At 45.1% G+C, this 144,179-nt stretch overlaps 1 protein-coding gene across 1 annotated transcript; it reads left to right on the plus strand.

The window, feature by feature from the left end:
* Nucleotides 1-10,329: 10,329 nt before the first annotated feature.
* On the plus strand, nt 10,330-100,702 carry LOC144482121 (NACHT, LRR and PYD domains-containing protein 3-like). The gene is given in 13 exon segments (XM_078201351.1): nt 10,330-10,430; nt 23,189-23,283; nt 24,415-24,506; nt 25,397-25,440; nt 35,071-35,101; nt 39,462-39,633; nt 39,723-39,788; nt 60,066-61,803; nt 74,483-74,569; nt 83,417-83,587; nt 90,262-90,432; nt 96,124-96,291; nt 99,954-100,702. Coding segments are annotated over 12 exon segments (2,916 nt in total). The 5' UTR covers nt 10,330-10,430; nt 23,189-23,219; the 3' UTR covers nt 100,066-100,702.
* The last annotated feature ends 43,477 nt before the right edge of the window (nt 100,703-144,179 follow it).

The following is a 144,179-nucleotide window of genomic DNA, read 5'->3' on the forward strand; positions in this document are numbered from 1 at the left end:
GGAAAATCAGTACGGAACCAGTAGAAATGGCAGAGGTGCTTAATGAGAATTTTGTCTCGGTTTTCACAGAGGAGAAGGACATGGGTGGATGTACTGTGGGCTTGCGGTGGACTGAAAAGATTGAGTATGTGGACTTTAACAAAGAGGTTGTGCTGGAATCTTTGAATGGCATCAAGATAGATAAGTCGCCGGGTCCGGATGGGATGTACCCCAGGTTACTGTGGGAGGCGAGGGAAGAGATTGCAGAGCCTCTGGCGATGATCTTTGCATTGTCGATGGAGACGGGAGAGGTGCCGGAGGATTGGAGGATTGCGGATGTGGTTCCTATTTTCAAGAACGGGAATAGGGATAGCCCAGGAAATTACCGACCGGTGAGTCTAACCTCAGTGGTTGGTAAGCTGATGGAGAAGATCCTGAGGGACAAGATTTATGAGCATTTGGAGAAGTTTAGTATGCTCAAGAATACTTAGCATGGCTTTGTCAAAGGCAGATCGTGCCTTACGAGCCTGGTGGAGTTCTTCGAAAATGTGACTAAACACATTTACAAAGGGAAAGCGGTAGATGTGGTTTATATGGATTTTAGCAAGGCGTTCGATAAGGTCCCCCATGCAAGGCTTCTAGAAAAAGTGAGAGGGCATGGGATCCAAGGGGCTGCTGCCCTGTGGATCCAGAATTGGCTTGCCCAAAGGAGGCAGAGAGTGTGTATGGATGGGTGTTTTTCTAAATGGAGGTCGGTCACCAGTGGTGTGCCCCAGGGATCTGTTCTGGGACCCTTGCTGTTTGTCATTTTCATAAATGACCTGGATGAGGAAGCGGAGGGATGGGTTGGTAAGTTTACCGATGACACGAAGGTTGGTGGGGTTGTGGATAGTCTGGAGGGATGTCAGAAGTTACAGAGGGACATAGATAGGATGCAAGACTGGGCGGAGAAGTGGCAGATGGACTTCAACACAGATAAATGCATCGTGATCCATTTTGGCAGGTCAAATTGGATGAAGGAGTACAATATTAAGGGAAAGACTCTGAGTACTGTGGAGGATCAGAAGGACCTTGGGGTCCGGGTCCATAGGACTCTAAAATTGGCCCCGCAGGTGGAGGAGGTGGTTAAGAAGGCGTATGGTGTGCTGGCCTTTATCAATCGAGGGATTGAGTTTAGGAGTCTGGGGATAACGATGCAGCTATATAAGACCCTCGTCAGACCCCACTTGGAGTACTGTGCTCAATTCTGGTCGCCTCACTATGGGAAGGATGTGGAAAAGATTGAAAGGGTGCAGAGGAGATTTACAAGGATGTTGCCTGGATTGAGTGGCATGCCTTATGAGGATAGGCTGAGGGAGCTCGGTCTTTTCTCCTTGGAGAGACGTAGAATGAGAGGAGACCTAATAGAGGTATATAAGATGTTGAGAGGCATAGATCGGGTGAACTCTCAGAGGCTTTTTCCCAGGGTGGAAATGTCTGCTACGAGAGGACACAGGTTCACGGTGCTGGGGGGTAGGTACAGGGGAATTGTTAGGGGGAAGTTTTTCACACAGAGGGTGGTGGGCGAGTGGAATCGGCTGCCGTCAGTGGTGGTGGAGGCAAACTCAATCGGGTCTTTTAAGAAACTCCTGGATGAGTACATGGGACTTAATAGGATGGAGGATTATAGGTAGGCCTAAAAGGTAGGGATATGTTCGGCACAACTTGTGGGACCGAAGGGCCTGTTTTGTGCTGTAGTTTTCTATGTTTCTATGTTTAAGTTTCCTGACCTACTAGCTGTAATTGAATTAGAATTTGACTGTATTTAATTCTTAGAAATCAGGAACACAGAGAGACTAAGTGAGTTGGTAAAGCTACAGCACAAAAAACCCTGCAAATCTATGAATAGTCAGTGTGAGGCCATCCACTTCAGTTCTGATGTTCTAGTAACAGCTAACTGCATTCTGATGTTCCAGTGCACAGTTAGCTGCGTTCTAATTCAGTAGTTCCAGTGCATTTAGTTACAGGAGCTAAGTTCAGACAGAATTGCCCCACTCCCATGAAGCACCTCAGCACAGCTCTGTGCAGTCAGGGTCAAGTGTGTGTCAAGACTGGCAGGCCCCTGTCACATTAGGATCTTCTTTGGGGTATGGATTTCTGGGGACACTATCCCTAGGGGGCACCGCAGGGGTGATCAGTGCCAGTAATAGGAATTTCTTCATATGTGGACTTACCATCTTAGGAAACAACACCCTCCAAGCACTGGGTGCAATTGACCAAGAACTCGCAGAACTCAGACTATACACACAGCAAACGAGATATGCAGTAGACTATCAGCTAGCCAGACAAGGAGGGGTATGCACCATCATCAAAGGAAAATGCATCACATATGTACACGACGAGACATTAAACATAACAGCAGCCATGTCCGGGATACAAAAGCAATTGGATAGCTTTAAACAGGGATTTACAGGGACTGATGGGTGGTTAGGGTGGCTGTTTAACACAGTTTGGGGAGCATACATTATGAAGGGATTAATTTTAGTAGTAGCCATCCTGTTCACACTCTGCCTGGGCCTAACCTGTATTAAAGTGATATGTGCAAATATTGCATCAAGAATGCTACCCACTGCCAGTATCCAGATGCAAGAATTTAACCACACCACAGAGGAAGAGGAACAACGGCAAGGACGACATCTGTACAAATCACTGTACCTCTCAAGATCGTCCATGGGGGGTCAGCCATGAATGGGACCCCCTGGACGAGAGGAGGGACTGAAGTAGGCCATTTTCCAAAAGCCATATTTTTATTATCTCATCAATATTCACCTCATTAAACATATTCATTTATTGGACTGATTGGCACCATTCATAACGTGCCCACAATGCAGAGGGGACCACCCGAATGGACATTCGTTTAAATCCCCCTCTGCACAGCTGAGAGACCTTTCATTTCAAAGCCGACAAAAGATCATTGTTCTGCCCAGCAACAGCACGAAGCTGCATTTTAAACCGGCCTTTGGCCAGAAGATCGGGATATCTGCGAGTCAAGGCCTGGAGTGGGTTATATGGCATAACCGGACTGTCAATAAAATATTACAGGAATAAAATGGCCAAGGCAGGCAAAGAAACTTAATAAACTAGGATAAAAAGAATAAGAGATTAGATTAAATCCCCCTACACACAGCAGGACAAAATGACATTAACACCTAATCTCGCAAGCATAGAATACAGACACAAAACAGTAGAGGTCGATTTAGATAAGGGGACACATCGAGAGGATAATGGGAAACACATTAAAACACGGGGGCAAGAACAGGCAGTCCCATTAACACGGACACACACCATACAGATGCAAATTGACAAGTCTCTCCGGGAACTTCCTGACCAGACAGGCCATTTTATAAATATTGTAAAAATGTATGAGCAAATGTTCCCGCTCGAATTTGGATTCCTATAAATATCCAGAGCAAATGTATAACTATTGAGATCAACGTGGCCAAGCACTGTTTCTAAGCTGGCTACAGGGGTCTCCCTGGGTTCCCAGTAATTGTACATGAAAGAAAAACGCTTTGAACCTTGCCTTGCGTCTCGACTTCCTTGAATGCACTGGTACAAGGGACTTTTCCCTACAACAAGATAGAGAGAGAGAGTAACAGAGAGAGGGAAGGAAAGGAATGGAGTGAGAGTCACAGAGAGGGAGAGGAAGTGATTGAGATAGAGTGTGTTCGGCAGAGTTCCTGCAATGCTGAGTACAATGGCCTTTTAATGTACCACGCAGAACACAACAAATAGGAGCAGAAGTGGGCCATTCTGCTCCTCCCATTGATAAGATCATGGCTGATCTGACTGTGGCCTGAACTCTACTTTGCTGCGTGTCTCCCCATAATGCTCAACTCACTCTCTGGGGAAAGTGGTTAGCACTGCTGCTTCACAGCGCCGAGGACCTGGATTTGATACCCGGCTTGGGTCACTGTCTGTGCGGAGTTTGCATGTTCTCCCCGTGTCTGTGTAGGTTTCCTCCGGGTGCTCCGGTTTCCTCCCATATTCTGAAAGACGTGCTGGTTCGGTGCATTGATCCGAACAGGCGCCAACTAGAGGAATTTCACAGTAACTTCATTGCAGTGTTAATGTAAGACTGACTTGTGACCAATAAATGAATTTTAACTTTGACTTCTAAACACTAACCACCCCCTGAGAGAACAAATTATTCCTCCTCATCTCCATCTTTAATGGGAGCTGTATGAATTTTAAACTGTGCCCTCCCTGATACTAGATTCCCCCATGTTGGCCCTGTTCTGTGATAATACAGATGTTTAAAGATTATTCAGTAGTTCTTTAAGGGTAGCAGACACAGGGAAAAAAGAAGTGACTCTGTACACAACAGATATATTTCAAGGGTATATATATGAGTGGGCAGTAATCTTCTCTCAGAATCAGACAGATTGTGGGTTCAGCTCAGAGCCTCAAATACTAGGCCCTCAGCATCGATCAGAGACTCCGAACACAGCATGATGGGAGAGCGGACAAAGGAAACTGGTGTTGAATTTGTGAGCCTTGCTTTGTGGAAAGCTTTAGTGCTTGGGGAGAATGTCAACTTCTGAATGGACCTACCATATATTAAGCTGATCTTTCACTATACACTATCGGTAACTGCAACACTATATTCTGCACCCTTTCCTCTCCTTCTCCCCTGTGTACTCTATGAACGGTATGTTTTGTCTGTATAGCGCACAAGAAACAATACTTTTCACTGCATCCCAATACAAATCAATCAAATCAAATCAAATTAACACGGTGAAGTTTGGACCCTGTGGGGTGACAGTTGTCTGAATACAGATTCTATCTTATTGTAACATTCAGGTACCACGTGTACTGAGCTCACCAGCGTTCTGTCTGTATTGTGTGAATCCAGTCTTGAAATATCCACTAATATTGCTAATTCTGCCAAAACAGAAACAGAAAGAGTGTTTGAATTCTCCGTGATTAGTCCCCTTAATGATAAACAACATGGTGGATGAGAGGGATAGAGAGAGAGAGGAAGAGATACAGAGTAACAGAGAGGTCGGGAGAATGAGAGAGAGCAATGCAGAGAGTAACAGTTGTCTGAATACAGATTCTATCTTATTGTAACATTGAGCTACCACATGTACTGAGCTCACCAGCATTTGCAGAAGCCATTATATAAATACTGTTCTGTCTGTATTGTTTGAATCCAATCTTGAAATTTGCACTCATGTTGCTAATTCTGCCAAGACAGAAACAGAAAGAGTCTTTGAATTCTCCGTGTTTAGACTCCTTAACGGTAAACAACATGGTGGATGAGAGGGATAGAGAGGGAGAGGGAGAGAGAGAGATGGAGCGATGCAGAGTAACAGAGAGATAGGGAGAGGGAGCAATGCAGAGAGTAACAGTTAGACAGTGAGGAATAGAGATTAATTCAGATGGGTAGTGAGTGACAGGGGAGTCCAAGACGCTACATAAACAAGGTAAAGATTTGAAAATGGAGGAGTGTTTCTTATCCACTTATAAAAGATAATCCACACTCACACCACTCACATTTCACACTCTCTGTCCAGTCCTGTGTTGGGGGGTGTTGAGTGTCGGATCAGTGTTTGCTTTTCTCAAACCGCACTGATATTCCCAACAAGGGCAAGAGGTTTCAGTGTTTAAAAATGTAAACATTTAAAAGCAAAACTAGACCGGATTTGGTTAAATCTCATGGGATCCAGGATGAGGTGGCCAAATGGATACAAAATTGGTTGATGACAGAAGACAGAAGGTGGTTGTCGAGGGTTGTTCTATTTTCAAACTGGAGGCCTGTGACCAGCCTCAGGGATCGGTGCTGGGTCCCCTGCTATTTGTAATTTATATTAATGATTTAGATGAGAATTTAGGAGGCATGGTTAGTAATTTTGCAGATGACACCAGGATTTGTGGCATAGAGGACAGTGAAGAAAGTTATCTCGGATTGCAACGGGATCTTGATCATTTGATCGAGTGGGCTGATGAATGGTGGATGGAGTTTAATTTAGATAAACGCAAGGTGATGCACTTTGGTAGATCGAACCAGCGCACTACTTAGTTAGTGGTAGGGCATTGGTGAGAGTTATAGAACAGAGATCTAGGCGTACAGATTCATAGCTCCTTGAAAGTGGAGTCACAATGGATAGAGTGGTGAAGAAGGCATTCCACATGCTTGGTTTCATTGGTCAGAATACTGAATGGGATTTGGGACATCATGTTGAAGTTGTACAAGACATTGGGTAACGCCACACTTGGAATACTGTGTACTGTTCTGGTCACCCTATAATACAAAGGATATTACTAAACTAGGAAGTGTGCAGAAAAGAACTACTGGGATACTGCAGGGTCTTGATGGTTTGAGTTATAAGCAGAGGCTGCAAAGACTGGGACATTTTCTCCTGGAGCATAGGAGGCTTCGGGGTGGTCGAACAGTGGCCTCGCTGGATTCACTCTGTCCTTTCAGATTCAGTCTCACAGGCCTGGCTGTGTTCACTGTGTCCTTTGAGATTCAGTGTCACAAGCCTGGCTGGGATCACTCTATCCTTCGAGATTCAGTGTCACAGGCATTGCTGGGTTCTGTCTGTCGCTTGAGATACAGTCCCACAGGCCTGGCTGGATTCACTCTGTCCTTTAGGATTCAGTGTCACAGGCCTGGCTGGGTTCAGTGCCAGGTTCACAGGAGTGCCCGTGTCAATTAGTAGTTCCCTCTAGCTCGATTTGAAGTCCCAACTATCTCAATTTGGAGTGCCCCCTATCTCGATTGCGAGTGACCCTCTAACGATTAGGAGTGTCCCATCTTGATTTGGAGTGTCTCTATCTGCAATAAGGGAGCCTTCTATCTCGATTAGGAATGCCCCCCTGTTTAGATTTGGACCAGTGACTATTTCAGTTAGGTGTGCCCCCCGTCATTTCTGAGTGTCCCCGGTCAATTAGGAATGCTGCCTACCTCGATTAGGTCTGTCCCTCCCTCGATTAGGAGTGCCCCGTATCTCGAATGATGGAGCCTTCTTTATCAGTTCGGGGTGCCTCCTATTTAGATTTGGAGCAGCGACTAATTCAATTAGCAGTCCCCCCCCCATCGCCATTGGCAGTGCCCCCCTCCCCCGTCACCGTTAGCAGTGCCCCCCCCCGTCACCGTTAGCAGTGCCCCCCCCGCCCCCATCACCGTTAGCAGTGACCCCTCCCCCCATCGCTGTTAGCAGTGCCCCCCCATCTCGATTGGGAGCACGCCGTATCTCGAATAAGAGAGACTTCTATCCTGATTAAGTGTGCTCCCATTTAGATTTAGAGCAGTGACAGTTTCAATTCTGAGTGCCCGCATATCAGCTCGCAGTGCTCCTGTCAAAGAGGAGTGCCCAGGTGAATCACAAGTGCCCCCAATTTCAGTTTGGAATGCCCCCATCTTGATTACATGCGCCCCTATCTCGATTAGAAGGCCATGGACCAAATCCTGAGTGGAATGACAAGAATCCAGACTTACCTGGATGAGATCTTGCTCATGGATTCGACTATTTTCCCAGTACTTGGAGAATACCTTAGAGGTTGCAGGAGCACGGCCTGCAAATCAAGAGAGAAATATGAGTTCTTCAAGGACTCCATTGAATGCCTGGGTCATGAAATGGATTGCACAAGGCCCAAGATGGAGGTCATCATGAAAGCCCCAAGACCAGACAATGTGTCCCAATTCAGGTGAATTTTGGGTCTAATTCTTGTACCTGTTAATCTCAGATACTTTCAACCAGTTTACTTACTCCAAGGTTTTACCCCGGTGCCCTTATTTGCAAGGTGGACAAGGACAAACACAAGTAAAGATTCAACAAGTTTATTAAATAACACTATTAACCCTTAAATTACCCACATAAAACAAGAGGATACCCCAGCAGATTCAAGTATACTACCCATAAAGATGGTTTGGTTAAACTGCAGGCCCGATTCTCTGAGTCCCTCTGGTCTGTCGTCACGAAGGTGAGTCTCGATGGCCGCTTCTTCCTTCCTTCCTTCTCTGGTCAGTCTTCCGAATGGTCACGGCTGTCTCCCCTGTCGAGTCTTCGCTCCTTGTGCCTCTGAGTGTGTCCCTTTATCCCCAGCCTGCTTGCCTTTCCAGAAACTTCTCTGGCTTCTGGTCAATGAGGTCCCAGGAGGGGGTTCCAATACCCAGTGGGTTTCTTGATGTCTGTCTGACAGGACACCAGGGTCCGCCCCCCAGGTGTCCATCTCCATGTTGTTAAACTTGTTATCAGGTAAGGTTTCTACAGGATCTCTTGGTGACAGAAAGTCTGGCCCGATCTGGGCTTCTAACAATAGACCGATGCATTTCAATGAGGTGCCATGATCTCCTGCTAAGTCTCAAGTAGAGTGTAACGACCTTTGATGGGTGGTTGATGGGTCAGGCCCAGACACATTTGTGTATTGTACAATTGGCCTGCCTGCGGTTTGACTGTTTTTGATTTCAATGTGCCCAATTCTTTAATTTAGGATATCCAATTTTATCAGCCTTAAAACTAGGCCCTGTTTATATCAATTACTATGACAAGCTCATTCCGGATCTGGCGACAACATTGAAACTGATGCTCCAGTTGCTGGTGAAAGGAGAGCCGTGGAAGTGAATTAAAAATAGGAGGCTTCTCTGGTGCTAAAGCAGGCTTTGAAGAGATTGGAAATGCGAGTTCAATTTAACCCAAAGTTACCCCTGCACCTTAAATGCGACGCCTCGCCCAATGGGATTGAGGTTGTCCTGTCTCACGTTATGTCAAACGGAGAGGAAGATCCATAGTATTCGCTTCTAGGTCATTGACGAAAGCTGAGGAAAAGTTTGCTCGGGTGGAAAAAGAAGGCTTCGGCATCGTCTTTGCATCAAGAAATTAAAAGCTCTGCCATGATGATGTTGTGACGGAGCTCGAAGGGCTGAATTACTGACTCCCATTCATAATTCCTATATTTTATCTTCCATCCTTGGACCATTCACTGGGATACCGTCCATGGCAGCAGTTTGATTGCAGAGGTGGGTGTTGGTGCTGTCAGTCAGAGAAACACGGCAATGCGGATGCTCTGTCAAGGCTGCCTTTGCCTGGAGATAAAGATGTTCCCGCTGGAATGTGCAGACAATGCATTTCACACAAGAAGATAAAGTTCCGGTAACGGCTAACCAGTTACCCGGAATGATCCGGTTATGAGGCAGGGTGTGCAACTTGTCCAGAGAGGGACGACGAGTAGAAAGCACCTGGAGTTACAGCGGTAAATGTGCGGAAGCTGGGAGTTGTCGGTGTTGCTGGATGTTTATTCTGGGCTATGAGAGCCTCAATCCCCCATCATTAAGAGGAAAGGTGCTGGAACGGGAGCACCAAGAGCACCCGGGGGTGCTGCCAATGGAAGAAACAACAAGAAGCTGTATGTGGTGCTGGGGTTGAAAGTGGGATGGTGCGAATGCTGCGCTTGGGGACGGAAGGTGCCGCCCTTGCTGCCTCTTGCTGGCTGGAATGGCAGCGAATCCACAGCGAGTCGCTGCTTCATCACAATCTGCCCGACTCCACCCACACTGGCTGTCAATCATTCTGCTGGAGCGGCTGCCTATTTATGTAGATAGGCTGAAAAAATTGGGCGGGGATCCTGGATTCAGGATTCAATCCTGGACCGGGGAGCGGCGCGGGCTTGGAGGGCCGAAGGGCCTGTTCCTGTGCTGTATTGTTCTTTGTTCTTTGTTCTTTGAGGAGTTGGATAGACTGGGACTTTTTTCTTTGGAGCATAGGAGGCTGAGGGGTGATCTTATAGAGGTCTATAAGATAATGAGGGCACAGATCAGCTGGATAGTTCATGTCTTTTCCCAAAGTTCGGGGAGTCTAAACCTTAGAGGGCAGAGGTTGAAGGTGAGAGGGGCAATTATTTCACACAGAGGGTGGTGAGTGTCTGGAACGAGCTGCCAGAGGGAGTAGTAGAGGTGGGGACAATTGTCTTTTAAAAAGCATTTAGTTAGATGGGTATAGAGGGATATGGGCCAAATGTGGGCAATTGGGACGAGTTTAGGGGTTTAAAAACAGGGGCAGCCTGGACAAGTTGGGCTGAAGGGCCTGTTTCCGTGCTGTATGTAAATCTGAATGATGACGCAATGAGGTGCCGCCCACTCAGTGACGTGGCTGGAAGCGGCCGTTAAACGGTTTCCGCGCGAGGCTGGAGGGGGCGTTCTGACGTCACTGCCGACGCAGAGCACGTGACCTGGATCTGGCCAATCGGCGAGCGGACAAACAGCCGCCGCCGTCTCGAGTGCGGAGTTCAGGCGCCGCGCCGTTTCTCACTGCGTGTGCGGGGCTTTCCCAGCGGCGTTTCTCACTGCGTGTGCGGGCCTTTCCCAGCGGCGTTTCTCACTGCGTGTGCGGGGCTTTCCCAGCGGCGTTTCTCACTGCGTGTGCGGGGCTTTCCCAGTGACGTTCACACCGAATTTTTGAATAACGGTCAGGAATTAAATAAGAGAAAAAGTCTCCACTTCAGCGGCGCCGACTCTCGCTGACTGGGATTGTCCCCAGTGGCAGCGAGTCGCTGCTTCATCACAAGCTGCCCGAGTGCGCCCGCACTGGCTGCCAATCATTCTGCTGGAGCGGGTTCCTATTGGCTGTGTTCATTTGACGGACAGCAGAATGCACCAATGGGGAATGAGGATGCAGCGAGGTCCCGCCCACTCAGTGAGAGCGGCTCGCGGTCACGTGGGAACGGCCGTTCACGGTTTCTGCGCGCGGCTGGAGAGGGGGGTCTGAAGTCACTGCCGCTCACAGCACATGACCGGGATCTGACCAATCCACGAGCCGAAAAGCAGCGGCCGCCGACCGGAGTGAGCCTGCGCGAACTTCACTCCGGGAGGGTGCGGTCCGCTTCCTACTGCGCGCAGGCGCACTGCGGTGTTTTCACTGCGTATCCGGGTAGTTCCGGGTTTGTGAATCACGGGGAGGAATTAACGGCCCAGAAAAAGTTTCAACTTTAACAACATTCAGCTTGAGAATTAAAATGGCGGTTTCCTGTGTAAATACAGCCTGTCTTTGTATCATATTAACAGAGCGGGGACGGTCAGTTACATTGTGGGCGGCGCGGTGGCTCAGTGGTTGGTGCTGCGGTCTCACAGCGCCAGGGAGCCGGCTTCAATTCCCGGCCTTGGCTCACTGTCTGTGTGGAGTCTGCACATTCTCCCCGTGTCTGCGGCCCTTTCCTCACACTCTCCAAACATCAGCAGCACAGGGGCACTGGCCAGGCTCAGTTGCTGCTCAGTGTCAGGGGGATTAGCAGGGTCAACACGGGGATAGGGTCTGGGTGGGATTGTGGGCGGTACAGACTGGATGGACCAAATGGCCTCCTCCTGCACTGCAGCAATTGGATGATTCAATGTTTCACAGAAAGATCTGTTATTACAATCTCGGCCTTGTCTGTGTAAACACTGTACAGCACCATCAAAATTATTACAGTTCGATTAAGCAGACGCAGCATGGATTCTGCTTGACGAACTTGTTAGATTTTTATGAAGATGTGAATAGTGCGGTTGACGGAGGGGAACCGGTGGATGCAGTGTTTTTGGATTTCCAAAAGGCGTTTGATAAGGTGCCTCACAAAAGGTTGCTGAAGAAGATTGGGTCACATGGAGTTGGGGGTAGGATGTTAGCGTGGATTGGGGATTGACTATCCGACAGGAAGCAGAGAGTCGGAATAAATGGGTGCTTTTCTGGTTGGCAGTTGGTAACTAGTGGTGTGCCGCAGGGATTGGTACTGGGGCCTCAACTATTTACCATTTATATAGACGATCTGGAGGAGGGGGCTGAGTGTAGGGTAACGAAGTTTGCAGACGACACAAAGATAAGTGGAAAAGTGAATCGTGTGGACGGCGTAGAAGGTCTGCAGAGAGATTTGGACAGGCTGAGTGAGTGGGCGAGGATCTGGCAGATGGAGTATAACGTTAACAAATGCGAGGTTATTCACTTTGGAAGAAATAATAGCAAATTGGATTATTATCTAAATGGAAAGAAATTACAACATGCTGCTGTGCAGAGTGACCTGGGGGTCCTTGTGCATGAGACGCAAAAACCCAGTCTGCAGGTGCAACAGGTGATCAAGAAGGCAAATGGGATGTTGGCCTATATCGCAAGGGAGATAGAATATAAAAGCAGAGATGTCTTGCTGCATCTGTACAGGGCATTGGTGAGGCCGCAGCTGGAATACTGTGTGCAGCATTGGTCCCCTTATTTGCGGAAGGATATATTGGCCTTGGAGGGAGTGCAGAGAAGGTTCACCACGTTGATACCAGAGATGAGGGGTGTTGATTGAGGAGAGACTGAGCAGATTGGGTTTGTATTCGTTGGAATTTAGAAGGCTGAGGGGGGATCTTATCGAGACCTATAAGATAATGAAGGGGCTGGATAGGGTAGAGATGGAGAGATTCTTTCCACTTAGAAAGGAAACTAGAACTAGAGGGCACAGCCTCAAAATAAAGGGGGGTCAGTTTAGGACAGAGTTGAGGAGGAACTTCTTCTGAGGGTGGTGAATCTCTGGAATTCTCTGCTCACTGAAGTGGTGGAGGCTACCTCGTTGAATATGTTTAAATCACGGATAGATGGATGCCTGATCGGTAAGAGAATTAGGGGTTATAGGGATCAGGCGGGTAAGTGGAACTGATCAGCCATGATCTTGTTGAATGGCGGGGCAGGCTCGAGGGGCTAGATGGCCTACTCCTGCTCCTATTTCTTATGTTCTTATGTTCTTACAATCTAGTGCTTGTATGAGTAAACGCAGCAACAGATCTCGTTTAGTTAATTCAGTCTGGGCCCTGTATGAGATCATGAAACTAAATTGCTTTTACAGCCGCACATTCAGCAAATGCACGGAAATTGACTGAGCGCTTGATTGAAAACGAGGATATGTGCACATTCAAAGTGCAACACGTGTATTGCCACAGCAGCCCCAAATCCCAAACTCTATCTCTAAAGAGAGAGAAAAGAACTGGTACCCACAATGTTTGTGCCTCATGGAAATCCCCTCCCCGCTCTTTTGCCCTGTCTGGGCTTCTACTGCGCAACTTTCACCTCACTGACTTTGTCGGCCTTGGCTCACTGTCTGTGTGGAGTCTGCACATTCTCCCCGTGTTTGCGGGGCTTTCCTCACACTCTCCAAACATCAGCTGCATAGGGGCACTGGCCATGCTAAGTTGCTCCTCAGTGTCAGGTGGATTAGCAGGGTAAACACGGGGATAGGGTCTGGGTGGGATTGTGGTTGGTGCAGACTGGATGGACCAAATGGCCTCCTCCTGCACTGCAGGAATTGGATGATTCTATATTTCATAGAAAGATCTGTTATTACAATCTCGGCCTTGTCCGTGTAAATACCATTTAAATTGTATGAGTAAACACAGCAACGGATCTCTCTCAGTTAATTCAGTCTGGGCCCTGTATGAGCATTTGACAAGGTGATCCATAACAGGATGGCGCATCACGGTAAAGCTCATGGAATTGGAGGAAGTGCGTTAGCGTGGATTGAAAGCTGACACGCAGTAAACAGAATTGGAATAAATGGCTCCTTTTCAGACTGGAAAGGTATAACTAGTGCAGCACCGAAGGGATCAGTTCTTGGCTGACAATTGTTTTGTGACCTGGCAGAAGGAACAGAATGTAAGGTTTCCAAATTGGCCGATGATACCAAGTTAGTTGGAAGGGCATGTTGTGATGAGGATATTGTGATGCTGCAAACGGATACAGATAGACTGGGTGACTAGGTGAAAACTTGGAAAGTGGAATTTAATGTGGGCAAGTGTGAGGTCATGCACTTCAAGTAGGTGGAATCAAAAGGCAGATTGTTGTCTAAAAGGAGACAGACTGCAGGTGAGTAAAGTACAGAGAGATCCAGGTATTTCATTACATGAATCACTAAACGTTAGCTGGCATGTCCATCAAGGGGCAACAAGGTTTTGATTTGATTTATTATTATCACATGTATTAACATACAGTGAAAAGTATTGTTTCTTGTGCACCATAAAGACAAAGCATACCGTTCATAGAGAAGGAAATGAAAGGGTGCAGAATGCCGTGTTAAAGGCATAGCTTGGGTGCAGAGAAAGATCAATTTAAAGCAATGTCCATTCAAAAGTCATGGCAGCAGGGATGAAGCTGTTCTTGAGTCGGTTGGTGCATTACCTCAGTCTTTTGTATCTTTTTCCCGAGGGAAGAAGGTGGAAGAGAGAATGTCTGGGGTGCAGTGGGGTCCTTAATTGTGCTGGCTGCTTTGCCGAGGCAGCAGGAAGTGTAGGCAGAGTCAATGGATAGGAGGCTGGTTTGCGTGATGGATTCGGCTTTATTCACGACCTTTTGAAGTTTCTTGTGGTCTTAGGCAGAGCAGGAGTCAAACCAAACTTTGATACAACCAGAAAGAATGCTTTCTGTGGTGCAATTGTAAAAGTTGGTGAGAATTGTAACTGACATGCCAAATTTCCTTCGTCTTCTGATGAGGCATTGGTGGGGCTTTCTTAACTATAGTGTCGGCAGAGGGAACCAGGACAGGTTGTTGCTGATCTGGACACATGAAAAATTGAACCTCAGGATCCTTTCTACTTGCCCAGGTTGCTGTAGACAGCGACACGTTCTCCTCTACGCTTCCTGAAGTCAATGACAATCTCCTTCATTTTGTTGACATTGAGGGAGAGATTATTGTTGCCGCACCAGTTCACCAGATTTTCTATCTCATTCCTGTACTCAGTCTTGTCATTGAGATCCAACCCACTGCGGTGGTGTCATTGGCAAACTTAAAAATCGAGTTGGAGGCGAATTTGGCCACACAGTCATAAGTGTATAAGGAATATAGTAGGGGCCGAGAACACAGCCTTCTGGGGCACTGGTGTTGATGAAGATCGTGGAGAAGGTGTTGTTGCCTATCCTTACTGATTGTGGTCTCTTGGTTAAGAAGTTCAGGATCCAGTCGCAGGGGGAGGAGCCGAGGCCCAGGCAACTGAGTTTGGAGATGAGTTTTGTCGGAATAATGTTGTTGGAGGCTGAGCTGTAGTCAATAAATAAGAGTCTGATGTAGGTGTATTTGTTATCTAGTGTTCCAGCGTTGAGTGCAGGGCCAGGGTGATGGGGTTTGCTGTGGACCAGTTGTGGTGGGAGGCGAACTGTTGTGATCCACGCAGTTGGGAGGCTGGAATTGATGAATGCCATGACTCGCCTTTCGAAATACTTCATAATGATGGATGTCAGAGCCACTGAATAATAGTCATAAGCATGCTGCAAAGCTTTTCTTTGGTATTGGGATAATGGTCGTTTTCTTTAAGCAGATAGGGACCTTAGATTGTTGTAAGGACATGTTGAAAATGTCTGCGAATACCCCCACCAACTGATCTGAGCATGATCTGAGTGATTGTTCCCGTACCCCATCCGGCCCAGTCGCATTCCATCAGTTGACCATCGAGGAAGCTGCTCTCTAATCTGCAATGATCACCTCAGATACAGCTGGTACAATGGTTATAACACTGCTGTCTCATAGCACCGAGGAACCAGGTTCGATTCCCGGCTTGTGTGACTGTCTGTGCGGAATTTGTACATTCTCCTCGGGTCTGCATGGGTTTCCTCCAAGTCCTCCAGTTCCTTCCCACACTCCAAAGATGTGCAGGTTCTGTTGATTGGTCATGCTAAATTGCCCCTTCGTGTCAAAGGGATCAGCAGGGCAAATATGTGGGGTGACAAGGATGGGTGGGATTGTGATTGGTGCAGACTGGGTAGACTGAATGGCCTCCTTCTGCACAGTAGGGATTCTATGAGGTGTTAAGAAGGAAAATGGCATTTTTGCCTTTATTGTAAAGAGCTTGTTTAAAAATAGGGAATTTCCACTTTCTTTCTGCCTAAGATGGAGTCAGCGAGATCAGACAGTGTGTCATCCGGGGAGGATGGAGGCAGTGAGATCAGACGGTGTATTACCTGGGGAGGATGGAGGCAGTGAGATCAGACAGTGCATATCCCAGGGAGGATGGAGTCTGCGAGATCAGACAGTGTGTCATCCGGGGAGGATGGAGCCATTGAGATCAGACGGTGTATTACCTGGGGAGGATGGAGGCAGTGAGATCAGACAGTGCATATCCCAGGGAGGATGGAGTCAGCGAGATCAGACAGTGTGTCATCCGGGGAGGATGGAGCCATTGAGATCAGACGGTGTATTACCTGGGGAGGATGGAGGCAGTGAGATCAGACAGTGCATATCCCAGGGAGGATGGAGTCAGCGAGATCAGACAGTGTGTCATCCGGGGAGGATGGAGCCATTAAGATCAGACGGTGTATTACCTGGGGAGGATGGAGGCAGTGAGATCAGACAGTGCATATCCCAGGGAGGATGGAGTCAGCGAGATCAGACAGTGTGTCATCCGGGGAGGATGGAGCCATTGAGATCAGACGGTGTATTACCTGGGGAGGATGGAGGCAGTGAGATCAGACAGTGCATATCCCAGGGAGGATGGAGTCAGCGAGATCAGACAGTGTGTCATCCGGGGAGGATGGAGCCATTGAGATCAGACGGTGTATTACCTGGGGAGGATGGAGGCAGTGAGATCAGACAGTGCATATCCCAGGGAGGATGGAGTCAGCGAGATCAGACAGTGTGTCATCCGGGGAGGATGGAGCCATTGAGATCAGACGGTGTATTACCTGGGGAGGATGGAGGCAGTGAGATCAGACAGTGCATATCCCAGGGAGGATGGAGCCAGTGAGATGATCGTGTCTAACCTGGAGAGTGTGGAGTCAGTGCAATCAGACAGTGTGTAACCCAGGGAGGATGGAGCCTCTTTTTTCCATGCTGCATTTTTCCAATGGGACAATTTCTATCCAGATGTCTCGCTATTTCTTCCTTGATAGATTCAAGCATTTTCCCGACCACATAATGCATTTGCTATTTTCCCCACCATCTGTTTTAGTACCCTGCGATGCATTCCATCAGGGCCAGGACACTTGTCTGCCTTTAACCCATAAGTTTGCCCAACATACCTCTTTTGTGATAATGGTAGTTTCCAGGTCCTCCCTGCCATAGTCGCCTTGTCATCAGTGATCTGGCAGCTATGTTCCCTGCCAGGTGTGCCTAGAATGGGAGAATGCGATATCTCCCTGAAACATAAAAGCTTTCCTTACCTGGTGGAGAGGACCAGAGTGTGTTTGAACTCATTTCATCGTATTTTGCTTTGTTTAAGTTTTCTTTGAGATTCTGCTCATTTTTAAGAAGCCACATTTGAAGTTATCCCTTTGTTGATCTGGTCTATTTTGTTAAGATGCATGTTGCAAGATGCAGAATTTCACTGGCATTTCAATCTCTGAGCTTTTCCCTCGCATGCCAGCGCTCCACAGTCTCAGTCACCTTGCAGAAATGTCCCTCCTCATTTTAGCAAAGAACAGAAGGTTTTCCTGTGTCAGCAGCTGCTGCACCCCTTGGAGGGAGAATAGGGAGAGGGAAAAGGTGAGAGAAGAAGGGAAAGGGAGAGAGGGAGTGAGAGGTGGAGGTGGGAACCAATTGTGGTTTTGAGTGGTTAGAAAAACAAATTGTGCAAATTTATGGTTTCTGAAATTGATAATTTTCAGCAAACTGAGCAGTGGATGTTCGGTGAATTATCAACCTGGTAGATTGTGTTCAGGAACGGGTGAACAATCATCTCATTGAATGAAAATGAATGTTCACTTACTCCTCTTCCTGTAAGTTTGTAAATCCCTGGTGTGGTTCCTTGATGGGGTGAGGTTCCTCAATTAACTCCTGCTGATGTTGGAACAGAGTCTGATCAATGAAAAGTAATATTGTCCCACACAATTGGTCAGAGCAGTGGAGAATGGGAAAAGTGAATGGGGAAGATTGAAGAGAGAGGGAGGGAGTCAGTCACAAGGTGTTTGGAAGGAAAGGAGGGAGGAACTCCTTGGTGCCATGGACACCAATGGATCTTGGCACAAGGACAATGAAAAGATGAGGCTTTATCAATTTCCGTTTAAAACTTTCCTCTTTGAACTGTTCTCTCTCTCTCTCCGCCTGAACTGTTACCTGTTTCTTTCTCTTATTTTTCTGTTCTGTTTTTGTCTCATATTTTCTGGATTTTGTTTTGTGTCAGTCAGTGACCAGAATGAGACTGAGCTTCCTCGCTGTTTAAGGGAGGGTGATTGACACCGAGATCCATCAATCAGAGAAGGGGAAGCATCGAAGCCCCGGCCTTGGTGTTAACGGATGTGCACGGACCATCATGTCCAGCACTATGCATGCGCATGACCAGAGTGCCCTACAAGCTTGCACCGACCATGCTGTCTGAACTAAAAAAAAACTGCTCTTCTGGGGGCCATATACCTCTATCCCCATCCTATTCATGTATTTGTCAAGACGCACAAAGAACAAAAAATTATAGCGCAGGAACAGGCCCTTCGACCCTCCAAGACTGCACCGGCCATGCTGCCCGACTTAACTAAAACCCCCTACGCTTCCGGGGACTATATCCCTCTATTCCCATCTCATTCATGGATTTATCAAGACGCCCCTTAAAAGTCACTACCGTATCCGCTTCCACTACCTCCCCCAGCAACGAGTTCCACGCAACCACCACTCTGTGTAAAACATCTGCCTCGTACATCTCTCTCAAACCTTGCCCCTCGCACCTTAAACCTATGCCCCCTCGTAATTGACTCTTCCACACATGGAAAAAGCTTCTGACTATCCACTCTGTCCATGCCTCTTATAATCTTGTAGACTTCTATCAGGTCTCCCCTCAACGTCCATCACTCCAGTGAGAACAAATCAAGTTTCTCCAACCTCTCTTCATAGCTAATGCCCTCCATACCAGGCAACATGCTGGTATATCTTTTCTGTTCCCTCTCCAAAGCCTCCACATCCTCTGGTAGTGTGGCGACCAGAATTGAACACGATATTCCGAGTGCAGCCTCACTCGGGTTCTGTAAAGCGTCAACATGACTTGCCAATTTTTAAACTCAATACCCTGGCTGATGAAGGCAAGCATGCCATATGCCTTCAGGACTACCTTCTCCACTTGCATTGCCACTTTGTGACCTGTGTACCTGTACACGCAGATCCCTTTGCCTATCAATACTCCTCATGGTTCTGCCATTTATTGTATATTTCCTATCTGTGTTAGACCTTCCAAAATGCATTACCTCACATTTGTCCGGATTAACCTCCATCTGCCATCTCTCTGCCCAAGTCTCCAACTGATCTATATCCTGCTGTATCCTCTGATGGTCCTCATCCCTATCCGCAAATCCACCTACCTTTGTGTCATCCGCAAACTTACTCATCACTCCAGTTACAATTTCCTCCAAATCATTTATAAATTACAAACAGCAAAGGTCCCAGCACTGATCCCTGAGGAACACCACTTGTCACAGCCCTCCATTCAGAAACGCACCTTTCCACTGCTACCCTCTGTCTTCTTTGACCAAGCCAGTTTTGTATCCACCTTGCCAGCTCACCTCTGATCACATGCAACTTCACCTTCTGCACCAGTCTGCCATGAGGGACCTTGTCCAAGGCCTGACTGAAGTCTATGTCGACAACATCCACTGCCCTCCCCTCATCAATCATCTTCATCACTTCCTCGAAAAACTCGATCAAGTTCGTGAGACACGACCTCCCCTTCACAAAACCATGTTGCCTCTCACTAATATGTCCACTTATTTCCAAGTGGAATAAATCCTGTCTCGAAGAATCCTCTCCAATAATTTCCCTACCACTCATGTAAGGCTCACTGGCCTGTAATTACCTGGATTATTCTTGCTACCCTTCTTAAACAAAGGAGAAACATTGGCTATTCTCCAATCCTCTGGGACCTCCCCTGTAGCCAGTGAGGATACAAAGATATCTCTCAAGGCCCCAGCAATTTCCTCTCTTGCTTCTCTCAGTATTCTGGGGTATATCCCATCAGGCCCTGGGGACTTGTCTACCTTAATGTTTCTCAAGAACCCCAATACCACCTCCTCTTTGATCTCAACATGACTCAAACTATCTACACATCCTTTCCCAGACTCATCATCCACCAAGTCCTTCTCTTTGGTGAATAAACCTTGAAAGTCACTGTCGTATCCACTTCAACTACATCCCCTGGTAGCGAGTTCCAGGCACCCACCACCTGTGCAAAAAAACTTGCCTCGTACATTTCTTTTAAACCCAGCCCCTCGCACCTAAAACCCATAGCCCCTAGTAACTGATTCTTCCACCCTGGGGAAAAAGCTTCTGACGCAGCATCAACACTGAATATATCTGGGCGATTGTGCTCTGAATACAGAGAGCATTATAACAGAGTATGTTTGGGTGATTATAGAATCATAGAATCCTACAGTGCAGAAGGAGGCTATTTGGCCCATCGAGTCTGCACTGACCACTATCCCACCCGGGCCCTATCCCCACAACCCCATGCATGTATCCCAGCCAGTCCCTCTGACACTAAGGGGCAATTTAGCATGGCCAATGCACCTCACCCGCACATCTTTGGATTGTGGGAGGAAACCGGAGCGCCTGGAGTAAACCCACGTGGACATGGGAAGAATGTGCAAATTCCACCCAGACGGTGACCCAAGCTGGGAATTGAACTCTGGTCCCTGGCACTGTGAGGCAGCGGTGCTAACCACTGTTGCACCGTGCAGATTCTGGTCTGAAGACGGACAGCATTATTACAGAGTATATCAGGGTGATTCTAGTCTGAATACAGACAGGATCAAAACTGAGTGTTTCTGGGTGATTCTAGTCTGAATAGGCACAGCATTATAACACTGAGTATACATCCTGTTACTGTTACATTTTTCAAACACACGCTGTTTCTGTACATCTATCCTCAGCTTGGAGAGCAAATAGCCAATTTCCACTTTTCACCCAAAATGTGAACAGACCCGGGACAGAAACATGGGGAAAGTAGTGAAATATCAGACGGTGTGTAACCCGGGGAGAATGGAGTCAGTGACATCAGACAGTGTGTAACCCGGGGAGGATGGAGTCAGTGAGATCAGACAGTGTGTAACCCGGGGAGGATGGAATCAGTGAGACCAGATAGTGTTTAACCCGAGGAGGATGGAGTCAGTGAGATCAGACATTATGTGACCCTGGGTAGATGGAGCCAGTGATATCAGAAAGTTTGTTAACTAGGCAAGATGTAGTGATTGAGATCAGACAGTGCCCAACCCGAGGAGGGTAGAGCTCATCGTTATCATTCAGACAGACACAATCCCAGGTTGAGGGTTCAAAATATCGGAATCTTCCTCACCATGTGGACTTGCGTTGGAGGGATGTTGCAAGGAGCAATCACTTAGAGCTGTCAGTTGCTTCTGTTCACACACATTCGCAGTTCTTGCTTCATTTGAGGCATTTAGGATTCCATGGAACACTTTTACGGGAAGTTCTCCTTGACTACACACATTTTCTGAAAAGCATGTAACTTAATTTTTGCAGTTCTGCCCCCTGTTTCCGATCTCGGTGCACCCACAGTAGATGAAGCGAAGGGGGGAGTGGTGGAAGTGAAGATGGGGAGGATGTGCGGTAACAGGAGGGAAGCCCCACCCGTTCCTGCTTTGGCCTTGTAGGCTATTACTGGCTCCAGGAAGACCAGATTCGATAGGGTTCTCCTTCAGATAATTTACTCATTTTCTGTGGCCAGGTTTACTGCTGGTTTCCCTGGAAGGGGAGCATGCCATGTCCACCGGCACGAGCGAGAAATTCCTTCCCTGGAGGGCATTGCAAGGTCTGGGATAGAGATTGAATCTCTTTACAGAGATTGTGTTTTGACGTTTCAATTTTCTCCTGATAGTCTACCTACTTGATGCCATATCCCAAGGTAAGTAGTACAAGGAAGGACACCCAGAAACCTCACAGAAATAATAGAAACCCCACAGTGCAGAAAGAGGCCACTCAGCCCATCGAGTTTGCACCGACAACAATCGCATCTTGGACTTATCCCCACAACCCCACGCAGTTACCCCATTAATCACTCTAACTAACACATCCCGCCACACTAAGGGACAATCTTGCATGACTAATCAACCTAAGCCACACATCTTTGGACTGTGGGAGGAAACCGGAGCAGCCTGAGGAAACCCACAATGATACGGGGAGAATGTGCAAACTCCACACAGACAGTGACCAAGCCGGGAATCGAAGGCAGGTCCTTGGAGATGTGAGACAGTAGTGCTAGCCACTCTGCCACTATATCTCCCAATGCTAAACCAGTTTGTTCAGATCCATAGCTCTTAATTAAAGAAAGGGTTCCACAGGCTGGAAGATGTTTGGGATGAGTATTCCAGAGTGTAGTCTCTTGGCAGCTGAAGGCAAGGGGCCCATGTGTCGAAGAATCCAAATAAGGGCTGGTCAAACTTTCAGGAGTGCGGAAATATTGCCAACATCTAAGGCTGGACTATAATATCTGGCTGGGACGTGTGAGTCAGTGGATATATTTGAAAAGCTCGATTGAGGTTCCAGATGGTGTACAAGGATCTAGGGTTAATGAGACATGGTGCAAGTTAGGATACAAGAAGCAAGTTTCAGGGCAGTTAGTAAGATCATCTTGCATGTGTAACACTTTTTAAAATTTGCTGACAAGCAATATATTTATGAGAAACAGATAGCCCACTGGTGGGACTCCAGAGAATGGGATAGGGAAGATAAACCAATGCCAGTGATATGTGCTCTGCGATTTACTGGATAAGCAAAAAGACAGGGATAATTTCCACCCAGCTGGAAGGCAGTGAAGAGGATGATCATGTGATCAACTGTGCCAAAGGCTTCAGAGACGTAGAGTCGGCTGAAGATACTTCACTGACCATTTTATTTCTGCTAGAATGTAATGTTTGACTTTGATAAGAGCTGTTTCAGTATTGTGGCATAGGTGGAAACCTAGTTAGATGTATTCAAACAAGCTCCAAGAAAGTTGTGTCTACATTTAGCAGGTAAAGTTATGGTCATGTGTTTTGGAGAAAAGGGAGGCTGGACATGGGCCAGGGATTTTCAAGGGCAAATGAGATCAAGATGATTTTTTGAAGAGGCAGTACCAACAGTACCAAGGTGGTGGGGTCACCGTCAGATCTACCAGTTATATATATCTACATGGTGTTTGTGAGATTGTAAATATCAAAAAATCGTCCCCATATAAAATTTGGAAATCACGTTGCTGCTTAAAGATACAAACAAGGCATTTTCACTTCACAGTTTCCATTTAACCCTGCTGTGGATTTGTTTATTTCAGAGCACCAGAATCGAAAACACCTGTCACAAAAATGGCTGAAGGTTTCAACAGCGGAGTATATCCAATATCTTCAAAAAGATTGACATTGGACAATGGTAGGTTCAGAAAACACTCCCAAGTTTTCAACGTCCTGTGAATGAATCCAGACCTCATTCATGAACCTGCAGTTCACACAAGGAACAGAGAAGAATATAGCAGCAGCAAATTATAAACCAGTAATGCTGATACAATGAAGTTGTGCTGAAAGCAATGTCTAGTGCATGTCGATAGGCATTGCTTACATAGACATCCAGCAGGCATTTGGACAGAGTTTCTTAAAATGTCTGTCATGCAATTGAAGGCACATTTTTGACCTCATTGTAAAATTGGTGGAAAAGCAAGGGATAGAGATGAGGTAAATGGACATTTAGGCTGACTGTCAGGATGCAACTTGCTGTGTTCCAGAAGCATCTGTGTTAGGCTCACAATTACTAACCAAATTTATTGACAGCCTCGATGATGGAATAAAAAATTGGATATATAAAACTGATTATGACACAAAGTTATTGAAACATCGTAGTCAGTACAGCTGGCAATATGCAAAGAAATATCAGTAAATTAAGTGAACTGGCACATTTGTGGCAAATAGATTAAAATGCAGGCCAATATCAGGTCCTTCACTTTCAATAAGGGATAGAACAGGGCCCTTTCCAAATGTGGAAAACCTAGAAACTTGGAAGCTCTACAGAACCTTGAGAATCCCTGAATATAGATTGTTAAAATATCGTGAAAAGGGAGCAAAAAGTAAAACAAACAATTTAATGTTGGATTTTATGTCCAGAGAACAAGAGCATGTAGGGATAGAAGTTATGTTACAAGCGAGACAAGCTCCTGAATAGACCAATCCCGGCTGTGGCGATTGCAGTTAAAATAAAGGCAAAACCTTTCCGGAATGAAATTGGAAAATGCTTCTAAACGCAAAAACATTTCCTGCCAAAAAAGGTAATTGATATTGGTAATTTAACGTGAATTGCTTCTTACTAACCAGGGGTATGAAGTGATTTGGAGGTCAGCTGGATATATGGGTTTTATTCACAAATGAGATAAATATCACGAATGTTTTCTGAAAGATAGTTGATAACATGGCTCACATGACATTTCAGTGGGTTGTTTTAAGTTTACGGGAAATTAAAACAGCCTATATAGGAACTCATTGTGTTTCATTTTTTTCCAATTTCTGTTCACAGATCCAAACTCTAAAATCACTGAGTTCTTGACAAACTGTGAAGATGACCAACTGTTGCTGTTGACCAAATTCTACCGGGACAGACTAGAACAGGCGATTGAAGGAGTGGCGAGACTCTGTCTGATGTTTACAGCATGCGATCATATTGGTGTGAAAGAAAGTCATGTAAGTCCAGGATATAGTGGGTTTAGTGATTTTGTCCATTTTCACATCGCAGACCTGATGAAATTAGAGGAAGAATAATTTGCTGAACAATAAGAAGCTATGGTCTCTCTTGCTGCTCTCCTAAAAAGACAACTGTTCCAATACAGCTACAATGCTGGCAACATGGAATACACCCAACAACGTGTAAAAAACTGTCTATCCCATGCCCAAAACAGGACAAATCCATATGGAAAATTTGCACCCCACAAGCCTCCTCCCACTAAGTGGCAGAGATAAAATGAGTAATTACCAGTGACTTAAAGTTGCAGATACTTTGCAGTATGGGACGGCAAAGTGGCACAGTGGTTAGCATTACTGCCTCATAGCGCTGGGAACCCGGGTTCGATTCCTGGTTTGAGTCATTTTCTACGTGGTGTCTGCATGTTCTCCACATTTTAAAGTTTATTTATTATTGTGAAAAGTAGGCTTGCATTAACTCTGCAAAGATGTGACTGTGAATATCCCCCAGTTGCCATACTCCAGCGCCTTTTCGGGAACACTGAGGGTGAATTTAGCATGGCCAATGCACCTAACCAGAGCACCCGGAAGAAACCCACGCAGACACTGGGAGACTGTGCAGATTCCACACAGTGACCCAAGCCGGGAATTGAACCCAGGTCCGTGGCGCTATGAGGCAGCACTGCTAACTACTTTGGAACCGTGCTGCCGAGTTTTTGTGTGCGTTTCCGTCGGGTGTTCAGCTTTCCTCCGACAGTCTGAAAGACGTGATGGTTAGGTGCATTGACCATGTGAAATTCTCCCTCAATGTACCTGAACAGGCGCTGGAGCGTGACAACGACGGGATTTCCTCGGTCACTACATTGCATTCTTAATGCAAGCCTCTATGTAACATGAATAAATACACTTTAAGCATTTAATAACATGATAATTGAAGTTCCTTTTAGGTACTGCCAGTATCACTTGCCTCCTGATCTCATTAAACCCTTGGTCCATTCATGGACCAACACGAGTGTCTGCCTCTGACGTCACAACATTATTTGATTGAACTCTGTCATGGAACGCTAAGGCGATAGAAATGAATGGGAACTGCGCTAAATCTCTGCAATGGCTGCAGTCATACCTAGCACAATGATAGTCATGATTGTTCGAGGTCAATCATGGCAGACCCATGGCCCTGATACTAGAGTTCCTCAACGTCCTGTGTTCTCTGAAAATATCTCCAGCTGTTTCATGAGGGAAATATGATAGGATGAGGGATGAATTGGCTAAGGTCGACTGGGAGAGCAGGCTGGCAGGTAGGATAGCTGAGGAACAGTGGAGGATTTTTAAGGAGATCCTTTTCAGTTCTCAGCAGAAATATATTCCAGCAAAAAACAAGGATTGTAAGAAAAGGGAGAACCAGCCGTGGATAACGAAGGAAATAAAGGAGAGTATTAAAATAAAAACAGCTGCGTACAGAGTGGCCAAAAATAGTGGAGAAACAAGTGATTGGGAAAAATTTAAGAAACAACAAAGAGAAACTAAGAAAGCGATAAAGAAAGGAAGGATAGACTATGAAGCTAGGCTAGCAATTAATATAAAAAATGATAGTAAAAGTTTTTATAAATATTTAAAAAGGAATAGAGTGGCTAGAGTGAATGTTGGACCCTTGGAGGACGAGAGGGGGGAGTTAATAGTGGGAAATGAGGATATGGCTGAGTCTTTAAATAAGTTTTTTGTGTCGGTCTTCACGGTGGAGGACACAAATAGTTTGCCAAATATTAACGATAGAGGTTTGGCAGCAGGAGAAATACTTAAGACGATTAATGTTACCAGAGAGGCAGTGCTGGGTAGACTAATGGGACTGAAGGTGGACAAGTCCCCGGGTCCGGATGGAATGCATCCCAGGGTATGAAAGAAATGTCAGAGGTAATAGTGGATGCGTTAGTGATTATTTATCAAAACTCGTTGCATTCTGGGGTAGTGCCGGTTGATTGGAAAACGGCTAATGTTACGCCGCTGTTTAAAAAAGGAAGGAGACAAAAGGCGGGTAACTATAGGCCGGTCAGCTTAACGTCTGTAGTAGGGAAAATGCTGGAATCCATTATTAAAGAGGAGATAGCAGGGCATCTGGATAGAAATGGTTCGATCAATCAGACGCAGCATGGATTCATGAGGGGAAAGTCGTGCTTGACGAACATGTTGGATTTTTATGAAGATGTGACTAGGGCGGTTGATGGAGGAGAACCGGTGGATGCGGTGTTTTTGGATTTCCAAAAGGCGTTTGATAAGGTGCCCCATAAAAGGCTGCTGAAGAAGATTAGGGCACACGGAGTTGGGGGTAGTGTGTTAAAGTGGATTGGGGACTGGCTATCCGACAGGAAGCAAAGAGTCGGAATAAATGGGTGTTTTTCCGGTTGGAGGAAGGTAACTAGTGGCGTGCCGCAGGGATCGGTACTCGGGCCGCAATTGTTTACCATTTATATAGATGATCTGGAGGAGGGGACGGAGTGTAGGGTAACGAAGTTTGCAGATGACACAAAGATAAGTGGAAAAGTGAATCGTGTGGAGGACGGAGAAGATCTGCAGAGAGATTTGGACAGGCTGAGTGAGTGGGCGAGGATATGGCAAATGGAGTATAACGTTGAGAAATGCGAGGTTATACACTTTGGAGGAAATAATAACAAATGGGATTACTATCTCAATGGAAACAAATTAAAACATGCTACCGTGCAAAGGGACCTGGGGGTCCTTGTGCATGAGACGCAAAAGCCCAGTCTGCAGGTACAACAGGTGATCAAGAAGGCAAATGGGATGTTGGCCTATATTGCGAGGGGGATAGAATATAAAAGCAGGGATGTCTTGATGCACCTGTACAGGGCATTGGTGAGGCCGCAGCTGGAATATTGTGTGCAGTATTGGTCCCCTTATATGAGGAAGGATATATTGGCATTGGAGGGAGTGCAGAGAAGGTTCACCAGGTTGATACCGGAGATGAGGGGTTTGGATTATGAGGAGAGGCTGAGGAGATTGGGTTTGTACTCGTTGGAGTTTAGAAGGATGAGGGGGGATCTTATGGAGACTTATAAGATAATGCGGGGGCTGGATAGGGTGGAGGCGGAGAGATTCTTTCCACTTAGTAAGGAAGTTAAAACTAGAGGACACAGCCTCAAAGTAAAGGGGGGTCGGTTTAAGACAGAGTTGAGGAGGAACTTCTTCTCCCAGAGGGTGGTGAATCTCTGGAATTCTCTGCCCACTGAGGTGGTGGAGGCTACCTCGCTGAATATGTTTAAAGCGCGGATGGATGAATTCCTGATCGGTAAGGGAATTAAGGGTTATGGGGATCAGGCGGGTAAGTGGTACTGATCCACGTCAGATCAGCCATGATCTTATTGAATGGCGGGGCAGGCTCGAGGGGCTAGATGGCCTACTCCTGCTCCTATTTCTTATGTTCTTATGACCTATCTGCTATCAATTGGTCAGAAGTGGAGGTGTTTTAGTATTGATTTTAAAATGTACAACTTAATCTGTAACTCCTCAGATATCAGAGCTGGACAATATCCAGTCTAGTAAATGGTCAGTGATATTCCTGCCACACAACTCCATCCCTGTTTGACACTAAGTCACATTACCATTGCGGAAACCCCCTTCAACAACCATGAGAGTTACAATTGAAAACAAACTCAACGAGAAGAGTCAGAGGCTGGGAATTTGCTGCAAGGCTCACTTCCTAAATTCCCAAAGTCTGCAAATAATCCAGAAGACAAAAATGGGCAACGTGACGGAATACACTTCACAATCATGGATCATTGTGTCCAACATTATCTAAGCAGCTAAACACTATCTAGAATAAAGCTGCCCACTTGATTTGCATGGAATTTGTTCTTAAAAATATTTCCTCCCACGTCACAATGTCAGCATGTGCACCTCGTAAAAGATGCACTGCAGCAAATCACTAACACTCCCTTAACAGAACGTCCAAAGCCTACGCCTCTCCCACCTTGAAGTACAATGGGTGAAAGATAGGTCCGGTGTACCCAATAGCTACTCATCTAGCCCCTTCATCCAACTGCCTCCTTCAATAATTATTTTGTACTGAGGCATCTTCAATCACACAATCGTATAAAAATATTTTGTGTTTAAAAATTGTTTTTCATGTCGACCAAGCATCTCCAAACTCCTTGTTTTCAATGAAGTAGTTTTGAGTTGCTGTCGTTGTATTCTAGGAAACATGTCAGGCAATTTTCAGACATCAAATTCCCATGGGTAACAATGTGATAATGAACATATAATGTATCTTCTTACGATGTTGATTGGGGCATAACTCTGACTCTTTTCTAAAATGGTGCTGTGCGACATTTTTCATCCACTGCAATGGGCAGATTGTACCTTGTGTAAACGTCTCATCTGAAAGACAGCACTTCCAAAAATGTAATCCTCCTCACTCTTGTGGTTGAGTGTAATCCTAACTTCTGCGTCCCAAAAAAGAAAAGATCTGATTGCAGGAGGAGGAAGGATTATCTCACTGATTCAAATCAGTATTTCGTTGTTAAATACACAATACCACATAATTTTATTCCCACGCTACTAATGATAATGAATGCAACAAGATCTTTGTAGAATTTGACAGGAAGGAAACTGGAAAATAGGAAAGAAAAGGAGACACATAGCAAGTATTGTGATCTCAAAACGATCTGCAGAGGTGAAAATAGCCAAAGGATCTGTCAGCATCTGAAAAGGAAACGGTTTGGGTATAATTCTGAAAAAAAAAGAAAATGGTGTTAGTGGCAGTGAAAAAAGTAGAGTGAGAGGTAACAAAGGCCGGTGGGAGAAAAGCAGCTTAAAACACAAAAGAGTTGGAATGATGGAAATGTGTCAAACAAAAACTGGGAAAGGGACACAAATGAAAATTTTGGGAACGAAAAACCCAACTGCTCCCCATTGTTGCTGTACATTGATTTCATTTCTTGCTTTCAGCATCTTGAAAACTTGCACCAACACATCCCATATTCTGCTCCGCCCGAGTGGAATTATTCCAACATTCACAAATTCTCACATTAACAATAATTGCTCAACTCTGGTAACATCCTTGTTTTGACTGCATGACAACTTAACATTGAAATGTTAAAACTGCATACAACCAAGTAAAGTTCCTTACCCCTTTCTCCTCAATCCCCAACATCAACAAGTTGAGCTTCTCTTTCTTTAATTTATACTTTTCTGGATGTGCGTGTCACCATCCAGGCCAGGATTTATTTATTTATTCCTAATTGACGGTGTTGATGATCTGACATCATGCAATGCTGCAGCCTATGTGGGGTGTAGAAGTTAAGGTGTTAAACACGAAATCCAGAATTCATGCAATAAGGGTCCAACTGAAATCATGGATGACTTACATTTACACGTAGATTGGACAAACCAAATTAGCAATGGTATAGTAGAGGAGGCATTCCTGGAGTGTTCTTTTTAGACAAATGCATTGAGGAGCCAACCAGCGAACAGGCTATTCTAAACCAGATACTGTGCAACGAGTAATGAAGGATTAATTCACAATCCTGTGCCGTTCCCTTGGAGAAGAGCACCTATTAAATGACAGAATGTTTCATTAAGTTCGAGAGTTAAATATTTGAATCTGAAACTAGGGCTCTGAATCTAAACAAATGAAATTAAGAGTGTATGTGAAGCGAATTATCAAGGATAGATGGTGGAACCTTACTAACGTGGTTGATGGTGGATAAGAAATGGTTTATTTTTAAACAACGTTTTCATGAATTACAATAATGCTGACTTCCTGTCTGGCGCAAAAAAACCTGATGAAATGTGGCTCAAACGTGGCTTATTCAATAAATTAGGGATAATATTAAAACCAACGTGGAGCCATATAAAATTGGCATAGAAAGGCAGCAAGGCTGATGATGGGAAATGTTTTGAATTCAGCAAAAGAAGATTAAAAAATGATCCAGCGCAGGAATTAGATTATGAGATTAAAATTGCAGACAAGTAGAAACGAACAGTAAAAGCCTCAGTAAATATGCGAAGAGAAAAAAATAAATAAAGACAATGGAGGTCCCTTCTCATCAGAAGCAAGGACATTTGCAATGGAAAATAAAGAAATGGCAGAAGAATTGAACATAAACTTTCATTCTGTCGTCACAAAAGAGGGCACAGAAAAGAAAAAAGCAACTTCCAAATATGTTAGGGAACCAAATGAATATACGGAATTGAACGAAATCTGTATTTGTAAGAAAAATGTGATGGGGATATTAATGGGTTTAAAGAGCGGCAAATCACCAGCACCTGATACTCGACATCTGAGTATTAAAGGAAGTGGCTCTGAAAATATTGGATGCACTGGTGGTCATTGTCCAAAATGATATGAGCCCCTGAAGCGGTTCCTACAGAATTGAGGGTTGTAAATGTAATCCCACTATTTAATAATGTAGGAAGAGAAAAAAGAGCGTTACACACCAATTAGCCGGAGATCAGTCGTGGGGAAGTTGCCAGAAAAATTTTAAAAACTAGTTCGAAAACATTAACGGGAACGAAAAAAGCCAGCATGGGTTTATAAAAGGCAAATAATGCTTTAAAAATCGACAGGACTTTTCTGAGGATGTAATTAGTAGAATAGTTAAGAGAGAACCAGTAGAAGAATCGCTTTTGTGCTTTCAGAAGGCTTTTGATATGATTCCTCATAAGTCAGTGGGCAAAATTAAAGCAGCTGGGTTAGGGGATAATTTGTTAGTGTGGATCCAAATTGATTTATACACAAGAAAAAGAGCGTGAGAATAAATGGCAGCAGTGACTTGTCCGGTACCACCGGTATCAGGGCTTCACACCCAGCCTTTCTCAAAACATATCAATGATCAGGATGAGGGAACCAAATGTAACAGTTTCAAATTTACTGATGAAACAATACTGGGTGGGATTAAGGGAATGGAGGATACAAGGAGTTGTCAAAGTGGTTTGGACAAGGTGAGTGGGTGAGCAGATGATTGAGTGGCAGATGCAGTAGAATGCCACTAAATGTAAGATTATACACTGTGGTGTGGAAAAACAGGAGAGTATTATTCAAATGGTGAAATAATCGGAAGGGTAAACAGCCAGAGGGATCTGGGTGTCCTTGTACACCAATCAGTGAAAGTGCACAGGCAGATGCCTCAAGCAACTGGGAAGGTAAATGGAATGTTGCCTTCATTGCAAAAGGACTTCTGATCATAATTAGACATGTCCATCTGCAGCTGTACAGCGCCTTGGCAAGACCACAGCTGTCGTATTGCGTGCAGGTTTGAAAGGATATATTTGCCATAGAGAAAATATAGCGGAGGCTGACACAAGAGTTGGCCGCACTGTCCGAAGAGGGGGGATTTGTTCAAGTTTGCCAGTTTCACTACAGTTCAGAAGGATGAGAGGAGATTTGATTGAAATGTATACAAGTCTAACAGCACTGGACAGACTACAGTTTTCCATGGTTGGGGAATCTAGAACCAGGGGGCACAGTCTCAGGATACGGGAGACTATTTAGGAGAGGAGGAGAATTTTTTTTACTTAAAGGGTAGTGGACCTGTGGAATTATCTGCCATTGAAGGTTCTGGAGGCCAAGTCACTGAATATATTCAAGAAAGAAATGCATTTTTAAAAGATACGGATAGAAGGCGAGAATATGGCATTGAGATAGATGCAGTAAGAAGTCTCACAACACCAGGTTAAAGTCCAACAGGTTTATTTGGTAGCAAAAACCACTAGCTACGAAAGCCATTTGCTACCAAATAAACCTGTTGGAATTTAACCTGGTGTTGAGACTTCTGACTGTGTTTACCCCAGTCCAACGCCAGCATCTCCACATCATTGTGATAGATGGTCAGCTATGATCTCAATGAATGGCGGAGCATGATCGGAGGATAAATGTTCTTCTTCTGCTCCTGGTTTCCATGTTTCTACATATGCACAGGTCATCCTTGCAGAATTCGCAGCCTCTAACCTGCACTTGTTGCCAAATTACCACCACATCCCTTCCTCAATGTAGATAACGGCGTTGACTAATAATGCATAGATCCGGGCTAATACTGTGGGCACATGCTTTCATATAACCAGTATGGAAGATTTTGGAAATGAAAATCAACTAATACATCTTGAATTGAAATCTCGTTTCGGTAATGCTGACCATGAAAACATTATCCATTGATGTAAAAACCCATCCCAATCAATAATGTTGTTTGTCGACTGAGATCTGCTGTCCTTGTCTGGACTACATGTGACCCCAGCTCTAAAACAGTGTGATTACATAGAACATAGAAAGCCACAGCACAAACAGGCCCTTCGGCCCACAAGTTGCGCTGATCATATCCCTACCTCTAGGCCTATCTATAGCCCTCAATCCCATTAAATCCCATGTACTCATCCAGAAGTCTCTTAAAAGACCCCAACGAGTTTGCCTCCACCACCACCGACGTCAGCCGATTCCACTCACCCACCACCCTCTGAGTGAAAAACTTACCCCTGACATCTCCTCTGTACCTACCCCCCAGCACCTTAAACCTGTGTCCTCTCGTAGCAACCATTTCAGCCCTTGGAAATAGCCTCTGAGAGTCTACCCTATCCAGACCTCTCAACATCTTGTAAACCTCTATCAGGTCACCTCTCATCCTGCGTCTCTCCAGGGAGAAGAGACCAAGCTCCCTCAACCTATCCTCAAGGCATGCCCCCCAATCCAGGCAACATCCTTGTAAATCTCCTCTGCACCCTTTCAATGGCTTCAACATCTTACGTCTTGAAGAGTCTAACAGGCAACTCAGCTTTATTAAATGGCTGCAAAGTCTAAAAGTATTGAAACCGAATGATTCACCCGGAAATTACAATTACATTCCCAACCCTGTCGACCCTACAAATTTCATCATGTGGGGCCAGTGCTAAGATTCGGAAAGCTATCCCACTGACTAGTCAACCAGTTCCCTGAAACAATGAACCTCTCAACATCATACTTGCAGACTATGTCCCAAATACAACCATCATCATTGTTGGGTATGACCTGTCCCGCTGACAGGAAAGACCAACAAGACATCCAGTGGGGAACGGATTGCCCTGGATGTCCTCAACATTGAGTCTGAACTCCCTGAAGTCTCATTAATCCGGTTGGAAGCGTGGCAATGAAATTGCCTGCTGGTTTCATCCTCCCATGTCCACTATCTGATGAACAAGTGCTCCTCCATGTAACACACTGTTTGGAGGAAGCACTGAGGATGGCAAGGGCAGGAAATATACTCTGGGTGGGGACTGAAATATCCATCAACAAGTCATGCTCAGTAGCGCCACCATTGAATGAGCTAGCAACGTCCTAAAGGGCATAGCTGCTGCACTGGGTCTGCGGCAGGCGGTGAGTGAATCAACAAAAGGTTTAACTTATTTGACCTCCTCCTGATCAGGCTGTCTGTTCCAGATGCACATGGTCAAAGTTGTCGGAGTGACCAACAAACTTTCCATTAGGAGGCAAAGTCCTGACTTACCTTCAGGTGTTGTGTGGATTTACCAACGAGTTAAATGTGATAGGTTTTGTACAGATCAGTTGAGTCAAAACTGCGCAGCCATTAGACAGTGTGATCAATCAGTAGGAGCAGCAGAATTGTATTCGACCTTAACGGCCCAGCATATCATCTGCTCTGCTATTGCCAGTGTATCAGTCCTAGTGAATGAACAGTGAAGGAGGGGATGCCATTGATAGCGCCGGGGGTACCTCAACAACAGGTGTCAAACTGGTGAAGGTTCAACGCGGGAATGCTTTTACAGCAAACAGCAGAACAAGCATGAGGGAAGTGACCCGAAAACTAGTGAATCGGATCCAAAGTAGAGTGTGACAGTTGGTGTCTCAGTGAGGGAGTGCTGCTCGGGCTGCAGTAGAGTGTGACAGTTGGTGTCTCAGTGAGGGAGTGCTGCTCGGGCTGCAGTAGAGTGTGACAGTTGGTGTCTCAGTGAGGGAGTGCTGCTCGGGCTGCAGTAGAGTGTGACAGTTGGTGTCTCAGTGAGGGAGTGCTGCTCGGGCTGCAGTAGAGTGTGACAGTTGGTGTCTCAGTGAGGGAGTGCTGCTCGGGCTGCAGTAGAGTGTGACAGTTGGTGTCTCAGTGAGGGAGTGCTGCTCGGGCTGCAGTAGAGTGTGACAGTTGGTGTCTCAGTGAGGGAGTGCTGCTCGGGCTGCAGTAGAGTGTGACAGTTGGTGTCTCAGTGTGGGAGTGCTGCTCGGGCTGCAGTAGAGTGTGACAGTTGGTGTCTCAGTGAGGGAGTGCTGCTCGGGCTGCAGTGGAGAGTGACAGTTGGTGTCTCAGTGAGGGAGTGCTGCTCGGGCTGCAGTGGAGAGTGACAGTTGGTGTCTCAGTGAGGGAGTGCTGCTCGGGCTGCAGTAGAGTGTGACAGTTGGTGTCTCAGTGAGGGAGTGCTGCTCGGGCTGCAGTAGAGTGTGACAGTTGGTGTCTCAGTGAGGGAGTGCTGCTCGGGCTGCAGTAGAGTGTGACAGTTGGTGTCTCAGTGAGCGAGTGCTGCTCGGGCTGCAGTGGAGAGTGACAGTTGGGGAAGTGTGGGGAAGTTTTTGTTTTCTTTTTTTCTTGCTGGTAATGGCTTCAGGGATGGCAGTTCAGGCAGTATGCTGCATCTCCTGTGGGATGTATGTGGTGAGGAAATCCAGTAGTGTTTCAGGAGATTTTAGTTGTAAGAAGTGCATTAGATTGCAGCTTCTGGAGGAGCGTGTAAAGGAGCTGGAGGGGGAGGTAGAGGAACTCCGCATAATTCGGGAGGCGGAGGTGGAAGTTGATAGGAGTTATAGAGAAATAGTAACTCCTAGAAATGAGGCTTGGGTCAATGCCAGGAGGAGGGGTAAGAAGCAATCGGGAAGACAATCCCCTGGGGCGGTTCCCCTCCATAATATGTTTTCGGTGCTGGAGGCTACAGTTGAGGAGGAATCAACTGAGCATAGAGAGCAGATCTCTGGGGGTGAGCCGAGTGAGAAAGCTCAGGTGGTTAGGGGCTGTAAAAGACTGGGCCTTGTGATTGGGGACTCCACAATTAAGGGGACAGATAGGAGGGTCGGAACTAAAGGTAGGGACTCAGGGTTGGTGTGTTGCCTACCAGGGGCTGGGGTCCGGGATGTGTCTGACAGGGTATTCAGGACTCTTATGGGGGAGGGAGATAAACCACAAGTTATTGTACATGTGGGGACACACGACATAGGGAGGATAGGGGAAGGGGATATTAGGCAGGGATTTATGGAGTTGGGGTGGAAACTAAAGGCCAAGACTGACAGAGTGGTTATCTCTGGACTCTTGCCTGTACCACGGGATAGTTTAGAGAGGAATAGGGAGAGGGAAGGTTTGAATTCATGGCTGAGGGGATGGTGCAGGAGGGAGGGGTTCAGGTACTTAAGCAATTGGGGCTCGTACTGGGGAAGGTGTGACCTCTATGAGAAGGATGGTCTACACCTTAATCAGAAGGGGACCAATATCCTGGGGGGTAAATTTGCTAAGGCCATGCAGGGAGGTTTAAACTGATTCGGGGGGGGGGGGGGAGGGATCCTGAGTAGTGGGGCTGAAAGTGAGGGATGCATGGATGGGGACTGCAATGCACGGCATTGCAGAGGTGGGGTGGAGCAGGGTTTGAAATGTGTATACTTCAATGCCAGGAGTATTCGCAATAAAGTGGGTGAACTTGCAGCGTGGATCAGTACCTGGGACTTCGATGTTGTGGCTATTTCAGAGACATGGATAGAGCAGGGGCAGGAATGGATGCTGCAGGTCCCGGGGTTCAAATGTTTTAGTCGAACGGGATTTATCCAAGGATTCTCTGGGAGGCAAGAGAAGTGATTGCAGAGCCTCTGGCTCTGATCTTCAGGTCGTCGTTGGCCTCTGGTATAGTACCAGAAGATTGGAGGTTAGCGAATGTTGTCCCATTGTTTAAGAAGGGGAACAGAGACTTCCCCGGGAATTATAGACCGGTGAGTCTCACTTCTGTTGTCGGCAAGATGTTGGAAAAAATTATAAGGGATAGGATTTATAGTTATTTGGAGAGTAATGAATTGATAGGTGATAGTCAGCATGGTTTTGTGGCAGGTAGGTCGTGCCTTACTAACCTTATTGAGTTTTTTGAGAAAGTGACCAAGGAGGTGGATGGGGGCAAGGCAGTGGACGTGGTATATATGGATTTTAGTAAGGCGTTTGATAAGGTTCACCATGGTAGGCTTCTGCAGAAAATGCAGATGTATGGGATTGGGGGTGATCTAGGAAATTGGATCAGGAATTGGCTAGCGGATAGGAAACAGAGGGTGGTGGTTGATAGTAAATATTCATCATGGAGTGCGGTTACAAGTGGTGTACCTCAGGGATCTGTTTTGGGGCCACTGCTGTTTGTAATATTTATTAATGATCTGGATGAGGGTATAGTTGGGTGGATTAGCAAATTTGCTGATGACACCAAAGTCGGTGGTGTGGTAGACAGTGAGGAAGGGTGTCGTAGTCTGCAGGAAGACTTAGACAGGTTGCAAAGTTGGGCCGAGAGGTGGCGGATGGAGTTTAATGCGGAGAAGTGTGAGGTAATTCACTTTGGTAGGAATAACAGATGTGTTGAGTATAGGGCTAACGGGAGGACTTTGAATAGTGTGGAGGAGCAGAGGGATCTAGGTGTATGTGTGCATAGATCCCTGAAAGTTGGGAATCAAGTAGATAAGGTTGTTAAGAAGGCATATGGTGTCTTGGCGTTTATTGGTAGGGGGATTGAATTTAGGAGTCGTAGCGTTATGTTGCAACTGTACACAACTCTGGTGCGGCCGCACTTGGAGTACTGTGTGCAGTTCTGGTCCCCACATTACAGGAAGGATGTGGAGGCTTTGGAGAGGGTGCAGAGGAGGTTTACCAGGATGTTGCCTGGTATGGAGGGGAGATCCTATGAGGAGAGGCTGAGGGATTTGAGATTGTTTTCGCTGGAAAGGCGGCGGCGAAGAGGGGATCTTATTGAAACATATAAGATGATTAGAGGTTTAGATAGGGTGGATAGTGATAGCCTTTTTCCTCTGATGGAGAAATCCAGCACGAGGGGGCATGGCTTTAAATTGAGGGGGGGTAGTTATAGAACCGATGTCAGGGGTAGGTTCTTTACCCAGAGGGTGGTGAGGGATTGGAATGCCCTGCCAGCATCAGTAGTAAATGCGCCTAGTTTGGGGGCGTTTAAGAGATCCGTAGATAGGTTCATGGACGAAAAGAAATTGGTTTAGGTTGGAGGGTCACAGTTTTTTTTTAACTGGTCGGTGCAACATCGTGGGCCGAAGGGCCTGTTCTGCGCTGTAATGTTCTATGTTCTATGTTCTAAAGCTCTGCATCCCTGCCGGATTCGACCATGGCTGGTGTGATTTATTAACTAACCATCTGGAGTATTAGGCGCCCCAAATATCCACGTCCTTAATGAAATATGTTTCAGTATGTCTGAACATTCCAGTACAAAAGATAAAGCTGAAACATTGGCAAACATTATTAGCCAGAAGAACGCAGGAGCTGAAAGAAAGAATTAAAGCAAAATAGTGCGGATGCTGCAATGTGAAACAAAAACTGAAAACCCCGGAAAATCTCAGCAGGTCTGACAGCACCTGTGAGGAGAGAATAGAGCCAACGTTTCGAGTCTAGATGACCCTTCATCAGAGCTCTGACGAAGGATTATCTGGGCACGAAATTTTGGCTCTATTCTCTCCCCACAGATGCTGTCAGACCTGCTGAGATTTTCCAGCCTTTTCTGTTTTAGTAGCCGGTACATGATCTATTGTGACTGTCTATTGAGGTCCCTGTCATCACAGATGTCAGTCCTTAGCTAATTCAGTTCACTCCAAATGATATCATGAAATAACCGAAATAAATGTAAACTGTAAATGCTTTGGGCCATGGCAATATTCTGGCAAGAGAAAGACGCATCAGTGATCGTAGTTATAACTTAATCTCAGATGTGGGGTGTTTGCTGACGATTGCACTATTTTCAGCACAATTTGTAACTCCACAGATGCCGAAGCAATTGGTGCACATATGCAAGAAAACCTGGACACCAGTCAGGCCTGGGCTGCGATATGCCAAGTAACGTTCGTGCTACAAAAATGCCAGGCAATTACAAATGCCATCAAAAGAGATTCCACCCCTCCCTCCTTGGCGATTGAATTTCATTACAATCATTGAATCCCCCACTATCACGATGCTGGGGGTGGGGGGGTGGTGTGTGTGTGCAGCTGACCTGAACCGGAATTGTACCAGGCACAAAATACTGGTGACGAGAGCAGGTCAGATTCTGGAGATTCTGTGGAGAGTGACTCACTTCCTCACTCCCCAAGATCTATTCATCGTCTAAAAGGCACAGTCAGAGTGTGATGGAATCGTCTCCAGTTGCCTGGATGTGCGCAGTTCCAACAACTTTCAAGACGCTCGACAGCATCCCGGACAAAACAGCCACCTGATTGACACCCCATCTCACCAACATCAGCATTCACGCCCTCCACTATCGACACACATGGCAGCGGTGTTTACCATTTACATGATACACTGCCACAACATAATAAAAAAGTGAAACCTATAGTCTCACAGTAATCTGATGTCATGTTGGGCACGGAAGTTCAGATGGAATTAATCTCATTGAAATTATTGCTGGTTCTCTGGGATTTCTCACTCTCTTTGAAAATTATTTTAAATTAAAAATTTGGTTTATTCATATGTCGTTTGAATTAAGGACGGAATCAAAATGTGATCTTTATTCAGTGTTCAGAATGGATCAGGACCCAGTCCAGGGACTGCCTCCTGTCCTCAAAACACCTGGGAAATCCCTGAACAGATCCTTTCCTTCTCATTCCCAGTGCTTACCTTTCACTTGGTTTTTCAATACGCTCCTTATTATTCTTTACAGAAAGTAAATGAAATCGCAGACAGTGGGAACCTCGCGGACTGTTCCAAACTTCTCCTAAATCTGGTTATAGAGAAAGGCTCTCGGGCTCTCAGGGTGATGTGGGAATCCTTTGTGGAAATGCACCGTGGGTTACCAAAGTTGGAGAACATACTGAGAGAATTACCGACACTTGGTACAGTAAAATCGCACAGTGAATTAAACATTGCAGATTTTTCTGATCTTGCACATAGCTGATTTCATGATTGTAATTCCTTTAATCAGGTCCTGATGCATTTGTTTACATGAACATCCCACAAGGTTTATCGGAAGTACCCAGTAACCTAAAAGGTAAGTGATGACAGTGAAGATTGCAAACTAATTATTTCACTTCTCAGAGTCTGAATAGTTAGTTGTCAGAATTTGGAAATCAGAAAATCGAAGTCTCGGAATCAGGGTTAAATATTGTTTGAATTTGTCGTCCATCCTCATCTGTTCTGCACAGGTTCAAGTTTGCAATTCATCCGACCATACACATTAGGAGCAAATGTTGACCTCTCGGTCCCTCTAAGCTGCTCCACCATTGAACAAGTCCATGGCTGATCGCATCACAACCTTCACACTGCATTCCTGTTTTTCCCAATCATCTTTCGTCTGTTGTGCTTTATATTTTTTCACTTAACCAACTCTAAATTACCAGAACCTCATTTTCTTGTTCTGTGTATTTTCCACCATAGTCCATAAATACTTTGAATGCCTGAACTTCACTGAACCGTCGCCAAGTTTGTTTTTTCAAGTTTATTCTTTAAATAGTTCAAATCCTCAGTTAACTAATCCATTTAGGGGGATTAGCGGGGGTAAATATGTGGAGTTGCGGGAAAGTGCTTGGGTGGGATGTTCTGTCGGAGAGTCGGTACAGACTCGATGGACCTGGTGGCTTCCTTCCCCACTATCAAGGCTCGCCTTGTTAACATGCTCGTAATGTCTCTGTTTTGCAATTCATAAACACCCTTCAACTTGTTCTGAAAGCCAAGTATCGAGAGCTCGGCGTGCCTTTGTGAGGGTGACCATCAAAGCTAATGCGTGCTGCTTATTGTGTTGCTGTTCTAAATTATGAATTACCTTTTTGCATTTGATCACTTTAATTTATTCTTCTTCCTTTTGGAACAAGTAAATGATATGATGCCGCCCCTTAAATGCTCCTTCACGCTGTTTCATAGGGTCAAGGACAGTATTAAGTTATAGACAACGTTGTAATTATTTTCTCATCATCATTTAAGAAAGATGCATTCAAATGCCATCTCTTTGCAGTAGATTTTTGACCCAGGTCACAAGCCTATGGACTTATGATCAGAGAGAGTTATAGCGAGAATGTCACTGTCAATGATTCTATGAGACTCTGACTCAATTGTAAATAAATAGTCAATGCGAGAGTGACAGCAGTGAGTTTCGGAGTAAAATATAAAGTCTCTGTTACTCGGGTGCAGAAGCTTCCATATGTCCAGCAGCCCAGCTTCAGTAACATGATTGCTCAGTGATTTGCTTATATTGGAGCACGGGTTTGATGATGCTGAGAGCCAGTCTCCCATTTGGGACAGAACACAATTCGAATCTCACCCAATAAGGACAATCCTGTACTTTTAGCTGAGATAAGATTGAAGATTAGCTTCATGAATTGTGTGTCATTCTCATTTGGGGCACATGAATGACAGTTCCGTGCCTTCTCCTGTTCCGTTATGCAATACGAATTTGCCTTCATTGTCCGTATGTTGTGAGTGGACACAAAATTTCACCAGTCTGTGAAATAAGATTGTTAAACCCCTTATTCCCCCTGATGGGTGAGAGGAAAAGAAGACCTGGTTTGCCCAAGATCTGCCCAGCTACTATGTTCTTTATCTGACAAATGTGTTTCCTTTAAAAATGCAATTTTGCAGCTTTGATGTTTCAGCTCAGAGAGCATTTTTCCCTTGAGGTTTTACATTCTAGCTAATTACCTTGAACACATCCATAATAATCTGCATTTAATTGATCTGACCGGAGTATCCAGCTCGGCAAGTAGCCTGATATCAGAGAAGAAAGCATTGAGAGAGGGGAAAGGAGAAAAAGAAAGAAAAATGTACTGCCAATGCAATGGCTTTTACATGGTTTACTTGGGAGTACTGTGATAAAAACTATACACATAAAAAGTTTAACTGCAAATTTGATCCATTTCCAAGTGCTGAAAACCAAATGTGCTCAAACCAACAAAAGTGGCTCGCTATTCAACCCATCAAATGCCTACTTGAGTCTCATAACTATAATTCTCCAGAGCAGATGTTCCGACTCTGAAGCCTACAGCTCCATTGGTGATAAGCCACATGAGTTAACTCTCCCGTCTAAACAAGCGCAGCCGTGTCCATGGATACGGTCAGCTGAGACTGCTCCACCCCGCCCATCAAAGTGTTCATATCCCCACCCGTTATGTGAACTGGCTAAAACTTTCTGAACATCACTGAATAAAGCAAAGTGCGTATAAAAAATAAATCTCTGCCTCTTGGAAAATAATATCAGCAAATAACATGCGATGTGGTGCAAGGTTCGCTCTAGCTGCTTACCCTCCAATCGGCTCGCACTGATGCCCAGATGTTGCAAACCCTCTGCAGCCTCCAATGCAGATGAAAAGGATTTGCTTGCATCCTTGAGGTGGACTCTCAGCCTCACCGGGTAATGTTTTGAAACTTTAGGCTTTTCTCCCTAAGCTGCTTTTTAATAGCTGTATATTCACATGTTTACCACTCCAGATGTGGCGAGTCATCGTTATCGAGCATGAATCGCCTTCCTTTCAATTGGAGATTTTTCTCACCTCAAGCCTTGGTGAGAATCTATTGTTGTGTCCGGAATCTGAGCGATTTTACCACCGATTATCTCAGGGGTGCATTAGTATTCAACAGCTTTTGCTGCAGCGATCTATGAACCCGCTCTAGTTGTAGTAGAACATCGACTGGCAGTTTATCTAGGTCATTGAAAGAGCTTTTGACCAAATGGATAATGTCCCCGCCTTAGTTTTCTGGCACCCCATAAATTCACAGGGGATTCTGTCTCCTGAATTTTTCGAGGTACTCGTATCTGTCCTCTAAATGCCTATTTTGATAGAGTAAATGAAAGAGTAGTTTGTCGTTGCTTATGTTGTTATCCTCAAACTTTCTAATTCTGTTCTCAGACTCCAGTAACTGCTTTGAAAACCCGCTGACAGTTCCAGTTCTGAGATTGAATTAATGTTTTTCTCAAGGACCTCATTTACAGAATTTCTGAATGTTCTCAGTTCAGGAAAGTGCTCAGACCAGACCTTTCCATACCTGACTTTTCTCAGATCGATCAGCATGGGGTTCAGCTCAGACTTCTCAATACCGCATGTGGTGCTCAGGCAGCCCTGATGCTGCCATGCGGAGAGGGGTGGCGAATTCTCACTTTGTTTCAATCTTCCTTAAACACTTTGCATTCTTCTCTCTTCTGTCTCATAGTTTGGCTCTTGTGTCTATATCTATAAGTGGTATTTGTTTGGAGGTTATTTAATAACTGGATGGCGATGGATCTTTGTTCGGCATGAACAGAGCAATACGCAGTCGGCAGCGATTAATTTATCCAGCTCCCTCTTGTGTCCAATTTCCCTCCTTTTTGAAGAACTTGGTCTGTCAGACAACCCTTGCAATTTTAAATGATTCGCGAGACTTTCAATAATTCCACCTTTCCTTTCCCCTACAAGTCACTCTCATTCCAAATTATCTGCCAATTCAGTTAACTAAGTCTTAGTTACTTTCTGTAAACCCATCAGTGTTACACCTTCCATTTTCAGGAACGTCTTAGCAATTTCCAACGGGATTTCGCATTCCAACTGTGGTACAATAAACACCAAAATAATTTTACCGTTCAGCATCCAGTAACTGGCCTTCCATGTGTGAAAATTTCCACTGAATTTTTACTAAGAATCCAATTACCCTTTCTCGACGTTTTGAAATTCCAGGCAGGTCCCCACTTCTGTAACAATTCCAGTCGATGTTATAACGGGATGGGATGATCCCACAATTAAACTCTGGCTCAAAGGATTGCAACTTTTAAAAAGAAAAAAAAATAAGCATAGACTGACAGAGTCACAGAACCACTACTTAGTTTTAGCAACAAGAAAGGAACATTTATTAAACAATGAAAAATGGATTACAATAAAATACACCTTTACTCCTTCTTTAGGTCACCCAATATACACACGTTCTAAGAATAACACGAATGACAATGTACAATTGCAGGAAACTATGATGGTCTCATCAGCACACACGATACCGTTTGCTATTTCTCCTCCGAATCCGCTCAGATGCTTGTCATTTGCAAGTTTCCAAACTCCACTCCCCAAAAAAATGCTTCATGTCTTGCATTATATCTCACATCAGCTTTGTCGCACAAATCCTCTCCCGCAAACATCCTCTCTATCAATCACACATCCTCTCCTGGCACACACATCCTCTCCTGGCACACACATCCTCTCCTGGCACACACATCCTCTCCTGGCACACACATCCTCTCCTGGCACACACATCCTCTCCTGGCACACACATCCTCTCCTGGCACACACACCCTCTCCATCACACACATCTTCTCCATCACACACATCCTCTCTATCACACACATCCTCTCCTGGCACACACACCCTCTCCTGGCACACACATCCTCTCTATCACACACATCCTCTCCTGGCACACACACCCTCTCCTGGCACACACACCCTCTCCTGGCACACACACCCTCTCCTGGCACACACACCCTCTCCTGGCACACACACCCTCTCCTGGCACACACACCCTCTCCTGGCACACACACCCTCTCCTGGCACACACACCCTCTCCTGGCACACACACCCTCTCCTGGCACACACATCCTCTCTATCACACACACCCTCTCCTGGCACACGCATCCTCTCCTGGCACACGCATCCTCTCCTGGCACACGCATCCTCTCCTGGCGCACGCATCCTCTCCTGGCGCACGCATCCTCTCCTGGCGCACGCATCCTCTCCTGGCGCACGCATCCTCTCCTGGCGCACACATCCTCTCCTGGCGCACGCATCCTCTCCTGGCGCACGCATCCTCTCCTGGCGCACGCATCCTCTCCTGGCGCACGCATCCTCTCCTGGCGCACGCATCCTCTCCTGGCGCACGCATCCTCTCCTGGCGCGCGCATCCTCTCCTGGCGCGCGCATCCTCTCTTGGCGCGCGCATCCTCTCCTGGCGCGCGCATCCTCTCCTGGCGCGCGCATCCTCTCCTGGCGCGCGCATCCTCTCCTGGCGCGCGCATCCTCTCCTGGCGCGCGCATCCTCTCCTGGCGCGCGCATCCTCTCCTGGCGCGCGCATCCTCTCCTGGCGCGCGCATCCTCTCCTGGCGCGCGCATCCTCTCCTGGCGCGCGCATCCTCTCCTGGCGCGCGCATCCTCTCCTGGCGCGCGCATCCTCTCCTGGCGCGCGCATCCTCTCCTGGCGCGCGCATCCTCTCCTGGCGCGCGCATCCTCTCCTGGCGCGCGCATCCTCTCCTGGCGCGCGCATCCTCTCCTGGCGCGCGCATCCTCTCCTGGCGCGCGCATCGTCTCCTGGCGCGCGCATCCTCTCCTGGCGCGCGCATCGTCTCCTGGCGCGCGCATCCTCTCCTGGCGCGCGCATCCTCTCCTGGCGCGCGCATCCTCTCCTGGCGCGCGCATCCTCTCCTGGCGCGCGCATCCTCTCCTGGCGCGCGCATCCTCTCCTGGCGCGCGCATCCTCTCCTGGCGCGCGCATCCTCTCCTGGCGCGCGCATCCTCTGCTGGCGCGCGCATCCTCTCCTGGCGCGCGCATCCTCTCCTGGCGCGCGCATCCTCTCCTGGCGCGCGCATCCTCTCCTGGCGCGCGCATCCTCTCCTGGCGCGCGCATCCTCTCCTGGCGCGCGCATCCTCTCCTGGCGCGCGCATCCTCTCCTGGCGCGCGCATCCCCTCCTGGCGCGCGCATCCTCTCCTGGCGCGCGCATCCTCTCCTGGCGCGCGCAACCTCTCCTATCGCGCGCACCCTCTCCTGGCGCGCGCACCCTCTACTGGCGCGCGCACCCTCTCCTATCGCGCGCACCCTCTCCTATCGCGCGGACCCTCCCTATCGCGCGCACCCTCCCTATCGCGCGCACCCTCCCTATCGCGCGCACCCTCCCTATCGCGCGCACCCTCCCTATCGCGCGCACCCTCCCTATCGCGCGCACCCTCCCTATCGCGCGCACCCTCCCTATCGCGCGCACCCTCCCTATCGCGCGCACCCTCCCTATCGCGCGCACCCTCCCTATCGCGCGCACCCTCCCTATCGCGCGCACCCTCCCTATCGCGCGCACCCTCCCTATCGCGCGCACCCTCCCTATCGCGCGCACCCTCCCTATCGCGCGCACCCTCCCTATCGCGCACACCCTCCCTATCGCGCGCAACCTCCCTATCGCGCGCACCCTCCCTATCGCGCGCACCCTCCCTATCGCGCGCACCCTCCCTATCGCGCGCACCCTCCCTATCGCGCGCACCCTCCCTATCGCGCGCACCCTCCCTATCGCGCGCACCCTCCCTATCGCGCGCACCCTCCCTATCGCGCGCACCCTCCCTATCGCGCGCACCCTCCCTATCGCGCGCACCCTCCCTATCGCGCGCACCCTCCCTATCGCGCGCAACCTCCCTATCGCGCGCACCCTCCCTATCGCGCGCACCCTCCCTATCGCGCGCACCCTCCCTATCGCGCGCACCCTCCCTATCGCGCGCACTCTCCCTATCGCGCGCACCCTCCCTATCGCGCGCACCATCCCTATCGCGCACACCCTCCCTATCGCGCGCACCCTCCCTATCGCGCGCACCCTCCCTATCGCGCGCACCCTCCCTATCGTGCGCACCCTCCCTATCGCGCGCACCCTCCCTATCGCGCGCACCCTCCCTATCGCGCGCACCCTCCCTATCGCGCGCACCCTCCCTATCGTGCGCACCCTCCCTATCGCGCGCACCCTCCCTATCGCGCGCACCCTCCCTATCGCGCGCACCCTCCCTATCGCGCGCACCCTCGCTATCGCGCGCACCCTCCCTATCACGCGCACCCTCCCTATCGCGCGCACCCTCCCTATCGCGCGCACCCTCCCTATCGCGCGCACCCTCCCTATCGCGCGCACCCTCCCTATCGCGCGCACCCTCCCTATCGCGCGCACCCTCCCTATCGCGCGCACCCCCCTATCGCGCGCATCCCCCCCTATCGCGCGCATCCCCCCCTATCGCGCGCATCCCCCCTATCGCGCGCATCCCCCCTATCGCGCGCATCCCCGCCTATCGCGCGCATCCCCCCCATCGCGCGCATCCCCCCCTATCGCGCGCAGCCCCCCCTATTGCGCGCATCCCCCCCTATCACGCGCATCCCCCCCTATCGCGCGCATCCCCCCCTATCGCGCGCATCCCCCTATCGCGCGCATCCCCCCTATCGCGCGCATCCCCCCTATCGCGCGCATCCCCCCCTATCGCGCGCATCCCCCCTATCGCGGCATCCCCCCCTATCGCGCGCATCCCCCCCCTATCGCGCGCATCCCCCCCTATCGCGCGCATCCCCCCCTATCGCGCGCATCCCCCCTATCGCGCGCATCCCCCCCTATCGCGCGCATCCCCCCCTATCGCGCGCATCCCCCCTATCGCGCGCATCCCCCCCTATCGCGCGCATCCCCCCCTATCGCGCGCATCCCCCCTATCGCGCGCATCCCCCCTATCGCGCGCATCCCTCCCTATCGCGCGCATCCCCCCCTATCGCGCGCATCCCCCCTATCGCGCGCATCCCCCCCTATCGCGCGCATCCCCCCCTATCGCGCGCATCCCCCCTATCGCGCGCATCCCCCCCTATCGCGCGCTTCCCCCCCTATCGCGCGCATCCCCCCCTATCGCGCGCATCCCCCCCTATCGCGCGCATCCCCCCCTATCGCGCGCATCCCCCCCTATCGCGCGCACCCCCCCTATCGCGCGCATCCCCCCTATCGCGCGCATCCCCCCCTATCGCGCGCATCCCCCCCTATCGCGCGCATCCCCCCCTATCGCGCGCATCCCCCCCTATCGTGCGCATCCCCCCCTATCGCGCGCATCCCCCCTATCGCGCGCATCCCCCCTGATCGCGCGCATCCCCCCCGATCGCGCGCATCCGCCCCGATCGCGCGCATCCCCCCGATCGCGCGCATCCCCCCGATCGCGCGCATCCCCCCCGATCGCGCGCTTCCCCCCCGATCGCGCGCTTCCCCCCCGATCGCGCGCTTCCCCCCCTCTCAGATCTTCTGGCACACACATCCTTTCTATTACATGAATCCTCTTTCCGGCACACACCTTCCCTCTGGCACACATCCTGTCTGCACACGCACCTTCACTCGTACATACTTCCACTCTGGCAATCACGTACATTCTGGCACACAGATCCTCTCTTGCGCACATACATTCTTCTGTTGATTCCTTCACAGTCTCCATCACTTTCTCTCACACTCTCTCACTCAATAACTCATTCAGTCACTCTCTCGATCACATCCTCCATCTCACACCCATTCACACACTTTCAAACTCTCTCACTCACTCTTTCACACTTTCCCTCACACCTTCATTACCTCTCTCTCAGATTATCTCTCTCTCTCAAACTTACTTTCTCATGTTCATTCTCTCACATCGTTTTTCATACTATGTTTCTCACCACTTCTAATTCACACCCACACATTCTGCTCACTCGCTCTCGCTCGCACACTCTCTCTCATTAAGGTAATAAGGATCCACTTGTCCCGTAAAATGCTCTTGTCTTGCCGCTATTACCCAATTATAGATTCTGACGGCCTCTGTTTATTGCTCGTGTTCCTTAACTGCAGCAGTTCTCCTGTTTGTGCAAAGTTGACCTTTTTCCCATCATGCTCTGCAGGCCTTTCGCTGTTAGTCCCCCTTTGAGCATTAGCGAATTGGAGCACAATTGCGCCTCATCAAACCTCACTCTTGTCGTGCAGCTTTAATTGAAACGCATTCCAAGCATTTCATTTAATGAGGCAAACAAGGACAGCAATTCAATTATTGCTTCATTTTACACTTCTCGTACCAATTCAAATGAACAGTTGCAACTCATTAAATCTTCACTCTACTTGAACTAACTGAACATCAACTTTCAATTGAACTTTAACTCTTAAACTGCACTTTAACTTTAACTGAACGTCAACTTTAACTATTTAACTGAAAATAGATACTACCCACTTGAGGAGAGCATTGGCCATTAAATATCCTCGATGTAGAATCTATTTTCCCCTTCTCTGAAGCATCCTTCAGGGTACAAGTCTACTTGCGATGGTCGGTCTCTTTGAGTTATCGCTGCCAAACAAAGGACTCACATGGCTTTTTATCCACAATTCTTCATTCGCCTCCGGAAGATTATCTGTCATCCAGCTAATTGTGTAACCAGAAACCGATCGCATGGCTCGAACATCCACTGAAATTACTTTTGAAAGACGCCTTTACGCTTAGTTCATTTTATATATCCCATACATTACAGCTATATAAATCAGAGACGCAGTGTTTCTGTTAATGGAAACAACTTCCCTTATCTGGGCCAATACAGGAATTTCAGAACACAGCTCCCAGACCACAGTCTCTTTCGGACCGGTACCTGGTTTTAATCTACATGTTGAATAAAAATCCCAGCATGCTTCTCTCCCAGCGAGAATACCCTTTTTCCAGTCACTGTTGACATTATTCTTGTTAAGTCATTGTTGTAGCCGTTCTTTCTCCGTCCACACCCTGTTTAAGCAGATACTCAAATCCATGTCATGTTATATTCGAAGTATATCTATCAGTAGTTCGGGCTTTCTTATGTACAATTACGTTTCTAACTTATTTTCCATTTCATCTCTCCGGAATTCAAATGATCAAAGTATGCATTTGTTACTTTAGCGTCGAAACTACAACAATAATTGCAACATGCAAAGTAATTCTTATCCATTGATGTATTTGTACTTTCGCACCCCAATTCCAAAATTCCTCTCACCAGTTGGTTCCGTTTGTTGCTGCAATCACTTGCCTGGTTTCCCCTCTTTCTTGAATGACTTGGGCAATCGTTTGGTGAATTGTATTTGTTTCTTGATCCATTGCCAGTCTTTTTGTAAAATTACAATGTTAGTTTCACACTTATCAACGTAATTGCCCAAAGTACTGCTTGATTCTTCAGTGACATTATGAATGTTTTCTTCCAGTTTATCTCTGTCGACCAGCTTGAGGTGGCCTCAGCATGATGGGATCTGGGCTTTAAAGCAAAGGATGGTGTTAGCAATGGGAAAAACTCTCACAGCCATATTCCTATTCTTTCAATGAGGTGGTAATACAATATTCCCCGTTTCCCTTATCAGGAACTTGGACACTGTCAATATCGAGGGTTCGGATTTCCATTGTACAGTTCAGATGTTTGTCTGTTTTAAATCCACACAAGGCTTTTACGCTGGGATATACAAGATCATACATCATAGATCATAGAATCCTACAGTGCAGAAGGAGGCCATTCGCCCCATCGAGTCTGCACCGACCTCAATCCCACCCAGGTCCTCTCCCCATTTCCCCATGCACTTACACTAGTTACGCACCCTGACACTAATTGGCAATTTAGCAAGGCCAATCCACTTCACCCGCATATTTGGACTGTGAAAGGAAACTGGAGCACCCAGAGGAAACTCACGCAGACACAGGGAGAATGTGCAAACTCCACGCACACAGTGACCCAAGCCGGGAATCGAACCCGGATCCCTGGTGCTGTGAGGCAGCAGTGCTAACTACTGTGCCACCGTGCTGCCCCTCATAAGATCATGAGACCATAAGAAAAACATACAGACGTAGGTTGTTCAGCTCCATGGGCCTGACCCTTGATTCCCTTGCTGATCAAAAATGTGGTTCTCAGCCTTAAAACGACGCAATAATTCTTCCGCCACAGCTCTCTTTGGAAAAGAGTTCCAAAGACTCTCAGCCCTATGGAAGAAGAGTCTTTAATTAGCGTCCCTTTATTCAAAGTCTATGCATTCTTGGCCTAGAGTCTCCCATGACTGGAAACATTCCCTCAGCATTTAGCCTGACAAGCCCCTTAAGAATCCTGTCTGTCTCAATGAAATGAGTTCTCATTCTTCTAAATTCCAATGAGTAGAGTCCCAACCTGCTTAACGTTTCTTCATAAGACAATTCCTCCAGGAGTTCTGTGAAATGCTGTGAATGAAATCATATATTCCTTAAATAAGGGGACCAAAAATGTTCACAGTACTCCAGATGTGGTCTCACCAACCCTTGCAACACGACTTCCCTACTCGTACTCCAACACCATTGAAATAACGGCCAACATTCCAGTAGATTTCCTGATTACCTGCTGCACCTATGTGCCAGATGTCTGTGCGTCGTGCTCAAGTACCACCAAGGTACTTTGTCTTGTGACTTACTGCAGTTTTTCTCCATTGAAATAATACGCTTTTCTTTTGTTCTCCCTTCCAAAATGAACGACTTGTATGGGATAGAGTGAAAGTTGGCCGATTGGATAGGTAACCAGCTATCTGATCGAAGACAGAGGGTGGTGGTGGATGGAAAATTTTCGGACTGGAGGCAGGTTGCTAGCGGAGTGCCACAGGGATCAGTGCTTCGTCCTCTGCTATTTGTGATTTTTATTAATGACTTAGAGGAAGGGGCTGAAGGGTGGATAAGTAAATTTGCTGATGACACCAAGATTGGTGGAGTCGTGGATGAGGTGGAGGGCTGTTGTAGGCTGCAAAGAGACATAGATAGGATGCAAAGCTGGGCTGAAACATGGCAAATGGAGTTCAACCCTGATAAATGTGAGGTGATTCATTTTGGTAGGACGAATTTAAATGTGGATTACAGGGTCAAAGGTAGGGTTCTGACGACTGTGGAGGAACAGAGAGATCTTGGGGTCCATATCCACAGATCTCTAAAGGTTGCCTCTCAAGTGGATAGAGCTGTGAAGAAGGCCTATAGTGTGTTAGCTTTTATGAACAGGGGGTTGGAGTTTAAGAGCCATGGGGTTATGCTGCAACTGTACAGGACCTTGGTGAGACTACATTTGGAATATTGTGTGCAGTTCTGGTCACCTCACTATAAGAAGGATGTGGAAGCGCTGGAAAGAGTGCAAAGGAGATTTACCAGGATGCTGCCTGGTCTGGAGGGTAGGTCTCATGAGGAAAGGTTGACAGAGCTCGGGCTGTTCTCTCTGGAGCGGAGGAGGTTGAGGGGAGACTTAATAGAGGTTTATAAAATGATGAAGGGGATAGATAGAGTGAACGTTCAAAGACTATTTCCTCGGGTGGATGGAGCTATTACAAGGGGGCATAACTATAGTGTTAATGGTGGGAGATATAGGAAGGATGTCCGAGGTAGGTTCTTTACACAGAGAGTGGTTGGGGTGTGGAATGGACTGCCTGCAGTGATAGTGGAGTCAGGCACATTCGGAACATTTAAGCGGTTATTGGATAGGCACATGGAGCACACCAGGATGATAGGGAGTGGGATAGCTTGATCTTGATTTCAGATAAAGCTCGGTACAACATCGTGGGCCGAAGGGCCTGTTCTGTGCTGTACTGTTCTATGTTCTGACTTCACATTTTCTCAAATTATGCTCCATTTGCCAACTTTTTGCCCACTTACTTAGCTTACAATAAAATATTTATAGGTTATTTGAATCCATCTTGCAACTTGCCTTTCCACCTATTTTTGTATTGTCTGTAAATTTGGCTACAAAACATTAATTTCCTTCATCCAAGTCATTATTATATATTGTAAAGATTTGCAGTCCCGCACTGATCCCTGTGTAAACCCACTGTTTATAGGTCACCAACCTGAAAGGGAACGCTTTATGCCACTCGCGGTTTCCTGCCCATTAGCCAGTCCTCGATCCATGCCAATACACTGCCTCAAACATCATGGGCTCATATCTAATATCTTGAACTTTTTTGACGTACCTTGTAAAACGCCTTCTGGAAGTCCTAATGCATCACATCTACTGCTTCCCCTCTCTCCACTCTGGTTGAGAGTTCCTCGAAAAAGTCTAATCAATTAGTCAGACATATTTCCCTTTCATGAAGCCATGGTAATGCTGTTTAATTAGATTATAATTTTACAAATGTGCTGCTATTGCTTCCATCATAATTGATTCCAATCTTTTTCCACAATAGATGTTAGGCTATTCGGCCGATAGCTACCTGCTTTTTGCCTCCATCCCTTTTTGAATAGGGGTGGCACATTGGCATGTGGGGAAGGAGCAAGCAATTATCTTGTCTGTTTGATAGAATTCAGCTAATGTGGTACCCACCAGCTTTCCCTTCATTAACTATTTTTCCTTTAGTTCATGAATAGCGTGATTGGCACAAACTCTGTATTTTATTCTTTTAAGGTTTTGAATTCCATTCCATAACTGCAGACAATTAAATGATGGAAAAATCTTATCATCTGTTGCAACTTCATTGTCATTCCCAATATTTAACTTTATCTTCCTATCTGCAGATCACCTCATTCCTCTACACATAACAGCCCTAAAGTGTTATTGTAAAATTACTTTACAGTCATTAATTTCTAACATATTAGCATTTAATTAAGTATAACTTCAGCAACATATTTTTCATGCCTCTGTATATGTTAGCTGAGTTTACATTAACATTACTCCGTATGCATAACACACAAAAAACTTCATATTACCTTTAGAAATTGAGGCCAAGATTCAAATTGACCGAAAGCTGAGAATATGTTTAACTCATCACTTTTCGAACAACAAAAAGGTCTTGAAACTCAAAAGAAACATATAGACTTAATCATATTACTCCTTTTTTCTGAAAAACAATTTTAAAAAATGTTTATTAGCCTCTTAAACAGGATATAACTTCTTAAATACGAGTTGCTAATATCCATACAATCAATTTATTTAAACAGTTAAATATACAGGGATGGCAGTTTTAAGAGAAGGGTTAAATTATCAGTTGCAGCAGTGCCTGAGTTGAAATGGAAGTTAAGTGAATTTAAGCACAAATTCTTTAATTCGAAGGGTAACAAATTAGTTTAAATGTGTTCACCTTTTCTACAAAAAGACAAAGCCTTTACATCCCCAATTATCATTATGTTGTGATAAACAATCTTGAAGTCTTGAAGCTGGTCGACTTCCTTATTGTCTTGTGCTTCATGAGATATATATTTGAAAAAAACACAAAATATACATTTGGCTTGGAGCCAAGTTAGTTAATACAGTCCAGATATATCTGTCTATTTGAGAAAAACTGAAAGATAAAATCTGCTCTAAATAAAAAAATCGCAATCCGTATATGAGATGTGCAATAAATTTAAACAGAGAATTGTTAAGTTTTTGCTCGTTGGAAATGAAAAAAGAACTAAAATTTTCAGAAGTAGTTACATCATTACTGCCCATTTAAAAAAAAAATACAAATAAGTTATCAGCAACCGTGCCCAGGATTAAGGAATTTCAAAGTTTTGCCTGGTTTTAAATTTCATTTTTCATTCTGCTCATGACCCACATTTGATTATAAACTGTTTATTGAAACTCTTATTACAAAATCGTAATTAAGGGAAACAAAACATTAAAGCTACCAAGACAGCAAAGAAAAATCCATACCAGTGTTTTATTGGACATACAGACTCATCGGGCATGAATGCCTTGCATTCACATATCCTCTGCACAGCATTAAACTTTGCTTTCATTCATTGTTAACGATTTATAACTGAAAATAGAATATTAAAATAAAATAAGGGAATAGATTCAGACAGGAGTCATCATTCTTCTTTCTACAAAAACTGCAATTATCCTCCAAGCTAAAGGTAAATTCTGAAGAAATTATAAACAATGCCTTTCTGGTTTAACAGTCAATCTCTCTAAGCCATTGATAGGCTTTGAAGTTAAACCAAAGTGTAAATAATTATATTTATTGTCCCATCATCACCACTCTCCCGCCAAAACAAAGCAGGTGCTTTAAAAACTCCTGTATCATTTTATCACAGTTATCCTCTCCTTACTCAACCTATTTCAACATACAACAGCATGCATTTACCGAGAAACTTTAAACCAGCTAATGGAACCAAATCTCAGAGGGTTAACCAGCACAATTCAATGCCACAGACAGGAGGCACAGATTCGCTGGCAAGAAAAATCACACGGACCTGTCACACAACACAGAAACTTACTCAAACAAAAGTTTCCTTTTCAACGCACATTGTGTTTTAAATGTGCATTCAGAATGCTGTGATTCAAAGCCTTTTTTCCAGATTGTTAGTTAGCTTATCTATACAGGCGTGATATGTTTTATCTTTGACCTGAGCCTCCCACCAATTTACAGCACAGCAGCGGATCAGTATGAACCTCCGCTTGCATTTGCCTCTTGCCAATTTATTTACAACATTTCCAGGTGATGTTTCCAGGGGGTTTAAACTAATTTGTCAGGGGAGTGGGAAAGGGAGTTGTAGTCCAGAAGTCAGTGAGGGTGGTGAGGTATTGGGGAAGGTATCAGGGTCAAGGGTGGGTACTGGTAGACAGGAAGGTGGGTTGAAGTGTGTCTACTTCAATGCAAGGAGCATCCGGAACAAGGTAGATGAACTTGGGGCGTGGATTGGTACTTGGGACTACGATGTTGTGGCCATTACGGAGACGTGGGTAGAACAAGGACAGGAATGGTTGTTGGACGTTCCGGGGTATAGATGTTTCACTAAGTGTAGGGAAGCTGGTAAAAGAGGTGGAGGAGTGGCATTGTTAATCTAGGATAGTTTAACGGCTGCGAAAAGGCACTTCGTGGGGGATCTGCACACTGAGGTAATATGGGCTGAAGTTAGAAATAGGAAAGGAGCGGTCACGTTGCTAGGAGTTTACTATAGGCCCCCAAATAGTAATAGAGATGTGGAGGAAGAAATTGCTAAGCAGATTATGGATATGTGTGGGGGTCACAGGGTAGTTGTCATGGGGGACTTTAACTTTCCAAATATTGATTGGAACCTTTGTAGGTCAAATAGTTTGGATGGGGCAGTTTTTGTGCAGTGTGTGCGGGAGGGTTTCCTGACACAATATGTGGATGGGCCGACTAGAGGTGAGGCCACATTGGATTTGGTACTGGGAAATGAACCGGGCCAAGTGTTAGATTTGGTTGTGGGAGAGCAATTTGGAGATAGTGACCACAATTCGGTGTCTTTTGTTATTGCAATGGAGAGGGATAGGGCCGTACGGCAGGGCAAGGCTTACAATTGGGTGAGGGGTAATTGTGATGCGATTAGGCAAGAATTAGGGGGCATAAGTTGGGAACAGAAACTGTCAGAGAAAGGAACTAATGAAAAGTGGAACTTTTTCAAGGAACAAATACTGGATGCCCTTGATAGGTATGTTGCTGTCAGGCAGGGAGGAAATGGCCGAGTGAGGGAACCATGGTTCACAAAAGAGGTGGAATGTCTTGTGAAAAGGAAGAGGGAAGCTTATGTAGGGATGAGGAAACAAGGTTCAGATGGCTCGATTGAGGGTTACAAGTTAGCAAGGAATGAGCTGAAAAAGGGGCTTCGGAGAGCTAGGAGGGGACATGAGAAGTCCTTGGCGGGTCGGATCAAGGAAAACCCCAAGGCTTTTTACTCTTATGTGAGGAATAAAAGAATGACCAGGGTGAGGTTAGGGCCGGTCAAGGACAGTAGTGGGAACTTGTGTATGGAGTCAGTAGAGATAGGCGAGGTGATGAATGAATACTTTTCTTCAGTGTTCACCAAGGAGAGGGGCCATGTTTTTGAGGAAGAGAAGGTGTTACAGGCTAATAGGCTGGAGGAAATAGATGTTCGGAGGGAGGATGTCCTGGCAGTTTTGAATAAGCTGAAGGTCGATAAGTCCCCTGGGCCTGATGAAATGTATCCTAGGATTCTGTGGGAGGCAAGGGATGAGATTGCAGAGCCTTTGGCGTTGATCTTTGGGTCCTCGCTCTCCACGGGGATGGTGCCAGAGGACTGGAGAATGGCGAATGTTGTTCCTCTGTTTAAGAAAGGGTATAGAAATGACCCTGGTAATTATAGACCGGTTAGTCGTACTTCGGTGGTTGGTAAATTGATGGAAAGGGTCCTTAGGGATGGGATTTACGACCATTTAGAAAGATGCGGATTAATCCGAGATAGTCAGCACGGATTCGTGAAGGGCAAGTCATGCCTCACAAATTTGATAGAATTTTTTGAGGAGGTAACTAAGTGTGTTGATGAAGGTAGGGCAGTTGATGTCATATACATGGATTTTAGTAAGGCGTTTGATAAGGTCCCCCATGGTCGGCTTATGATGAAAGTGAGGAGGTGTGGGATAGAGGGAAAGTTGGCCGATTGGATAGGTAACTGGCTGTCTGACCGAAGACAGAGGGTGGTGGTCGATGGAAAATTTTCGGATTGGAGGCAGGTTGCTAGTGGTGTGCCACAGGGATCAGTGCTTGGTCCTCTGCTCTTTGTGATTTTTATTAATGACTTCGAGGAGGGGGCTGAAGGGTGGATCAGTAAATTTGCTGATGACACCAAGATTGGTGGAGTAGTGGATGAGGTGGAGGGCTGTTGTAGGCTGCAAAGAGACATAGATAGGATGCAAAGCTGGGCTGAAAAATGGCAAATGGAGTTTAACCCTGATAAATGTGAGGTGATTCATTTTGGTAGGACAAATTTAAATGTGGATTACAGGGTCAAAGGTAGGGTTCTGAAGACTGTGGAGGAACAGAGAGATCTTGGGGTCCATATCCACAGATCTCTAAAGGTTGCCAGTCAAGTGGATAGAGCTGTGAAGAAGGCCTATAGTGTGTTAGCTTTTATTAACAGGGGGTTGGAGTTTAAGAGCCGTGGGGTTATGCTGCAACTGTACAGGACCTTGGTGAGACCACATTTGGAATATTGTGTGCAGTTCTGGTCACCTCACTATAAGAAGGATGTGGAAGCGCTGGAAAGAGTGCAGAGGAGATTTACCAGGACGCTGCCTGGTTTGGAGGGTAGGTTATATGAGGAAAGGTTGAGGGAGCTAGGGCTGTTCTCTCTGGAGCGGAGGAGGCTGAGGGGAGACTTAATAGAGGTGTATAAAATGATGAAGGGGATAGATAGAGTGAACGTTCAAAGACTATTTCCTCGGGTGGATGGAGCAATCACAAGGGGGCATAACTATAGGGTTCGTGGTGGGAGATACAGGACGGATATCAGAGGTAGGTTCTTTACGCAGAGAGTGGTTGGGGTGTGGAATGGACTGCCTGCAGTGATAGTGGAGTCAGACACTTTAGAAACATTTAAGCGGTTTTTGGATAGGCACATGGAGCACACCAGGATGATAGGGAGTGGGATAGCTTGATCTTGGTTTCAGATAAAGCTCGGCACAACATCGTGGGCCAAAGGGCCTGTTCTGTGCTGTACTGTTCTATGTTCTATGTTCTATGTGTAGGGACATAGGTCCTTCCCCTCCCAGTTCTGTAACATCGCGCAATCACTTGCTCACTTATTTTTTTTGGTGCAAATGGTCCCTTGGGTTTCTTTGCAGTCCATGTGAGGGTCGTGATCATGGGTGCAATTGGACCTGATGGTTTCACCAAATACGCACCATAACTCCGTCCCTGTCGCTGTCTTCATCCAGCTCCATATTCCCAAATGTGCATAACAACCCACCACAGGTGACAGTAGCAAATTCAATTTATCACTGATTCCATCCACCCCATGGTTCTCAAAACTGCACATCATACCATTTGAGCTGAGAATATAGACACCAATTTATCACTCTATGTTTGCCTCGATTTCCGTCTGACACGTTGTGTGGTTAGACAATTTTTGACTGTTCTGTGTTTCACTTCACAGTTGCCTCGAATTTACTATATTTCTGCACTATCTCCCCAAATTCTTGTTTGCTGCATCCCTCTATCACAGCTCTCTTTCTCATTATCGTCCTTCTCACAGTGTGTATGAAAGTGACTCACCTGTAACACTTGCATATCATTATTTCGTTCAACTTCTGAGGTCATATGTCAGTTTCCAGTTTTGCTTCACTAAACCTCTGTTTTAACGTTGCATTTTCCAGCTGCTCCCCCTATGCCGTCTCACACCGGGTTCGATTCCTGGTTTGGGTTACTGTCTATGTGGAGTCTGCACGTTCTCCGTGCGCCTGCATGGTTTTCCTCCGGGTGCTCCTTTTTTCTCCCATAGCCCGAAATACGTGCTCTACGGTGCATTGAGTTCAAGAAGGCAGCTCATCACCAGAGTCGCAAAGGCAATCGGGGACGGGCAATATATGCTACCCTAGCCAGTGACATCCCGATTCCGTAAATGATTTTTGAAAAACTATCCCATGGACCCTGTCTCACAAACTATTGCACAATTTCTGTCACAGTACACTCTCTCTCCCTCACACACACACGCTGACCCACATACACAGTTATACACATGTTCTCACATACACATTCTCATACTCACTGTCACTCACTTGCGCGCACACTCTCACACTCTATCCCTCACAGAGACTCACACACATGCACTCATACACACATTCTCAGACTCATCGTCACTCAGTCACACACAAAATCTCTGTCACATAATCTCTCGCATTGTCTTCCTGTCACATCCTTCTCACATACTCTCACAATCTCTTTCTTATCGACATCCACAACACCCTTATTCTTCCTCTCACACGCACTCTCTTCCACACACGCTGTGTGTTTCGCTGTTACATTTTCTCTCTTTACCTTACAGACATAGACATTCTCACTCTCACCTGCTCACTCTCACAATATTATCCTCTCGCTTTTTCTCACGCACACTATCTCCCTCTTCATCGCTTCCTCTGTCATTCTCCCCAACACAGTCTCACTCTCTTTATCCCTCAACCTTTCCTCTGTTATTATCGCATTCTGTTTAACACCCACAGTCTCAGGGAATTTTTCACTCTCATGTTCCCTCCCACACATCCTCTGTCAGTTTTTCTCCTTCTCTGTCACTCTCACATAATCTCACACACCCTCTCTCACACACTCTGTTTCTGTCTTTCTCCATCTCTCTCTCTCCTCTCTCTCTCTCTGTGCACTCACTCACACATATATATGCACACACAAACACCCCACTCACGCGCAGTAAGTATTCCTCAGGATTCTCGCCCTTTCTCTGCCCTGACCTGAACTCTGCTATTCGCTGTCGTGATACGAGCTCTGTAAGCTTCAAACTGAAATAGGAAAGTGGAGTTGTCAACACTTTCCTGCTTCTCCAATCACAGCCTCCTTTCTCCCCATATTTTCTTCATTTGTGGCCTAATGCTGTTACATGACAAATTACTTAAAAAGAGAAGATTGCGGAAAAAAGTTGCAGATCTATGGAGGCAGAAAGGGAGAAGGTGCTGGGATCAGAGTTGACTTCTGCAGAGCTGAGCTTTCCGGCCATATTTATTGGACTGAATACACACAGTTCAGGGGCTGAATTTGGCCCATGGGCCATTCGTTGTAAAAGCCAGTTGTACAAAAATCTAAGTTGGAACTGAACTATTGCCTGCAATATTTTATGGATTGGTCAATTTTACCGGGATGTTTGTAAAATGCCAATAGAACTAACTTTCTCTCCGTTCTTATTGAAGATCTCCAACAGAAACACAAGGAGACACTCCGGGTACAAACTGAAACACTGAGAGTGAACACTATCCTCATAAAGGAGAAGGTTAAGATTTTCCAGCTGGTTGATCGATACGCTGAGCTAACAATTATTTCCGCTGTTCGAGATCGGACACTTGTCGAACATGAACTGCTGGCAAGAGGCCGAGACCATGAAGAATGGGGAGAGAAAGATCTGCGGAAAGAACTGGAAAAAGTCCGAACTGATCAATTGTTCCAGAGCAGCTTTTCCCAGAGAAAATCCAAATCTGGGAGTTCAGCAGCAGTGAGCGGAGTCCCGGGAATTGGAAAAACAACAATGATACAAAAGATTATTTATGACTGGGCCACTGGGAAAATATACCCACACTTTCAATTTGTTTTCAGTTTTAAATTCCGGGATTTGAACACTATTAACTGTAGAATAAACCTGAGGAATCTGATTTTGGATCAGTATCCCTACTTTGGGAATATTCTGGGAGAGCTCTGGAAGAACCCAGAGGGATTGCTGTTTATATTCGATGGTTTGGATGAATTCAGGGACAGGATTGATTTTGCCGACAATCGGAGGAATACAGAACCTCAGTACATGTGCACAGATCCCGAATGCTGGTGTGAAGTGTCTGACATTGTATACAGTTTAATACAGCACAAGCTGCTCCCAGGATGTTCAGTGTTAGTGACCAGCCGCCCCACTGCATTGCGTTTATTAGAAAAGGCTGAGATCAGAGTCTGGGCTGAAATCCTGGGATTTGTTGGGAATGAACAGAAGGAATATTTCAACAAGTTTTTTGAAGATCAGACGGTGGCAGCAGCTGTTATCAAACACGTGGAGGAGAACGAGATCCTGTACACCATGTGTTACAACCCTTCCTACTGCTGGATCCTCGGTCTGTCACTGGGTCCCTTCTTTACACAAAGCGACAGGAAACGGCAGCAAGTTCCCAAGACCATCACCCAACTATATTCCTACTATATTTACAACATTCTGAAAAACCATGGCCGAGAGATTGAAAACCCCCGTGATGTGTTACTGAAGCTTGGTGGGATGGCCTTCACAGGAGTCTCCAAGAAGAAGATTGTGTTTAGAGATGAAGATTTGATTGAGTACAATCTACAACCTTCCCAGTTCCTGTCTGGGTTCCTGATGGAACTTTTGGAGAGAGATTATTCTGCCCAGAGTGTGGTTTACACATTCCCACACCTCACCATCCAAGAGTTTGTAGCTGCACTCACACAATTCCTGACTCCAGATCCCGGGGAGGTCGGGAAACTCCTCAGTGAAGCCCACAGTGAGGAAGATGGGCGATTTGAGATATTTCTCCGTTTTGTTGCTGGTCTCTCCTCCGCACAGTCAGCTCGACCCCTGGTGGAGTTTCTGGGTCCATTTCTTCATCAAACAACCTGCCGAGTGATTGACTGGGTGAAGGAGAAGGTTGAAGGGCAGATTGGAGACACAGAGACTGAAACTGGGAAGAGGAAGCTCCTGAACACAGTCCACTACCTGTTTGAGTCTCAGAATAAAATACTGGCTCGGAACACAGTGGGATCTGTGGAAACATTTTCATTTAGTGGATTGCGACTGACCCCGATTGACTTTGCGGTCCTGTCTTATGTCATTGGACTCTGTGATACAATAAAACACCTCGAACTACAGAACTGCGACATTCGATGTGAAGGACTGCAGCGGCTTGGATACATTCTGCACAAATGAAAGGATTTGAGGTAAGTGCTTGTTTGGTCACATATTCAATTTTTGTATGGTTGAATCATTTATTATGTGACACAAATACCTTCCAGTTGGAGCAAAGATGGACAATCAGAAAACAACTTGACAAAATAAGATGAACGTAAAAATGCAAGGTGGAAAATAAGAATGATGCCCTTGCTAAAAAAAATTATAGACTTAATGATAACTCGAAGAGATTAAGTATTGCAATTAAGATAGACTAAATTAATGCCAACTAATTAAAATAACAAAATATTGAGATTCTAAACATAATAAACACATGAAGGTAAAAATCGTTAAAATTAACACACAAAATATACGCTGTACCGATCACAAATGATATCGTGATTGACTGCGTAAAGAAGTTTGTTGAAGGGCAGATTGGAGACAGAGTGAAACTTGAAAAAGGAATCCCCTGAACCCATTCCACTACCTGATTGAGTCTCCGAATAAAACACTGGCTTGGAATACAGTGGGATCTGTGGAAACACTTTCATTGATTGCTCCTGACAACGATTGACTTTGTCGTCCTGTGTCATGTCATTGGACACAGTCATGATGTGGAGATGCCGGCGTTGGACTGGGGTAAGCACAGTAAGAAGTCTCACAATACCAGGTTAAAGTCCAACAGGTTTATTTGGTAGCAAATGCCATAAGGTTTCGGAGCGATGCCCCTTCGTCAGATGGAGTAGTTATCTGTTCTCCAACATTGCACAGACACAGAAATCAAGTTACAGAATACTAATTAGAATGCAAGTCTCTACAGCCAGCCAGGTCTTAAAAGGTACAAATAATGTGGGAACATTAAACACAGGTTAAAGAGATGTGTATTGTCTCCAGACAGAACAGCTAGTGATATTGTCTGTGCAATGTTGGAGAACAGATAACTACTCCATCTGACGAAGGGGCATCGCTCCGAAAGCTCATGGTATTTGCTACGAAATACACCTGTTGGACTTTAACCTGGTATTGTGAGACTTCTTATTGGACACAGTGACAGACTAAAACAATGAAATGTTGCATCATTATTAATCAGATGGTTTCGGCTGGCGAACGTGGAGTATCTTAACTTTTTTTATTTTGTCGCAACGGATTTTCAGGTCTAATTATTTAAAATATCTTCCAAGTATATATATTTTTATTGATTCGAGTGATATGGACGAGATCAACTTTTATTGTCCATTCTTAAATGCCATTGAGAAGCTGATTTCTTGAACCGCTGTAGTCCATGTCTTAGAATCATAGATTTAGTACAGTTACAGAAGGAGGTCATACAACCATTATGTCTTCATCTGCTCTCAAATGAGCATTCTGACACTGTGCCCTTCTCCCGATTTTTTCCATATCTCTGCAGATTTGTTTTCTGTTCAAATAATCATTGAATGCCCTCGTCATTGCCTCTATTAAACCTGTTTCCTCTTCCTTTGCAGGCGGTGCCTTTCAGAGCTGAACCATTTTGCTTTCTTTGCAAATCAATTTAAATGTTGTTCTTGATCCTTTTCCAAGTGGCACCAGTTTCTCACTATCTGCCCTGTCGCTCTCATGATTCTGAACATGTCTATCAAATCTCCTTAGCCTTCTTCTCTCCAAAGAAAAGAGTCCGAAACTATCAAACCCGTCCTTGTTACTGAAGTTTCCCATCCCTGGAACTATTTGTGTAAACTTCCCCTGCTCTCTCTCCAATGCATTCACCTCCTTCCGAAAGTGAGGCACCCAGAACTATAAACAATACACCAGCTGAGGTCTAAATAATGCCTTTTATCAAAATAACCTCCTTGTTTTTGTAAAATAAGCCGCTGTTGATAATGTCATGATTCCAGCTGGACAGTCAGGTCGAAGAGCTGAAATTTGGCTCAAAGGATCATAACTTTTATTTTGCTGTTTAGAGATCTTGAGGAACAAAATCACAGCTCTGCTTCTTAATCTTTAACAAAAGATGAACACCTTTATTAAACAAGAAAATTTCACTATAATACCTTTTTACTTCACCTCAGTTATTTTATAAAATGTACGCAAATTTGTAAGGATAACACAAGTTACAGTGTAGAACGTATACCTTAATGTTAGAACATAGAACATAGAACAGTACAGCACAGAACAGGCCCTTCGGCCCACGATGTTGTGCCGACCTTCATCTGAAACCAAGATCAAGCTATCCCACTCCCTACCATCCTGGTGTGCTCCATGTGCCTATCCAATAACCGCTTAAATGTTCCTAAAGTGTCTGACTCCACTATCACTGCAGGCAGTCCATTCCACACCCCAACCACTCTCTGCGTGAAGAACCTACCTCTGATATCCTTCCTATATCTCCCACCATGAACCCTATAGTTATGCCCCCTTGTAATAGCTCCATCCACCCGAGGAAATAGTCTTTGAACGTTCACTCGATCTATCCCCTTCATCATTTTATAAACCTCTATTAAGTCTCCCCTCAATCTCCTCCGCTCCAGAGAGAACAGCCCCAGCTCCCTCAACCTTTCCTCATAAGACCGACACTCCAAACCAGGCAGCATCCTGGTAAATCTCCTCTGCACTCTCTCCAGCGCTTCCACATCCTTCTTATAGTGAGGTGACCAGAACTCATGTTCATAGGAAGCACGCAATTGTTGTAGACCAACATGCCAACTGTGGTACGACACCACACACTTTCAAACCAAGTGACAGATACCACCTAAAGAAACTTCAGTGGATTCCTCATCAACCACCGAGATAGTTGTCACAATGTCAGCAAACTACTCTCACTAGAACTCTGACTTCAACACGCATGTGTCCAAACTCTACCCTTGAAAAACACGCTTTGGAATATTTTCCCTACCAGCGCTTTCTCAGGTGCCTTCACCAAGAAATTACCTCCAGGATCCATAACTGTCCTTTCACTATTTCTCTGTTGTGGTTTGCCTCGTCCATTAAGCTTCCACAGACCCATCAATGCCACAGAACACCATTGCTTCACAGGCTGTATGAAGTTGTCAACAACCTTATGATTACTTCAGATGGAAAGCGTACAAAAGATTCAGAGTAATTGGCGAAGATCAGGATCTAGATGAGTATACGGCTTGTAGGAAGGGACTAAAGAAGGAAATTAGGAGAGCCAGACGGTGTCACGAGAAGGCCTTGGCAAGTAGAATGAAGGAAAACCCTAAGGCGTTCTATAAATATGTGAAGAGTAAAAGGATGAGAAGTGAAGGAATAGGGCCTATAAAAGGTGAAGGCGGGAAAATCAGTACGGAACCAGTAGAAATGGCAGAGGTGCTTAATGAGTATTTTGCCTCGGTTTTCACAGAGGAGAAGGACATGGGTGGATGTACTGTGGGCTTGTGGTGGACTGAAAAGATTGAGTATGTGGACTTTAACAAAGAAGTTGTACTGGAATCTTTGAATGGCATCAAGATAGATAAGTCGCCAGGTCCGGATGGGATGTACCCCAAGTTACTGTGGGAGACGAGGGAAGAGATTGCAGAGCCTCTGCCGATGATATTTGCGTCGTCGATGGAGACGGGAAAGGTGCTGGAGGATTGCGGATGTGGTTCCTATTTTCAAGAAGGGGAATAGGGATAACCCAGGAAATTACCGACCGGTGAGTCTAACCTCAGTGGTTGGTAAGCTGATGGAGAAGATCCTGAGGGACAAGATTTATGAGCATTTAGAGAGGTTTAGTATGCTCAAGAATACTCAGCATGGCTTTGTCAAAGGTAGATCGTGCCTTACAAGTCTGGTGGAGTTCTTCGAAAATGTGACTAAACACATTGACGAAGGGAAACCGGTAGATGTGGTTTGTATGGATTTTAGCAAGTCGTTCGATAAGGTCCCCCATGCAAGTCTTCGCGAAAAGGTGAGAGGGCATGGGATCCAAGTTGCAGCTGCCCTGTGGATCCAGAACTGGCTTGCCCAAAGGAGACAGAGAGTGTGTACAGATGGGTTCTTTTTCTAAATGGAGGTCGGTCACCAGTGGTGTGCCCCAGCGATCTGTTCTGGGACCCTTGCTGTTTGTCATTTTCATAAATGACCTGGATGAGGAAGTGGAGGGATGGGTTGGTAAGTTTGCCAACGACACGAAGGTTGGTGGGGTTGTGGATAGTCTGGAGGGATGTCAGAAGTTACAGAGGGACATAGATAGGATGCAAGGCTGGGCGCAGAAGTGGCAGATGGACTTCAACCCAGATAAATGCGGAGTGGTCCATTTTGGCAGGTCAAATGGGATGAAGGAGTACAATATAAAGGGAAATACTCTTAGTACCGTAGAGGATCAGAAGGACCTTGGGGTCCGGGTCCATAGGACTCTAAAATCGGCCCCGCAGGTGGAGGAGGTGGTTAAGAAGGCGTATGGTGTGCTGGCCTTTATCAATCGAGGGATTGAGTTTAGGAGTCCGGGGATAATGATGCAGCTATATAAGACCTTCGTCAGACCCGACTTGGAGTACTGTGCTCAGTTCTGGTCGGCTCATTCCAGGAAGGATGTGGAAAAGATTGAAAGGGTGCAGAGGCGATTTGCAAGGATATTGCCTGGATTGAGTGGCATGCCTTATGAGGATTGGCTGAGGGAGCTCGGTCTTTTCTCCTTGGAGAAACGTAGGATGAGAGGAGACCTAATAGAGGTGTATAAGATGTTGAGAGGCATAGATCGGGTGGACTCTCAGAGACTTTTTCCCAGGGTGGAAATGGCTGCTACGAGAGGACACAGGTTTAAGGTGCTGGGGGGGGGGGGGGGGGGGTGGGGGCGGGGTAGGTACAGGGGAAATGTTAGGGGGAAGTTTTTCACACAGGGTGGTGGACGAGTGGAATTGGCTGCCGTCAGTGGTGGTGGAGGCAAACTCAATAGGGTCTTTTAAGAGACTTCTGGATGAGTATATGGGACTTAATAGGATGGAGGGTTATCTGTAGGCCTAAAAGGTAGGGATATGTTTGGCACAACTTGCGGGGCCGAAGGGCCTGTTTTGTGCTGTAGTTTTCTATGTTTCTCTGTTTCTATTTCTGAATTCTCGTTCGCTAACTTTACCCGGTTTGCACCACTCAGCTCTATCTTTTACTGAGTGCCTCTCTCTGTCCTCCTCTTTAACTTCACTAAGCAGAACCTTCATTAGATTTTGGTTGTCTCTCCCTTTGCCTTCATTTTTCCTGGCACTCCTCTGTTATTTCCCTGCTTTGTTACTGCTAGTTAGCTCTTGGGACTTCTTTCTACATGGCTGTATTGTCAGGCATGTACCGGCAGTCTCTGTGGTCTTTCTGCATGGGCTACTTGTTTCCGATTGAGCACAAAAGCTTCTATCCTTCAGTGTGGGCCTGTGGTTACAAGCAGATGCTTAGTTTTTCTGACCTCAATGACTGTTTCTTATGTCTTAAATATTTAGTTACAATGCAGGCACAGTTTAAAGTGAAAGGAAAACTCACACACATCTATAGACCAGGCAAATTAAAATCAGTGGCAGAGAAATTTCTAGAAACAACTATTCAGGATAGGATTAGTAACAGGGACAAATATGGGTTAATTCTGAAGAACCAACATGTATTTCTAAAGGGGGAACCGTGTTTAACTGATGTACTGGACCTTTTTGAAGAAGTAACAGCAGGGATGATGAGGGTAATGCTGCTGACGTGGATTACATAGACTTTCAAAAGTCATTCGATACAGTTCCACACAACAGAATTGTGAGGAAATTTCTTGGAATAAAATAGCAAGGTGCAGAATAAAAATAGTTGAATAAGCAATGAATAATGATCAATGGAATTGTTCAGATCGGAAAACGTTTTGTTGTGATGCTCCCCAGTGTTTGGTAATGGACTCCTTTTGCTGATATATACTAATCTATGGAGTGTCGAGGGCAATTTAAAAAATTTATGGATTGCCAGAAAATTGAAAGCATTGTTAACTGTAAGGATGAAAGTGTTGACCTTCAAAACGGACATAGGCTATCTTGTGGAGTGGGCAGATAGCAGCCTTGCTTAACAAAATGCTGAACTAAAGTTGGAATCCTTTATTAGTGCACACATACAGAAACACGAAGTGAGCTTAAAAAATTAAACTTATGCTATATTTCTAATGTCCACAGAGATATAGCACTTAAACAGGGGTTATAACATAACAGTAAAGCCCAGGATACGGCATGCTTCATTAACTTTTGCTTACACCTTCCCTACTAACTCCAATGATCTATGCATGTAGACTTACAGGTCCCCCTGCTTCTGCACTCCTTTTCAGAATTCTTCCTCTTACGCTGTATTGTTTGTTCATGTGCATCCTAAAACAATGCATCACCTCAATCCTCTCTGCTTTAAAATTCATCTGCCAAATATCTGCCCATTTCACCAGCTTGTCTAAGCCCGTTTTGAAGGTCTACACTTTCACCCTTACAGTTAACAATGCTTTCAACTTTCTGGCAATCCATAAACTTTGAAATTGCTCTCTGCACTCCATAGATTTATATCATTACTACATAGCAGCAAAATGGGTCGATTAGCAAACCCTGGGGAGCTTCACAACAAAACCTTTTCCGACCTGAAAAATTCCATTGATCATTACTCATTGCTTATTCAACTGTTTTTATTCTGCACCTTGCTATTTTATTCCAAGAACTTTCCTCACAATTCTGTTGTGTGGAATTGTATGGAATGACTTTTGAAAGCCTATGCAATCCACGTCAGCAGCATTACCCTCATCAACTCTGCTGTTACTTCTTCAAAAAGGTCCAGTATATCAGTTAAACATGATTTCCTCTTTAGAAATACATGTTGGTTCTTCAGAATTAGCCCATATTTGTCCATGTTACTAATTCTATCCTGAATAGTTGTTTCTCGAAAGTTCTCTGCTCCTGATTTTAATCTGCCTGGTCTCTCGATGTTGGAATTATCCTGTTTGCAATTCGACAGTCCTCTGAACCCTCTCCTTACTTTCAGTAGGGCTGGAACATTTTCTTCAGTGTCCCAGCTTTGGCCACTCTAGTATCCTTCAATATGCTTGGATGCATCTTATCTGGCCCTGGTACCTTCTCAACTATAATTACAGACAGTATGTCAAACAATTTCTCCTCATCAATTTTGAGCTATCCTAGTGACGACATTTCCTTCTCTGTCACCATGCCCTGGGCAACATGTAGATCATTGTTAAAGGGTGATGTTATGTATTAATTTAAAACCTCACCCCGCCTCCATTTGTACCTTCCCTCTTAGCTCCCTAAAAAGTATTTCCTGTCTGTTTACCAGCCTCTCCTATTTATATGCTTACAGAATACATTCGCTGCTAAGAGCATAGCTAATATTAATTTCTTCGGCTTTGCAAAACCCAGAAGGTTTCAATTCTTACTCTTAAGTGCATTTTTACAATTTGTTTAATGTGAGGAAAGATGTGAAGACCAGTGAAGAATGTCTCAGACTCTTTTGTGATTATTTTAAACAAAGCAAATATTTATTACACAGTAAAATGCACAACAAGAAAGTCAGTTAAATAACAGAAATGAATGGTTATCCAAAATATATTTACATTTACATGGTTCCAATTCTTATATATTACTGAATTCCTAGTTAAATTTTAACTTTTAAAACTACATACAAAATCCAGCAATGGGTGGTTTTTGATGCAAGGAGTCTGGATTTGTTTGCCCGACCTTTCCCTTTAAAGGGAAGATACTTCGACGATACCTGAACTATTTTTTAAAGATTGCCCATTGTTCAGCTAAGTTCTTCCCATAAGTTGTTGCCAATAGTTACCAGTAATCTGCAATACCCTCTGAATTGGAGTAGGGACAACTACTTTCTCAAAATTGACTTTCTCCAGACAGAAGTTTTGTGAGAGTGGATACAGCTTCCTGATGTGTGGGCTGCGATCTGAAAATGATTCCCTGCATAGGGCGAATTTGGCTCTGATATGCTGTCTTCATTTTTGATCTTCCCTTATCTGAAATTACCTGTTTAGAATTTACATGTAATTACCTTTATTGCAGGAGCTCAACTTTTAAAATTTCAATGTGAAATCCGCCCCACCTTCCATTGTTACCAAACATGGCTGAGTAAACACTTGTTCTGTGTCGCTATGCTGATCAGCAGATCTAAGCTGTAGTTCTATCAACTCAAAATCTAATTTTGCCATCTTAATTAATAGCTTGTGTTACCTTGAACCATAGACCCCACAGAACACATTCCCAATCATACAACTTCTTATTTGTAACAGGGAAATCTCCTTTATCTTGGCTGTCAGTCTTTTCTCAAAATCCTTCTTAATTTCTTCAATATAATTTTTCACTTCCGCTCTGAACACTCTGAATTCAACCTCAATTGTATGTTTGCACCTGACACCTGTCAAAAATAAACCCTTTCTTTGTTTTCTTAATTTCTATCTTCATTTTCATCCAATGAACTCTGGATTTCTTTGTCCCACCTTTCCCCTGTGAAATAATATATTTTGACTATGCCCAACTCATTTCTTTTTAAAGTAGCCCATTGTTTATCTACGGATTTCCCTTCTAAGTATTCGTTCCAGTCGCTCCAGTCCAGCTCAGTTCTTGTCCCAATGAAGTCAGCTCCCCCCTGGTGAATTATTCGAGCTCTAGATTTCCCATTGCCCTTTGCAATCAGGGCATTCCTTCTTGGGATAATGAAAACAAGAACAAAGAACAGAACAAAGAACAATACAGCACAGGAACAGGCCCTTCGGCCCTCCAAGCCCGTGCCGCTCCCTGGTCCAAACTAGACCATTATTTTGTATCCCTCCATTCCCACTCCGTTCATATGGCTGTCTAGATAAGTCTTAAACGTTCCCAGTGTCCCCGCCTCCACCACCTTGCCTGGCAGCGCATTCCAGGCCCCACCACCCTCTGTGTAAAATACGTCCTTCTGATATCTGCTGCTGTGCAAAACTCTCCAGCAAACATGAGGAATGTTGTTTCCCTCTGTATAACATTTGGTTAATTGAAATCCCCTATTGCACTTATGAAATTTGTTTGCATCTCTCTGTAACTTACCTGTAGCTTTGTTCCACAACATTATTTCCACTCGTTGGCGGTTTATAGATCTCATCAAGCACAGCAACTGCACTTTGTTCCCCTTATATCTAGACAAGTTGATTCTGTCCTTGAACACTCTGGGACATGGCTCTCTCTCCAGCAATGCAATGCTTTCATGGTTTTAGATGGTGTTGTCGAACGGTCCGTGGTGAGTTTCTGTTTGGCACCTTGTAGATGGTACACACTGCTTGCATTATACATCTGTGCCAGGAGGAGTAAATGTTGAAGGTTTTGTGTAAAGTAACAGTCAAGGGAGATGCATTGTGCTAGATGTTGGCAAGCATCTTTATTGGTCCTTTGGAAATCGGGAGGAAAATTAACCCCCGCTGGATTCCTGGCATCTAAGCTGCTCCTGAAGCCACAGTATAGAAATGGCTGGTCAGTTTCTGGTCATGATAACACCGATAATGATGGTGGGGCATTCAGGACAATGAAAATGTCAATGTCAAATGAGATCGTTGGATTCTCTCTTCGTGTGACAACACTATGACATCGAGAAATGTATTTGTGTCACTTTTATAGTGCAGGAGTTTTTTTTAGCACTTGGTTCCATTATTGATGCCGCTTTCTTTGTAACCGGCAGCCCATGTTGAACCTGCAGAAGCATAATTGTTCCTATTTGCTGGGCTAATGCAGTTTTGTTTTGTAGTTTAGTCTTTTCCTCTGGCGTTTGCAGATTAGGGCTTGATTAGATTGATCGACCCGAAAATTCGCGTGACTGGGAGGGTCGAACCTCACAGAGGGCAAACAAGCTCAGTTGTTTCCTAGAAGCGGTGGCAAGAAGTAGCTCTTTCTCCCTCTGAAGATTAGAGACTGGGACCTGCTCGAAAATAGATCTCATTCTCTGAATTTCTGCTGTTTGTATTTATTCCTTTCTCTCGAGATTGCTGTATGTGTGTCAGAAAACAAGTGTCTATCGGGATCTTTATCCACATGAGCTATATGTTCTTGCTCCAATTGATTCTGAAGAAGGAGATATGTCTGTGGGGAAATTGCTTAAATTGAAACGATAGAGATAGTTAGCTGCTAAGAATTATAAGGCGTCGTGTTTAAGTATGTCAATTCATAAATGTTAAGCTAATTCTAAATTTTAACTGTTGTTCAATAAAGTTTTTTTTTAAAGAAACTACCTCATGCTCGCACTAATGCCCAAAACAAATAACGTTTGGGTTTATGCTAACTTAATAATATACCTTCCAGTTTCTGACCCGGTTCCGAACCCTCAGTCTATTCTGAGAGATTGCCTCTCAATTGTTAGTCCGAGTGACTGAGTGATTGCCTCTCATTTGTCAGCCCGTCCCTGAGTATTGTCCAATGCTTGTTCCATATCCTGATGAGTTGGGAATGGTGCTGATTGTCGAAAATTTTTATTATTTTTTGCAGGATATGGGCATCGCTGGCAGGGCCAGCACTTATTGCCCATCCCTACATGTCCTACATTTCAGACGGCATATAAGAATCAACCACATTGCCGTGGGTCTGGCATCATATGTAGCCCAGACCAGGTAATGACGGCAGATTTCCTTCCCTGAAGGACACTAGTAAGCCAGAGAGGTTTTTACGACAATTGACAAATGTTTCATGGTCATCACTGGACTTTTAATTCGAGATATTTTCATTGAATTCAAATTTCACCATCTGCCACGGTGGTATTCGAATATAGGTCTTCACCCTGCGTCTCCGGATTGCCAGTCCCGTGATAATACCACTACACCATTGCCTCACCTGAAAACCTCTCACTTCATGATAGAGGGAATGTTATTGATGAAGCAGTTGGAGATGGTTGTGCCAAGGGTACTCCTCTGAGGAACTCCAACAGCGAGGTCCTAAAGATGAGATGACTGTCCTCCAACAAATACAACTATCTTCCTTTGTTCTGGTATTAGACTAAGTGGCAGATAGTTTCCCCCCTCATTACCACTGACTCATTTTTTCACGGGCTCATTGATGCCGCACTGGGATAAAATGCTGCCTTGATGTCAATGACAGTCACTCTTGCTTCACCTCCTGAGTTCAGCACTACTCTCCTTAGTTGCATCAAAGCTGAAATGAGGTAGGGGGCTGACTGGCCCTGACGGAACACAAGCTCAGAGTCAGCGAGCAGATTGTTGCCAATTACCTACCACTTAGTAGTTGTCTCGACGACGCCTTCCATTACTTTGCTGATGATCGAGAATAGACAGAGTGGTGATTATTTTTCTGTAGAGGACATAGCTGGACAATTTTCCACATGATCGGATAATTGCCAATGCTGTACCTGCACTCGTGCAGGGATATGGCAACTTCTGGAGCAGAAATCCTCAATACAATTACGGAACGTTGTCAATACCCATTATCTTTGCCTTATTTAGTGCCTTCAGCTATTTATTGACATCCATTGGAGTGAACTGACTTCACTGAAGACTGGTATGTGTGATGCTGGGGACCTCTGTATGGGTCAGCCACTCGCACATCATGGCTGAAGATCGTTTGAAATGCTTTTACACTGATGTGTTTGTCTACTCCATCATGAGTATGGAGATATTTACGCAGAACTCCTCCTGCTGTTGTTTTCTCATCCACTAAAATTCACGATTGAAAATGGTAGGGGTGCAGAGCTCAGATCTGATCCGAGGAAACCTGAATTTCCTGAATTAGGAAAATAGCTGCTGTTTTAAAGACACAAACTTCTCCATTACCCAATTATACCCAGGATAAAGGCACACACTGGACAACCGGGAGGAATGACCAGGAATCTGTTCCACGGACTGATTCTCACACGCAGTGGAATGTCTCCACTAAAACTGTCAGTGAGATGTAACAAGATTTTCCAATATTCATTTCCCTATGTGTGGATCTCGCGGGAGGAGGGAAGTCCCGGCAATTTCAGAAATAAAAAGAAAGCAGCCGTACCTGCCGAAAATGCAAATCCTGTTTAATGGGGAATAAAGTGGTGAACACCCCTCCCATAGAAACTAAGAGGACAGGGATATTTCAACTTTGTTATGGGAGAATAAACATTCCTTGTCTAAAATCCAGTGGGATGAATTTTACAGCAGCAGTTCGCACACTTTCTCAACATAACTCACTCCGAGGTGTTGCACAGATTAATAGAATGTAACGAGTTACAAAGTACAGGGAATCTCCACTTTATCATTTAATTCTCAGAAAATTATACTTTTGCATGAAATCCCGGATTTAAGTAAAAGCAAAAATGATTTAAATTCCTGGAAACTTGGCAGGAACAGTCATTGAGATTCAGGAGGGTTGTTCTGATAATCAGGAATTAAGACCAGAATAAAGGACATTTTTCTTTTAAATTGGTTAGTTCACGGGATGAAGGCATCGCAGATTAGGCCAGCATTTATTGACCAAAACGAAATACCCTCACCTTGTCAAGGGCAAATAGCAGTGGGCAATAAATGCTGGTCTCGCCAGTGATACCCATATCCCATCGACAATTCAACCAAAAATACATTTTGAGTGGGATGAAAGTGGTTTTCACCAGTTGTTCATCAATTTTCACTGTTCACTATTTTCTTTTCCATTTAATTGAAAGGAAAATCCAGCGAGGCATAATATTGTAACTTTAATCAGTTCCCCACTGGAGCAAAGTTTCTGATTCAAATATTAATCACGCTCATTTTTTGCTGGTGAAAATTCAGCTGATTTTAATGCATTTCTCTCTCTCTCCATTTAGTCTGAGTAACAATAATTTGGAAGATTCAGGAGTGAAACGACTATCTGCCGCTCTGAGGAATCCAGACTGTAAAATACAGAAACTGCAGTAAGTACCAGACTGTGAGAGATTGTGCTTAGAATAACTGGCTGTCTGACACTCTAAATTACTTTTAGTATCAGTAATAGTGTCTTTAATAAACACGGCATATTATCCTTACTCTCAGTCCGAGTGTTATAGGTAAAAAAAAACACGGAATTAATTTTGTTCCTGTAATTATTTTCTGTCTGATCTCCAGGCCGGAGGGAGCCTCAGATGTTCTCACCTCTCCTCTTATTACAAGCCGGTCACTGATGGGTCTGAACCTGAGTTATAATACACTGCAAGATTCAGGAGTGAATACTTGAAATATTCAATTGAAATTATGCAACAGAATAAAGAGATGTGGAGAACACTTAAATATTTATTCAATTCCAATATATACCATGTCACACGTTGAATTTAGTTGAATTAGTCATTCAGATGATAGATGGTTACGTCTGTAAGCTTTTAATTTTGCTTGAAAATCGAAAACTGCTCTACATTGGAAAAGCATTGAACAAACTACATTGAATTCTGTGAGTCACAGCACAAATTTCTGTTGGATGGAGCTTAAGGATCTTCTTAAAACAGAGGGGAGAGATCAAGGTGGAGAGGTTTCGGATGGGAATTCCAGAGCTTACAACCCAGGAGCACAAATGTTTGGCTCACCTGTCAATGACAATTTTCACAGAACAGCATAGTGTGAATTATGTTCCAATTAACAATGGACAGTGTTGTTCATGCAAATGATGATACTAAAAGAACCGTTACTCTCAGTATTTGTGTTATTTAAAACGCTATCCATTATTAATAGACGCACAGGTTTGCCAGCCAAGCTGAAATAAAAGAGGTAGCATGGATTATGAAGTAATCTAGGCTACAGGAAACAGACAGTAGTGGTGACGTCGTTCTTCAATGGGTGTAGCATGCAGTGGTGTTCCCGAACTGTAAGTGCAGTGTTGGTGCGACTATGTTTCTTTTCGTATTTGAATAACTTAGACTTGGATATATCTGAAAATGAGGTGTGAAACTGCAGACGTTTACAGCACACGGCCATTTGCATACCAAACAGCAGAAACAACACATCATAGACCGAGCTCAATCATACCAAAACCATGGCTGAGATCAAACTTCTGCAGTCCTGCCGCATCTTTTCATGAATGTTGTTCGACATGCCAGAAATGATACACGTGCCTCTAACATGTTACAAATATCAACATTGCCACTGATCAGGGAGCCCAGAACATCAGTGCAAACGACGAGACTGAACAATTAGCAGCCATCGTCAGCCAGAAGTACAGAGTGGATGGTTAATCTCAGCCTCCTACTGGGACGCTGAAAATTACAGATGCCAAAATTCAGCCAATTAACTTTGCGATATGAAGAAATGATTGAAGGCACTGTACCCTGTGAGCAAGAGCTCACGACCCACGCTCCAGAACTAGGCCTTCACCAAGCCAAGATGTTCCAGTACAGCTAAAACACTGTATCTACCTCACAATGCGGAAATACACAGGGCAAATCCAATCTCGCGAATTACTGTCACATCTGTGTACTCTTGTTCATCAGAACAGTGTCATTCTCCTTCCAATGCCTTGTGAACATCACTGCATGAGTTCCTCAGGATAATGTCCTCACCTCAACCACCTCCAGCTTTTGATCAATGACCTTCCTTCCATCATGAGGTCAGAAGTGAGGGTGTTCACTGATGAATGCACAATGCTCAGTACTAATCACAATACCTCAGAGACTGAAGTTGTCCATGTCCATATCAGCAAGGACGGAGCAAAATTCAGAACTGATTCCCTGCACAAGTATCAGCCAATTATCAGCAAGAGGGAATCTAACCACCACCCCCTCAACGTTCAATGGCGTTGCTATTTCTGAAATCCAGCCCCCTCCTCCTCCCCTCACCCCCAGCATGAACATCCTGGGTGGTAGGGATCTCACTGTAACCCTTGACCAAACACTGAAATGTAAAAACTATGGTTCCAAGAGGAGCTAAGATTCTGGAAATTCAGGAACGAATAACTTTTCTCCTGTGTTCCAAATGCGTGTCCACCGCCCAGAAGGCACACTCAGCAGTGTGACGGAAACCTCTCCGCTTGCTTTCAACTCCAGTAGGACTCACCACCATTTGGGACGGCACAGTTGCACAGTGGTTAGCACTGCTGCCTCAAAACGCCAGGGACCCGGATTCAATTCCAGCATCGGATCATTGTCTCTGTGGAGTTTACACATTCTCACCATGTCTGACTGGGTTTCCTCCGGGTACTAAGGTTTACTCCTGAAGTCCAATAAAGTGTGGGTTATATTGATTGGCAATGCTAAATTGACACTAGTGACAGGTGATCAGCAGTGTAAATGTGTGGGTTTACGGGAGTCGGGCCTGGATGGGATTGTGGTCAGTGCAGATTCGGTGAGCCCAGTGGCCTCCTTCTGCACTGTAGGGAAACTATGATTCTCGAGGGTAATCATTGCCTACAAGATTTGGTTTTACCAATGACTCCATCATCTCATGAAAGCATTAAGAAAGACAAGCGCTACCCACTGAAGAGATGGGTAATTGTGTCTGTGTGTAACCTAAACAGAGTCACAGCGGATAGGTACAGCAGCTACTACAGGGCAACTTGAGACACAATTGAACAGGCCAGAGGATTTCTGAAGTTAACGTGTTCCTGCCTGGATTAATCGAGTGGAGCCCTTCAATATACTCATCGAATGTCTTGAATGTTCTGGTACTGTGCTGTGCTCACTAGAACCTGAATGGACAAGGGGAGAAGATTTGAAAGATGGGGATGTCGTTGAGTGTAATGACTCTTCTATAATGAGGATATGGATGTTTACCAGACGCTGCAAGATAAGGAACCCCATAGAACAGAGACGGGATCCCCCAATGACGTGGCTGTTGTCCTCTTTGTTGCCTGAGTCAGGGAAGAGTCCGGCAGACTGCGGACCTTCTGTACAGAAACTGGAGTTGTCTCTGTCATCGCAGCTTTGTGAAGTTTTGGTGTTATGGTCAGAGCGGAGCACACCAGGGGCATCCTGAAAAGTGTCCGAGATGCTGCAGGCAGCTGCTCCTCCATACATTCAGGGCAAACTGGACCCTCAATGCTCATTTGATGGGTCAGAGGACCTGACAGTAACATCAGGCACAATTTACCTCTCTCATAGAAATTCATAGAAACCCTTCAGTGCAGAAGGAGGCCATTCGGCCCATCGAGTCTGCACCGACCACAATCCCACCCAGGCCCTACCCCTACCCCCACATATTTACCCACTAATCCCTCGAACCTACGCATCTCAGGACTCTAAGGGGCAATTTTTAACCTGGCCAATCAATGTAACCCGCACATCTTTGGACTGTGGGAGGAAACCGGAGCACCCGGAGGAAACCCACGCAGACACGAGGAGAATGTGCAAACTCCATACAGACAGTGACTCTCCCAGCCATTGCTCTGCAGAGTTTATTGAGGTGGTGAGAACATGCAGGTTCATGTGTATTTCCTGTGGATGATATGCTGGATGTAACTCTCCATGAGGTCATCACTCTCTCGATGGAGATTGGCATTTGTGCTCATTCATGAAAACTGGTAACACTGCTGGCCTGGATTGACTCCATCATCCTTTGTGTATGGATACACACAGCCTTTGTAAACTCCACGGGATGTTAAAATACCTTACGCTGCAGCTCCAGTATCTGCTGCGTTGTTCAAGACTCCAGCCACATTTCATCTTCCTGAAGGTGGCAATGCCCTGTCTCCTCGAGAGTGTGAGTGAATTCAGCTATTACTGCCTCCATCAGCTCGCGTTTCTCTGTGCTGTCCTGTATTGCCAGATTGTGAACCATCTGCTAATCGTACGAGGCATGATCTGCTGCAGTAGAGGTTATGGGGGAATAATACGAGATTCCACTCTGTGCTTCCGTCCAACTCTTCCGAGGTGGACATCTGTCTCCTGTCTAGAACAGCTGTTGATTTGTGAGAGAGACGGAAGAATGTTGGAGAGGGATCAACATTCCAACATGTCCTTCAGAAAGTTGCTAACCTGAAACTCCATCTGAACAATGGTGAGCACACATTCACCAGAATTTGGATTCGTCAGTGTCTCTGCTGTGCCCATGTGTTCAGCTACTTAGTCTATCTGGGATCTACAACCCATCTCATGATCAACGATTGCCCATCCAGTTTCCACGTATCCCAGCTGCAGCACTATTAAGGAGGAGGCATTTGCAGTCTTAAAGCGCATTAAGATGGATAAATCCCCTGAGCCTGATTAAGTGCATCCTCAGGTTTTGTGGCAGGTTAGGGAAAAAATTCAGAAGACCTTGCAGAGGTATTTGCCTCTGTTCTTTCCACTCGTGAAGTTCTGGAAGACTGCAGGATGGTTAATGTAGTTCCGTTTTTTAAGAAGGATAGCAAAGACAAGCCAGGGAATTACAGGCCGGTGAGCCTGACATCAGTGGTGGGTGAGTTACTGGAGGGAATTCTGAGACCTATCAACATTTGGATAGCCAAGGTCTGATTCCGGATAGTCAGCATGGCTTTGTGTATAGGAAGTCATTTCTGACAAATCTTGTAGACTTTTCCGAAGAGGTAACCAAGAGGATGGATGAGGGTGGGGCAGCAGATTTTGTTTATATGGACTTTAGCAAGGCCTTTCAAAAGGTCTCGCATGGCAGGCTAGTCTGTAAGGTTAGGTCCCATGGGAGTGAGGGGAAGCTAGCAAATTGGGTCCAATATTGGCACGATGGTAGGAAGCACAGGGTAATGGTCAAAAGTTGTTTGTCGGACATGAGGTTTATGACTAGTGGTGTGCCTGGGTTCGGTGTTGGGACCGTTATTATTCGTAATTTATGTAAATGATTTGGATGTGAATATACAGGGCATGGTTTGTACGTCTGCAGATGACACTCAATTAGAAAGTATTGTTAATACCGATAAGCATAATCAAAAATTACAGGGCGATGTTAATCAGCGAGGGAAGCGGGCTGAGGATTGGCAAATGGATTTCACGACAAGAAAGTGTAAGGTATTGCATTTTGGAAAGTCAATCCAGGGTAAGAGTTATACGTGAACGGGAGGAATGTTGATGGACAGAAGGACCTGGGAGTACAAGGACATAGTTCATTGAAATCGGCGTCACAGGTAAACAATGGTGAAGAAGGAGTTTAGCATACTGGCCTTCATCAGTCAGGGCAGTGAGTAGAGGAGTTGGGACATTATGTTACAGTTCTATAAGTCGTTAGTGAGGCCGCACTGCATTGTACTGCAGTGGTCGCAATATTACAGGAAAGACGTTGAGAAAGTGGAAAGAGTGGAAAGAAAATTTACGAGGACGTTGACAAGACGAGTGGTCCTGCGTTATAGGTAGCGGTTGGCAAGGTTAGGGCTTTTTTCCTTGAAACGTAAGAGAATGAGGGGTGACCTTTATTGAGTTGTGTAAAATCATGATGGGCAGAGATAGGATGAACGCATAGCCTTTTTTTCCAAGGGTAGGAGAATTGAAAACTAAAGAGCATAGGTTTAAGGTGAGAGGGGAAAGAATTAAATGGGAACTGAGGGGCAACTTCTTCACGCAGAGCGTGCTGCGTAAAAGGAATGAGCTGCACGAACAAGTTGTTGAGGCAGGTTCAATAGCAACATTTAAACAGCACTTGGATAAGTACGTGCATGGGAAAGGATTAGAGGGATGTGGCCGAAATGCAGACAATTGGGACTAGCTGGGAGGGCACCTGGTCGGTATGAACTGGTCTGGCCGAAGGGCCTGTTTCCGTGCTGCATTGCTCTATGACTATGGATCTCTGACTCATCTTCCATTGTAAGAAGTTTAACAACACCAGGTTAAAGTCCAACAGGTTTATTTGGTAGCAAAAGCCACACAAGCTTTCGGAGCTCTAAGCCCCTTCTTCAGGTGAGTGGGAATTCTGTTCACAAACAGAGCATATAAAGACACAAACTCAATTTACATGAATAATGGTTGGAATGCGAATACTTACAACTAATCAAGTCTTTAAGAAAGAAAACAATGTGAGTGGAGAGAGCATCAAGACAGGCTAAAAAGATGTGTATTGTCTCCAGACAAGACAGCCAGTGAAACTCTGCAGGTCTAGGCAACTGTGGGGGTTACAAATAGTGTGACATGAACCCAATATCCCGGTTGAGGCCGTCCTCGTGTGTGCGGAACTTGGCTATCAGTTTCTGCTCAGCGACTCTGCGCTGTCGTGTGTCGCGAAGGCCGCCTTGGAGAATGCTTACCCGAATATCAGAGGCCGAATGCCCGTGACCTCTGAAGTGCTCCCCAACAGGAAGAGAACAGTCTTGCCTGGTGATTGTCGAGCGCTGTTCATTCATCCGTTGTCGCAGCGCCTGCATAGTTTCCCCAATGTACCATGCCTCGGGACATCCTTTCTTGCAGCGTACCAGGTAGACAACGTTGGCCGAATTGCAAGAGTATGTACCGTGTACCTGGTGGATGGTGTTCTCACGTGAGATGATGGCATCTGTGTCGATGATCCGGCACATCTTGCAGAGGTTGCTGTGACAGGGTTGTGTGGTGTCATGGTCACTGTTCTCCTGAAGGCTGGGTAGTTTGCTGCGGACAATGGTCTGTTTGAGGTTGTGCGGTTGTTTGAAGGCAAGAATTGGGGGTGTGGGGATGGCCTTGGCGAGATGTTCGTCTTCATCAATGACATGTTGAAGGGTCCGGAGGAGATGCCGTAGCTTCTCCGCTCCGGGGAAGTACTGGACAACGAAGGGTCCTCTGTCCACTGTGTCCCGTGTTTGTCTTCTGAGGAGGTCAGTGCGGTTTTTCGCTGTGGCGCGTTGGAACTGTTGATCAATGAGTCGAGCGCCATATCCTGTTCTTATGAGGGCATCTTTCAGCGTCTGGAGGTGTCTGTTGCGATCCTCCTCATCCGAGCAGATCCTGTGTATGCGGAGGGCTTGTCCGTAGGGGATGGCTTCTTTAACGTATTTAGGGTGGAAGCTGGAGAAGTGGAGCATCGTGAGGTTATCCGTGGGCTTGCGGTACAGTGAGGTGCTGAGGTGACCGTCCTCAATGGAGATGCGTGTGTCCAAGAATGCAACCGATTTCGGAGAGTAGTCTATGGTGAGTCTGATGGTGGGATGGAACTTGTTGATGTCATCATAGAGTTGTTTCAGTGATTGTTCAACATGAGTCCAAAGGAAGAAAATGTCATCGATGTATCTAGTGTATAGCATCGGTTGAAGGTCCTGTGCGGTGAAGAAGTCTTGTTCGAACCTGTGCATGAAGATATTGGCACATTGAGGTGCGAATTTGGTCCCCATGGCTGTTCCGTGTGTCTGGATGAAGAACTGGTTGTTGAAGGTGAAGATATTGTGGTCCAGGATGAAGCGGATGAGATGTAAAATTGCATCTGGAAACTGGCAGTTGTTGGCGATGAGCACTGAGGCCGTTGCAGCAATGCCATCGTCATGGGCGATGCTGGTGTAGAGTGCCGAGACATCCATTGTGGCAAGGAGCGCTCCTGGTTCAACTGCTCCATGTGTGCCGAGTTTCTGTAGGAAGTCCGTCGCGTCGCGACAAAAGCTCGGGGTTCTTTGTACAATGGGTTTCAGGATGCCCTCGACATAGCCGGAGAGGTTCTCGCACAGGGTCCCATTGCCCGATACGATGGGACGGCCGGGTGTGTTTGCCTTGTGTATCTTCGGGAGGCAGTAGAGATCATCCCCACACCCCCACTTCTTGCCTTCAAACAACCCATCCCCACACCCCCACTTCTTGCCTTCAAACAACCGCACAACCTCAAAGAGACCATTGTCCGCAGCAAACTATCCAGCCTTCAGGAGAACAGTGACCATGACACCGCACAACCCTGCCACAGCAACCTCTGCAAGACGTGCCGGATCATCGACACAGATGGCATCATCTCACGTGAGAACACCATCCACCAGGTACACGGTACATACTCTTGCAATTCGGCCAACGTTGTCTACCTGATACGCTGCAAGAAAGGATGGCCCGAGGCATGGTACATTGGGGAAACTATGCAGACGCTGCGACAACGGATGAATGAACACCGCTCGACAATCACCAGGCAAGACTGTTCTCTTCCTGTTGGGGAGCACTTCAGCGGTCACGGGCATTCGGCCTCTGATATTCGGGTAAGCGTTCTCCAAGGCGGCCTTCGCGACACACGACAGTGCAGAGTCGCTGAGCAGAAACTGATAGCCAAGTTCCGCACACATGAGGACGGCCTCAACCGGGATATTGGGTTCATGTCACACTATTTGTAACCCCCACAGTTGCCTAGACCTGCAGAGTTTCACTGGCTGTCCTGTCTGGAGACAATACACATCTTTTTAGCCTGTCTTGATGCTCTCTCCACTCACATTGTTTTGTTTCTTAAAGACTTGATTAGTTGTAAGTATTCGCATTCCAACCATTATTCATGTAAATTGAGTCTGTGTCTTTATATGCTCTGTTTGTGAACAGAATTCCCACTCACCTGAAGAAGAGGCTTAGAGCTCCGAAAGCTTGTGTGGCTTTTGCTACCAAATAAACCTGTTGGACTTTAACCTGGTGTTGTTAAACTTCTTACTGTGTTTACCCCAGTCCAATGCCGGCATCTCCACATCATCTTCCATTGACATAAGGAAAACACGGCCTGGACACAGCCACTCTTGGTGTATTCCCTGATGTTGTGTGTGCTCTCTTCCATAAGCACATAAATATATATTTCAGATTTACAGCATCAATAGTATCTTGCTGTATGAACCGAACTGTTTCTTGAATGCCTCACGCTGTATTTTATTATTGTTAATAATCGTATTCTTAAGAACGCTGAGGTTTACACTAATTCCAGATTTTTTCCTTTCTCTGATTCTGCAGGCTGGAAAAAAACGCTCTCACAGACTCTTCTGCTGCGGATCTCTCCTCCGCTCTCAGTACAAGCCCCTCCCTGAGGGATCTGAACCTGGGTGAGAATGCACTGGGAGATTCAGGAGCGAAACTACTGTCTGCGGCTCTGAGGAATCCAAACTGTAAAATACAGAAACTGAGGTAAATGTCAAACTCCGTGACATTTTTTAAAAACAATAATGAGATACCTAATGGTATATTGCACACCCTATTATTAGAATAATAGATAAACACAGTCCATTATTATCTGTAAGAAGTCTTACAACACCAGGTTAAAGTCCAACAGGTTGGAATTTAACCTGGTGTTGTTTGACGTCTTACTGTGTTTACCCCAGTCCAACGCCGGCATCTCCACATCATTGTTGTCAGTGTCAGGGATAGAGCTGTGCGGAGACAATCAGTCAGATTGTCACTCCACACCCAGCTATTGACGTTCAAATGCGGCCTTATCTTTCTCGCCCCATCTTCTGAATCGGGTCAGGTATGAATGTGTAGCGCAGAGGGTTCATAGAACATAGAACATAGAACAGTACAGCACAGAACAGGCCCTTCGGCCCACGATGTTGTGCCGAGCTTCCTGCCCTTCAGTCACGGGCAGGAAAGTTTAACGTAAGGAACCATGACTGCAGTTTTGCAGAGTTCAGGGTGCATTTAGGCAGAGGGGTGTGGACAGTACAGTGTGTGTATGAGTCAGCGAGTTGGGGTGTAGTCTGGGGGGTTGTATTCAAGCAGTCAGGGCAATTGGGGGAGTCTCTTGGGAGATGGGGCCAAAGGGCCTCTCCCTGTGCTGTAATAATCTATGACATCCCAGGGATCGGAACTCATATACCAAAAACTGCATTTTCGCTGACTCCTGTGATTTCTCTCTCTGATCCCAAGGCAATGGGATGTCAATCCCACACATTTTTGTGCCGAAAGTTTGGGGGAAGAATGTGACGGGTGTACCCTCTGAGGACTTCTTCACCTGCTCAGAGGGGTACAACTGTCATCCAGTCGCACAGACCTTGGTTTGTGAGAGAAAGAAGACTGAATAGAGACGATGTATAATCCAACACGTCCTTCAGGCTGTTCCTTGTGACCAGTGATGGACACACATGCTGTACGTTTTGTGCTCACTAGAGGGCCTCCTGTGTCCATCCATTCGAACACTCACTGTCAGCCCCACAGCCCTTCTTATTGTCAGCAATCAGGTGTCTCAGCTGCCTTATATGGACGCAAGGGTGGCAAGACCTGAACGCTACCACCATATTTAGTTCATTCCCTGACGTTGTGCGCTCGCTTGTACACACGCATAACTTTCCATTGTTACTCACCCATTAAAGACGCACACTAGGCTAGGCTGGTTGCAGCCTGACTGTCCATCATGTCTCAACAGGGATGCCACCTGCACGCGACCGCTTCATCCTGACAGTGTACCTCTGACTGATTGAGACCCTCCACAGCGAGGCTGACTTGTCTCGGACAGTCCATGCAGATGGCTGGATATTGCCAGAGTCTGGTTGGGGTTAACCTTCCTACCAATTTCACTTCCATTCAGATCTGACCACAAATGCCTCACATTAAATTCTATAAGCTGCTTCACTCATCTTGTCAGAACAGATCAGTTATATAATAAAGTCATCAGGTATATATTGAAGTAAAGGGAATTTGTGTTCTTCACAATGAATGATTTGTTAGCTTATATATTTATGCCTATTAATGTTAAGTGTCTAACATAATTACTCTCTTCTACTCCCTGGCTCCAACGGAGGTTTCTCCCCGTCCCAGAACGTGCCACCGTGCTCCCATTTGGCTCAGCTTCCCGCCTGGCCTCTCCATAGTATCAAGCCCAATACTCAAAATATCGCCCCCTTAAAGGAGCCACGCACCTTCCCTCGCACCACCCTCCCACCAAAACCACAAACTCCTGAGACCGCCTGTGAATGGACCAGAAGTTGCATCATGAAACATAGGCTTGCATGACACAAGATTACACCAGAAACATCCCAGAGAAAACTCATCACAAAGTGACTTGATCTGGAGACTTCCAGACTCTGGAGATTTGTCGCAACTCGGTACTGGGTCCTTTGGTCAGTAAAGAATCTGGGTGGAGACGCACAATGCAAATGCATCAATCCGGGATGGACAACCTCCTCAGTAGCCATGATGTGCCCACCAGCAGCCTGTACCAGTCCAACGCCAGCATCTCCACAACCTGTTGGACTTTAACCTGGTGTTGTGGGACCAGTTACCATCCTCAGTAGCGGCTGCCGCGTCTGCTTTGGAAACTGTTGGTTGCCTCGGCTCTACATTAAAAACACTAATCGCTGTATCAGCAACTGGCAAACGCAAGTCCACCACAGGACACACCTGCTGGGTTCCCGTATCCCTGCCACTCTCTTCCTCAGATGATCCATATGCTTTTTTATGTGGCGACCATGTACTTCGGCAAGAAGTCTGATCCAGTTTTTTCAGAATGAGCATCAACCACAATGAAATAAGCCCCATGAACTGTCCTGTGAATTGTGCATGCAGTCTTGACGACGACTGTCCCAACCACTCCCATGTATGTATATTTGTTAGTGGTGGCAATGACTCCTGGTCTTCACACCTCATGCACTGGCTGGCTATTCTTTCGATTTATCGATGCCTGGCCACAAATTATAACTTCAAGCGAGTGATTTCATCCTACTTTGTCCAGTGCTTGTGTCATGCAATTCGTGTAATAATAGCTGTCGCCCTTGTGGTGGCACTATAACACGAGCCTGCCCAAAACAAAAACACGCCAATCCTGACTTGTTTTCGCCATCCTCTGCTACAGGTATGGTCTGATTTGCTCTGACTTATCGGAGCGTCATCCTTGTGACACAATCCTCTTTACTTTTGATAACACCGGGCCCCTTTTGGTCCAAATATTTATATGAGTAGTTGAGACCGGTAAGGTTTCTATTCGGCGCAGCACTGACAGTATTGCTTGTGGTACAGATGTTGACGGCACAGCCTGTGGCATAGGGAGGTGGCCGAGCATGTCCCTATTCGGTATTTACGTCCCGGGCCTATGCTGGAAAGACTAGCTGTACGCAGATAGCAATATGCCCCATCTCTGCAGCCTCACAGACGGAATTGTTGGCACTGGTTTATCTTTTTGGTATAAACCCGTCAATTATTTGTGATCTGATGCTTTGTGGAAATGGCTACCAAATATATATAGATGAATTTCCTTCACTGCATGAATTACCGCCATGCTTCTTTGTCAATCTACGTACACATTTTTCAGTTGATAACGTTCGTGGCAAAAATGGGATTTGGCTCTCTGTTACACCTGACATCGTGTGGGATAAGACTGCTCCCACGTCGGATTGTGATGCATCACAGCTAAATACTAATGGTTTGGTTGGATAAAAATGTGTCGATGACACTGTAAGGCTTTGTTTAATTTTGAAAATGCCTCTTTTTTCTGCTTCTTCCCATTTCCAGCACTGTTGCTTCATCGAAAGCTGAAGTGGTGCTGAACTTCTATACACGTTTTCTAAGAATCTGTCGTAATAATTCACCATTCCTGTGAAGGATTTTAACTCCGATATATTTTTAAGCCATGGTTACATTCTTAAGGGTTCAACGATATCCTCCAAAGGATACAGACATTTGGTGTCTATCCTGAAATCGAGATCTGTAATTTCATCTGCCTGGAGAATACATTTTCTCTCATTTCAAACGGACCATTGAGAACTGCCTCTAAGTTTGCCCTGTTCTCTGCAGGGCGTGCTCCCGTAATTAGGACATCATCCCGGAACACCACTACTTGAGGAATTCCCAGCAATAATTGTTTCTTTTTACGATGGAAAATAGTACTGGCTGATGAGACTCCAAAGGGTAAACATGTGTACTGTTTTTCTCTTTGTGGACGCTGATAGGAACTAATTGCTGGGAATCTTCATCCAACTCGAGCTGCTAGTTAGCGCAACTGAAATCGAAATTTGTGTACTTAATGCCCGCTGCTAGTTTAGCATTTGGTCATCAAATTTTAAAGTTTAAGGCTAATGTTTATTGATTAGTATCACTAGTAGGCAAACATTAACGCTGCAATGAAGTTACTGTGAAAATCCCCCAGTCATCACACTCCGGTGCATGTTCGGATACACTGAGGGAGAATTTAGCATGGCCAGTACACCTAACCAGCACATCTTAGACTATGGGAGGAACCCGGAGGAAACACACGCAGACAAGGGGAGAAGGTGCAGACTCCGCAGTACTCTGCCAACCCTCTCAATCTATCAATCAGACTGGAGAGAGTCTCCGTTGGCTGCTGGAATGCAAAATGAAATTGCTGCCTCAACATGAAGTCGAGGGTTAAAATAATCTTTCACCATTTCGACGATCTCGTCAAAAGACTTATGACTAATATCAGGCGATGTTGGATACCTCACTAACCTGAAATGTGTTGGACACAAACTGTGAGCAGTATCACCTTTTGCATTTCCTCCACAACGATCTCATTAGCGGCAAAGGAATAATGCACCCTTTTGGTATGCTGTCCCCAGTTTTCCAATGATGGAAAATGGCTCAATCGTTCCGATGAAAGGCATTGTAAATGTCTCTTCTTAGCTTCGACCCTCACTCTCCTCCCACTCTAGCTGCGCACTGCAACCTCCTGATGAATAAGAATATTTTACCTCATCGCTAGTGTAGTAATATCGGAGGTGACATCATCGTGGCGTCAAGTAATTACTGGTTAGAAATAATATTTTTTACATAGGGCCTGACGTAACCGCAATACACGACTCCACTCTCCTCCTCCCTGGCTTCGACTGAGGCTCCTCCCCATCCCAGGACGCGTGCCTTTGCTCCCGATTGGCTCAGCTTCCCGTCCAGCCACTCCTTCGGGACCGACCCGATCGTGACCTTGAAAAGATCGCTCCTCAAAGGAGCCACATCACCACAAGGTTATTGATGTTTCTGCCTCACTGCAAACACATACCTCATATCTGCTCAGGTCTTGGCAATCTCCACCCAGGCCTGCTTGGGTTGACATGGCAGATCATCTCCTGAGGGAACTGGACCTCACTCTGAACCCGTGCAGCCTTGAGGAGGACTTCCCATGGATGTATCTTTGAATTGAAGTTTTATCGTCTCCTGCCATGTCAGTCCTTTGTTGGGTTACCAGGGCTCCCTCACTGATCCCTCCAGAGCTGCTGCCGTTGAAAGCGCTGCTGGCTGCCCTTAAATATGTTGTCAGTATTGCCTGAAACGGGACTTGCCCTGCAGTGAATGATTAAGATCTGGAATGCTCTGTCTGTGAGTGTGGTGGAGACACGTTCAACTGAAGCCTACCAAAGGGAATTGAATTGTTGCCTGAAAAAAGCAAGAATGTGCAGGGTTACGAAGGGAAGGTGGGGGAATGACACTTAGTGAACTGCTCATTCATAGATTCTGTGCAGACACCATTGGCTGAATGTCCTCCTTCTGCTCCGCAACAATTCTATGATTCTGCTTGTGCTGCTGGAGAGAATGGCATCCTCGCCTCTCAGATACTAAAGTACCGGTTCTGGTTAAAGTGTGGAGTTGGCTAGTTCAGTCATTTCGGTGTCTGGAGTGTGATGAAGAATGACGCTAATATCGAGGGTTTGATCCACATATCTGCTATGGGGGTCTATAGAGATCCACCGCCACCCATTCTACCACGCTTGCTATGTTGTGTCCCTGAAATATCGGTGAATCTCAAGCTTTTACCGTCATGAAATTGTTACGGTGCCAAAGGACGTCATTTGGCCCATCTTGTCTGCACCAGTTCTCTAAACGAACATGATGAATTGTATCCTTATCCTGCCTTTTCCTCGTTTCCTTAAACATTGCTTCTATTGAAATATTTATCTAATTCCCCCGATTCAATCTGCCTCCACCACAGTTCCGGGCTGTGCATTCCAGACCCCAACCACTGGCAGCGTGAAAAACGTTTTTCAAACATCATCTTCAACCGCATCGCATCACTCCGGGGCCACCGCTTATCCAATCTCCCTCCCGAGTGACTCAGGGTAAGGACGTGGGGATCCTGTACTTTTCTATTTCATCAATGTCCTTTAGGGAAGGAAATCTCTCACCCTCACCTGGTCTGGCCTACATGTGACTCCAGAGCTACAACAATTTTATTGACGCTCAACTGTCTTAAAAGGGCAACTGGAGATGTGCAATTAATACTGGCCAGCCAGTGATGCCCATGCCATAGAATCATAGAATCCCTAGAGTACAGAAGGAGGTCATTCGGCCCATCGAGTCTGTAATGACCACTATCCCACCCAGGCCCTATTCCCGTAGTCCCGCATGCTTACTCTGCTAATCCCCCGGATATTAGGGTCAATTTAGCATGGTCAATCAACCTAACCCACACATCTTTGAACTGTGGGAGGAAACCGGACCACCTGGAGGAAACCCACAAATGAATAAAGAAAAACATCGTTTTTGACATTTAATTACTCCTGCGCTTCCATTTTGATCTTTCCTCGTCATCCATCCATCCCCAGTTCCCTGTGACTTAAAACAACATAATTTCCTGCTATTTCCAAGCACTAAGGAAAGCTAATTGAACTCCAATGAAATCTAATTGAACTGAAACTAACTCTGTTCCTCACTTCACAGATACTGCATGACATGCTGAGAGTTCCCAGCATATTGCTCTTATATTTCAGAATTTCAGCATCAATAGTATTTTGTCCTCTATTAAGTGAAGTCTGTTTCCCGAATGTCTCACGATGTAATGTACATCACTACTTTTAATAATGGTATTCTTAACGAAGCTGGAAGTTCACTGATCCCGTTACTATTAACTCTCTGATTTCCAGTCTCCATAGCAACAGTCTCTCAGATTCTTGTGCCAACGACCTTGCCTCTCCTCTCACGACAAACCAGTCACTGATAGATCTGAATCTGGGTGATAATAAACTGGGAAATTTAGGAGTGAACCGACTGTCTATGGCTCTGAAGAAACTGGAATGTAAAATACAGAAACTGGAGTAAGTATCATACTGTTTAAGATTCTACTTAGAATAACTGAATATATTTTGTATTCGTATAAATAAGCGATGTCATTACGTTGGTTCAAATCCCACCATGGCCAGTGGTGAAATTTGATTCAATAAAAATCTAGTTTAAAGAGTCTAATATTGACCATGATCATATTGATCCTCTTGCCCCACTTGTGAATATGATCCTCTTGATCATATTGACAAGTGGGGCAGGCTCAAATGTTCAAATATTCTAATCGTCCTCTTTTCTATGTTTCTAATAATGGAAAACAAATAATTATGAGAAGAGTTAACAGGAATGTTGGGCCTTCATTCACTGTAGCATACAAAGAAAACATCGCAAGAATATTTGAAAAACAGGAGGTAAATGGGGAGTAAAAACGTAAAACACAACCATTCGGCTGGAAAAACCTACTCAGAATACAATTAGAACTGAAACTTGACAAGTTTATCACTCGGGTCTTAACACAAGTGGCTGCAGAGATAGTAGATGCATTCGTTATGATCTTCCAAAATTCCCTAGATTCTGGCAAGGTCCCAGTGGTTTGGAAAATCAAAAATCAAACACCTCTATTCAAGGAAGAAAGGAGACAGAGAGCAGGAAAAAATATAGTTTTCTGAGCCCATCGCCTCTCAAAGGGGATGTTTGAGAACAGAGTGTAGAAAATGATAATTCAATCATGCACAGTCAACACGTGAAATTGAAATCATGTTTGACTGAACTATTTGATATATTTGAGGAAATAACAAACAAGGAGAACCTGTAGGTGTGCTTTACTTAGATTAATGCATGGTATTCAGTAAGGTGGCACATCAATGGTTACTGTACATGATTGATAGAGAATTGTTTAATTTTATTCAGTGGATGTGGTTGGACTGTGATGTGGATTGGCTGGACCAGTTTAATTGAACTGAATGGTTTGTTTGACCATTATAGAGCGAATTTTAGGAGTCCTAATATTTGTGAATCATGATGCAGATTGCCTTCCCTAAAGGACATTAGTATATCAAGGTTTTTTATGACGAAAATTCGACTTTTTAACTCGTGATTTTCATTGAATTCAAATTTCGCCATCTGCCATGATGGCATTCAAACCCGGATCCTCAGAGCGTTACCCACAAGCTCTGGATTACTAGTCCAGTGACATTGACAGTATATCACCATTTTCCCCATAAACTAGCAACAAGCAGAGTATTGTGTAAAATGGATGATTTTCATTTTGGCAAAGCTGGTGCTAATGGAGTACCTCAGGGGAGAGTGCTGGGGCCTCAAATATTTACTATCTGTACAATGAATTGGAAGAAATGGCCGAATTGTTGCAGCAAGATTTACTGATAATACAACGATAGGAAAGTAAAGAATCAAGAGGCTATAACTTGACGAAATCCCTTTGTGGATTATTTAAGTTAATGTGAAAAAATATTAGCTGAAGGACTTTAATGTGAGAAGGTGGAGCTTGTCCACTTTGTCAGGAAGAATAGAAAAGCATTAGACAATTGAATGGAGAGAGATGGCAACTCTCTGATACAAAGGGATCTGGGTGTCCTGCCACGTCAATGACTAAAAGTTGTTAAGCAGTTCAGCAAGTGATCCGGAGCACAAATAGCACGTTAGCATTGCGACAGCTTAGCCAATTAAAGTGTCTGTGTCGAAAAAAAATATCCTAAGTTCACATTGATCCGAATTCCCATTGAGGTACGTAAAAGGTGTAGCGTTTTCAACAAAAATACATTGATTTAATGTGATGAAAATCAACAGAAGTGTTCCCACCAATGGTGATGAATAAAATCAAGGATTGTGTTAGATGAAAAGAAGATATGCTAAAATCATAAGGCTGAGAATTCTGCAAGGGTGGAGCAAGAGAAAGTTCAAGGAAGGAAAAATAGAATATGAGAGTAAACTAGTGAGAAACATTAAAAACAAACTCTGAAAGATTTTATACAAACATAAATATCAAAAGATTCGCGCAAACAAATGTGGATCCAACACAAACGAAGTCAGTAAAATGTATAAAACGAATAAAGTAATAGCAGAGACTCAAGTACTTACTTTGGGGGGCGATTTCACCGTTGTGCCGCACCGGCCGATGCATGGGCCGAGCCGGTAAGATGCTGACAGGGCAGAAAAGTAAGGTTCACGCCCGATTTCGCGCCTCTCGCGATCTTATCAGTACCAGATATCCAGCGTGATCAGCCATTTCTGGAACAGGGTTGATTTTTTAAAAAATAACATTTAAACCTCATTTTCCTTGAATTAATGAGTCTAGGAAGAAAATATCCGGGGTCATTTTCCTCTGTGACCCTCAGACGAGAGTTTGTCTCCGGTGAGAAACAAAGCTAGTCCCCACCAATGGTGACCAGCGTGATGCCCACGCCGGTAGAAGTGGAAACCATTGAGTCCCCTGGGGCCGCCGGGGACAAGGGGCGCGGAGGGGGGGGGTGCCATTTTGGACGTACCAGCTTGGCACCACCAACCTGACAACCTTGCAATGTCCACCAGGCGCCAGTCTGTTTCAAGGGGGCAGGGGCAGACCGGCGAGGTTGGGCGCCATCAGTCGTTGGGTGGGGCGTGGGGACACGCTGTGCACTCTGCATTGGGATCTGTGAGATGGAGGGAGGGCGGAACCGCTGTGTATTCTGCATTGGGATTGGTGGTAGAGAGAGGGGGTCAATCAGGAATGGCCATGGGTGGGGCTTGGACCAGCGATCGTGTTGGGGGGAGTCAGGCACCCTATTAAGGGGTGAGGGAGGGTTAAGATGGGTGGCCGATCATGGGGGGAGAGAAGTGAAAGGGTACTGTTCCCGGTGGGTCGTGGGGTCAGGATTGGTCGCGTGCCATCGCAGTAGGTGGGGAATGGCGGGGGGGGGGGGGGGAGGCGGTGTTTCAGCCATTCAGGCTGGCTGAGAGCAGCATAGACTGAGTGACAGATTTGTGATGCTTGAGACCTGCGCATGCACAATGACGGCCTTCCCTGCTCTCAGCCAACGTTCAGATGACATAAGCCCTGTCCACCTCCATCTACAGGTGAGAAACCATTACTGTTTATTCATGCACTGAGTGCATATGATGGCAGATTTGAACTCACACAGAAAACGGATCTGATCCGCTCCCATTTTCATGCCCGTCCTGGACTTGGATTTTTTATTGTAAAGTTCAGCCCTTTTGTGTCTGCATTCACCGTGGAAAATGTTTTAAAAGTCCCAGAAATAATGGAGCTTCAATGGACTGGTGTGAATGAGGAAAGGGCAGTTGTTTATATTAGTGGAAAAATTGCACTCGGGAAATTAATGGGACTTAATGCCTGATTATCTTCATTCCAGAGAGTTGAAAGAGGTGTTTGTAGAGATACTACATGCATTGATGGTCATCGTCCAAACTTCTATAGATTCTGGAAATATTCCTGTAGATTAGAAAGTGACAATGTAACTCTGCAATTTAAAAATGGATGTTCAGAGAAAAATGGAAAGTACAAACCGGTTCGACTGATAGCAATAGCAGGGCAAATCCTATACTTCTGAAATGAAAGATGTCATACCAGAACACTTAGGAAACAATTGCAGGATCAGTCAGGGTTAACATGACGTTATGAAAGCTGTTGGATGTTCGGAGGGATGTAACCAGCAGAATGGATAAGGGGGAACTTATGCATGTTTTTTGTTTCATTTTCAAAGTGTTTTTGCAGGGTCACTGAATATGTTCAAGACTGAGTTAAGATAGATTTCGGATTGACAAGGGTATCAAAGTTTATAGGGGACAATTAGGAAACGAAGTGTGAACCACAGTAAGATCAGCCAATAAGCGATCAAATGATGGATCTGAAACGAGGGGCTGAATGGCCTATTGCTACTCCTCGTTATTCTGTTATTATTACAAAACATCCTTCAGACTGCTCTTTGTGACCAGTGCTGGACACACAAAAACTATTACTTCTCCTCACAAGAGGCTACCTGTACCCATTCATTAGGCCATTCACTCTCAGCTCCACAACCATCTCACCAGCAGCGATTGTCCGCTGTGCCCCCAAGCTTTCCTGATCCAGCAACTCATCATCCTTTGGTGTAAGGATGGCAAAATCTGGACGTCTCCAGTCTTCTTGGCTCGTTCCCTTGTGTTCTTTGCTTTCTTTCCAAACACAAATTTCAATTGTTACGCACACGTCTAACACGTGTACAAGCCCATGGTTGTCCAACGTGTTTACGAAGGGATGAATGTGACCCTCGAAGCCCCTCAATGAGGCCTCCGGAGCATTTTTCCTGAATCTCAGTTACGCAATGGATTTTGAATACAATAATTTGGATGGTGCTTTCTTGTTTGTTAATGTGATGTGGCCGTCGCTGGCTGGGCCAGCATTTGTTGCTCATCCCTAATTGCCGCTGACCGGACATTTAATAGTCAACCTCGCGGTTGTGGATCTGGAGTCACATGTGGGCCAGACCAGGTAAGGAAAGGCCTTCAGTGAACCAAATGGTGTTGAACGACTATCGACAACGGCTTCGTGATCATTAGAGTGTTAATTCAAATGTTGTATTGAATTCACATTTCACCTTTAACAGTGGCAGGGTTGAATCTGTGACTCCAGAGCATTACTATGGGGCACCAGTCCAGTAACATACCATTATGCCACCACCTCCCCCGATAGAACCAAAATGTGACTTATGACGATTAAATTGAAATACTCATCGATATTTAATACTCGTTATTGTACTCAGCAGGGTATTCACCTTGTCAGAATACATCAGGACATTGATCCTTTTTCCGCACTGCAACCACTTTTCTCACACATGTGCACCTCCTCAGCAATTTCCTTCCAGCCAGGCTGTGTCGATGGGATAATCTCCTCCCATCTTGAGGGAACAGGACCCCCATTCGAGCCCGAGCAGCTGGCAGGAGACCCTCCAGCGAGGCAATATTAATTGAGGGGCAACGTTTGATCTGCATTCTGTCATTTACGCCCTTCATTCAGTTAGCAGAGCTCCATCCTTGCCCCCTCCAGAGCTGAAACTCCTGCTGGCTGTCTTGGAGGTGGTGCTGCCATTGTCTGAACCGGGACTGCCACCTGCCCACGCTGCCTGAGTGGACAGCTCCTCTGCCTGCCAACTGTTACTTGTCCACCTGTGACAGTATCACCTTCATAGCTCTGCCTATACTGCCCACACTGACACACTCCCCATGTTGGGATTTCAGAGCTTCTGGTAAAATCACAGCCATTATCTTCAACCTCACCACAAACTGCATTCCCAAACCACTGACCATCCCATGTCCCTCCCGAGCCACTCCGACTAAGGAAATGGGAACCTTGTGATTTGGTCTTGTCCCATCATCACTTTTTTGTCACTAAATCACTCCTGTAATTCCATGTTGTCCTTTCTTCATTTCTGCCACAGCCACCCACCGTTGTCACTTCAAACCCCTCAATTCACTGTCATTTCCCAATTCCAATGAACGCTCAAACTTTCAACCTGTTTCTTTCTTCACCAGTATTTACCTGCTGAGCATTTCCAGTTAATTCTACTGATGTTTCATTTTCAACATTAAGAGTATTTCCTCATTCTATAGAAATGCAAATTGTGCTTTTCAAATGTGTCACAATATTCATTATTATTGTTATTAACAGTATTATTTAAATGACTTGTGATTTACTCTGATTCATGTTATGTTTCTCTCTCTCTGATCCCCAGTCTGTATAGAAACGCTCTCACAGATTCTTGCACTGAGGATCTCGCCTCCGCTCTCAGCACAAATGAGTCACTGAAGATTCTGAACCTGGGATCAAACTCATTCACAGACCAATCTGTCCCTCCACTCTGCCGCCTCATACAGAATTGCAGGAGTCTACAACTGATTGGGTGAGTTTATGTTATTTAAAATAATCATTAAAATTTAAATTGGATTTTAAAATGTAAATCGACCTGAACTTTCAAAGCAGATTGCCGCTGTGCATGAACATTCTCCCAATCTGAAACTGCTCCATTTCCCACTCAAGATCTCCTGCACAGAGACGCTGGGGAACTCCATTAGAGTAGAGTCAAATCAAATCAGGTGGGAGAAAAGAGAGTAGACACCATATTTACAGCACAATGACCCTGAGTAGATCCATTGGTGTGGAGATGCCGGCGTTGAAGTGGGGTAAACACAGTAAGAAGTTTAACAACACCAGGTTAAAGTCCAACAGGTTTATTTGGTAGCAAAAGCCACACACGCTTTCGGAGCTCTAAGCCCCTTCTTCAGGTGAATGGGAATTCTGTTCACAAACAGAGCTTATAAAGACACAGACTCAATTTACATGAATAATAGTTGGAATGCGAATACTTACAACTAATCAAGTCTTTAAGAAACCAAACAATGTGAGTGGAGGGACCATCAAGACAGGCTAAAGAGATGTGTATTGTCTCCAGACAAGATAGCCAGTGAAACTCTGCAGGTCCACGCAACTGTGGGAGTTACAAATAGTGTGACATGAATCCAATATCCCGGTTGAGGCCGTCCTCGTGTGTGCGGAACTTGGCTATCAGTTTCTGCTCAGCGACTCTGCGCTGTGCTACCCTATTTACAGCAGTGACCCCGGGGAGCTCCATCAGAGCAGAGTAGAGTCGGAGAAGAGAGAGAATACACCCTATTTACACGACAGCGCAGAGTCGCTGAGCAGAAACTGATAGCCAAGTTCCGCACACACGAGGACGGCATCAACCGGGATATTGGGTTCATGTCACGCTATTTGTAACTCCCACAGTTGCGTGGACCTGCAGAGTTTCACTGGCTGTCTTGTCTGGAGACAATACACATCTTTTTAGCCTGTCTTGATGCTCTCTCCACTCGCATTGTTTTGTTTCTTAAAGACTTGATTAGTTGTAAGTATTCGCATTCCAACCATTATTCATATAAATTGAGTCTGTGTCTTTATAAGCTCTGTTTGTGAACAGAATTCCCACTCACCTGAAGTAGGGGCTTAGAGCTCCGAAAGCTGCTGTGGCTTTTGCTACCAAATAAACCTGTTGGACTTTAACCTGGTGTTGTTAAACTTCTTACTGTGTAGATCCACTGGAGCAGAGTAGAGTTAGGGAGGAGAGGGCACATACCGTACTTGCAGCACATAACCCCGGGGAGCTCCATCGGAGCAGAGTAGAGTCGGGGAAGAGAGAGAATACACCCTCTTTAGAGCACAGTGACCCCGGGTAGCTCCTCCAAAGCAGAGTAGAGTCGGGGAAGAGAGAGCACACTCCCTATTTACACAACAGTGACGCCAGGAGCTCCATCAGAGCAGAGTAGAGGCGGAGACGAGAGAGAATACACCCTATTTACAGCAGTGACCCCGGGGAGCTCCATCAGAGCAGAGTAGAGTCGGAGAAGAGAGAGAATACACCCTATTTACACAACAGTGACGCCAGGGAGCTCCATCAGAGCAGAGTAGAGTCGGAGAAGAGAGAGAATACACCCTATTTACAGCACAGTGACCCCGGGAGCTTCATCAGAGCAGAGTAGAGTCGGGGAAGAGAGAGCACACTCCCTATTTACACAACAGTGACGCCAGGGAGCTCCATCAGAGCAGAGTAGAGTCGGGGAAGAGAGAGAATACACCCTATTTACAGCACACTGACCCCGGGGAGCTCCATCAGAGCAGAGGCGGAGAAGAAAAAGCATTGATCCTATTTACAGCAGTGGCTGCAATATGGTCAGATTAATGAATGTTATTTGATGGTTGAAGGAAGCGGTTTGTTGATAGGGTGGGTGAGGAAGGTAAGTGGGTGAATGGTAAGTTGACGGATGACGAGATGGCCAGTGTGGTAGTTGCAAAATCTTGGATGGTCAGTTGGGTGAAAGTGAGGGCAGTGTGCAGATAGTCCCTGGTCAGGAGACTATTCACTTGCATTCGGGTGGTTGTGTTGGGGGATGTTGACGGGGTGATTTTCATTGGTAGGAGGCTGGTTGGGTATTTAAGTGTGGGGTTATGGGTCATATTAGAACATCAAGGAATTGGATCATCAACATAGGCGTGGTTGCAGTCAGATAGAAAGTGCAGTTAGGTCGTTGGTTAGTGGACGGCTAGTTGAGGTGGATGAAGGGTGGACTGGTGGTGTGGTTTTATTTGGACATGGTGGTAGTTGCAGGGTATCAGAAGTAAGTAGGGTTGGAGGAGGTAGTTGAAGTGGATTAGGGGTAGCCGTGGGGCGCGGGGGAGGGGTGCTAGTCAGGCAGATTTGGGCTGGTTAGGGACTCGGATTATGGATTTATTTAGGTTTTACACTGACGAACATTTCCTGTGTCACTATCTAGGTAAGTTCTACAGATCTAGAATCATACAGATCTACAATCGGTACAGAATGAGGCCATTCGGCCCATCGGGTCTGCACCAACCACAATCCCACCCAGGCCTTAGTCCTGTAACCTCACACATTTACCCTGTTAATCCTCCTTGACACTAGAATCAATTTAGCACGGCCAATCAGCCAAGCTGCACATCTTTGGACTGTGGGAGGAAACAGCACCACCCAGAGGAAACCCGCACAGACACGGAAAGAACGTGCAAACTCCACACAGGCAGTTACCCAAGCCGGGATTCGAACCTAGGCCCCTGGCGCTGTGAGGCAGCACTACTAACCACCGTGCCACCAATCTATCCCTGGGCCAGAATTTGAATTTGCTCGTGCGGGCGGCCACCCGCCCTGAAAGTTCCTGCAATTGGGTGAAAAGATGTGGGGTGTGGATTTCACCATCATCGCACAGTAGCACAAAGCTTCGTTCGTTAAATAGGAACAAGAATCACACTTGTTGTCAATAAAGACGGCAATTCAGCCCAAAAAAGGCCAATTGAATGCAATTTGTCAAGGCCCATCTACTTTCGATACAGTTGACGTTCAACCGAGGGGCCAGGCAACCTTTACTTTCTTGGTTCAACCTTGATGGGGTGGAGGAGGGGGAATGAAGTGTCTAGGCTGAAATGCAATTTTTAAAAAATGTGCCTGGGGACTGAAGTTTGTATTTGAATGTTTTGCCTGGACTCTGACTGCATGGTTACTGCATGGCTATTAATATTTCACACTTCTGCTGCTCCCTCAGACAGCTGTGCAGCGGCTGCTACCCACCCTCCCCATACCCCCAACCCAGAGCAGCACAGTAGAAGCGGCAGCCCCACACCCTCACTTTTATCCCATTTTCGTGCCCACTCTAGCAATCCTCATTCTGTTTTTGGACCAGCCAGTGTGAAATTGTGCTCTCGAAACCACAGTGGGCAGGAGCGCGTTTCGCATTCAGGGTCAGCGCCCACTGAAAAGAAATCATCAGTCACACATACCCGAATGTATCTCAGACATTCACACAGCGTGCTGAGCAGCCGAGAAATTCCCCATTAGAAACTTGAACCGCTGGGACAATGCCCAAATCGATCTGTGTGTCAAGATGTCAACAAGGTCCCCATATCAGCTTCTGAAGATTTATCCCATCAACTCCATTCTCCTTTTATTTACACTTGTTCAATCCGTTTATTTCATGTTTTATCTTGAATCTGTTTCAGGCTGGAATGGAATCAATTCAGCTTAAATGGAAGAGATGAGCTGAAGTCGCTGCAGGGATTCAGACCAGGACTGAGGGTGGAACTTATTAACATTCCTACTTTTGCTCCCTGAACATTTCAATGCATAATGATTGCTGCTCTCATTCTGGGAACAGTTCAATTTATAAACGTCGCTGCTCTCATTCTCAGAACGTCTCAATTTTTAAGCATTGCTGCTCTTATTCAGTGAGCATTTCAATTTTTAAACATTGCTGCTGGCATTCTCTGAATATTTCAGTTGACAAACTGGGGTGTGGAATGGACTGCCTGCAGTGATAGTGGAGTCAGACACTTTAGGAACATTTAAGCGGTTATTGGATAGGCACATAGAGCACACCAGGATTATAGGGAGTGGGATAGCTTGATCTTGGTTTCAGATAAAGCTCGGCACAACATCGTGGGCCGAAGGGCCTGTTCTGTAAACATTGCTGCTCTGATTCTTGGAACAATTGATAAACAGAGACTCAGTGAAAGAGTCATAAGACTCATCCGCCCAGCTCCACAGCCCTGCTAGTGCTGGATATCTGGAGTTGTAAGCTCCCCAATTGGGCACTGGGCAAATATACAGACAGAAAAAAAAACAGTCTGTGTGACACTGACAATTATACCCAGTATTCCTATGTTTTTGCGTAATACATCCAGGGTTCGTGCTCAGTATCAGCGCCCAGTCACCCTGCTGGGAAGTGAACATGGCGCGAGTTCAGGATGGAGACAGGGTCTGTTCAGCTGGGATGGATCCCACTCTCCAAAAGGGACAAGCGCCCAAAGAACGCCGGACCCAGAGAGTGTGTCCTGCTGGGGAGGTTCCAGTAGATTGTGCAACTGGGGAATTAGACTGAAAGTCTCAATGTTTTTCTAATTTCACTCAGTAAGAAAGCTGTGAAACTAAAAACTGAATCAACTTACCCTTACTTGCTGTCAATAAACTCGATCCACAGCAATGATTTGCTGCGAAGTCTTTTCCGGCCTGAGAAGGGGACAAACCTCCTCAATACTTGAAAATATTAATCAGACTTAAGACATCAAGAATAGGAAGCAATTTGTAATCATGAATGAGCGGATTAGAACAACAAGCTCACACAAGAAAGATGAACCGCTGTCAGATATCACCTGGGAGCACAGGCTGACTGATCAAAGGACAGAGGGATAAGACTCTACGGTTTAATCTAAAAAAAATCACAACTCAGAAATGTCAAATTCATCACGAAAGAGTGATCAGAAATTGATACATTATATAGTGGAAGGAACAGGTATTAGGAAGAAAATAAATTATTTTTATAGGTTTTCACGTACACCAGAAATGCAGCCACTGGCACCCACTTATTCCTTATCACGAATTCTAGCTGACACCCTCTCTGATTCATTGTGCTACCTACGTGTCTATTAATTGTATCTGATTAATATTTCTGAGTGACCCTGACTACAACTATTTTTATTGGTTATGTGTATGCTCCTTGCTAAAATTATGATAATTTTTTTATTGAGCTAAATAAACATTACCAGCGGATGATTTGCTAACGGACTTGTTCTCTCCAGATTTGACCAGGAAGTCCCAATTCATTCACACTGGAGCTTGTGGGGATTTGAATTCAGGGTTGAAGTTAACTCAGACTCAGTGGGAACTGGGTGTTATCAGACAATTCAGTCAAAAAAGATTATTCACTTCTAGACATAGTTTAGGAGGTGAAACTCAGACAGGTCTACCACTGTGAGAATAACTCTCACTTTATCCTATTTGAGATTGTGGGAGCAGCTTTCACCGAGTCCTGAGCTGAGATCGGGGGAGAAACTGTTTCCTTGCTGAAGACTCCACTGAGCTGCTGACTTGAAGGATCCATCGTCCTCAGGTTCGAGACCCAGCAATTTTCATGCACTAGTCACACTGCTCTGGCCCAGTTGATACCTCCCCTGTGAAAGGTTATCATCAGAGAATGAAATCTTACACTGTCAGTGAGCTGGTCTGACAAATTGTACCTGGATCCCAGAGTGGAGATCCATTATCTGTAGATAGGTAGGTGTGGGTAAACTTCCCACGTGCTCAGATATAAAACGTTTTACTTGAAAAAATGCTTTTATACATTGCAGGTGAGAGATACGAAGTATTTTTGTTGCTAACCGGTGTTGAGTTAATCCACACCCGGGGATCTCTCTGTTTGGTCAGAGACTGAGCCCAGAACTCTGGACTATAATCTATGTTCTGACTCTAGTCCAGAGAATGTATTCTTAATCTTATTACTTTCTCAGAGGGCAACCAGGAGATGGCAATAAATGTTCATTTCAGGAATGCAGACAACTGATCAATTATTTATTTGTTAAATACGTTTCGTCCAGGGGTTGAGGTCTCACTGTGTCCAAATGTTTCAGCATTTTTGTGTTATCTAATAATAGCAGGAGCGAGCGGGCAGTTTGATGCTTCTTCTCGATAGAAAATAAAAAAAAATTAAGGAGTGAGCTGAGAAGGACTTTTAAAATGACGTAAGTTTTTAATTGGAGCAGAGAAGATGTTTTCACTCATGGAGGAGACTGCAAGTGTGAATGAAAACAAAAACAATCACAATAAACCCCCCCAACAAATTCAGGAGCCATTTCCTAACAAAGAAAATGGTGAGGTTCAATAAATCAATGCATGAGGGAGAGATGAACAGGATATGCTGCCAAGGTTTAATGAACTAAGGTGGTATTTTCTGTTTTCCAGTCTCCGCAGTATTTTGTTTTTCTATTAAGGTGGACTGGGACATCTGCAGAACAGACACACCAGCAGAGTAATTTCACCGAATGCCCTGGTTCTATGTCAGAAAGGCAGTGAAAATTGTATGTAATGTTTTGGTGATTAACGATCAAGGTCGAGTGCCGGAGCCCTCGACCCCAGCATGCTTTGAGTGCAGTGAACAACAGGATTCAATTTACTCAGGACTCTCTGCCGTCTCTTGTGATTAAAGTGATACCACCATCTGCTGGCGGCTCATAGCTACTGCAGCCGCTGCTCTTTGTGAGCCTCAGACACGTTCAGTAACTCCCACGTCTGCTTTCGGGAACCGGCTGCTGAAGTGTAAATATTGATCAATATTGACGGATCGAATTTTGCAGCAGGAAACTCCGCTGTTGCATTCACCATTTTATCGCCAGACATAGTACATGAAGTATGTTCCGAAATAACTCATGATGTGGAGATGCCGGCGTTGGACTGGGGTAAACACAGTAAGAAGTTTAACAACACCAGGTTAAAGTCCAACAGGTTTATTTGGTAGCAAAAGCCACACGGAGCTTTTGCTACCAAATAAACCTGTTGGACTTTAACCTGGTGTTGTTAAACTTCTTACCGAAATAACTCCTCAGAGGCCGGTGTCCCTTTACTAGATTGCCTTTATTTACAAACTCTATTCCACTCCTCGCGTCTTTCTGGAACACAGTAAGACTCCAGACTGTCAGAAGTCCTGACACTCCCATCTTTCTACGCAGGGGTGGCTTCCTGGTTGGACAGGCATTCATTACCTCAATCAGGGAGTTCATGCTTCGAGAGTACAATCTCATGTACCTTGTTGAATTCATTACACCTCTCCCCCCCCCCCCGCCCAAATCCGAGGAATCTTGGCGGTTCATGCGCCTCATGTGTTTCTTGCGTCGTTTCAACGCTGGGTCCGGTTACTCCAAATCGGTATCCAACATGGCACAAATGTATGTACAGGTGCTTATCTCGTACAGCGCGAGCGCCAGCATTCTCATTGCCATATTCCTCCGGCGGCAGAGGAGTATCCGCGGCTTCATCTGCAGTGTGCACTTCAGACTCCGTGACCCTAACAACGGGGGATGGAGAGGCAAGGCTTGCCGGTCTGCGAGGGCTCTCCTCGGTTCTCGGCCCACTTGTCATCGTTAGCTCCGGAACCAACTGTGATTTCAAGGCCCCCACCTGGTCCACATGCTTTTCTTTCAGGATGGCCTCAGCCACACGTATTAGGTTGGATTCTGTCTCCGTCCTACACTCGACCGTTCCAGGAAACCATTTGCCCATTTGTCAAAATCGTGGGGAGAGAGATAGAGCCTGGTAAGATGCACTGTCAGAGGGTCGGTATTGACTAGAGGGGGCGAATAGTCACCTGCGCGATTTAGTTTTTGTGTTTTATGATAGGATAATATTTGCTACTTCAGAGGTCGGAGACACTTTGTAGGAATGAGTGGACAGGTGATATGTGAATTTCAATTCATTTTGTTAGGAATAACATGGGAGAGTGTGTAAAATAAAGGGTACATATCAAAAGGGGGTTAAGAGCAGAGCCTATGAAGGAAAGCTTCCAAGTGTTGTTAAAAAATCAAAGATCTAATGTCATTAATGGTGGCAATGTTTAGAAGAGTGAAGAGTTTGGGTTGAATGTTTGTAAGTCAGATGTCAGCTCGATGATGTGCTGCATTTCTGGTAAGGAATTTCGGTTGGATAAAGTAGCGGAACATTTCAGGGAGGGAGGGCAGGGGGAGGGGGGCAGGGGGAGCGGGGGGGGGAGGGGAGGAGGCAGGGGGGAGGGTAGCAGGGAGGCGGGGGGGAGGGGGGTGGGGAGAAGCGGGGTGGGAGAAGGGGATGGGGGAGGAATCCATTTAAAATAGTTGCTAGAAACAATTATGAGATAATTATAACTATTTCACACAACAGTAGGTGGAATGTAAACTACAGTGCTGAAATTCTCCTGAATGCAGGTTCAATTGAAGCATTCTAATGGGTCTAAACTGTTTTCTGAAGTAAGCGGATAGTCATGGGGTGAAAGTGGGAATATAGAAATTAGCAAGTTTCTCATTTAGAGAAGACAGAATGAGCCAAATGGATTCCTCTGCTTTGTAGAAATTCGATGTTCCTCTTCACTGGGAAGATCTTATTCAGCACTCTTCATTTGTGCTGCTTCAATTGAAATCAATACATTACAGATGCATGGCTATTATAGAGTCATAAAGGTTTACAGCATGGAAACAGGCCCTTCGACCCAACGTGTCCATGCCGCCCTTTTTTTAAACCCCTAAGATCATCCCAATTCCCCGCATTTGGCCCATATCCCTCTGTACTCAACTTATCCATGTAACTATCTAAACGTTTTTTTAAAGACAACTTTCTACCCGCGTCTACTACCACTTCTGACAGCTTGTTCAAGACACTCACCACCCTATATGTGAACAAATTGCCCCTCTGGACACTTTTGTATCTCTCCCCTTTCACCTATGCCCTCTAGTTTTAGACTCCCTTACGTTTGGGAAAATATATTGACTATCTCGCTGATCTGTGTCCCTCATTATTTTATAGATCTCTATAAGACCACTCCTCAGCCTCCTACGCTCCAGAGAAAAAAGTCCCAGTCTATACAGCCTCTCCTTATAACTCAAACCATCAAGTCCTGTTAGCATCCGAGTAAATCTTTTCCGTCGTCAATATAAACTGCAAGGTTTATTTTAATTTGCTATCTATATTACTGCGACCAAGAAAGATTTCAAGGAAGAAAAATAGAATATGAGAGTAAAGGTTCAGATGACATAAGCCCTGTCCACCTCCATCTACAGGTGAGAAACCATTACTGTTTATTCATGCACTGAGTGCATATGATGGCAGATTTGAACTCACACAGAAAACGGATCTGATCCGCTCCCATTTTCATGCCCGTCCTGGACTTGGATTTTTTATTGTAAAGTTCAGCCCTTTTGTGTCTGCATTCACCGTGGAAAATGTTTTAAAAGTCCCAGAAATAATGGAGCTTCAATGGACTGGTGTGAATGAGGAAAGGGCAGTTGTTTATATTAGTGGAAAAAATTGCACTTGGGAAATTAATGGGACTTAATGCCTGATTATCTTCATTCCAGAGAGTTGAAAGAGGTGTTTGTAGAGATACTACATGCATTGATGGTCATCGTCCAAACTTCTATAGATTCTGGAAATGTTCCTGTAGATTAGAAAGTGACAATGTAACTCTGCAATTTAAAAATGGATGTTCAGGGAAAAAGGGAAAGTACAAACCGGTTCGACTGATAGCAATAGCAGGGCAAATCCTATCATTTTGAAATGAAAGATGTCATAACAGAACACTTAGAAAATAATTGCAGGATCAATCAGGGTCAACATGACTTTATGAAAGGGAAAACATGTTTAGCAAAGCTAAATACAAGAGTGTGCATGGTGCCTACTTGTTTGTTAATGTGCTGTGGGCATCGCTGGCTGGGCCATCATTTGTTCCTCATCCCTAATTGCCCCTGACGGGACATTTAATAGTCAACCTCGTGGTTGTGGATCTGGAGTCACATGTGGGCCAGACCAGGTAAGGAATGGCATCAGTGAACCAAACGGTGTTAACCGGCAGTCGGCAACGGTTTCCTGATCATTAGATTAATAATTCAAATTTTTTATTGAATTCAAATTTTACCTTTAACATTGGCGGGATTGAATCTGTGACTCCAGAGCATTACTGTGGGGCACCAGTCCAGTAACATACCATTATGCCACCACCTCCCCGATAGAGCCAAAATGTGACTTATGACGAGTAAATTCTAATACTCATCTCTATTTTATACTCTTTATTGGACTCAGCAGGCTATTCACCTTGCCAGAATACATCAGGACATTGGTCCTTTTTCGACACTCCAACCACTTTTCTCACACATGTGCACCTCCTCAGCAATCTCCTTCCAGACAGGCTGTGTCGATGGGATAATCTCCTCCCATCTTGAGGGAACAGGACCCCCATTCGAGCCCGAGCAGCTAGCAGGAGACCCTCCAGCGAGGCAATATTAATTGAGGAGCAACGTTTGATCTGTATTCTGTCATTTAAGCCCTTCATTCAGTTAGCAGAGCTCCATCCTTGCCCCCTCCAGAGCTGAAAGTCCTGCTGGCTGTTTTGGAGATGGTGCCGGCATTGCCTGAACAGGGACTGCCCCCTGCCCACGCTGCCTGAGTGGACAGCTCCCCCTGCCTGCCAGCTGTTACTTGTCCACCTGTGACAATATCAACTTCATAACTCTGCCTATCCTGCCTACACGGACACACTCCCCATTTCCAATCTCCATGTTGGGACTTCAGGGATTCTGGTAAAATCACAGCCATTATCTCTATCCTCACCACAAAGTGCTTTCCCAAACCACTGACCATCCCATGTCACTCCCGAGCCACTCCGACTAAGGAAATGGGGACCTTGTGATTTGGTCTGGTCCCATCTTCGTTTTATTGTCACTAAATCAATCCTGTAATTCTATTTTGTCCTTTCCTCATTTCTGCCACAGCCACCCACTGTTGTCACTTCAAACCCCTCAATTCACCATCATTTTGCAGTTCCAAAGAAAGCTCAAACTTAAACCCTGTTTCTTTCTTCACAAAAAAAACATAGAAACATAGAAACAAATATTTACCTAACCTGCTGAGCATTTCCAATTTATTCTACTTATATTTCATTTTCAACGTTAAGAGTATTTCCTCATTCTATAGAAATGCAAATTGTGCTTTTTAAATGTGTCACACTATTCATTATTATTGTTATTAACGGTATTATTTAAAGGACTTGTGATTTACTGTGATTCATGTTATGTTTCTCTCTCTGATCCCCAGTCTGGATAGAAACGCTCTCACAGAATCTTCTGTGGAGGATCTCACGGATGAGTTGTAAAATTGCATCTAGAAACTGCGGACTTCCTACAGAAACTGGGCACACATGGAGCAGTTGAACCAGGAGCACCCTAGTCACTATGCATGTCTCGGCACTCTACACCAGCATCCCCCACGATGATGGCATTGCTGCAACGGCCTCAGTGCTCAGTGTCGACAACTACCAGTTTCCAGGTGCAATTTTACAACTCATCCGCTTGATCCTGGACCACAATGTCTTCACCTTCAACAACCAGCTCTTCATCCAGACACACGGAACAGCCATGGGGACCAAATTCGCACCTCAATATGCCAACATCTTCATGCACAGGTTCGAACAAGACTTCTTCACCGCGCAGGACCTTCAACCGATGCGATACAGTAGATACATCGATGACATTTTCTTCCTTTGGACTCATGGTGAACAATCACTGAAACAACTATATGATGACATCATATGCTACCAAATAAACCTTTTGGACTTTAACCTGGTGTTGTTAAACTTCTTACTGTAATACAATAAGAGGACAGGGAATAGTTCCGTCACTATGGTAGCAGAACAGGGACTGGGACCAGCAATGTTGTATAAGAACAGGGAGTGGGCCTGTCAACTTGGTAATACTGCAGGACTCCGTCTATTTCTATTGCATCAGATCAGCGCCTGTTCCTGCCACCAAGTAACCTAACAAGCACATAGACCAAAAATGCAGTGAAGGACCTGCCACGGGTTCTGTCACTTTGACGACAGTGCAGGGATTTTGTCGGACACTGGTACCAGAACCGGGACTGTGCCTGTCAGTATGGCAAAAGTACAAGGACTGATTCTATTACTTTTGTAAACAGAATAAGGATCAGGTATTTCACTACGATAAGAGATTAGAGACTGTGGTTGCCACTATTGGGAACATAGAAGTGACAGTTCTTGCCATTGGTGTAAAAGATTAGGGGATCGATACAGCAGTCCGGTAACAGGTCAGGCACTTGAGCTGCTATTGTTGCCAAAGATCAGGGAATGGATCATCGCTATTGTAACAGATCTGGTAAGTGAACCTTGTTTCCTCTGCTGGTCAGTTTTCTTATTCCCCTTTCTGTCTTTGATGTTTATCGTTGATTCTCCCTCCTGTGACTCCTTGCGTCCTTTTCCATACACCTGACATTTTATTTTAAACCCTTCAAAACCACTCAAGTAAATCCTTCCATCGGACATTAGTGTTGGTCCAGCCCAGTATCAATGGTCCTGTTTATATTGGTCGCATTTCCCCAGAACCTGTCCCAGTGCCCCAGGAATCTGAAACCTACCCCTCAAACTACCCCTTTAGCTGCATATTCATGCAATATATCATGCTACTTCCAGACAGAATATCACGAGGCTGGTCGTAATCATAAGATTACTATCTTTGAGGTCGAACTTCTAAACTTTCTTTCCAACCGCTATATTCTACTTTTAGGACTTCAATGTCGCTGGTACAGATGTGAACCACATGCATTCGTCGTTCACCCTTCAGAATGTCCTGCAGCTCCTCTGAGCAATTCTGACTCTAGCACAAGCTACATACCAGCCTGGAGTGTCATTTTCGGCTATAAAAACTTTTATCAATTCACTTTAAACTGTAGATGGTGACAATTAGACAGGAAGCGGAGAGACGGTGATATAGATAGAGAGAGGGAAAGAAGAGGGAGAGAGAGATAGACAGGAGGCAGACAATGACAAAAACTGGGAGAGAGAGATTGAGGAATACAAAAAGGACATGGAGATACATATCCCCTAAATCTATTTCAGTAAGTGCTAAGTGCCCTCCTGCCCCAAACACATGCCCACGAGCACAGACGCTGGAATCTTGTTGAATTGTAGCTATTATTATGAACTCCCACAAACACCAATGGCAGAGTGCGCAGTGAATCTCTGTAATGATGTTGGTAGATGGATGAATACTGTTCCAAGGCCACGGGGAGAACACTTGAACACTTCTTCAGACAACGTTTTCAGATTCTGAATGTAGGATATTCGGTTACAACTATGCTAACCAGGGGACGGTGTTGTTTAGGGAGTATCAGTATATTAGCTTTCCAGGGTTCTAGGTTCATGCTCCTGGGATGTGATTTAAAATCCATCACAGTTGGTGTATTTAAAATTCATTCGATACAACCCTCAATTCAAAGGTAATCTCAGTAATGTGAACCATGGCAATAATGTTGGTTTCGTGAAAAAAACAACCCAGTTCACTGTTACCCTTAATGGTAACCTGTCCAGTTTGCTAAATGTGTTTAAATGCAATTATGGGCACACATCAACCTGGTTTACCTGCAAACGCCTTGTGAAGTAACCAAGTCTCTCAGATCAGGACCATTGCTGGGCACAAAATGCTGTCTATTTTGGCCACGCCCACACCCCACGATATAATGAAAATGAAGTGGAATCAAGGTGAAAATAACTCATTGTTATTTAGCTGAGGAATTTTACCTTTAACACAACGATTTAGTGTGATCTGGACTTGCTGCCTGCAAGGATAATGGAAGAGATACGATATTAACTTTGTCAATGGGAATTCCACCGACAAATCAAAGGGAACATAATGAATGAGCTCTTGAAAAGGGAACAGAGACATCATTCGGCTCAGTAAGCAAAGAGCCAGCGGGCACACGCTGGGCCGATTTTCCTCTTACCTGCAAAATAATTTTTCTTTAAAGCTGTGAACAATTCCTCTCAACCAGCACTTTTTCAATCACTTCACAGTGATTGTGGATTTATGAAAACCAGGCACGGGAGACACATTTATATATATATATATATATATATATATATATATATATATATGATTCCTGTGTCGCTTTATCTCAGTTAGTAAACAAAATCTAAAACATGTCCAAATAAGTTGTCTATGTTTGAGCCAGTCCGCAGTGCGTGTATGTGTGGTTATTAACTGTGTGATACTCTGCGATTATATAAAGAGCATCGGTGTTCCAGTCACTTGATTGTGAATCTGAGAAGCTCAGTGCAGAATGAGGAAGCCTCTAAATTTTCTGTTTTTCTTCACGGTGCTGCTGCAGCCCATCACTGCCGAGAGAGGTGTGAATGCGAGGATTGTACTTAGAAGTGAGGAACTTTCTCATGACAAAATATACTGCCCCCTGAAATCTGTGCTGCCACTCGATTCGATCATGGCTGCAAGTGTCTTAACTGCATCCACCGATCTTGGCTCTTCAACTTTAATGACTGTTTCCACGAATCCTCACTCGAATGTTTAATATTTTTTCCGACACTCCCAGCGCCTTAATATATTCTGTCAATCATAGCTCATATTTGCTATTCCCTCCATGGCCTTGCCTTAATTCTTTAATCACATCCAGCCCAAAATTCAATCGAAATATTTTTGTTCCCAACAATCTAGCCTCCCTTGCAATCTAAGAGTTTGACAAATCTACAATTTGCAACTGTTTAATTTCCTCCACAAAGCTCACCACTTCCTCTTGCTTATACTTCAAGATGGTCTTTGATAGCAAACTCTTTCAGAACGATTTGGTCACCTATCTGGAAAATTGGCTCATGTAACTCAGTGTATTTTTCTTACAGGCCACTCTTCTCCCTTCAAAGCACAGTATCAGTTTCATCATTATCGTTGTTGAGGCGTTGCTGGGCCATAATTAGAAAGTGTGAAAAATAACATTTCGCTCTGATTTCTTTTGGATTCATTGAGTAAACGTTGAATAGTTCAGTGTATTGTGTTCCGAAGTTAGACGACATAAGACCGGTGATCATGATCTATTTACCTCGCTTAGAATACACTTTAAGAACTTTAAACTGTGAAGCTGTCTATAAGACTCGGTTGGCGACATTGAGAACATCGGGCACAACCCAATTCTTCATATTCTTATTCGAAGCAGACCTGGTATCTCGAGGGCACTGACGAGTGGCATCAATGAACATTACTTGTTTCACTCTTTCCAGGATATGGCAAGAATGGAGGGATTTGCAGAAGAGGCTGATGTCAGGATGATGAGGTCGAGGGTACCAGGGAAATGTTGCAAAGGTGAATGAGATATGCATATGCAATGCGCCCTCTGCGGAACCCGTCTGAGAATCAGACTGAAGCTATCTGTAAGTTGTGTAGTGCAAACTCCGCTACGTTGTGCAGTTTCAATGTCACCTGGCCCACTGCTTTCTGAATTAGTCCACAAAAAATAAAAGTTACAGCATTGAACACAGCATTTTGTCACATCTTTTTGTCACCATTTTGTCATGGATGGAAGGGTAGTTGGAATGTGTCAGAGCCGCATTGACATGTTGCAGCGGCAGTATATCCAACAAAAATAATCTTACAACCAATTTCCCAGGTTCTTCGAGCACTATTCCTGGGATTATCCTGCGAGCAAGAATATAGAGCCACCAGCAGGTGAGTGAACAGTGACATTTAATGGTACGTGATGGATCCTGGGTCCCCTCTGCTTTGACCCCAGACTCTATGATCCTTCGAAGCATCAGATCAAACACAAGAAAGGAGAAGGCGTACTTGGCCCCAGCTGTCACCACCCCAGCTGATTCACATGTACCACTTCCAAGTTATGTTAAAATGATTTGGAAGGGATATTGAAAGTAACAGTACACAGTTGCTGCAGTTATATGCTGATCAGCACGAATGCATCAATCACACAGACACCAAGAAACCCATAAGGCCATAAGACGTAGCAGCCAATTTTGTTCATTCGTTCCATGGATTTTATCCTGCCGTTCAATGAGATGGTGATCGATGTGATATGATGAATATTAAGGACAATATCCCGCCTTTTCCCCCATTCGATTTTCTTGTTAATTTAAAAAAGTCCACCTCGTGCTTAAAAATACTTTGCGATCTTACTGGCAGTGCAATCAATACATTTGCAGATTTCACATTTAATATTCTAGTTTGAAAAACATCATGCCGGGGATGTATCTGCCTGAAATAGTTTCTTTTGTTTTACCCCAGTACATTTTTTTCACCAGTGATCATTATTGTACTAAATTCCTGCCCCACATTTCTTTCTTGAATATGTAACATTTTCATACTGATATTCTTGTGCTCTACCGTGAAGACAGAAAAAAAATAATAATTGTTCTCCGCTGTCATTTGCTAGTGCATTCTTATTATGTCACCAGTGTCATTCTTTGAGTGTCCTTTGTTCAAATTGGAAATCATATCCTTTTTGGGGTAATGTGCTGGAATTTCTGAGGAGATTTGAGAAAACCCTTTTTCACTTACAAGGTGTTGTGAATCTTGAATTAGCTGCCTGAGAAGATAGTGGAGAGTCTGGAAACATTACAACCTTTGAAACATATTTGCATGATTTTTGATTTGATTTGATTTATTGTCACGTGTATTAGCATACAGTGAAACGTGTTGTTTCCTGCGCACTATACAGACAACGCATATCGTTGATAGAGAAGGAAACGAGAAAGTGCAGTATGTAGTGCTACAGTCATACCTCGGGTGGAGAGAAAGATAAAATTAGTGCAAGATAAGTCCATTCAAAAGTCTGACGGCAGCAGGGAAGAGGCTGTTCTTGAGTCAGTTGGTACGTGACCTTCGACTTTTGTATCTTTTTCCCATAGCAAGAAGGTGAAGAGAGTATGTCCAGGGTGTCTGGGGTCCATAATTATGTTGGTTGCTTTGCCGAGGCACCGGGAAGTGTAGACAGAATCGATGGATGGGAGGCTGGTTTGTGTAAAGGATTGGGCTACATTCACGACTTTTTTCGTTTCTTGCCGTCTTGGGCAGAGCAGGAGCTGACATGCCAAATCTCCTTCGACTTCTGAGACAGTGGAGGCATTTGTGTGCTTTCTTAACTCAAGTGTCAAGCAGTTCAAATACACCATTCAAAAATAAGGTACAATTTCAGGAAAATGGGATTAGCGTGAATTCAATGGTCGTTATTGTATGTGCAGACCCGGTAGGTTGAAGGACATTTCTTTGCATTCTATGCCTCTATGTCTTTGGCTCTTTTATTGCAGCTCTCTTTACAGAATAATTCAAACAGACAGAATAGTCGATAATTATTCTAACCTTTACTTGGCAACTATTGCACGCTTCAATCTCTCCGAGGATTAATTATAGACTTTGTTTCCAGTGTCTGTTCATCTCAGTAAACGGCGCCATTAATGTTTCCAAATAATCTTTTGTGTGGGTGTGCTGATTAACGTAGAAAATATGTACGGACACTTAAAGAGCCTCCTTGCGCCAATCATTTCACTGGGGAGATCAGCAAAGAATGAAGGCAGTTCTTTTGTTGCGACAGGGGATCCTGTTGCTGCTGCAGCCCGTCACTGCCGATGGAGTTGACAGTGCAAGTTTTTTTTTTCGGAGGTCAATACCGTTCTCAGTAAACAATCCACAGAAACATCGATTGGAACTGGTGAAGACCATTCATGCCTTCAAGTCTGTTCGAATATTTAATCACAACAGGATTGGTGCGTGTGTTATCCCTCTCTGCACATCATGTTTCAGTAACATTTTGAATATTTCCAATTGACAAGCTCATAATCTCAGTTTCCAAACTTTCTTGAAACCATTACACGTTTGATGTAAGTTACCCCAAACTCCGTCGAGATTTATAACTTGTAGTAATCGTGTAACATGATTTCAAGTTATTTCATGGCCTTGCCTTACTACTGTTAACTTTCCCAACCCAAAAACACTTCGAGATACCGGTGCTCCTCCAATTCTGGTCTAGAAATTCCAAGCGTTTATCCAATCGACCAGTGGCTGCCACCACTTCTGCTCTGTGTCCAAATTGGGGGAATTCAATCGATAAACCTGTCCACTTTCTCATGTAATACATACTTCAAAACCAATCTTTTTCAGCAAATATTACTCAACTGTCCCCAACATGGGTTTATCCAGCTCAGAGTATTTGCTTTTATCACACTGCTTTACGGCAACTTGTACCGTTCCCATATGTTGAGACCACCGTATCAATTCCAAATGGCTCTGGTGCCCATCGTGCGTCATTGGAATACAACAGAAGAAGGCTGCATATTCCTGGCATACTGATATCTCAGGTAAACTATATCATAGAATCATAGAAACCTGCAGTGCAGACGGAGGTCATTTGGCCCGTCGAGTCTGCACCATCCACAATCCCACCCAGAGTCTATCCCCGTAAATGTATCCTAACTAGTCCCCCCGACACTAACGGACAATTTAGCATGGACAGTCCACTTAACCCCCACATCTTTGGAGTCTGGGAGGAAACCGGAGCGCCCAGAGGAAACCCACGCAAACACGGGGAGAACGTGCGAACCCCACACAGACAGTGACCCGAGCCGGGAATCGAACCCGGGTCCCTGTCGCTGTGAGGCAGCAATGCTAACCATTGTGCCACTGTGCCGCCCATATGGAAGCAGTGTGCACCGTTCCGGTCTCCAGATATTTAGGATAGATTATACATTGAGCACTGTTTTGAGCTCAATACACATCGCTGAAGGAAATCCTGATACACACTCTATTCTTTAGGCTCTATATTCCTGGGCACGACAGCATTACGAGTACCATCCATTGCTTTGTCTTCCATTTACCAGGGTTAGATCACACACTTGAAGGAATATGAACAGTTAAGCTCAATTAAGGCCTTGGTTAGACCAAACCTGGAGCAATGAGAGCATTTCAAGATTCCATATATTCTGTGAAAGCAGTCTTGATCTGTGGCGGGTACTGTGCAACAGCATCAATAATAGTTATTATTTTGCTTTTCCAGACTGTGATGGTGAAAGTGCGATATGCCAAAGACATCCATGTAAATCAGACGAAGTTGAAACTTCTCAGAAATGTTTTGTTATTTTTCAAGTGGTGCGTGGCCGAATGAGAGAGAAATGGAAGATGGACATGACTTATCCACGTCTGAGGAAAAGACGAATGCTGGTTATAATCTGTGTAATTAAGTCTCAGCTAGATTCTGAATTTCCAATGATCCCTGACCATCTGTATTCTCAATCATGCCAATAAAACTCGCTCCATTTATCACCTCTGCTCTGTGTTGCATTTACATTTTGGCTCTTTTCATCGCAATTTTAAACTGGAGGGTGAAGGATGCCAGAAAGCGGCAGGGCCGCATTAACGTATTTTATTTCCAAATCACATGATCATACCTGATAGCCACTATTCCAAAATTGTTGATCGGCATTCCTAAGAAAATGCTGAATCGCTGATAGTATAGGCATGCAAATATGTGATGCGACAGTTGCATAAAATTTGGAGAGGTTGCTCATTTGTAGTGTCAACAGTGAGTCCAGACTATATGATTCTCCAACGTCTGAGGGAAAACACAGGGATAGACATCAGCTCTGACGAAGAATCCTCCTGACTCCGAATGCTGGCTCCATTCTCTCTGCACAGATGGTCCCAGGCTTGCTGAGATTTAAAAGCATCTTTTCGTTTTCGTTTCACATTCCAGCACCTAAATATTTTGTCTTTATCTCAGAGGAATGGACCACTTTTGCTGAATAAATCATGCAACCCAGTCTCCACGAATTGATCAGCAGTTTCTTTTCTGAACACGGCTGGAAGAATTATTGGAGGCAGCAGGTCACAGAATATACTCTGGCTGTAGGACCTGCATGTCTGTTAGAAGGAGTCAAGAGAGTACCTGACCAATGCTGATCCTTCCTGAGGACTGTATCATGTATTCCCCAGAATCTGTCTGTGGCAGATGCTTACAGATTTGTAAGTAATGCAGATGCTTCGCTGCACTGCATTATTTGTAAGTGTGGTCATACACTGACTTTGTTAACCTTAATCCCTCTCTTCACACTGAGCATATTTCCCATAGTGCTGGATGGTAGGAGAACTGTCATAATTGAAAGAGACAGAAATGGTTTAGCAGAAAGCATTTCACGCATTGCTGTGAAATGATTCACAATGTACTTTAAGGTTGCTGATGTTAAATTGTTGTCAAGCATTACCATACAGAAATGTTATCGTATGGTAGGTCCCAGACTCGATTTCTGCCATCACACAAAGAAGAAGGCATCAGTTCCAGTTAAGGTAGTTTACTTCTGTGTGCGCCTGATTACTATAAGTCTACCTGATCCCAGGTATATGCAGGAACAAAGAGTAATCAACAGTCTCCAAATATTCCGTGGAGAAGAACTCCACATACAGGGATACAATGCTGCTGTTTGCGGCCTGCAGGGTACACCTGGCAGATGTGTGTTTTTAGTGCGGGGCTTAGAGTACAAAACAATGCACAACGGAATGCAGAACACTAAGCCAAGCAGGAGCATTGCCCAAAACTCCTCATAGCAGGCAGTAGAAAAGATTTACACAGCTAATCTTTATCTCTGAAATAGCAGCTAGAAAGGGCGTTAAAGATTCTGTTCGGTGACCGCTCATCAGTACACAGAAAATATGAAATACAATAAGCTTAGAAGAAGTGAAATTCGGGATATGAGCAGGAAAGAGCTAAATGACACGTATGAAATCTTGTGCATGATCGGACAGATTCATGGGAAAATGATTTCACCATACAAAATCCAAGTAACTAGTGAATTTAAAAAGTATATTTCTAGATCCTGTGTGAATAACAGGATAGGAGAATTCCAAGAAGAAAATATAGGAATTAAGGATGAAGGAAGAAAAAATGTAGCATTTATTAAGAAAACAAGGTAAGCAAAATAAGGCTGCAGCCACGATGTAAAATGATCTCAACGTTGTTTATGTTGAGTGTATGGAGACCAATGAGAAACAAGGATGTTGTTCCTGAAGCTCTTGTTGAGATTTTTGGAAACATGCTCACAGTGCAAAGGTAGAACGGCCAGAGTAAGAAATCATGAGTTTTGGGCTGACAATAGACAGGGGAGTGGTGTTATACATTTGGAAATATAGGTATTCTCCTCTTAGCCGTCACACTATCTGAGCCTGGTATACCGAGTGCTGGGATCCCTTGCTGTTTACAACTTGCATCAACGGTTTGGAACGTGGATACAAGCTTAGATTTCTAAATCTGTAGAAATCACAAACGCGGTAAGATTAGTCAATAGTTGACTCCACAAATTAAAGGAGCGCATTACAAAATTTGTAAACTTCACACAGACAGTGCCCCAAGCCGGGAATCGAACCCAGGTCGCTGGAGCTGTGAAGCAGCAGTGGTAACCACTGTGCTACCGTGCCGCCCCAGTGACATCAGTCACTTACGTTTGTTGTCTACAGGTTTGCCACAATAAAAAAAACAAAGCACTAGTCGTTATTTGCAAAATAACTGAATTGGAATATTGGGAAATATTGCTCAACGTGTATTATTTAAAATAAATAGTCATCTGAAAGGAGGTGAAATAATTTGGAAGAATGTTGTCAGAAATATTATTTGAGCTGATACAGACCTTCTGATTCCATGAACCTCATTTTCATAAATATTGAGAGTTATGAAGTGCATGCACATTGAGCAAGGTGACCAGTGTTTTTGCAAATGAGTGGAGTTTATGCAGCATTTTTGGAAGGAGTGAAATTCACAGAGGCGCAGTGAGGGGATTTCTGACATTTGAATCTAGACAGATGATGACACGGCCATGGATTCGAGTGAGATGGAACAGAGGAACAGGAACAAGGCATTTACAGATCGTACACTCTGCACCATTCACCTAAATTAGGGCCGATCATCTAACGCAACTGAGGTCATAGAAATCTCAAGATGTACATATGGAACCTGATCAGAGACCTTGGAAGGTCCAGGCAGCGGGCATCATAGAACTGTTTATGGTGGGGTCTGTGGGGAGATACCTATCTGCATGATCATGAAAAGAGGTCACAAGAGTTGGGTGACAAGCATTTGCTTCCGATATTACATGAGCTGCAAGCAGAAATGCACTCTCCAACTTGGACAGAAAATTAAACATGACCATGTTTCCTACTTTGCAACAGTTCTTACACTTCACACGTGTCTCTTTGGCTGGGAAACATTTTACAAGCTGTTCTCAGTCGAACATTTTACAAGCTGTTCTCAGTCGAACAAAATATATCGAAGGTGCCGAAGAATAGCTGCAAGGAACTTGAAATGTTCACGTTGCCTCTCACTCCAGAGGGAAGAGTATCCGAACCTGAATATATAAAACGGATGAGAGTTCCATGGAGGACAAAGGACACTCCAGGATGTCACTGGTGAAATAATAAGTGCTCAATTGGCAATGGCAGTGGAGCAACATAAGTACTTTTTTTTCTGTCTTCATGGAACAACACAGGAATATCATTCCAAAAAATATATTAAATATTCAAGGATAAAACGAGGGAAGGGAATTCTGTACAATAATGATCATGACTAAAAAAAATACTCCGGGAAAACAAAATGCGTACCGGCTGATAAATCCCCTGGGATTCATGCTCTGCATCCTAGGATATTAAAGGCGGAAGTATTACTGGATGCATTGCCACTAACATTGCTAAGTATTTTCAAGCAAGAGATGGGCAGTTATTTTTTAAAAAATTCGTAAGTGAATCAAACGGGGAAAAGGCGGGATAGCGGAGTTAATGTTTATCATACCATCTCACTGAATGTTGGAACAGATTCTCTGCACCGAATGACTAACGTCTGCTGCTACGTCTTATGACTTTGTGGGTGTGTCCGTGTCTGTGTGGGCAATTCACTCGTGGTGATGAGTATAACTGCGGCAACCAGTGCCCACGTTGTGTACTGCTCCTTTAAGTAGCTCCTCCAACTCAATTTAACATTGCTTGGATGTAGTACGTATGAATCAGCTGGGCTGGTCATAGCTGAGGCCAAATAAGCCTTTTCCTTCCTTGTGTTAGATCTGCTGCCTTGAGGCATCATAGGTCGTGAGTCAAGGTTGAGGGGACACAGGGCCAGTCCTGCACCATTACATGACATTATTCACTCAAGGGCTGGTGGATCTGTTCTGCCAGTCTCTCAGGATAATCTCAGAGTATTACTCGATGAAGCTAGGAAATTGAATGTAAGTTTGTTTTTGGGAGATATACTGGTGCTGCGACATGCAAATATGGGCCTGAAGCTTCCCAACCACCCTTCCATCCATGACAAATGGTGGTAGAAGAATAAGACATAGAAGTGCAACACAAGGCTGTGTTCAATGCGTTGAATGTTATTTTATTGGAATGATTCAGAAAAAAGAGTGCAAGTATCATTGGAATTAAATAATGGAGCAGAGCATCTGCTGAGTAACTTCTCAACAACTTATAATGAAACATACATTTTTTCACATTTCCAGTTTTGGTCCAGTAACACCTGATGTGCAGATGAATTGTTTACGGCGATAGCGATGAAACTGCTCCTGTCCCTTGAATGGAGGAGCACCCTGTTTGGCTCGAGGTTGCTTTGCGCAATGAAATTATCCCGAATATATTCAATTAGCTCACAGTCCCAGGCTACCATTTTACCAATCTACTTTGCCGATGCTGTGTGTATGTTGAAGAACCTATGATAGTTGGAATGTCATTTTTGTATCTCTGTTGTGGGGTAATTTGAGATGGCCAATTATGTTTTACTTAAATAATGCAAAACTCACCAGGCAAGTATCACTGCATGAAGAAGTAACATTTATTTAAAAGAAAGCATAATGGACAGCTGCGTGTAGAGATAATCAAAAGGGTTCAGAAGTTCTGGATTTCAACAGCAAAACCTCTCCGATGAACCTAACGTGTACAACCAGAAACTGATAATATATAGATTTTCTTATCGATCATTCACACCTCATATTAGTTTTAAATCAATTACATTCAGCATACATATATCATAACTTCATAAGATAAAGGAGCAGCATTAGGTCCTTTGGCCCATCGAGTCTGCTCCGCCATTCAATCATGGCTGATATGCTGACGATACACTTTACCCTGCAATCTCCGAATAACCCTTCAACCCATTACCAATTAAAAATCTATCTGACTTATCCTTAAATTTACTCACTGTCCCAGCATCCACCGCAAGTTGGGGTAGCGAATTCGACAGATTCACAAGCCTTTGGGAGAAATGGTTTCTCCTAAACTCTCTTTTAAATGTGCTATCCTTATCCTAAGATTATGAGCTCTTGTCCCAGAATCTCCCTCAAGAGGAATCATTCGCTCCACATCTACTTTATCCACAACTTTCATCATCTCATATACTTCAGTTTGATCTTCCCTTGTACTTCTAAATTCCTGAGGGTACAGGCCTAAACTGTTCAATAATATTACCTGACATATCCCACAGTCAATTGCATTTCATCATTCAGCATAACGATATTTTATTTGTCCATTCATCCTGGACACTAACTCCTGTCTTGGCTGAACTCATTTCCCTCTTGCTAAGTAACTATATGCTCTCATAATAGAGGTAAAAGTGAAAATTCCCACCGGCTCACTGCCAATTTCAATTGACATGTGTTCCTGCTCCAGGTACGTATCTATTCTATGCCTAGGCAATGAATGTCCCTGTTCATAAAATTGCAAAAATATGTTTCCTCACAAGCAATTTCTGTTAAGAATTCTGCTAACTGCTCGGGGTCCAAGGCCTTTGGTTCTGAACGCTTCACATTTACCAGAACCCTGCTCTTGGCTGAAATGAGCAATGGTTCATAGAATACTTAAAATGCATTTCAGTAATATTTTAAAATAAGTAATTACTTGTTTGATTCTATTACTGCGTTTATACATGTGTAAAGCATTTATCTCATTAGCTTTTTAACTTCACTTCAAGAATCATTTAACTCTTTACTGGTAGTATTGTCAGTGCCTTGTATATTTTGCTTAAACCTTAGTAGCTGGTTAAAAAATTCCCCCTCCAATGTCACATCAATTTATTTGTCTATATGCTATACTTCCGTGTTCCTAACTTTACACAGTCAAGAAACTATCCCTGCGGATGCTTCCTAACATGCCCTATTTCTCATCTCCAAGGAACCATGCTTGACTTCCAGCTTTTTGTAGCGAGAGCCATCTCTCACCACAGGTCAAATCTCATCGTTAATTCAGGGGCTAATCGGCCAGATGTGCTTCCTATCATGCTAAAATGTTAATTACCTTTCACTAGTTAGGTTCGATCACCCAATGTTCAGAATATGAAAAATGTAGGCAACCTGTGTGAGAGAAAAATAAATGACCCTTCCATGAAATTATCTTTGCGTAATGATCATATACATTTGACTCTCTCTGCGAGAGGTTTGATTGAACTGATAAGAAGTGGCCACCTGCAGACAGCTTGCAACATGACAGAGTAACAAGTTGTACGTGAGATATATCAGTCAGGCGAGTTAAGTTTCGAAACCAAAATATTCACCTCCAGAAAAATCTACAGACGTTCCTAATTTCACAATGTCAGAATCGCCGTCATTTAATATCCTTTGTGACTCTGACATATGCAAGTTACCACAATATTCCCACTGTAACCTCACGTTAACAGTTGCTTGTTCAACTCGGCAGTGTGTGCACGTATATTGCACATGAGGCCTTTACAACTTATAGGTCTTAATTGTGTTTTTACACCCCAGTGCAAGCAGCAAACGTTCAGCTCACTTCCACAGGGAACCCTTATACCTGTCTGAAATGTGCATCTCTCTTATTAGGCCCAACATTTTGAACATTGTTAACTGTTCCCTAGAAATTGCTGCTGACCTATCTTGCTGTATTCCAGAGTTGGAGCATATGCACTCACAGTGGATTTGGAGTGCGAGCCATATGCCTGAGCATGAAATTACAGTTTTCATTTGTAAGCAATAATGTTGCTTCTTTATGTGGCTCATGGTCTCACATGGATGTCCACTGTACTCTGTTGGACACAATGGCAATATCACACAACATGATACAATATATCTTTAGTGTGCGGACAACACTTTGTCTCTGAACATACTCCGTACCAATCACAACTTGCAGTAATATCATCGACATATTATTGATGCAAAAGCGAGATTTGAAAGGAAAATACAATAAATGGATGTTTCCTCCTCTTCTGGATTTATTCAGATCCTGGCGCTGGGCCAGTCTGTCTAATAGAATTTTTTCTCTCTCAGAGCTGAGCCATGCTAGTCATCAATGTTGTTACCGAGCCAGTGTTACACTTGGGCATTGACGTTCTCCCATACGATGTGAAATTCGTGCCGGTGTTACTGCAAATTATTCTAAAAAGCATTGCTGAAGTTCAATGCAACAGCTAGTCAGTGTTAGTTGGAAAATTGCAGCTTTTTCATCAGCTAAAGTAAGGTGATTACTGTGAAGCAGCAGGAGTTTTATCTGTGTCACATTTGATCTTATTCTGAGATTCCATGGGGCGTTGAGCCGACGTAGAAAATGAAAATGCTTGCATTCAAATAGCAACATTCAAAAGTAATGGATGACGGCAATTGTGACACAATGATAAGCGCTGGTCTGTTAGCGAGAGGGGAAGGTGCGTTAGGGAGAGGTGAGTGAGTTTTACTGAGATAGGAGGCAGTATTATAGAGAGTTGAGGGAGTGTCAGGAAGAAGAGAGGAAGTGTTAGTAAGAGGGCACTGGGCAGAATGGAGGGTGGGTTTAAGAAAGGTGACCAATTGTTTGAAGCGATGGGATGGAGCATTAGAAAAATCCGAGTGAGTGTTAGAAACAGGAGGTGGAGTGACAGAAAGAAAGTCGGGAACGTTAGGGAAAAGGAAACGTAAGGCAGAGGGAAGGCAGAGTTACAGATACGCGAGGGACTGTTCGACAGAATGAAAGCGATTATTGGGATAGTGGAGGGTATGCGAGGGACAAGGAAAATAATGATTTCGAACGTTAACCTTTGTTAGGGGGAGGGTTTGAGAGTTAGGGAGAGTGTTGGGTGTATAACGAGTGGGGAGGAAGTAGGAGAGAGGAGAGAGCGTGGAAGAGACGTGTGTGTAAGGGAGAGTTGAGGAAATATTTATTTGTAGGGGAGAAATTGTTATGGAGCCTGGAGGGAGAGCAAGATTCAAATGAAATAGAGAGACAGATAGACGCATGAAGGGGGGAAAAAGGGGAGGGGAATGGGGAACAACATAAAATAGGAGAGAGAAACGATGGGTGACGAAGACAGAGAATGGAGGGCAGGTCCCAATGTGTGGTACTTCGGCGAGACCATGCAGACGCGAGGACAACAGACGAACATACGCTGCAAAGCAATTGCAAGACAGGAGTATCCCCTTCCAGCCTGGGAGCACTTCAGCATTCAAGGGCATTCAGCCTCCGATCTTCTGGTAAGTGTTCTCCAAGACGGCCTTCAAGACACATGACAACGCAGAATCACTGAGCAGAAACTGATCGCCAAATTCCGCCTTTAATGAGCACGGCCTCAACCGGGATCTTGGAGTCCTGTCAAACTACTTGTAACCTCCACCATACTGCTTGGGTTTGCAAAATCCTACGAACTCCCTAGGCTTGAGGCAATTCACATCTCTTTAACCTGTGATTTTCCCTCTCTCCACGCATACTCTTTGTACCTGAATGTATTCGATTACCTGTAAAGACTCACGTCCCAACCACTGTTCACAATCCAGTCTGATTGTCTTGAAATTGTGTATTTTCCTACACATGCCGTGTTGATGAATTAACCTCCACTGAACAGATGAAGGAGCAGCACTCTGAAAGCTCGTGATTCCAAACACAGCTTTTGGACTCGAACCTGGCGTTGTGAGACTTCTTTCAGAGAAAATGGAGAGAGGGAGAGAGAGATAGAGAGAGATAGAGAAAGACCGAGAGGAGTGGTGGTGGGACGGGAACGAGCGAGAGAAAGGGAGAGAGAGAGAGATCAACACTCAAGCAATGTGCATAACTGTGCAGTGGCACTGAATTTCTATTATGTATCATATATCGTGATTACTTTGGCAGTACAAGTTGTCTCATTTACTTTGCCACTTTCAGACCTTCCTCCCCTCTCAGGCAATATGCTGAAGCTTCGATTCAAGTAAGAAATGAGACATGGAAAAGAGACCTTGATCAATGAAGCTAGTTTTATTCACATGTTTCAGAAAGCAGTGGGTCATGGGAACTATATAAGGTAACAGAACCAGAAATTACAGAAATCACAGTCGGTGTCAGATGGCTGTCGCTGTGGGACTTGTTCGTTTTGGTCACTCTTTAATCTTGCAGCACTTCAATATCTTTAAGCATGCTTCCTCCAATCGGACCTCGTTTCTTTTGCAGCCATTCAGTCTGCATCTCGCTCCAGCTTCTGAACATGTCAAACCGCGCCCTGGGAAATAAAAACAAGACTTCATTGATAACAGAAGTCAGCTGATAGCGCACATATTCTTAGCAGCTGTGACCCAATTGAATGTCAGCTCGGGGCTGCTCAGCTGATGTCCATCTCGTGTCGATCTGAATATGTAAAGACACTTTGCACTGAGTGATAGACAAACCACCGATTCGAAGTGATGCACTCACTCCTCCATCGGCAGCTATGGGCTGCATGAGCACCAGGAAGGCTATTACGAGAAGCAGCAGCTTTATCATTCTCCAATGATCAGCTCAGGATTAGAATGCGATAGCTGAACACCGGAGCTCTCTTTATGAACGTAGGGAGTGTTGTGTAGTTAATAATCATACACACAGGGCGCCGCTTGTCTTCGCCTTGTAAATGTTCAGTAACTGAGTCGAAAATTAACTGGCATCAACTGTGTTACTTATCAGTTGGTGGGACACGTCTGAGTAATGATGTCTGATGTGGAGATGCCGCCGTTGGACTGGGGTAAACACAGTAAGAAGTCTCACAACACTAGGTTAAAGTCCAACAGGTTTATTTGGTAGCAAAAGCCACTAGCTTTCGGAACAGGCATGGTACATTGGGGAAACCATGCAGACGCTACGACAACGGATGAGTGAACACCGCTCGACAATCACCAGGCAAGGCTGTTCTCTTCCTGTTGGGGAGCACTTCAGCCGTCACAGGCATTAAGCCTCTGATATTCGGGTAAGCGTTCTCCAAGGCGGCCTTCACGACACACGACAGCGCAGAGTCGCTGAGCAGAGACTGATAGCCAGGTTCCGCACACATGAGGACAGCCTCAACCGGGATATTGGGTTCATGTCACACTATCTGTACCCCCCACAGCATGCCTGGATGTGCAAAATCTCACTAGCTGTCCTGTCTGGAGACAATACACATCTCTTTAACCTGTGCTTTATGCTCCCTCCACTCACACTGTCTGTACCTTTAAGACTTGATTAGGTGTAAAGACTCACATTCCAATCATTATTCATGTAAATTGAGTTTGTGTCTTTGTGCCCTGTTTGTGATCAGAACTCCCACCCACCTGACGAAGGGACAGCCTGTTCCGAAAGCTAGTGGCTTTTGCAACCAAATAAACCTGTTGGACGTTAACCTGGTGTTGTTATACTAATGATGTCTGACACACCCTTACCAGAACACTGAGTTGTATTTTAAAATAAAATACTGCATGAGTTATAAGTGGTAATTGGGCCCATTGTGACTCTTTAAAAATGCTGTCAAATTATCATCTATTCCCCTTGACCGTTATTCCTCGCCAGGCAAAATCTGCCCTCCGTAAATGATCAAATTCTGCATTTGAAAGAGACTGATGATTTATTTTTTCATTGGCATTGCAGCAGTGGAGTCCCAGAGGTAAAAGAAAATATTTTCGTTAAAACAAACATGTTTACCTTCAATTTATTGCTTTTGAAAATGAAAAAGATCTGCGTCTACTGGTTCCCCAATCTCCCACCTTCCAAAATCTCCAAAGGCCATTATTTGGAGAAGAGTTGTGGAGCTCACCCTAACGTTATGGCGCAATGTGTACCCCTTCTCCAAAACAACCAGCACAGATTTCCGAAGCTGAATCGCATTGCTATTGGCGGCAGACTGCTGTGCGCCAATTGACTGTATCATTTCCCACATAAGACATAAGACATCGGAGCAGAATTAGGCCACTCGGCCCATCGAGTGTGCTTCACCATTCAATCATGGCTGATATATTTCTCACCCCCATTCTCCTGCCTTTTCCCCATAACCCCATGATCCCCTTATTAATCAAGAACATATTTATCTCCGTCTTGAAGACACTCAATGAACTGACCTCCACAGCCTTCTGCGGCAAAGAGTTTCACAGATTCGCCACTGCCTGGCTGACGAAATTCAGCCTCATCTCTGTTCTAAAGGATTTAGTCTGAAATTTTGTCCCCTGGTTCTAGTTATTTTTTTCGTATCAGTGGAAACATCCTGTCCACATGAACTCTTTCCAAGCCTCGCAGTACCTTTGGGAAACGATATTGACTATCTACCTTGTCTATGCTCCTCATTATTTTATAGACCTCTATAAGTTCACCGCTCAGCCTCATATGCTCCAGAGACAAAAGTCGCAGTCTATTCAGCCTCTCCTTATAACTCAATCGAACAAGTCCCGGTAGCATACTGGTAAATCGTTTCTGCGCTCTTTCCAGTTTAATAATATCCTTTCTATAATAGGGTGACCAGAACTGCGCACAGTATTCCAAGTGTGGCCTTACCAATGCCTTGTACAACTGCAACAAGACATCCCAACTCCTGTATTCAATGTTCTGACCGATGAAACCAAGCATGTCGAATGCCTTCTTCACCACTCTGTCCACCTGTGAATCCACTTTCAAGGAGCTATGAACATGCACCTCTTCATCTCTTTGTTCTGTAACTCTCCCCAACGCCCTACCATTTACTGAGTAAGTCCTGCCGTGGTTCAATCTGCCAAAATGCATGACCTTGCATTTGTCTAAATTAAACTCCATCTGCCATTCGTCAGCCCACTGGCCCATTTGATCAAGATCCATTTGCAATTGAAGATAACTTTCTTCACTGCCACGAATCCAGGTGTCATCTGCAAACTTCCTAACCATGCCTCTGATATTTTCAACCTATTCATTAATATAAATGACAAATAACAGTGGGCCCAGCACTGATCCCCGAAGCACACCGCTGGTCACAGGCCTGCACTTTAAGAACATAAGAACTCAAGAAATAGGAGTAGGCCATCTAGCCCCTCAAGCCTGCCCCGCCATTCAATAAGATGATGGCTGATCTGAAGTGGATCAGTTCCACTTACCCGCCTGATCCCCATAACCCCTAATTCCCGTACCGATCAGGAATCCATCTATCCGTGATTTAAACATATTCAACGAGGTAGCCTCCACCACTTCAGTGGGCAGAGAATTCCAGAGATTCACCACCCTCTGAGAGAAGACGTTCCTCCTCAACTCTGTCCTAAACTGACCCCCCTTTATTTTGAGGCTGTGCCCTCTAGTTCTAGTTTCCTTTCTAAGTGGAAAGCATGGCTTTGTCAAAGGCAGATCGTGCCTTACGAGCCTGGTGGAGTTCTTCGAAAATGTGACGAAACACATTGACAAAGGGAAAGCAGTAGATGTGGTTTATATGGATTGTAGCAAGGCGTTCGATAAGGTTCCCCATGCAAGGCTTCTCGAAAAAGTGAGAGGGCATGGGATCCAAGGGGCTGCTACCCTGTGGATCCAGAACTGGCTTGCCCAAAGGAGGCAGAGAGTGTGTATAGATGGGTCTTTTTCTAATTGGAGGTCGGTCACCAGTGGTGTGCCCCAGGGATCTGGGATCTGTTCTGGGACCCTTGCTGTTTGTCATTTTCATAAATGACCTGGATGAGGAAGTGGAGGGATGGGTTGGTAGGTTTGCCGACGACACGAAGGTTGGTGGGGTTGTGGATAGTCTGGAGGGATGTCACAAGTTACAGAGGGACATAGATAGGATGCAAGACTGGGCGGAGAAGTGGCAGATGGACTTCAACCCAAATAAATGCGTAGTGGTCCATTTTGGCAGGTCGAATGGGATGAACAAAGAACAAAGAACAATACAGCACAGGAACAGGCCCTTCGGCCCTCCAAGCCCGCGCCGCTCCCTGGTCCAAACTAGACCATTCTTTTGTATCCCTCCATTCCCACTCCGTTCATATGGCTGTCTAGATAAGTCTAAAACGTTCCCAGTGTGTCCGCCTCCGCCACCTTGCCTGGCAGCGCATTCCAGGCCCCCACCACCCTCTGTGTAAAATATGTCCTTCTGATATCTGTGTTAAACCTCCCCCCCTTCACCTTGAACCTATGACCCCTCGTGAACGTCACCACCGACCTGGGGAAAAGCTTCCCACCGTTCACCCTATCTATGCCTTTCATAATTTTAAACACCTCTATTAAGTCCCCCCTCATCCTCCGTCTTTCCATGTAGAACAACCCCAGTTTACCCAATCTCTCCTCATAGCTAAGCCCCTCCATACCAGGCAACATCCTGGTAAACATCCTCTGTACTCTCTCGAAAGCCTCCACGTCCTTCTGGTAGTGTGGCGACCAGAACTGGACGCAGTATTCCAAATGCGGCCGAACCAACGTTCTATACATCTGCAACATCAGACCCCGACTTTTATACTCTATGCCCCGTCCTATAAAGGCAAGCATGCCATATGCCTTATTCACCACCTTCTCCACCTGTGACGTCACTTTCACGGATCTGTGGACTTGCACACCCAGGTCCCTCTGCGTACCTACACCCTTTATTGTTCTGCCATTTATCGTATAGCTCCTCCCTACATTATTTCTACCAAAATGCATCACTTCATATTTATCAGGATTGAACTCCATCTGCCATTTCTTTGCCCAAATTTCCAGCCTATCTATATCCTTCTGTAGCTTCTGACAATGCTCCTCACTTTCTGCAAGTCCTGCCAATTTTGTGTCGTCCGCAAACTTACTGATCACCCCAGTTACACCTTCTTCCAGATCATTTATATAAATCACAAACAGCAGACGTCCCAATACAGAGCCCTGCGGAACACCACTAGTCACAGGTCTTCAGCCGGAAAAGACCCTTCCACTACCACCCTCTGTCTTCTGTGACCAAGCCAGTTCTCCACCCATCTAGCCACCTTCCCCTTTCTCCCATGAGATCCAACCTTTTTCACCAGCCGACCATGAGGAACTTTGTCAAACGCTTTACTAAAGTCCATATAGACGACATCCACGGCCCTTCCCTCGTCAACCATTTTGGTCACTTCTTCAAAAAACTCCACCAGGTTAGTGAGGCATGACCTCCCTCTCACAAAACCATGCTGACTATCGTTAATGAGTTTATTCCTTTCTAAATGTGCATACATCCTATCTCTAAGAATCTTCTCCAACAACTTCCCCACCACAGACGTCAAGCTCACCGGCCGATAATTACCCGGGTTATCCTTCCTACCCTTCTTAAATAACGGGACCACATTAGCTATCCTCCAATCCTCTGGGACCTCACCTGCGTCCAGTGACGAGACAAAGATTTGCGTCAGAGGCCCAGCGATTTCATCTCTCGTCTCCCTGAGCAGCCTTGGATAGATTCCATCAGGCCCTGGGGATTTGTCAGTCTTTATATTCTCTAACAAACCTAACACTTCCTCCTTTGTAATGGAGATTTTCTCCAACAGTTCAACACTCCCCTCCGAGACACTCCCAGTCAACACATCCCTCTCCTTTGTGAATACCGACGCAATGTAGTCATTTAGGATCTCCCCTACTTCTTTGGGCTCCAAGCATAATTCCCCACTTTGGTCCCTGAGAGGTCCGATTTTTTCCCTGACAACCCTTTTGTTCCTAACGTATGAATAAAATGCCTTGGGATTCTCCTTGAACCTGTCTGCCAAGAACATTTCGTGACCCCTTTTTGCTCTTCTAATTCCCCGTTTGAGTTCTTTCCTACTTTCTTTGTACTCCTCCAGAGCACCCTCCGTTTTTAGCTGCCTGGACCTCACATACGCCTCTCTTTTCTTTTTGACCAATCCCTCAATTTCCCTGGTTATCCACGTTTCTCGAATCCTACCCTTCCTCCCCTTCTTTTTTACAGGCACATGCCTGTCCTCTAGCCCTAACAACTGTTCCTTAAAAGACTCCCACATGCCAGATGTCGATTTACCCTCAAAAAGCCTCTCCCAATCAAGAGCTGCCAATTTCTGCCTAATCCCACTAAAGTTAGCCTTCCCCCAATCCAACACCTTACCCTTGGGACACCACTCATCCTTCTCCATCACTATCCTAAAGCTAACAGAATTGTGGTCACTATTTGCCACATGTTCCCCTACCGAAACTTTGAAGACCTGACCGGGCTCAGTGCCTAGTACGAGGTCCAGTATAGCCCCCTCTCTAGTCGGGCTATCTACATATTGTTCCAAAGAACCCTCCTGTACGCATTTTACAAATTCCTCCCCATTCAGAGTCCCTGCTCTCAGCGATTTCCAGTCTATACCAGGGAAATTGAAGTCTCCCACTACAACAACCCTATTTTTCCTGCAACTATCCTGTATCTCCTGACATATCCGTTCTTCCACTTCCCTTGGGCTGTTGGGGGGCCTTTGGGGGAGTACGATATAAAGGGAAAGACTCTTAGTACGGCAGAGGATCAGAAGGACCTTGGGGTCCGCGTCCATAGGGCTCTAAAATCCACCCCGCAGGTGGAGGAGGCGGTTAAGAAGGCGTATGGTGTGCTGGCCTTTATCAATCGAGGGATTGAGTTTAGGAGTCCGGGGATAATGGTGCAGCTATATAAGACCCTCGTCAGACCCCACTTGGAGTACTATGCTCAGTTCTGATCACCTCATTACAGGAAGGATGTGGAAAAGATTGAAAGGGTGCAGAGGAGATTCACAAGGAGGTTGCCTGGATTGAGTGGCATGCCTTATGAGGATAGGCTGAGGGAGCTCGGCCTTTTCTCCTTGGAGAGACGTAGGATGAGAGGAGACCTAATAGAGGTATATAAGATGTTGAGAGGCATAGATCGCGTGGACTCTCAGAGGCTTTTTCCTAGGGTGGAAATGGCTGCTACGAGAGGACACAGGTTTAAGGTGCTGGGGGTAGATATAGGGGAAATGTTAGGGGGAAGGTTTTCACACAGAGGGTGGTGGGCGAGTGGAATCGGCTGCCGTCAGTGCTGGTGGAGGCAAACTCAATAGTGTATTTTAAGAGACTCCTGGATGAGTACATGGGACTTAATAGGATTGAGGGTTATCGGTGGGCCTAAAAGGTAGGGATATGTTCGTCACAACTTGTGGGGCCGAAGGGCCTGTTTTGTGCTGTAGTTTTCTATGTTTCTAATCTCTCCACCTCTACCCTTTCCAGCCACTTCATTATCTTATAGGTCTCTATAACATCCCCCCTCAGCCTTCTGAATTCCAACGAGTCCAAAACCAATCTGCTCAGTCTCACCTCATAATCAACACCCCTCATCTCTGGTATCAACCTGGTGAACATTCTCTGCACTCCCTCCAAGGCCAATATTTCCTTCCGCAAATAAGGGGACCAATACTGCACACAGTATTCCAGCTGCGGCCTCACCAATGCCCTGTACAGATGCAGCAAGACATCTCTGCTTTTATATTCTATCCCCCTTGCGATATAGGCCAACATCCCATTTGCCTTCTTGATCACCTGCTGCACCTGCAGAGTGGGTTTTTCCGTCTCATGCACAAGGACCCCCAGGTCCTTTTGCACAGTAGAATGTTGTAATTTTTTTCCATTTAGATAATAATCCAATTTGCTATTATTTCCTCCAAAGTGAATAACCTCACATTTGTCAAGGTTATAATCCATTTGCCAGATCCTCGCCCACTCACTCAGCCTGTCCAAATCTCTCTGCAGACCGACGCCCTCCACACGATTTACTTTTCGACTTATCTTTGTGTTGTCTGCAAACTTTGTTCCCCTGCACTCAGTCCCCTCCTCCAGATCGTCTAGATAAATGGTAGACTTTTGAGGCCCCAGTACCGATCCCTGTGGCACGCCACTAGTTACCATCCGCCAACCAGAAAAGCACCCATTTATTCCAACTCTCTGCTTCCTGTCGGATAGCCAATCCCCAATCCACGCTAACACCCTACCCCCAACTCCGTGTGACCCAATCTTCTTCAGCAACCTTTTGTGAGGCACCTTATCAAAGGCCTTTTGGAAATCCAAAAACACTGCATCCACCGGTTCCCCTCCGTCAACCGCACTAGTCACACCTTCATAAAAATCCAACAAGTTCGTCAAGCACGACTTTCCCCTCATGAATCCATGCTGCGTCTGCTTAATCGAACCATTCTTATCCAGATGACCTGCTATTTCTTCTTTAATGATGGATTCCAGCATTTTCCCAACTACAGACGTTCAGCTAACCGGCCTGTAGTTACCCGCCTTTTGTCTATTTCCTTTTTTAAACAGCGGCGTAACATTAGCCGTTTTCCAATCCGCCGGCACTACCCCAGAATCCAACGAATTTTGATAAATAACCACTAACGCATCCGCTATTACCTCTGATATTTCTTTCAGTACCCTGGGATGCATTCCATCCGGGCCCGGGGACTTGTCCACCTTCAGTCCCGTTAGTCTACCAAGCACTGCCTGCCTGGTAACCTTAACTGGATTGAGTACCTCTCCTCCTACCAACCCTCTATCGTTAATATTTGGTAAACTATTTGTGTCTTCCACCGTGAAGACCAACACAAAAAACCTATTTAAAGTTTCAGCCATTTCCTCATTTCCCACTATTAAATCCCCCCTCTCGAAAAACAACTCTGGACAACCATCCTCTGGCTTCTGTCAAGAAGCCAACTTTGTATCCAAGAAGCCAATTTTGTACCCAAAGTACAAAATATTGTTTGATACGGAGCTCAAAACTGCTCACAATACTCCAAATAGAGTCCGACCAGAGCCTTGTACCGCCTCAGAATTACAAACCTGCTCTTTTATTCTCGCCCTCTCAATATGAATGCTAACAATGCATTTGCGGTCTGAACTGCCGACTGAACCTGCAGGTTAACCTGACGAGAATTTTGAACAAGGATTCCCAAGTCCCCTTGTGTTTCTGATTTCCTTCGGATTTCCCCATTTAGAAAATAGCCTGTGCCTCCATTCGTCTTTCCAATGTGCATACCTCACACTTTTCCACATTGTATTCCATCTGCCGTTCTTTACCCATTCGCCTAGCCTTTCCAAGTCCTTCTGCAACCTCCCCCACTGCCCCGCGCCACCCCCCCCCCCCCCGCCTCCACTTCCTCAATACTATCTGTCCCTCTATATATCTTTGTATCATCTGCAAACTTAGCAACAGTGCCTTCAGTTCTTTCTTCCAGATTTTTAGAACATAGAACATAGAAAGCCACAGCACAAACAGGCCCTTCGGCCCACAAGTTGCGCTGATCATATCCCTACCTCTAGGCCTATCAATAGCCCTCAATCCCATTAAATCCCATGTACTCATCCAGAAGTCTCTTAAAAGACCCCAACGAGTTTGCCTCCACCACCACCGACGTCAGCCGATTCCACTCACCCACCACCCTCTGAGTGAAAAACTTACCCCTGACATCTCCTCTTTACCTACCCCCCAGCACCTTAAACCTGTGTCCTCTCGTAGCAACCATTTCAGCCCTTGGAAATAGCCTCTGAGAGTCTACCCTATCCAGACCTCTCAACATCTTGTAAACCTCTCTCAGGTCACCTCTCATCCTTCGTCTCTCCAGAGAGAAGAGACCAAGCTCCCTCAACCTATCCTCATAAGGCATGCCCCCCAATCCAGGCAACTTCCTTGTAAATCTCCTCTGCACCCTTTCAATGGCTTCAACATCTTTCCTGTAATGAGGTGACCAGAACTGCGCGCAGTACTCCAAGTGGGGTCTAACCAGGGTCCTATAAAGCTGCAGCATTATCTCCCGACTCCTAAACTCAATCCCTCGATTAATGAAGGCTAGTACGCCGTACGCCTTCTTGACCGCATCCTCCACCTGCGAGGCCGATTTAAGGGTCCTATGGACCCGGACCCCAAGGTCCTTCTGATCCTCTACACTGCTAAGAATGGTACCCTTCATATTATACTGCTGCTTCATCCCATTGGATCTGCCAAAATGGATCACTACACACTTATCCGGGTTGAAGTCCATCTGCCACTTCTCCGCCCAGTCTTGCATTCTATCTATGTCTCGCTGCAACTTCTGACATCCCTCCAAACTATCCACAACACCACCTACCTTGGTGTCGTCAGCAAACTTACCAACCCATCCCTCCACTTCCTCATCCAGGTCATTTATGAAAATGACAAACAGCAAGGGTCCCAGAACAGATCCCTGGGGCACTCCACTGGTCACTGACCTCCATGCAGAGAAAGACCCCTCCACAGCCACTCTCTGCCTTCTGCAGGCAAGCCAGTTCTGGATCCACAAGGCAACAGCCCCTTGGATCCCATGCCCTCTCACTTTCTCAAGAAGTCTTGCATGGGGGACCTTATCGAACGCCTTGCTGAAGTCCATATAGACCACATCCACCGCTCTTCCTTCGTCAATGTGTTTGGTCACATTTTCAGAGAACTCAACCAGGCTCGTAAGGCACGACCTGCCCTTGACAAAGCCGTGCTGACTACTTTTGATCATACTAAACTTCTCTAGATGATCATAAATCCTGTCTTTCAGGATCCTCTCCATCAACTTACCAACCACTGAGGTTAATGTACATTATAAAAATCTGCGGTCCCAGTACCGACTCCTGAGGCTGGTTCGTCGCCATTTGTCATCCTGAAAAATACCCTTTTGTCTCCAACCTCTGCCTTTTGCCAGCCAGCCCATCCGATATTTATGCCAGGATCTTACCCTTAACAATATGGGTGCTAAACCTATTTAACAGTCTCCTCTATGGCACCTTGTCAGAGGACTTCTGGAAATCTAAATAAATCTCGTACACTGGTTCGCCTTTATTTAACTTCCTTGTTACCTCCTCAAGGAACTCTTGACGAAGCCGTTTTGACTCTCTCCTGTTTTGTCATGCGCTTCCAAAGTACTCCACGATCTCATCTTTAATAATGAACTCTAAAATCTTGCAAATGACCGAAGTCAGGCTAACCAGTCCATAATTTCCCATCTGCTCCCTCCTTCTCTTCTTAAACAGCGGAGTTAAATTAGCTACTGTCCAGTCCTCTGGGATCCACCCTGACTCCAGTGATACCTGAAAGATCACCACCAATGCCTCAACCATTTCCTCAGCTATCACTTTTAGAAACCTAGGGTGCAGTCCATCCGGTCCAGGTGATATATACACGTTCAGATCGTTCAGTTTCCCCAGAACCTTCACTTTAGTGATGGCCACTACAGTCAACTGTGGCCTCTGATTCTCGTGGAGCTCTGGCATCACACTGGTTTCTTCCACCGTGAAGACTGGTGCAAAGTAACTATTCAGTTGCTCTGCCACTTCCTTGTTTCCTATTAATTCTTCTCCAGCCTCATTTTCCAGTGGTCCACTCTCCATTTTTGCCACTCCCTTACCTTTTCGACATTGAAAAAACTCTTCCTTTCTTCTTTTATATTACCAGCTAGCTTACACTCATATTTTATCTTCACACCCTTATTACCTTTTTAGTTGTCCTCTGCTCGCCTTTAAAGACTTCCCAATCCTTTGGGTTTCCACAAATCCTCACCACTTTGTATGCTTTTTTCATTTCCTTCCATGCTGTCCTCGTCGTCCCCTGAGCATGTTTCCTCCTCCTTGGGATGAATTTCTTTTGTGCGTCCCGAATAACCCCCAACAACTCCTGCCATTACTGTTTCACCGTACTCCCTGCTGGGCACTCTCGTCTCTACACTAACAGACCTTTGACTTCACTGAAACATGTTTCAATGTTTTTCCGACAAATACATCCTCCTTTGATGTAATTCTCTCTATTATAGGCATTTCGTTCATTCCCTCTTTCCTTATTTTATCAACCTGTCTTATTGCCTCTTCCCCTGTCTGTCTGCCCGTCTGTCTTTCTGTTGATCTGTCGGATTCTCTCTCTCTTGATTTGAACGAGTGTTACTGATTGGGAGTGCAATTCCGATGTAATGTAATTGGAATTGGGGAGTGTCAATTATACCAGACCCTGGAATAATTCACGCTGGTATAATTCACGCTTTTATTAATGCAAATAATTGTAAGAATGACTGATGTTGATTCACTGTGATTAAGGAGGAATGTAATTATACTTGGGACAGGGTCATCTGTTTCCAAGCAAACACCGAGATTACCCTGTATCTTCTAAGACCCATAAAGACATTGTTAATATCAAGTCACAAAGAGTTGTTACCGAAACTGTACCTTTGTTTCTAAGATGAGAGCCTGTTATGACATGAAACAGCACATTCTCAGTTTCACAAACATGGAAAGCTGAGTCAATCCAGAAAATAAAAGTTTGACTCTATAGATCATCAGACAAATTGGAATAGGCGCTGCCGTTCATTTGTTTCGAATGAGTAAAGGAACTTGTAATATGTCTAGAACAGCTGTCAGTCCCTCAGACAACTCATTCCATATTTTAAATATACCCTGTGCAAAGAGCCTCTCAGCAACCACCCCGCCCCCCGAGCCCATCGCAATTGCTGCTTGTGCCCGTCTCCTTACATTGAAGCTCTCAGCTCCTCCATCCTTTCCCCTATACTTCCGTTTTAAAAACAGAAAGGAAGAGCATTATTTAAATGGCGATATCGAGTGGTTTGCGGCTGTGCAAACCAATGTGGTTATCCATGTGACTCATTCAATAAACGTCGAGACGCAGGTGCAACACACAGTATTATGTGGGTAAATGGTAAGTTGGCCTTCATTGCAAGAGTCCAGAATACGGATGATTTACTGCAGTTATCCAGGATATTGATGACAACACAGCTGGAGTGTTGCGTCCACATTTGGTCACTCTACCTAAGAAATGATCTACTTCCCACAGGTGGACTGCAGCAGAAGTTCACAAGACAGATACTTGTGTTTGTTGAGACTGTGCTATCAAGAGATATTTCTTCGAACGGACAGGCATTCACTAAAGTTTAGACTGGCGTCAGGGGGCCTGATTGAAACGTATAGTAAAGAACATTAACAGGCTTAGCCAGACTAAATGCAGTCCAGATGCGTTCTCTGTCTGTCGAATTTAAAACGACTGTACACAGACTCTGGATATCTGGCAGACCATTTAAAATTTGAGGAAAAAATATTTCTTCCCTCAAATTGTAACGAATCTATGAAATTAACTGTCACAAAAGAATGTAGGAGCCAGGTCACCGAATGCATTCAAACCTATATATTTTTAATGAGTTTGATGACATGAAGGGTAATGGGGAGAATGCTGGATTATCGCATTGAGATAGACGATCAGCCATGACCATATTCAATGGCACAGCAGGATCGAAAGGACGAATTATGTACTCCTGCCCTTAGTTTCTATGAACTTAAGCATCACATTCTCTTGTCATGCGATATTTCGCTGCTTCTCACACCCTGCCTTATTCTGGACTGAGGATTAAATAAATACCATTTAATCCGTTTTTGTTTTAACTATTTCCCTCTGAAGCGGTACTGCCCTGTCACCACTCGCCATTCTGTCTAACCGAGTTCTTGGTTACGTATGTAGCGCTGCTGCATCAGAGCTTGAACATCCGTGTTCAAGACCCACGCCAGGACATATTAGCCCTGGAATTCCGGTTCAAATTGCACTTCTCCCAAACATGTTGAAAATCCTCTCTGTAATATTTCCAAAGGGACAAGGCTGTACAAATGTGAGGAATGGAACAAACCTCGTGCGGAATTATTTTGTAATCTATGAGGAACGAGCTGTCCCGGAATATGAAAACCGATCTTACTGTCTCTCTGTGGGGACAATCTACCTCTTCATTACTGCTTCCTGCAGGCTGTCTCCACCAGCTCCCAGCTGTCTCATTATAACTCGTTGAATGAATCCACTCGGCTGTAGATCTTCATCTCTAATGCTACAGACTTCAAGACGAGCCCAATATGGATCATCCAGTCGTTATTTTGGGTTAGGACTGTTGCAATTTTTTTTCAATATTGTGTTTCACATCGACGATCTGGCATTCACATTCACATCTGATCGATGTATCACCTGCCAGCTTCATTTGCTGATATCGTTGCAATGCCGGATTTTGAGGCACTTTCAATGCATTGTCTCAAGAAGTTCTCCTGGCTGTACTTCAAGAATTCAGAGCCACGTCCACCCCCCGTGCGTGCGCACACACACACACACACCCCGACCTTTCCCGATCTTGGCTGTCTGAAATAATATTGGAGATTAACATGGATATTAAATAATATTATTAACCGAAACTTGTACATTGATCACTATCAAAAAAAACTTCTCTTCCATCAATCGCTGCGCGCTTGGGGCCGGAGAGAACCACCCGCCCGCTCAGATTCTTCCAGGCCACCGCCCCACCTCACCCCACTGAGGAATGCGAATGACTCATTTTTGAGCTTGAAGCCTACGTGGCTACAATTGAGGATACTTCTGAATATTATCCCTCCTCACTGCAATAATTGAGCCCTTGATGAATGCAGCAAAGCCATCTCCTCTTTTGCACCACATCACCCCACCGCCAAACCCAGCCCAAACACATATGAAGAACCTCGCCTGAAGATTCTTAACCCCGGCCAATTGAGCTATCTGTCCTGCCACGTCCTCAAATATTTCAGTGTGTAAGCAATTATATCATAACGGCACTTGTTAATAAGCAAACCCAATTCATTAGCCTTACCTATAAAACTTGAATTAAAATAAAATCAAGAAAGCATGTCCATATTCCTTTGTGTCTCTCTTAGCACTCACTGCCAGATTGGCTGGTGTTTTTACATATTTGCTGTGAAAGACCCCCCCCCCTCCCCCCGCCCCACTGTGACTCATACCGATGCCAAATTAAACCCCAGCCACCCACACACAACACAAGGAAACCTCCTTGAAGTTGTGCTGGTCCGACTCCTGTTCACTTGGAACACATGTGACTGATAGAAGTCGAGAATTCTGTAGACAATTCCCCAATGGCGCAGGAATCTAAATATCTCATCCCTGCAGCACACATTAATCTGCTCCAGGCTCCGATTCCGATACTCACAAACATGTGACACTGCAGTAATCCAGAGATTACAACCTTTGTGCTCCTGCTGTTCAATGTGCCAGGGAGCCCCGTTAATCCTTGCTGCAACAACTCATACCGCTTTCTCCCTATGTCGTTGCTCCCCCTTCCTAATGTCCTTTCGCCATCCAGAGAAAGGGAACAAGGAATTCAGTTGAAATCTTGACGTCTATTTCCAAAGAGAAGGATAAATACTTTATAAAGAATTAATGAGGCAGCCCTGAGAATAGTGTGTGCTGTTTTGGCCCCCTTAATGGACGAGGTATGTAGGTGCATTTTAGGCTGTGCAGAGTCGGTTCAGTAGATTTGTTCCAGAAGTGAGAGGTCTCTCTTATGAAGAAATCTTGGACGTTTTAGGCCGATACTCTCTGGAGCTTGGAAGCACTAGAGGAGATCTCATTGAGGTTTCGTGCCATAGAGGGGGTTTGAGGAACAAAACATGAAGAGTGTATTTCATCATGTCTTGGTCAAATCAACTAGCTTCATCTGCAAAGAATTCCAATAGATTTGTCAGGCACGATTACTATTTTGCAACTCTTCTTCACTATTAGAATTTATTTGAGGATGTAACTGGTAGAATTGACCGAAGAGTACCAGGAGATGCGGTTTATTTAGACTTCAGAAGGCTTTAACCGCGGCCTCACACACTATACTGCTATGTAAAGTTGGACTACATCGGACTGCTGGTAATCTCTTGACATTGATAGAAGCTGGTTAGCAGACAGGAAGCAAAGAGTTAACATCAATGTTTTTTCTTCTGATTGGCAGTCAGAGACTAGTGGGGTTCCGCAGGGATCCTATGTGCTAGGGCCCCAACTGTTCACATCATACATTAACGATTTAGAAGAGATACCTGAATGCATTATCTGCAAATTAGCAGATTATACCAAATTCGTGGGAGGCTGAGCTGTGAGGAGGATGCAGAAATGATTCACCGTGATTTGGGCAGGTTTACTGTGTGTGCATATGCATGACAGATGCAGTATAATGTTGATAAATGTTAGACTATCCACTTTCGTAGCAATAATATAAAGACATTATTACCTGAAATGGTGTAATTTCAGAGAAGTGGGTACTCAGTGAAACCTTGGCGTCCTCGTGGATTGATCGCTGAAAGTAAGCGAGCAGGTACAGCAGGCGGTAAAAAGGGCAAATCGTATGTTGGTTCTGGACTTCGCCAACATTAAGAACATTCTGTCTGAATCTGCCCTCTCTCACCCTGTTAGAAATTAATAAGTTTCTATGAGATCCCCTCTCACTCTTCCCAACTCCAGTGAATACAATGCGAACCGACTGAGCCTCTCCACGTTTGACACACCTGCCATCCCAGGAATCAGCCTGGGAAACATTCGCTGTACTCTCTCTGTAGCAAGGACTTCCTTCCTCAGATAAGGGCACAAGACATGCACGCTATGCTCCAGGTGTGGCCTCACCAACGCCGTATACAATTGCAGCAAAACATACCTATCCCGATACTCAAATTCTCTCGCTATGAAGGCCAACATACGATTTGTCATTTTTACTGTCTGCTGTACCTGTGCGCTTCCTTTCAGCGACCAATGCACGAGGCCACCAAGGTTTCACTGCGGACCCACCTCTCTCAATTTACACCATTTCAAATTATAATCTATCTTTCTATTATTGCTGCCCAAGTGGATAACCTCACATTTATTCACATTATACTGCATCTGTCATGCATATGCCCACACATTCAGCCTGCCCAAATCACGATGAATCATTTCGGCAACCTCCTCATAGTTCAGCTTCCCACGGACTTTGTGCAATCTGCAAATTTGGAGATAATGCATTCAGTTCTCTCTTCCAAATCGTGAGTGTATAATGTGAACAGGTGGGGTCCTAGCACATAGGATCCCTGCGGAACTCCACTCGTCTCTGATTGCCAATCAGAAAAAATCTACTAAGATTATTGTGTACAGTTTTGGTTACCTAGTTACAGGAATGATGTAAATAAGGTTGAAAGAGTGCAGAGAAGGTTCACAAGGATGTTGCCGTGACGTGAGAAGCTGAGTTACAGAGAGAGATTGAATAGGTTGCGACTTTATGCCCTGGAGCGTAGAGGAATGAGGGGAGATTTGATCGAGGTGTATAAGATTTTGATGGGTATAGATCGAGTGAATGCAAGCAGGCTTTTTCCACTGAGGCTCGGGGAGAAAAAAACCAGATTGCATGGGTTAAGGGTGAAAGGAGAAAAGTTTAAAAGGAATATTAGGTTGGTGGGTGGGGGGGGGGGGGCTCTTCACGCAGAGAATGGTGGGAGTGTGGAATGAGCTGCCGGATAAAGTGGTAAACGTGGGGTCACTTTTGACATTTGAGAAAAACTTGGACGGAGAGGGGTGTGGAGGAATATGGTCCAAGTGCAGGTCAGTGGGACTCGGCAAAAAATGGTTCGGCACAGACAAGAAGGGCCTAAAGGCCTGTTTCTGAGTTGTAATTTTCAATGGTTCTATGGTTTTCTATGGTTAACACTTTGCTTCCTGTCTGCTAACCAGCTTTTATGAATCTCAAGACATTACAAGCAATCCTATGTGTTCTAACTTTACATGGTGGTATTGTGTGTGAGCTTGGCAAAGCATTCTGAAAATCTAAATAAACCACATCCACTGGTTCTTCTCGGACAACTCTACAAGTGACATCCTCAAACAATTCCAATAGTGAAGAAGATTTGCAAAAGATAAATCGTGCCTGACGAATCTATTGGGATTCTTTGCAGATGTAAAAATTTGAGTTGAGCAAGACACGAGGAATTACACTCTTCATGTTCAGTTCCTCAAAAACTTTTATGGTCCTTTACTACTCAATGAAATCTCCTCTGGTGCTTCCAATTTCCAGAGTGTATGCGCCTATAATGTTCAAGATTTCTTCATAAGAGAGACCTCTCATCTCTGGTATAAATCTCGTCCAATGCACATACATACCTCCTCGATTAAGGGGGCCAAAATGGTACACACTATTTTGCCTCATTATTTTTTGAATGAAGTCGCAGCAACACTTCACTCTGTTTTTCTCCGACTCCTTAGCAATAGATGTCAAGATTTCAACTGTCTTCCTTGTTCTCTATTGTATCTGCATCGTATGTTCTGTTATTCATGCACGAGGACAGCCAAATCTCGATACATTTGATAGTGCTAAAATGTTTCTCGATATAAATAGCGATTTATCTTTGTATATTTTCGATCAAAATGGATACCTTTGCATCACAAATATAACTCCACATTTCCCATCGTTTTTGATCCACACTCTGAACTGTCTGCAGTTCTTACCATTGAAATTGCATAACTTGCGCACTGGCTAATGGATGGCCTTTGGATTATTCAAAGGGATTTGGAGTGAACTGCTAGATCGAATTGTCGGGTTGATTCTTTCGTGTCAGATCCTGTCACCATGTTCAAGGTTGTCAGACAGGAAGGCACCTAATGAGTGGTAAGCTTGGTTTCCTGGTAAATACTTAAGACACAGAAGAAGAGTTCAAGAAAACCTGTTTTAAAAGCAATTCAAAGGATCAACCTCGACCTCTTTAAACACAAATTGCTTTTCACTCAGCTCCAAAATTACAACACCCATATATTCGTTTTTGGGACGCAGGAAGTGCTGGTAGCGTCAACATTTATAATCAATCTCTAAGTGGCCAAAACGAGTGACTTGCAAAGCTATTTCTGATTCAGCCATATTGCGGTCGATCTGGAGTCACATGTAGGCCAGGCCAGATAAATATGGCAGTTTCCCATCTATAATGGGCATTAATGAACCAGATAGGTTGAGTATAATTTCATCACCAGATAACGTCAACCACCAACATTCAACTAAAGGCAAATACAGATAATTTAGAGATTCAATGCAGCACATGAATTCATTCAGCCCTTCGCAAATTTGCAACTTGAAAACAATTCGGGGTTCATTGGAACCTGACCACTTCGGATCAGGAGATGCAGAGAGCTGTGGAGAATCAGGAAATGGACAGGATTGCGAAGGTCGAGCATGAGCGAGCGTCGATATAGTTAGGGTGTGAGCTGCAGAAAGAAAAGATGGGAGCTCTAGACATTTAGAGTGGGGCTACTGGAGGAATGCTATTGCATTATGTATTTCTCAGTGAAATCAGGCACAGCACAGAAAGGTAATGGTATCAGTGAACGCAGTGATTAATAGATTGACCCTACAAAGGAAGCAGTTGGCGATGCTGGATACATACAATGACAATTCCAACCAGATTATTGTAGTGGCCCCTGACTTCAAAGAACTGCTGGGTCTTGGGGGCTTGAAATTCTGCTAGAATAAAACAATACGTTTCTGTAATGTTCTCAATTGAATTTTTGAATTGTCCTTGAGACCAGCCTCGTTCATTAATCTCCCTCAGGAAATAAATCGGCGGTCCTTTCCTAGTCTGAAATAGAATGGCTGTGGACCTATAAGGGCGTCTGATTCCGAACTGGCTCTTATTACGAATTAATACTGATGTGTCACCATATTGACAGGATTGTAGGGGAGGTCAGAAAGTGCAATGTACATTTCGTACCTCCAATGTCGCCATCGAAATATAAACAATATCGAAGGCTCGCCCAACATCATCCCTGGATCGGATCCTGTCCATCTGGCCGGACAGTCACGCCACAGGTGTTAGCAGAGTGGCAGACAGTCGGTGGGGAAGGATTAGTTTGACAACCTCAGCGTTGGGTCAGGACATTAGAATGACTTATGGTTTCATGGCAAAGATGGGGGTGATGATTCCCAGCCAGCACTC

This window comes from Mustelus asterias, assembly GCF_964213995.1.
Source record: "Mustelus asterias chromosome 26 unlocalized genomic scaffold, sMusAst1.hap1.1 SUPER_26_unloc_2, whole genome shotgun sequence".
In the NCBI taxonomy this organism is placed as follows: Eukaryota; Metazoa; Chordata; class Chondrichthyes; order Carcharhiniformes; family Triakidae; genus Mustelus; species Mustelus asterias.